This window comes from Osmerus mordax, chromosome 28, assembly GCF_038355195.1.
Source record: "Osmerus mordax isolate fOsmMor3 chromosome 28, fOsmMor3.pri, whole genome shotgun sequence".
In the NCBI taxonomy this organism is placed as follows: Eukaryota; Metazoa; Chordata; class Actinopteri; order Osmeriformes; family Osmeridae; genus Osmerus; species Osmerus mordax.
The window spans coordinates 7215280-7359458 of NC_090077.1; the positions used below are offsets into that span (position 1 = coordinate 7215280).

Here is a 144179-nt window from a genome sequence, read left to right on the forward strand (position 1 = left end):
GGGTGAGTGAGAGAACGAGTGGTTGACGGAGAGAGCAACTGGAGTTGCAGTGTTCTCTGGGCGGATCCATGTCTCTGTCCTCTGCCAGAGGACAGAGTGCATCCTTCCGGCCTGCCGGAGTCAATTCTCTAGGAGGCTTGTGTCACGGCCACAGCCGTGCCCCCCCCCCCTCCCCCCCCCCCCCCCCCCGGTTTCAGTTTTTTGTCCTTCCCTAGTGTTTCCCTGTCATTGTCTTCACCTGTCTCATTAGCGTCATTGTGTCCATCTGTGTCGTTTGGTTCTGTCAGGTTTCTGTTTTGTGTCCAGTCTTTGTCTTGTCCTTACTACTACTTGTCCCTGTGAGTACCATATCTGTTCCCCGTTTTTTGAGAATTAAAACCCTTGTTTCGACCATGCCTCGCATCTCTCGTGCATTTAGGTCCTACCCCTCCTCACACCCTGACAGTTTGGCCTTCTCTGCATAATTATAGACCAACATTCTACAGTATATTTTGCAACATCCTTGAAACAACTTTATTATTTTTTATGGAGTGTAGTTTTGACATGTTTTGGGTTTCTGATATATTGTCTAGGGTCTTGCGTTTAGTGTTATGGCTAATCAACAGACCTAGGAACATTACCTCCTCCTGATACCACTGTATCTTTGTATTGGCTACTTTATGTTCTTTGTCAGGTAGGACTGTCAATTGTTCTAATGAGCCTGCTTTGCATTACTCATGGTTTTAAAACAAATTTAAAGCTCATCAATGTATGTCACGAGAACAGAGTTGTTAAGCAACTCTAACCCTGTTAGATGCTGGAAAATACGGTTGAAGATGGAGGGTGAATCACAAAAAACTTATGTTAATCTATGTGTGTGTATTGTTTTCCATCATAGGTGAATGTGAGGTCATACTGTGATGCTTTTGCTAGTGGTATGGAATCGAAAATTGAGTACAAATTTATAACGCATATATAACTATCTTTTAACTGAAACATATCATAGTGGCTGGGATGTTGACAAAGTGGGGGTCGGGTCTGCTACAATGGGATTGGACACAGGCAGGATGAGGGTGTTTCATGTGCCACAGTATGTCCCAGGACACCAGCCTTCAGTACCTTGTCAATAGTTCCTGTGGGGGCATGGGTTACTGGTTCTTCCTAGGTCCTGTCTGCCTTCTCATAAAATAATCAGTATAGGTATTGCTGATTAAATCAGACCAAAACATTTCCTGTCTCTGCCCACAAGGTATCAGGGACCCCAGAAAGGGTTTGGTTGAGTTCAGGGGTCACCAGGGATCACACGGAGGCCTGGAGCACCACTTGTCTGGGTTCAGTGGTTACAACATGGCTCTCTGCTGTTATTTTAATATCTCTCTCAAAAGGTCTCTCAGCTGTGATAGTTCCCACTGTTGGTTAAAGGGAGCTAGGTGTGATGGTGCAGTCATTTCTTACCATGGGTACCATCACCTTGTTGTTCAAAAAGAGTGTTTACCCAGGGTGTCGTCCATCAAAGTACTCCTCCCATTCAATGCCCCATTCAAAATCTGTGGAGTAGTTCATGGTACAGTGAAAGTATTTTAGGCGCATCATATTTGGAATGTAATCCTCGTTATAATCTGTTATAAACCTGTCTCATGCGTCTGCAAAAATCCAACAACCAATTTTGTGGATTCCAGGAAAGTACACAATGATCCCAATGTTTCCACACTGGATTGTCCCATTCAATTTGACAGGGGGGAAGGGGTGCTTCAGTTCTTAGTTGCCCCTCAGCTGGACACAAAACTAAGACCCATACTGTCAGCAACCAAAACACAATGTATCACCATGAAAACCTCCCCTCTCTCTCCCTCTGCCCCTCCAGGGCCTTTCCTTCCTCCTTGTGGGTATGGGGCCTGTCCCTGATAGTATGCTGATGCTAGCCTATATGGGCCATTACTAGGCTGGGGTGCTGGTGGTGGTGGATGATGGTTGTATGAAGCTATGGGGAACACTTTGGACTTGAACTGAGACAAATTAGGATTTAAAGGCTCGGGGTGGTATTGCTCTGGCTGTGCACATAGTGGCTAGTTTCTTTTGACAGGTTAGTTTTAACCATGATCTCCTCCTCTTTCTCTATTTAAATGTGCTGCATAGTGGTGTATAATGTGTGAAATCTTTTTGTAATGCTCAAACCATCAAAGTCAACCATCTCCCCCAGTTTACATTTACATTTACATTTAGTCATTTAGCAGACGCTCTTATCCAGAGCGACTTACAGTAAGTACAGGGACATTCCCCCCGAGGCAAGTAGGGTGAAGTGCCTTGCCCAAGGACACAACGTCATTTTGCACGGCCGGGAATCGAACTAGCAACCTTCGGATTACTAGCCCGATTCCTTAACCGCTCAGCCACTTGACTCTTGACTTGAGTTTAATAGCGACCTTGTCAGGGAGTCCTCGAATCAAGGCATGTTTGAGTAAGTTGCCATGCACCTTATTTCTTTAAATGAAAAAAAACAAAAAAAAAACAGCTTGCATAAACTCCAAGAGAGTTATACGCACTCTTATCTTAACTTCGCTTTGCTAACATAGTTCTAAAGATCACTACTTCACTGTCTTAAATATCTGTGGATATTTCAGGTGGGCTACGTCTTGTATCAATATTAGGTTTTACTCCCACAAGAAACGTTAAGGGGGTGATCAACATAGCCTTCGCAAGCACAGACAGAAGATGCCACATTCATGGTGCTAGATAGCGTTTGCTTAGGCTTTATATAGGGCTCCTAGAAATGGCCCTGACGTTCCATGTTCTCATGAGCTAATATAGCAGGGTATAGTTCAAACATTGTTTGAAGAGCATTCCAAACAGTATAAAAGTAATAAAGTAATCATTAGGTATTGTTAATTGTTCAGTGGTTAAAGACAGACCTCCTCAATAGAAACTACATTTTTAAATAATTATTCATTTGACTGTTAATCATAAATATAATACAAAATTATGTGTCAGGCAGTCATTCATGCAATGGTTTGCAAAATCATGATCCTACTAAACATTTAAATTAGGGTACAATCATTTAGCAATCAATTATTTATTTACATTCATTTGATCGAAAACAGACAGATTTTAGCACTGTCAACAATTATTCAACAATCAATATGTTTTGATTTTAAATGTAGCCAGAAATTTAATTAGAAAATAGCAACAGAACATGTCAAGGAGTATTTACCCAACTCCAACCACTGAATTAAACAAATATGGGCAAATTACTGAGTAGGCACCAATCAGAGGCAGGGGGGGGACACAATTAGCTTGGGAACCTGGCATTGTGCAAATGTGTAATTTTGCAGGTGTCCATCTCAGGACCCAAGGATGTGTGATATATTACATTTTGATCAACAGGACATAAGTAATTGATAATGTAGGACAGATTTGAGGCAACATAATTGGGGAGTCAGGTGGCTGAGCGGTGAGGGAGTCGGGCTAGTAATCTGAAGGTTGCCAGTTCGATTCCCAGCCGTGCCAAATGACATTGTGTCCTTGGGCAAGGCACTTCACCCTACATGCTTCGGGGAGAATGTCCCTGTACTTACTGTAAGTCGCTCTGGATAAGAGCGTCTGCTAAATGAGTAAATGTAAATGTAACATAATAATTTGCGTTATTGAATCAGAGCATCGGCAAATTCGGTCAAAATAAGAACGTGTGAAGATTGAAGTGCTTTTGAGAATCAAAATTGTGGTCTGAGAAATGTAGGTACCAAAGCCACTGAGAAAAACTGTTTTCTCGGGCTGCATCACGGGCACTGTGCCCTATATATAATTCCAGACATCTGTGTGTGTGCGCATCACTGACTTTTTTCACGGGAACATCAAATAAAAAAATCACAAATACTATTTTGTATTTGAAATACATATTTGAAATGCATGTATCATAAATACTCCCCATCCCTGGTTAAACGTTGGTTGGTTTGGATAACAGGGTGCTCTTAAAAATATGTTTGTGTGTTTCCTCAGCAGCGGAATCTAATCTGATCATAACAGCCATCTCTGAAAAGATCATCAAAGTTGCCTGCTAGACACAAGAGAGAGAGAGCGCTGTTGACTGAGATCTAAGAGCAACAAGTGGAGAAACAGGACACTGTGCTTTTAAGACCTCTGAGAACTCTCCCAGGGGACATACCACAGGGGTGGAGTTATGGAACTTCCCTCTTTTTGAGGCTACATGCCAAGACCTTTGTTTGATCTAATTCCTGCTCTCCGGTTAGACAAATGCAGGGGAAGCCTATGTTGATGCAGAAAGGGAATGTGAGAGAATCTATGAAGAATCAGGGAAGCTTGTCAGGAAAAGAGAGAAAAAGAGAGAATGATAGAAAATGGGTAGGGGAAGGTAAGTAGTAGTCTGGATGTGAGTGTGTAGAGAACCGTGAAGTTCGGAAGGCAACATCAGCCATCTCTGTGGGAACAGAAGAATCTGAGGGTGGAGGGTAGCATGCAAGAGGCGGAAAAGGGAGTGTCTTTACACAGAGTCCCTCTTTGACCCTAGGGGCTTTATTATAGCGTTCTGATGGGCCACCTATACATATCCTCAGACCCAAATGAATGCCCAGGCAGCCATTAAGAAGCAACTTCTGGATATGATGAGCAGGAAACACCATGAACTGGAGGGTCGTCTTGACAACATGCTTTCTCGCATAGCCAGGGAGACAGAGGAGATCAAAGATCTGGAGCAGCAACTCACAGACAGTAAGTGACCAACCCAAGTGGCTAGTTCAGGGCTGGTTTGGTTGTAATTCACTATGGTCAATTATTATCATCTTAGCTTCATGGCAATCAACTAAGACTAGGCTAGTGATTGATACTAATAGGTCCCCAGCGGTATTATAATCTATACCAATAAAAGTGTTAACAACTAAGTTTCACAATTGTAAAAAGCAAGTGTACGGTTAGGGGCAAGACCGAGGGCTAGAGTATCAGAAGTGCATGTGTTACTAATTACTTCACCATCTGCAAACCATCTATACGGGTATTCTTTGAATCGTTAACCTGTCCTTACCACACTGTCCTCCAGATCAAATACTGGCAAACAACGTTTTACAGAAAGACCTGGAGGGTATCATCGCAGGGCTGAAGGAGTACCTGAGGGGAGTTAGAGACCAGGCACACAAGGCACAGGAAGATTGCCAGAAGTTACAGAAGGAAAATAAAGCACTGAAGCGTCAGCTAGAGTAAAGTCAAGACAACCGCAGCCAACTGGAGACCGCAGCCAAGGCCACACAGACTTGCCAGAAGGTTAGAAGAGGGGTCAGGGGTGCCCCAGTAGCTCACTTGGAAAGAATGTGTACTATAAGACATGGGGCCTGGGTTTGAATCCAACTGAGGCCATTATGTGCATGTCTTTCCCCCTCTTTCTCCTTGCTTTCCTGAGTTCTTGCTTTCTCCTCCTCTAACTGTCCCATGAATAAAATTAAGCTGATAAAGGCCCCCAATAGAAATAATATAAAGAAGAGGGGTAGGATGGGGCTTATTTATGAGTAGAATGTCATGACCTTTTACTGACTGATGATATTATGTTGAGTGCTGATGTGACTTTCTGTGTCATACCTTTTCTGTTTGATCCGTTATCCAGATTATCCAGATGGGAGAGTTAGATGCCCTGCTGAAGAACAATGCTGCACCGAGGGAGTCTCAGGGCATGATTTGTGCCTATGAGGCAGAGCTGGAAAGCCAGCTGCTGGAGCACCACATGCAGGCTGGCCAACTCAAAGAGGAACTAGAGAGACTCCACAGGCTCAGCCTGGTACATCATACATTATATACAAGGGCAGAATGACATTAGAGACTGCAATAGACAACAGTGTGGAGGGACAGTAGATACTGGACCAAAGTGGAATGGGAAATAACAGCCTTGATGCATTGGGACATACTTTAAAATAAATTGGTTTGTATAGGTGAAGCAGACTGCTCTACAGCTAGAGTTAGAGAAGGAGCGGCAGGCAAAGCAGGACATCTTGGCCCAGGTACAGCTGGCTACAGAGAGGGAGCAGAAGGTTACAGACCTGCAGAAGCAGCTCTCTTCATTGCAGGTATTTCTTTCTGTCTACATTAATGGGCCCATTACCACTTATTTAACTACTATGTTTGTTGAGTACTCCAGCCTAACAGGATGTGGGATTTGTTTACCAATGGTGTAAGTGTGTGCATACGCTCTTGTGTTTGTGTCCAGAAGGAAAGAACCTCCCTGCAGGAGCATATCCAGTCCCTGCAGGGCTTGTTGGAGAAAGCCAGGTTCTCTTTGCTTGCCCCACAGAAGGTAACAGCTCACTTGGAGGAATTAATAGCCAGTGTCAGCTCTGAACAGCCACAATTTAGGTAAGGACAGGGAACCTCAGTGCTGATTCAACATGCTCTATGGACAGTGCATTTTCGGTACTGCTATCAGTAATGCCAGCTTCATTGCTGTACCATCTGTCCTTCCTCTGCAGGATCTGGAGCAAGGGGGACGTGTTGGGCTGCAGCCTGGAAGCTCTGCAGCAGGAGGTGCTGCAGCTAGTCTTCTTATTGACTGACAGGCAGCAGAAGTCCAAGATATTGCAGGAGCAACAGCAGGCTGCCATACAGGCCTCGGTGAGTATTCAAGGCTCCTTGCCTACCTGTCCAACAGCCCTGATGTTCCTAATTTAATTTCACACTGCTCTATGTAACATTGAATGTGGGATTCCATGTTAATCATTCATCATTCATGGTTATGTGTCCCCAGCTGTCCACAGAGTTTCACAGAGAAACAGAACTGCAGGATCTGAGGGAGAAGCTTGGCAGGCTGGAGAAGGGGCTAGAGAAAGCGAACAGACTGCAGGTGGAGGTGTCACTGCGGCTAGAGCAGAGCCAAGAGGAGAGGGATTGTCTGCTGGCTGTGCTGGAGGGCCACTGCAGTCAGGTCAGAGGTCAATCAGAAACAGAACTCATATATCCTGGGTGAAATAGTATTTCTAAATACACTAAGACAAAATACTTGTTGGGCACTGGATGCACCCAACTTAGTTAAATGAAGTAGACTGACTTTTAGTGCCAGATGAGTTTAATCAAGTTCAGTCATTTTCCCAGTGTCCTATTCTTTGCTAACATCTTCACAGAGGTAGATCAGCAATTTGCCTGAAGATCAAAAGTGTTACACCCAGCAGTGACAGTATGTGTCTGTGAGCAGGCAAGGATGGCAGAGCATGAGAGCCAGCAGCACATGAGGAGTCTCAACAGGCTGCTAAGGAAGATCAAAACGAACATGTCCTCAGCTGACAAGATAGCCGCCCAGCAGCTGACTGCTGCTACTGACCAGCTCAGTTCCCTGCACAGCACTGTTCACAGGATATACATGAAGACTCAGGTATCGTCAAAATGATTTTCAAGCAAGGCCACGCCTTGGCAACCGAGTCCACCACTGGGCAGTTATTAGTGCTCTTAGAAAACAATAACATTTTCTAAATACAAAATTAACATTATACAGTATTTAGGTACTCCATTTAAGACAATCTATTGTATATGAGTCATTTAATCAAGCTAAAATCAGCCATTGACTGTGGTTAGATCAGCCAGCATCATACGTTTTCCAAATAAAGGTTCAGTATTTACTTTATTCTTTTACCCTCATTTTGAGGGTTAGAAGCCCATGAGGGTTCTGAACTGTGAGCAGTCTCTTCTTCCCAATCCTTATGCAGGAACATCTAGTACCTCAGGTCTAGTACACACAATGTATTTCATATTCTGTATAACTTCTGTTGATGTGAGACTTATAGTTGGTCCTATTCAAAACCACTAATAATTGTGTGTGAAGTATTCAACTTATTAGATTTTATGTAATTGATCAGCCTGAATAATAAATCCACTTAAAAACAAACTTTAACTAGTACTAGAATTACTCATTAATTAATTCCCCATAGGTGCTACAGTCTCAGCCTCCGAGTCCAGCCGACACAGACAGAGTTGCACCGGCAAGCCTTCATCCTGTGGTACCTCAGTCCCCTCAGATGCATCTGTGGGGGAAGATGACCCAGTTATTTTAAGATTATCTCATTATTGTTTTATTTTAATAAATGTTTTGACAACTTGATTACGTGCTTTTCTGGTAATGACATTTATACTGCATTGGAAACTTTCAACCAAATGGTCCTTATTTCCACGTGTTAGCTAGTTAGTTAGCCACCGGTTCATTATACCTCCGTCACTCCTTTTTATTATCCAAGTGGCATTCACTATGCATTGTGAAATGTTGTGCAGAACAGGAAGGAAGGAAGCCCTGAATGATGCCTCCCTGCTCTCTGACAAACATTTTAAAGCACCCAGATACTCTTTTTTCAGAACACCTACTCAGAAAATTGATAGCATTGATTCATATTGTCTCTGAGGGGTCTATTTATTGGGGGCCAAACAGCGAAGCCACCTATCGTGTTTCTACCTTTTCTTATTATTGTGTTTTGAAGACGTAGTACCCAATTGCTGTGAAAGTACCAAGTCAATGAAGTGAATAGCCAAGTACAAGTTCAAGACAAAATCAACGTATTTATTACACATATGTAAGGTGCAGGTGTCTGATACACTCAAGTTGAGTATCACAGAAGACTGGACCAAGAATACTGGAAATCAAGGGAGTTAATGGTACCACAATATGGGAGGATAGGTGACGATTAGCATAGCCTTCGCAAGTACAGAAAAAGGGCACTGCATGCTAGATAGCTTCTGTTTAGGTCTTTAAATAGGGCTCCTAGAAATGGCCTTGACGCTCCTATTTTCCTCGTTCAAAGTTGCATGGCATTATACACTTTGGTAATATTGTGACGTCTGACCTACACTAGTGTCACAGACATTTCCTAGTTTCACCTTACAAAGAACTAATTTATGGCTATGCAGACATAAGTAAACAGCATAATGACAGTGTATCAATGATCCAAGCAACATAATTCATAGATAGACATATTTCTCCTGGACATAACCAAGAGTTATGTTCTCATGAGCTTAATATAGCAGGGTATAGATCAAACATTCTTTATTATATTCAGAGCATTTCAAACAGTATAAAAGTAATAAAGTAATCATTATCTTTATACCAACATCATTAAGAACATGTACTGGGACATGCAATGCAACGTACTCTTCCAGGGATGAGCACAAGAAAAATTCAAAGTGCTCACTGACGTGAAACAGGGCTGCCTGCTTTCCCCTTCCTTCTGTGCTGTAGCGGGGTTTGCTTGTTTAAGATTAGCAATACTTAATTTAATAATAAAGCATGTAGTTCTTGGGGGCACCACCTCTTATTGTTAAAGGGAAAGAGGAAACCTTATTGAATAATATTGAAATAATAGCCTTCGTAATAATCAATCTAATCTTAAGTAGTGAATTCTATGAAAGTAGAGCAGATCAGATAACGGGAGTGATACGTGAGGATTATACACAATGATTTATTTAGGAGAATGTAATTATAATGAACAAATACCAGGTAAGTTATGGGTTAGTCAGAGTAGTACAGTGGCTGTATGCAAATGAGGGCGAGCAACACAATGGCTGTGTAGAGCGCGTGTGAAGGGGGGAGAGAGAGAGAGAGAGGGGTAGAGAGGGACAGGTAGGCCTTTGGGGTAACAATGGACGAGCAAGGGTAACTGACTTAGCAAGGGTTAAGTTAGCTAAATTGTAAAATACAATCAAACATCAACAATTTAATCACAACATGCCAATATATCACAAGTAAGAAATATTGCAAATCGTAGTTACTTTTGTCGGTTTGAAGAAAGAGTCAAAGGTTCGTTATGTCCAACGAATAGAAAGCGGAATCTCTCGTCAAAGTTCCGGGCGCTCAGTGAATGTGCCGATTGAGAGGAATCGGTTAGAGAGTGACGCGTTCACCTCAGTTTAATCCTACGAACAAGCGAGGGTGATTGTACGTTTGGGGGTTTTATAATCCAAAGAACAAGGGGGGGGGGGTCTCCGTGAAGGTGACCTCTTTCATTGGTCAGTTTCCCCCCACCTGGGCGTCGTCCTGATATCTGCCTAGGTGTGAAGTATCTGTACCTTTTGAGTTCCGTTATTTCAACTGTCCATGGAATGCTTAAACTTCAGAATATAACAATACAACATTCATAAATGGTTTTGTTAGTATGGTACAATCATTTTGATATCAAGATTGGCTGACTTAACTATCCTTGAAGGGAAGTTATAATCAAACCTCAATTAAACAACGTTCTAAGTAAATGAGAAAAACACACATTATAACACATCAACTACTGTCATTGAAATAGTGTCCATGAGCCATGTAGTCCTTGAGAATATGTTTGTAAATCCACATAAGAAAGTTCTTCCTTATAAATCCTTTGTCTGATACTGTAGGCCGTGTGGCCTCTGTTTCTGACCCCATGCTGGGCCAGAAGCTTTGAAGCTTCTCCTCTGGGAGAAGGACAAAGGGGAAAGACCCTCTCCTTGTCGGGGGTAGGAGAAGGTGTGATGGTACCGTGTTTTGTCTGTGGACTGTGCTACAGTGCATTGACTGGATCATGTTACAATCAACCCACAATAAAAAGACTGGCATCCAGTGGAGTCTAACGGAACACCTGGAGGACCTCGACTTTGCGGATGACATCGCACTACTCTCCCATAGCCATCAACAGATGCAGGACAAATCCAAACTGCTAGAAAATATGGCAGCTGGACTTGGACTCAAAATAAATGGAACAAAAACCAAAGTAATGCGGATAAACACCAAGAACACAGACCCAATAACCATCGGGGACCAGACGCTGGAAGATGTCGACAAATTCACCTACCTGGGAAGTGTGATAGCTGTTGATGGTGGGACAGAGGAGGACGTTTAAGCAGGAAGTCAAATTGACTTCCTGCTTAAAACACACTGCTTTTTGCACTGCATTACAAAATTGTATCTTGTACATTTGTATTTTTTGTCATATTTGTATTTTTATATTGTAATTTACGGCAACTTATATTTTATTTTATTGTATATTTAATTAGTATAGATAGTCCACATATTTAGTATAGATAGTCCACATATTTAAATTTTTGGTCCCTATATGTTTATTGTATGCACCTTCCTGCCAAAGCAAATTCCTTGTCCTTGGCGAATAAATCCCATTCTGATTCAGATTCTGGGTGAAGACAAGAATTGGGAAAGCAAGAACAACATTTAACATCCTAAACAAAATTTGGCAAGGTAAAAACATCTCCCTCAAGACGAAGCTTCAAATCTTCAACTCCAACGTCAAAACCGTGCTGCTCTATGGCTCCGAAACCTGGAGAACCACCACTAACATCATAAACAAACTACAAACCTTCATAAACCACTGTCTAAGACGCATCCTTGGAGTCTTCTGGCCAAACACAATTAGCAACATCAACCTGTGGGAATGCACAAAACAAGAAACAGTAGATATACAGCTGTTAAGGCGAAAATAGAGCTGGATTGGACACACACTACAAAGAAACACAACAGCAGTAACAAAATAGGCACTGACATGGAACCCACAAGGCAAACGGGGTAGAGGACGACCCAAAAACACCTGGAGAAGGAGCACAGAGCAGGAATTCAAGAAGAAGGGGCTGACGTGGAAACAGCTGGAGAGGATGGCTCAGGACAGACGAGGGTGGAAACAATTCATCATTGGCCTATGTTCCCAGAGGAATACAAAGGCCTAAATAACTAATCATTATCTTTAATTATGGTTAACTGATCACTAACAGACCTCTTAAGTTTCTACCTTTTCTTCCTCTTATTATTATATGGTGTGGCTGCCTTTGGCAAGGCACACCCTATATTGTCTCTCAGCTATATGTATTATTGGGTGTGCTTTGCCTTCGGCAAGGGCACAACCAGAGCCTGTTTAAGGAGAGCCTGGCCACTCCCTATTAAGCCCCATTGTACCGAATTTTGTTGCAGTTCCACTAGAGTTCCACTGGGAGTGATCGCGGTCGAGTGCAGAATGAATGGGAGTCAATGGAGCTAAACGGCTAAATTTGTCTCTTTCACCTGATTGTCGTTGAGAAATCTCAGATTTGATTGTAGTTTTTGCATGTTCAACATGGATTACAGGTCGAAAGTTGAATAATGTTGTTGCCCATTGAATAATTGGCAACAACAACTTACCCTGTAAGAAATCGAAAGGACATAAGTACTCGTTCATTCAACTTTCGACCTGTAATCCATGTTGAACATGCAAAAACTACAATAGCATTCTGCTAACGAATGCTGATTGGTTAGTGAAGGACTGACTACGACCAGAGATCCCGCTTGATGGCATCCGAAGCAGAACCAGAATGTCAGAGCATTAGCAACATTAGCAACAACATGAGGCAACCCAAAACTCTTTCTAGCATGTGTATTGACAGGGAGAGCCTAACCTGTCAGCTGTGTTGTCGATGCCTCGAGAGAAAAGTGGAAGTAACCAGAGCTTGCTGTCAAGCAGTATCTCAGGCCGTACAATGTGTATGACGTCAATGACATTTTAAAAGGCTTTTTAGAACAGAAAGGTGACTTCAAAAAAATCTATCACCCAGCGGTGTGTATTTTTTTGCCTCCCCTTTCGAATTCAGAATTCAAATTACTAGACAAAAAATTATATCCTGAGAAAAGTGGATTTTGAGGGGTATAGCTCCATAGACCTCCATTCATTCTGCACTCGACCGTTAGCGCCTTCATATGGAACTAGAGTGGAACTGCAACCAGTTCAGAACCCGGAAGTTTCCCGAGAGTGGCAGTTCTCTCTATATTAGACATTCTCTGGCACAACCTTTGTTCTCTCACATATATATTATTATTATTGGGTGTGCTTTGCCTTCGGCAAGGGCACAACCTTTGTTCTCTCACATATATCTTTTTATTGGGTGTGCTCACGCCTTCAAGAGTATATGGCTGCAGCCTACAGCCTCCCGCCTCATGCCCTCCCGTCTCATGATTCTACTTTTCAAAATAAAAGCTTGCGTCTGGTCTGCTATTTCTCCTTCCTCGCGTCTGGTCCGCTATTTCTCCTTCCTACTTTGGTGTATGTGTTTTTTTTTTTTAGCTAGACTACAAACTAAAAATCCATTCTACGGCTGCAGCCTGGGAGGCCCGGTTGAGTTTAGGCGTCACAACGACGGTTGAGGTTAAGATTAGTTTAAGGCCAGGAGTCGTAGCAGAGGAGAGGTTAAGGTCAGCAAGCAGAGTCAAGTAAGAGCAGAGGTCGAGGTTAAGGTTAGGCACAACCACGACGGTTGGAGGACAATGATGGTCGGTACAGCACACCGTGCATTTTGTCACCTGCGGTGTGTTCTTTTTTTTAAAGACACTGATGTGTACCTTAAGGAAAATCACAAAAAGAAACCATCAAAGTCTGCAACCATAAATTGCTCTAACGTTAGCTAATATTCGCTAACAAATGTCAACATAAAACGCTGATGCAGTTTTAAATGAAGGTCATCGCAGGTTTCATCAAATATATGTTAACATCAAGGAAAGAACAATAACATACAGAAATCAGAAAACTATATGGATAAAATTGTTAATTTAACAGTTTAAAAGTTTTTCAATTTATTGCAACAAACGTGCTCAAGAACTTACCTTTAACTCCATCCGTAAAATAATTCGTGATTTAGTATTTTTGAACCTCTGAACTTACCGTTGGACAGCCTGGGCATGAGATGGGAGGGCATGAGATGGGAGGCTGCAGGCTGCAGCCATCCACGCCTTCGGCGAGCACAACCATTGTTCTCTCACATATATATTGTTATAAAAAAAAAAATGAATTCCCACCCCTAAGGATCCCTCAATATTTGCGCTACACAGACAACGCCAGTGTCAAAAGGTTTGTGTTGTTTGCGATTGCGTTGCTTGTATTTGTATTTAAGTTCCGTTGCACGGTTTAAGTTGAAATTAAGTTTTTGTTGCGAAAAGTGCCTTTTGTCGCCAAAGGGAATCAGTTCAAGCCCAACGTCACAACGTCAGCACACGTTAGCAACGACGCATAACTACGACTAGCATAGATGTAGTAAGACTGTTGCGCACAGTACTGGCAGCATCATACATTTTAGGCTGCAAGGTGAACCACGAAAAGTCTTTTAGAAAATGATTCCCACTCCACAGTCTGGCATCTACACAATATTTAGCTCATAAAAAAGAACATTTCGTGCTAAGCTACCAAAAAAAAGGTTGGCGCTGAAATTCCAGTCGATTATCGTTGCGTCTATGTTTTATGCAGAACTAGTTTCTTCAGAGCGTAATAGGATTTTGGTGGCACGGTTCGACACGTGATCGTTCGACACCAATAAGGTAGCTGCTTTTTGTCAACATGGATGGATATGTTTGGCAAATAGTGGATGGGACCCCTGACAGTGTTTTGCATGTGATACACTGCGGCTGCAAAAGTGCGTGTGAGACAGGCAGATGTTCATGTTTTTCTGCAGGACTGTGTTGCACAGATTTATGTCGTTGTTGTAATTGTGCCAACAATAAAGAAACTGAGGAACTGGGAGATAACTGTCCTGACACTGACAGTGAGGACTGAGTGTCCTTAATCTGTTATACCTTATTCTGTTTTGTACAGTTTTATATATCATATTTCATATTTTTCATTACGATAGTTTTTATGGTTGATCAGTGTTTTCATTTGTGGAAGAATGAATGAATGTTACAACAACGACATAAGTCTGTCTCCCCCCCCCCCCCAGGTTAATGTAATAGCCTAGTTTAATAACTAATGTAATATTGCACATTAAGCTAAAGCAATAAGGTTAGGCTACTTAGAGACCTTCCACTCATAAAGTATGTTCTAAATGGCATAAATGCTGCCAATTATTAATTGACGTATTAATAATTGACGTTGGTCAGTAGCCTATCGATTAAGGTACTCGAAAGCATGTACACTGTTGTAGCAGAGCCAACAGACAAACCACGTACCATCACACCTTTCCCCTACCCCCGACAAGGAGAAAGGGTGTTTTTCCCCCTTTGTCCTTATCTCCAGAGCAGGAGCTTCAAAGCTTCTGGCCCAGCATGGGGTCAGAAGGTAGACCAAAATGGCCTTACAGTATGGAGACAAAGGATTTTAAGGAAGAACTAACTTTTCTGGATTTACAAACATATTCTCAAGGACTACATGGCTCAGGGACACTATTTCAATGACAGTAGTTGATGTGTTATAATGTATGCTTTCCCTTTAATGCTGTGTTGATATAATTTTATGTTTTAATGTAACTTCCCTTCCTGTTATGATAAATCATTCAATCTTGATATCAAAATGATTCGAATCTACAAACTAAACCATTTATGAATGTTGTATTGTTATATTTTCAAGTATAAGCAATACATGGACATTTGAAATAGCTGAACTCTGAAAAGTTATCAACCACTTCACACCCATACGTCAATCTCAGGATGGACGCCCAGGTGGGAGTAACTGACCAATCAAAGAGTTCACCTCCAAAAGGATACCCCCTTTCGCAAGGATTATAAAACCTCGACGCACAAGCAATCCTGGCTTTTTCGCAAGGATTCACCGGAAGTGTTCGCGACACATCTGACCTATCCTTCTCAATCAGCAACTCACTGGACCACGAGGAACTTGAACGAAAGATTCCTTTGCTCTAACCGTTTGACAACGACGAACGGAACTTTGACTCTTCTTCTTCAAACTGACAACAGTAACTGCGATATTGCTACATTTCTTACTTGTGAACATTGGCATATTGTGATTTAATTTGTTACGTTTGATTTTAGTTTGCAAATGATTTAACCTAACTTTTGTTAGGATTAGTTAACATACTCTCCCATTGTTCTCCAGAAGCCTCTCTCTCTCTCCCTTCCCCCTCCCCACGCGCTCTCAACCTACCATCTTGTACCAACTCTCATCATAGTTTAGGACCTACTGTATACAGTTCAACTCAACTCACTTTCAACTAACCTATAACTTCTCTGGTATTTGTTCATTATAATTACATTTCCTTAAATAAATCATTGTTTATAATGCTCGCATTATCCCTCACGTTATCTGATCTGCTCTACTTTAATAGAATTCACTACTTAAGATTAGACTGATTATTACGAAGGCTATTATTTCAATATTATTCAATAAGGTTTCCTCTATCCCTTTAACAATAAGAGGTGGTGCCCCCAAGAACTACATACTTTATCATAAATTAAGTATTGCTAATCTTAAACGAGCGAACCCCGCTACACTGTCTGCTTCATTTGAGCTTGATAGGCTAAGCATTCTGTAGCAAATAATAACAATAAACCCACTATTTATTAATTAAAACTACTTCTGCAAAGTAATGCACCGAAAATACAAACGTAAGCAAAGGCAGCAATCGCTGTCGAATCAACAGACGTGCAATTTAGCTAGCAGGGGAATGATACAGATCATCAGTTAACTTAATTTAAATTAGCAAGAATATAGACTAATACAATAACAGGCTTAAATTAACTGACAAGTTAGCTATACGACTACTCAAAGACGCACAATTTCAACTGCGGTGTGAAGCGCGTATCTATGCTATTCTCCGACATGCACTCTAACAATCACATAGACGTCCTAAGATTTTGTACAGCCCTATTTCTGATACAATGGCGGCAGAAATGTAGTCGTGGCGGGCCGCCACGGCAAAATAAACATAGGAAACACTAACGTGCAAGGTCCCATCCTCTATTTGACAGCCATATCCATCCATGTTGACAAAAAGCAGCTACCTTATTGGTGTAGAAGGATCACGTGTCGAACCGTGCCACCAAAATCCTATTACGCTCTGAAGAAACTAGTTCTGCATAAAACATAGACGCATCGACAATCGACTGGAATTTCAGAGACAAACTTTTTTTTGGTAGCTTAGCAGGACTCTTTTTTATGAGCTAAAGATTGTGTAGATGCCAGACTGTGGAGCGGGTTGAAACGATAACAGGGTTCACCTTACGGCCTACAACCATCTATCCTCAGTACAGTAGGCTCCAGTGCTGCAAACTCTTTTAAGATTCGTTTTTTATTGTTACTTAAAGTCGATTAGTCAAACTAGTTTGTATTTTGAGGCAAACTCACTGCTGAAGGAAAACAAGCTCAACCTTTAACCTGGCTTGCGTTAGCTTTTTCTTTTATCTTAAAACGAAACTTTTCCTATTTCATTCAAGCCTATGACGTTACCGGACCACCACAAGCTACGCTACCATATGCAACCACAACTTTTAGCTTCTAATATTACTGGTATTTCTCCCTTGAGGCTATTGGTATTTCTCCCTTTACGGTGCGTTTACACTGCAGCGACGCGATGCGAGCGACAACATGTTTTCCATTCATTTTCAATGGAGCCAGGCGAATCGCTCGTGTGGTGCAATGTGGGTAGCGACACGACGCGATCGAGTTGAGATTTTCTCAACTTTACGCAAATGAGGAGCGATTTTCGCCAGCGATGGCCAATCGCAGTGTTTTCTTGTTTCTCGTAATATAGCAACCATGGTAAACATTTGTAGCTTTCAGTTTTTAAGATGGAGGAGAAACTAATCTCCTGTGTGGCTGCATATCCAGTCCTGTACGATACGTGGCTGGAACTCCCTGGTCGTATCAACAGATTAGCAGAGACTTTGAGTAATATAATACGTTTTTACACATATCAACGTGTATGTCTATTAAACACTTTTGTATTTTGTATAGAAGTTGTATTTTGATCAATGTTGCGAGTACGTAAACCCAAGTCTGCACACTTGGCCATGACAACTACAACATTGACTTTAGAGAACTACAATTCTACATTAATCTGTTTGATATACCCCCGCGCGTGGTGAACTGTGGGAAGGCGAGCGATGGCAAGCGTAAACGCACTGTTACGCTGCGTTCACACTGCAACGTTTTTTAACGCTCTGCATCGCTTGCCTTCCCTCAGTACACCACGCACAGGGGCGTGTTAGACAAGTTAATACAGAGTTGTAGTTCTCTAAGGTCACTGTTGTAGTCATGGCCAAGCGTGCAGATTTGGGTTCATGTACTCACAATATCGATCAAAATAACACTTTTACACAACATTTATGTAAGTGCAAGATTTTACTAGTGCAAGATTACAGTAGAATACATGTTACGACACCGGTCACTCAACCAGTCGTTTGTAGGCTGGGCTAGCGAGCTAGCAGTGGCACAGAACAGTCACATAATGTGACGAGGCTGAATTTAAAAGTAGGCTATAAAAACACAGTAGGAAAAATGACGACATTGGCAACCATGCACCATGCATTATTAGTTTAATGTAATCTTTAAATTCAGGCTCGTCACATTAGTAACTTTGTTCTGAACAGAACTGGGTGTGCAGACACATACGAAAAGTTTCTCCTCCATCTTGAAATTGTGAAACCTAGAAATGTTTATCATGACCAACGGTTGCGTTTTCACGCTCCTCATTTACATAAAGTTGAGAAAATCCAACTTGCAACGCTCCGCTCTGCTCGCCTTCCCACAATGCCCTACGCGAGCGTCAACGCCTGGTTTCATTGAAAATGAATTGGAAGCCGACGCCACGCGCCGCCCACTCCGCTGCAGTGTGAACGCACTGTTAGGCTATTTTTTGTCTTTAGGCGATTTATTCGGGAGACTATTTGTTCACGTTCTTATTTCAGATACATATGGTCGATAAATTATTACTGGTTTAGATACAACAACAAAAACTCTAGCCTTGTCTACTTTAACACCATTGTCTTCTTCTTCTGTCTTCTCAGGATGGAAACAATGCAGCGAAGCCTAGAGTGCCCTTACAAAAAAGAAGTATACTTCAAGTTTATTTTTTAAGTATACTTAGTATAAAAAGTATACTATTATCATGGTACTTAAGAGTATACTAGCAGTGTACTAGCAGTGTACTTATTTATATACTATTTTTGTACTAAGTAAACTGAATTGGCCCACTTTTTAGGTCATTTAGTACACTTTAAAGTACACTTAGTGTATTTGAGATTTACTTTTGAATACTGTAAAGTAGCCTGTGTAGTGCACTTTCAGTTCATAAAGTATAGTTCCTAAAGTACTTCAAAGTATACTTTGGAATACTCTAAAGTAACCTGTGTAGTGCACTTTCAGTTCATGAAGTATACTTCCTAAAGTACCTCAAAGTATACTTTGCAATACTTTTAAGTGCACTTTCAATTAATGTAAGTACGTCAAGAAGTACAATAAATTAATGTCAATTTACTCTGATTTACTAATATATTTAAATGTTTAGGGTAGTGATGGGTCGTTCGCGAACGATCCGGCTCTAAGAGCCGGCTCTTGAAGGTGAACGTCGGGAGCTGGCTCGCATATCTGAAGAGCCGACTCTATTTTTAATAGATTAATACAGCCTATGAAAACTAAATAATTATGATATAATGAATTTTAATTGTATTTAAAATAATTGACTAATTCAAAGAACAACAAAAAAATACTTGTAGGCTTAAAGGCGCACACGATCATCCTCACATTCTGTTCCTGTCAATCCTGCATGAGGGAGGGCCGAGCCAACTCACACAGTCAGAGAGTAGTCAAAACTCGGAGGAGAGCCACGACAAATCAATGCATTTTTTATGCATTTTTTAAGATATGTGTTTACGGTCGAGTATGATTTCATTTAATAATTTAATTCAAATGGTTTTTTCACACCTATCATAGTCAAATTCATAGTTAAAACATGTATTTTTTAAAGAGCCGTTCGGGAGCCAAAAGAGCCGGCTCTTTTTAGTGAGCTGAGCCATACGAGCCGGCTCATGAAAAAGAGCCGGAATGCCCATCACTAGTTTAGGGGCCCTTCATCGAGATTGGGGGCCTTCGCCTAGTGACAACGCAGAATCCTTCGCTTAAAGAAGTTACTTATTGTGTACACATTCATGTTGGAAAAAATCCAGCTCCTCTTATGAAACTTAACACTCATTTAACTCATGGTTACAATGGTAAACCGGCACAACAATGACAATAACCACGCAACAAAACACTACATTCTAAGCAGACAAATAAAAAAAACGAAATTCATGAAGTTACATTTGTATTTCGAACAACGGGCAAACTTATCTGCAAATCTTTACATTATTTACCGCCTTGCATCATGGGAATTGACCAGCCAATGAGCCACGCTATTAGCTATCTTCATTTTTTCACGTCCTTATTTCGTTCTTCAGTCAGTTTGACAGTATAACCTTCAAATGCACAATGCAACCCTTCTGTCTGCTTCTTTCTCAAGTAGCTTTTTAGTTTTTTCCATTAATACTCCAATTGATAAATATTAGTATAAGAGTATAGGGTTTCAAAATGTTTTGGCAGTAATTAAGGTTACAGCTTCAGTACGAAAAAAGATTCAATGTGCAATGCATAATAGATTTTCCTATACATGAATAATTAGAATGAGATGGATCTAAAGAATTTAACCTGTAATGTACTTGAAATTTATTTTGACTGTTTTTGCTGTATAATAATAGAAAACGTACATCTTACTCCAGAAGAAATGTATACAATTTTCTGTTTCAAAGCATACTTCTTAAAAGTATATCAAAAGTGAACTATTTTCAAAGCATACATAAAAGTACATCAAAAGTGAACTATTATCTAAGTATACTTCTTAAAATTATATCAAAAGTGAACTATTTTCAAAGCATACTTAAAAGTATATCAAAAGTGAACTATTTTCTAAGTATACTCCTTAAAAGTATATCAAAAGTGAACTATTTTCAAAGCATACTTCTTAAAAGTATATCAAAAGTGAACTAAAAGTGTTCTATCCATATTTTAGTATACTTATAGTATACTTTAATATACTTCTTTTTTGTAAGGGTGGGCAAAGGGGAACGCTCTTAAATGTTGTTTCAGCAGACGGCCTGATATCTTCAGGAGATTCGCACCTATGGTCGGCATGCACAACCAGGTGGGAACCATTTCAGTGGGGGTGGGTGCTCACAAGCTCAGCTAGTCCTTTGAGCTGTTTCACACATCGTTCTCTTGCTGCCCATTGCAGTTGCCCTTGTTCAGTATTTTTTACTGCCCTTGTTCAGTAATTGTTGATAAATTCCAGTGGTATTTAACAGTGTTCTGAGCACAGCATTGTATTATTGTTGCAGCCAGTTCTGGTTACCAGGCTCCATTGACCTGGAGTGGAGCTAGAGGTGCTCCTCATTATCACATCACCGGAAAGGGGTCTGATGATAGATGGCAGATATTCTCCACGTGTTCCACTACACTCAAACCACATCTAAGGTCAGTTGTGCTTGAGGGTTGAATGCTATGAAATGCATGGTTTCCACAATTTTGGCATGAATGGATTGTCAAGTACTCTAGTGATACATTGTCTCATCTGGGCATTGTCAATCTTTCTGTCTTGTCGGGAACTTTGCATTAACCTGAGGGCAGCTGCCTTCCTATCAATGTTGCAGAGGCTGCACAGAAGGTACAGTGTTGCTGCTCTGAATTCTTTATGACACATCGATGGAAACTACAGACTGAAGTTAGATGCTCACTTACTCATCTTCTTGGTATATCTTGGTTATTGAAACTGTAGGTTGTAACATCTCAAACGCTATCAGGTAGCTCACTTGTTTATCAATTAGAGCAAGAACTGACATGGATATGTGGATAAGAATAGTTTTATGATGTTGCTGCTACTTTGGTTATTGATACAGTAGTAGCACCTTTAAATATACATGCTTATAGTGAGTCCAATGTTGTGTTTTTTGTGATTTCAGGTGGAGGATAGTCATCCATGGTGGCATTGATGGTTACAGCTGCCTTGTGTTTCTCCACGCTTACAGCAACAAGCGCAGCATTACTAAATGCTGAGGCCACACAGTCCATCCAGGCTTAGAACAGGATCTGGTAGAAGCTAGATTTCTGTGATTGCCACCTATTGAATTGGATAACCATGGACCGGAACAGATAATCAATATTTTCCTGCAGTAGTGACTGTAGGTTACGGCTCAACATTAAATAATAATGAGAAGAAGAAGAAGTGAATGTAGCTTGTTTCATAACAACATAGGTTGATGGAGTGATATTGAGGGGTGATTGTCATTGTTTGTTTACTAATTGTTAAAAATAAACAATGTATATCTTGAATCTGCCCTGAGAGTTGTCCTTGTGTCTTGCCTCTCTAACATTATACATTTGTGGTTGAGGTTGAGTGACTGCAAAAGCCATAGCAAATAGAATATAATATAACTTCACTTTTCCAGAACTTTGTGGTGTCAGACACATACAAACTGTAGTATGCACACAGGTATGTGCAGTATTTACAGGTATATGAAAGATGATCTGATCCATCGACAATCGACATGTGTTCAATTTTTTGAGTCATGTCCAATACAAAACAGTTCATTCTAGCTTGCCCATCCACACCAAAGGAAGCCTCCTCATGCAGCCCATCCATCCACCATAGATGTTCACCACCAGCAGCAGAAGAGAAGGATAGCGGTGCATCCTCTGCAGCCCCATCCATTCAACATCACACAAATAAAGTATAACAGATTAGAGTTGAATTTATATTTACTCAGATAACTGATATTTATGTATAATAGAGCATAGAATAAAATAATGAAATGAATCACAGAATACGTATATTGCAGTATTTTGACCGGGGAGAAGACAGAACCCTGTGTGTGTGTTAGGAATTAAATTATCTGCAGTATGAATCAAGGATTTACACGTTTAGTATAGTATTCCCAACAGATGTGGTTACATTCTGTTAAACGCACTATAGATATTCCACAAACACAAGCCTAGCCTTTTAGTTTTTCCAGATGGGAATGTACGTGATGCAGCAATGTAAGGGCAGCATCATCTAGACTTCTACTCTTCATGGAAGCAAACTGGAATTGATCTGCCAGGTTCTGGACTGTCTCTTGTAGTTGCAAAAGTATCAGACATTCAAAACTCTTCATCACCATTGATGTAAGAGCTACAGGTCAAACATCATCACATATGCTGACTGCTGACAAAGCCTCCACTGCCTCATCAAGTGTGTTGTCAAAAAACACTGACCAGTCTGTGTTATCAAAAGCAGTCCCTGAGATATATGATTTTCTTTACCTAACAATGAGCTAATTGCAGTTACATACAACTGTTAACAACCAAGTTGAAGACAGAAAGTACTATTTGTGGGGAATACTGCTTTGGTCGCACTCTTTTTGGTCTTTTGGTGGTCGCGAAAATCTAGAAATCCTAGAAATGCGGTGCTGAAACTTCAGCTTCAAAATGTTGCTCTCAAGAGTGGTTGATGGGGTGGAGGGAATGATGAAGAGTTGGATTGAGCGATGCAGGTGTATTTGGTGGAGGGGTGGATGGATGTGATACTGCGATTGTTATTGTTTATTATTGTATATATATTTTCAATATATCCATATCTGAATAATCACATTTCCCAGAGTTGTTTCTTGCCTCTCAAACCCTTCAAATATCTTGTTGCGATTTAGTGACACTGCCTTGTTGAGATCTAGTGACACTGCCTTTCGTCATCCCATTCGCTGTCAGGTAAAACTAGGGTCCTAGAACTGCGGTCCTGAAACTGCAGCCTCCGGTACTGCAGGAACATACTATTGATAATTCTTGATAACCACAGAAACATTACATAATATAAGCTTAGACCCTGCATTTCTAGCACACAGTATATATAAACTCCTCAAAAAAAGTTTGGAAACGTTATTTCTGTCGATTATTCCTGCCCTTCAGTAATACCAATTGGTATTGTATTTTATATCGTTGGAAAGCCTGATTAGTCACCTTTACAACGAGGTACAACTTGTAAGGATCGTGCATTCATGGAACAAGCAACACAGCTAACCGTGTGGGTATCGGCCCCAAAAAATGTGCCAAACTCCCCTGCAATATTCTTCTGTTGGTATTCACTCTCGTTTTGAGCTTCAAGTGGGATCAGCTTGGGCCTGCTGTATGTGCCAGAGTGACCAACGCAAACATGTTGGCTGACTTGCGACAAATCCTGGTTGAGAAATGGGAGGCGATCCCACAGCAGTGTGTGAACAGGCTGGTGACCAGCATGAGGAGGAGGTGCCAAGCTGTTGTGGCTGCGTATGGATCTTCCACACGCTACTGAGGTCCCTGACAGTGTAAAATTAATAAAGTGTAAAAATGGCCAATATGTGTTGTTTTTTCCTTATTACTGTGAGAGAGTGCAAATCATCCAATCCACCAAGCAACTCAAAACGAGAGTGAATACCAACAGAAGAATATTGAATCTGAAACGCCAGTCCGTCAGTGTGGCATCCGCTGCCCAGAACGGGAGTGTCAGCACGAAGAGAAGATCGGCAGCAGAGAGGTGCAGCCGGTAGTGGTCTGTCAGACTAAATTTTGACCTGGGGACAATCAGATATAACCCTCTCCGTGTCATCTTCTATATCAGAATCAGAATTTGTTTTATCCACCATGTAATGTGTTCACACAAACAAGGAATTTCCTGTGACAGGAAGGTGCATACAATAAACGAATGTACGGATCGTAATTTTTTTTGTTGTTGATTAAAATGTACAAAGTAACTAACTAAACTTACTAATGAACTAAACTAATATCATCTTTGGATAAGAGCGTCTGCTAAATGACTAAATGTAAATGTAAAATGACCTTCAATGTACACCTACAAATCATAGATACGTAAATACAACAACAAAGCTGAATAAGACCTTGCTGCATACCTCATAGTAGGACATGATTGAGCGGAGCCTGGGTCTCTGTCTGAGCGCCCTTCCCCCCTTCGTCTCGGTCGGAGGAATGAGGAAAGAGGAATGTTGTCTGCGTTGTCTATTACGCCACTCTCTCGCTGTATCCGCGTTGTCTGCTTGGACACTGAGCGCTTGGACGTTTCAGAGGAGGAGGGATACTGAGAGCTTGGACACTGAGCGCTTGGACGTTTCAGAGGAGGTGGGATACTGAGTGCTTGGACACCGAGCGCTTGGACGTTTCAGAGGAGGTGGGATACTGAGCGCTTGGTCACTGAGCGCTTGGACGTTTCAGAGGAGGTTGTCTGGGGAAGTGCTACTACTACTTACATACATTCAGTGGGTTAGGGTCAGGACAGCATCCGTTGTCTAGAGTCACGGAGCTATGGCTGGGGATTTCACTGCGCTGAAAGTTCTACAGCAGATGTTTGACAGTGATGTTGTAAAAACTTTTCACAATAAAACAATAAAGTGAAATATTTGTATTCCTTGCCTTGTCTACCTAGTCTGTTACGTGACTCTCGTGCTGTTTCCAAGTTGTTGAGACTCACCGTACCTTGTCTATTACACCACTCTCGTGAGACTCAACAGGGAGGAACACTCGCTGGACGTCAGGGGTTATCACTTGATCCAGGTCACACAGATCCTCCAGGGCCACCCCCAAGTCGCCAGAACAAGTGTAGTTTATGTCATAGTCAAACACAATATGCTGTAGGCAGGGAGAGAGACACGGCCGAATTATACTTCTCCGACTTCGTTACGGACAGACAGACGGACGGAGTCGGACGGATTGGTTGAATTTATAGTACTCCGAAGGCTGTGGGTGCTGAAAACAATTCACCGCCAGAAGAGTAGGTGGCGCAACGGCTTTTTGTAAGTCGTTGTCGAGTGTTTATTTACCTAGGTTATCGAGAAGTCGGAGCAAATGTACAAATTAGCCGTTTCATCAATAAAATACGCATTTTCAGCAACTACACTGCCCATTTCTTGTCACATTTTAATTCAGATGCTGATTTACATGTACTGTTTAGCTGAAATATGAATTGTAAAAACTTACAGCAATGGCGGTCAAAGGATTCTGTTAGTCCTGTTTATCACGGCAACCCCGCCCCCGCCGCAAGCGGTTCTTAATACGGACCAATCACAGCCAAGGGGTATCCGTAAAATGACGAACGGACAGACGGATAGTCAGGAAAATCAGGAGGTGCATGTAGAGCTCTCCGAGGGGCTCGGAGAGGGCAGGGAGAGGGAATTCCTCGTCGGAGAGGGCGTTCCCTGTGTCCGTCTCCGTAAAAACGGAGAAGTATAAATCGGCCTACAGAGAGAGAGAGACAGATAGGCGGGGGAGAGAGATGGCAACAGACATGAGATACATAGAAAGACAGTAGTCGATGAAGTGAGAGAGAATCACTTCGTTTGAGAGAGAATCACTTTGTTTCAGTTAGAGCAATAAACTTCCTCATCTCGGTCGGATGAATGAACGCCCTTCCCCCCTCGTCTCAGTGTGTTCCTTGCGTTGTCTACCTGGTCTGTTGCGTGACTCTCGTGCTGTTTCCAAGTTGTTGAGACTCGCCTATCCTCTCAAGGTTTCAAAGGAGGTGGCATGCCGAGCGCTTGGACACTGAGCGCTTGGACGTTCCAGAGGAAGTTGTCTGGGGAAGTGCTACTACTTCTACTTACATACATTCAGTGGGTTAGGGTCAGGACAGCAGCCGTTGTCTAGAGTCATGGAGCTATGGCTGGGGATTTCACTGTGCTCAAAGTTCTACAGCAGGGGCCCGTTCTCCGTACGTCGCTTATTACATCCGAGATCAAATGACACATCCAATATGTCACCATCTTGCTTATCATGATCTGGCTAATTCGGTTCTTCCAACACACTTGTTGTTTATGATTAGTATAGCTGGATTGAGTTATAAGTTGGTCTAAATGGGGGTATGTATCGATAGTAGAAACCTTGATCAGCAACGCTGCTATTGGCTGCTCACATAAGTCTATGGCTGCTCACCGTGGCCAAAATGAGTGCCCTGTTTTTTCCGCAACAGAGCCAACAGAGCAACAGCTTGCTCGAAGGTTACTCCGAATTTGAAGATTTTATCAGAACGCCAGGGAACACCTCAAAGTCTGCAAAATCCAAGAAAGAGGGCTGGCAAAAAGTAGCAGACCAAATTAAATGTAGAGGAGTGACAACGCGTTTCATCGCGTATTACAGTAAGCTAGGCCTATGTTTTTTTTCATATTTTCATTTATCATCTTTAATGTCATATGGCTGAGCGGTGAGGGAATCGGGCTAGTAATCCGAAGGTTGCCAGTTCGATTCCCGGCTGTGCAAACTGACGTTGTGTCCTTGGGCAAGGAACTTCACCCTACTTGCCTCGTGGGAATGTCCCTGTACTTACTGTAAGTCGCTCTGGATAAGAGTGTCTGCTAAATGACTAAATATAATATATATATAATATAAATATAGAATATAAATATATATAAATATAATATATGATGTGGTTTCAACAAATGTATTATGTAAATGACACCCTCACAAAAAAATTATAGGATATCCTCTCAAAAAGTATAGGCTAGCATATCGCGCTGTGCTTAAGGAGCCTATCTATCACGCAATGAGCAATTAATTCGGTTTCATGTTAAATTCTGCTAATTATTCTTGCACCTTCTGCAAGGTTCCTGTAGTAAAAACGGACAAGATATGCCTGTGACAGACTTCCTGTATCACCTCTGCTTGTAAAGCCTCAATCTAATCTTGTTTACATAAAATAAACCTGCTCGGGAGCAGGTTTAAGTTTAAGGACCTGTTGCTATGACAGCAAGTCCAGGGGGGTATTCGTCGTAGCTCGCTAAGCGGTTTAGCGAGCTAATTTTCAGGCTAAGATAAAAAAAAAACGCCCCTCTTTTTGGTTCGTGGAAGCAACTTTCGATAAATCACCATAGTAACATATCAATTAGCACTAACCTGCTCCAGAGCAGGCTAACGTAAGTGTAGCTGGATAAGCTTGCCACACCCCCAGAAAATAACATGGCAGCTCCCTTTTTGAGAGACCCCAGTTGACCAAGGAGCTATAATTTAGTTCGATTAGCTTTCCATACCAATAGAGTTCTTCGCGATTGCCAAGATCCTTTATTTCACACTGATGAGTTCTTGTTTGAGCGATATCGATTCAGCCGACATGGACTCATTTATTTGAAAGACCTTCTCGGGCCGTACATTGCAAATATCACACGCCGCAGCAAGCTTTATGCTTTATTATGAGCTTATGCTGCTGTATGTGAATACGTAACGCTATGTTTTAGGAAATGTCTTGTCTTATCTGTTGTGCCTGTGCTTTTTATATGTTTCACTGTGGGAGAGTGGGAAACGTCATATCGATTCCTTTTTATGTCTTGACGTGAACAAATTGACAATAAAGCTACTTGAAACTTTAACTGTGCTTCAGACTGCATAGCCTTGAGTTTATTTGCGTCAGGTACATAGGCTACATTTTTATACAGTATAGGCGATGCAGAAAACATTGGCAAAGCCGCAGCATGCGTTGCTGTAAGAAAAGTGTACTTGGCGCTTAACCAGCTGATGAATCAATTCATATTCCCTGGCCATGTCCCAGTCAATGACATCAAAGAGGGATTTACACATATGCCTACATGCATATACACATATAGTACATGATATAAGCGCAGTAGCCTACATATATCCTCATAATTGTCTATGAATTCGTATCAATTAGATACTCTTTGGCCTTGTTTTTATCTAGCCTACTTATTCTGAAAGAGTTGAGGTCATTATTTTCGCTAGCAAGATCTCATTCGATTATTAATTTCCATTAAGCCTATACCAGCAGGCACAATTAAAGAAATGTGATCTGATTGATTGGGGTGATGAGGCACTTAAGATGAGCCTATACATTTCCCCAAAACTTTCGCATTTAGCTTATCGGCAATTTTTTCCCAAGCTGCTTGTCTTGCTCTGGCAGCGGTGGCGGTGTTTGATTTAGCCATGTTAATATGCTTATTGTCTAGAGACTCATTATAATAGTTTGCTCGGATGGCGAGAATAGCCTATCACCGCTCTCTCTTTCGTCTTTTCCGCCATCATACCGTTAGAAAATCACGGTTTTGGTGATCGACCTTTCCTGCCTTTTGAAGTAGGACGTGCACGTGCAATTTCCCTGATAAGTTTAGCCTGATTGAAATTAACCACATGATTTGGATGCAGATCAGCCGTTGACGAACCGATATTTGCTGTTCTCACTCATCTCGCTAATGTTAACGGGATAAAGGGACAATTGATTAACTTAGCTTCAACCCTTACAACTAACGGGGCCCTGGATGAGCTTCGAAGAACCGAACAATCCAAGATAATGACAAATCGTCAACAATCAAATCCAGCTAACTGAGTTAGCGACGTACGGAGAACGGGCCCCAGATGTTTGACAGTGATGTTGTGAAAACTTTTCACAATAAAACAATAAAGTGAAATATTTGTATTCCTTGCATTGTCTACCTAGTCTGTTACGTGACTCTCGTGCTATTTTCAAGTTGTTGAGCACCTAGTCTGTTATGCCACCCTCGTGTCGCTTTGGGTTCGTTGAGACTCGCCGCACCTAGTCTGTTACGCCACTCTTGTGCTGTTTCCAAGTCGTTGTGACTCACCGCAGTGTCACAACGACTTTTCCCAATACAAAAATACAAATTTTCTTTCATAGCATTACAAAGTAAAGGTCTCAATCTTGTTAGCAGTATGTGGCTAGGATGAAGTACAGTTTATTAGAATCAGTGGGACCGGTTTTAGGCTGAAATCTAAGCACTGTCATGTAATGTGAACTACTACAATGCATTCGATACTATTGACTAGTAACACACCATTTCTACACCGAGACCCATTCCCATGCATCTTTGACCCCGACGACAACACAGGGGTGTACAGAAGACAACAACTGAGTACATCGGAGCGGCGTTTGCTGTTAAGTCAGACAGTGCCAGCTGGATTACATGGGCTGCCTATACAGCCGCCAAGGAGAGCGTGAGGGTTGAGCTCGAATTTTTTTGGGGGGGGCTCGAATTTGAGCAACCTGAATTTCCGAGCCTTGAATTTTTGGGTCTGATATTTTATTTACATTGAAATATATATTCATATGTGAAGTCCGTGTTGTTTAAATTTCAATATTAAGTATTCAATGCCTTTTAAAATTAAAAACATGTCACTGATTAGCTTCCATACAAATGGCAGCGCGCCATTTGCGCGCGCGTAGTGATGGGTCGTTCGTGAACGATCCGGCTCTAAGAGCCGGCTCTTGAAGGTGAACGTCGGGAGCTGGCTCGCATATCTGAAGAGCTGACTCTATTTTTTATAGATTAATACAGCCTATAAAAACTAAATGATTATGAAATAATTAATTTTAATTGTATTTAAAATAATTGACTAATTCAAAGAACAACGAAAAAATACTTGTAGGCTTAAAGGCGCACACATGATCGTCTGTTCCTGTCAATCCTGCATGAGGGAGGGCCGAGCCAATTCACACAGTCAGAGTAGTCAAAACTCGGAGGAGAGCCATGACAAATCAATGCATTTTTAAAGATATGTGGTTACGGTCGAGTATGATTTCATTTCATAATTTAATCAAATAGTTTTCACAACTATCATAGTCAAATTCATAGTTAAAACATGTATTTTTTAAAGAGCCGTTAGGGAGCCAAAAGAGCCGGCTCTTTTTAGTGAGCTGAGCCATACGAGCCGGCTCACGAAAAAGAGCCGGAATGCCCATCACTAGTTTAGGGGCCCTTCATCGAGATCGGGGGCCTTCGCCTAGTGACAACGCAGAATCCTTCGCTGAAAGAAGTTACTTATTGTGTACACACTCATGTTGGAAAAAATCCAGCTCCTCTTATGAAACTTAACACTCATTTAACTCATGGTTACAATGGTAAACCGGCACAACAATGACAATAACCACGCAACAAAACACTACAAGCTTGTGGGATCAACTTTCGGGTCACAACACAAAAATCTATGCAAAATTGAGAAAGAAGATTTCCACACACTATTTTACTTCCCGATTTCCATGTTTAAGCACATCAAAGAAAATGGGTCGTTTTTTCGTTTTCCGTTTTCTATTATCGAAACAAAAAACGGAAAAGGGGTAGTTTTCCAATCCGTGTATCATTCGTTCTTTCGTTTTTCAATTGATAAACAAAAAACAAAAAAGTATTCGTTTTTCCGTTATTCAATTAAGAAACCAAAAACGAGAAACGAAAAACCATTGGCTGGTGATCAAAAAAGTTAATTTAGAACCCAGGTTAGCCTATCTATTTAGCCTATAAACCCAGCGCTGCGATAAGAGCCACTTTGAGTAACAGTGGTATGGTGTCGACACCATGGCCGCACGTTTTTTTCCTCTAAACAATATAAAACTCTACATGATTGTTTGAGTAGGCTATCTAGATTAAGAGACATTAGTGGAATACACGAAGAAGTCATTTGGGTCACAACTTCCGGGTCACCAAAAACAAAATTTCTAAATGATTTTCGGTCAGTAATCCGTGTATCATTCGTTGTTTCACTTTTCAATTTTTAAATCAAAAACCAAAAATTATTAGTTTGTCCGTTATTCAATTGAGTAACCAAAAACGAGAAACCAAAAACGAGAAACCAAAAACGATAGTTTTTCTTGTTATTCAATTGAGAAACCAAAATCCAAAAACGGGGCACTGACCAAAAATGATTTTGAAATTTTGTTTTGGGTGACCCGGAAGTTGTGACCCAAATGACTTCTTCGTGTATTCCACTAATGTCTCTTAATCTAGATAGCCTACTCAAACAATCATGGAGTTTTATATTGTTTAGAGGAACAAAACGTGCGGCCATGGTGTCGACACCACTGTTACTCAAAGTGGCTCTTATCGCAGCGCTGGGTTTATAGGCAAATATAAATAGGCTAACCTGGAAGGTCCTGCCGATTTTTTCGGTTGTCATCAGGGTTCTAAATTAACTTTTTTGATCGCCAGCCGATGTGGAATTGGCTGGTGATCCCACAGAATTTCCACTAACCAAATTTTTTCGGTGAAAGAGAAATTATGAGTGCCACTGAATGCATTTGATCATTTTATTAACATTGTTGGCATGAAAAACACAAGTACAATACATACAAAAAAATATACACTGAAAGTGCAAACATTCCATTTCAAGTTTGGGATCTATCTACATTCTTTCTTGTGTTTTCTGGTGGACGCTCGTTTCCATGGTTTCTCGGTCCGTGTACCTTGTGGCCATTGGTTTTTCTATTTTGCAACCCGTGTTGACAAACGCAAAATAGGGCCGTAATATCGTTTTGTCACTTTAGTAAGTCGAACACACATTTAAGTATAACGGCTTGTTTTTGGTTGTTTTGTTTTATTTTGGAATAACGGAATAACCATATAACACAAATGGTATTACGAGCCATTTACTCGTTTGTTTGATTATTCCATATCCTTTATGCTGGTATCTGCAAAAAATGAAAAATAGCCTCGTACTATCGTTTTGTCCATTTTGGTTGTCAGAACCAGATTATGGGGAAAGGCTTGGTTTCCGTTGTTTTGTTTCATTTTGGAATTACGGAATATCCATATAACACAAACGGTATAACGAGCCATTTACTCATTTGTTTGATCGGCCGTATTATGCATACTGGCACAAGTGAAAAAGAGAGAGAGGGCGAGAAATGTGAAACTATTGGGGGTGTTATTACTTGCGAACACCAGAGGGCAGCAACGACCAGCTTTAAAAAAAATGTTCCTGTGATCTGCAGGCCTACAATCTTGACGACATGGCAGCAGGTTCTTTAGTAGAAGACACACACACCAAACTGAAGGCACATGTTGACCGCGTTTGCTAGTTGCTACTTAGTTAATAAATCTTTGATGAACCCAAGTTTCTTTAATATATATTAAGTTTCTTTAATATATATTAGAAACATTACAAGACGGGGCTCCAGTGTGTGTTCAAACAAGGCCAAAAGTGCCAGACGGTATCAATCACACCCGTGCAAGTAACACTCCACGCCCCAACCCTCCCTCCCCCCACCTAAATTACGCTTTCAGTTCTGTTGTATGTCTTAATGAAGTGCATTGAGGCAATCATAGTAAGAAAGTTGAGATCATGTGGGCTACCTTTGCAGTTTACATAGACACACAACTGACAGAGGCACTGTTGTGGATACTTTTTTCAAAGTTCTGATCATATTCCAAATTCAACTTCTTCAAAGTCCAAAAACAGTACGGAGCAGCAACGAGAGGGTTCCCAGGAAAATCTGATTTCCCTTTTGTCTGGCACTTTTGGCCTTGTTTGAACACACACTGGAGCCCCGTCTTGTAATGTTTCTAATATATATTAAAGAAACTTAATATATATTAAAGAAACTTGGGTTCATCAAAGATTTATTAACTAAGTAGCAACTAGCAAACGCGGTCAACATGTGCCTTCAGTTTGGTGTGTGTGTCTTCTACTAAATAACCTGCTGCCATGTCGTCAAGATTGTAGGCCTGCAGATCACAGGAACATTTTTTTTAAAGCTAGTCGTTGCTGCCCTCTGGTGTTCGCAAGTAATAACACCCCCAATAGTTTCACATTTCTCCCCCTCTCTCTCTTTTTCACTTGTGCCAGTATGCATAATACGGCCGATCGAACAAATGAGTAAATGGCTCGTTATACCGTTTGTTATATGGATATTCCGTAATTCCAAAATGAAACAAAACAACGGAAACCAAGCCTTTCCCCATAATCTGGTTCTGACATCCAAAATGGACAAAACGATATTACGAGGCTATTTTTCATTTTTTGCAGATACCAGGATAAAGGATATGGAATAATCAAACAAACGAGTAAATGGCTCGTAATACCATTTGTGTGATATGGTTATTCCGTTATTCCAAAATAAAACAAAACAACCAAAAACAAGCCGTTATACTTAAATGTGTGTTCGACTTACTAAAGTGACAAAACGATATTACGGCCCTATTTTGCGTTTGTCAACACGGGTTGCAAAATAGAAAAACCAATGGCCACAAGGTACACGGACCTTTCTCGCTCTGGTTACACTGCAAACTGCGCGCAGCCAACGGGCGTATGAGTAACAACTTCCAGGTCACCAAAAACACAATTTCTAAACCATTTTGGGTCAGTGCCCCGTTTTTTATTTTTTATTTATTTTTTATTTTGGTTTCTCAATTGAATAACAAGAAAAACAATCATTTTTCGTTTCCCGTTTTTCGTTTGTCAATTGAATAACGGAAAAACAAATAATTTTTGTTTTTTGGTTCATCAATTGAAAAATGAAAGAACGAATGATACACGGATTGTCAGTGCCCCGTTTTTGGATTTGGTTTTTGGATTTTGGTTTCTCAATTGAATAACGGAAAAACGAATAATTTTTGGTTTTTGGTTTATCAATTGAAAAATGAAAGAACGAATGATACACGGATTTTTTTCCGTTTTTTGTTTTCCTATTTCTAAATGGTGGTCGGGTAAATCGTAGTCCCGATTTTGGTTTTCTTATTTCAAAACGAAAATACATTGGCCGCAAAGTACACGGACCATTGAACAGATGATAGGCTCTCTTCTTATACCTTTGGGAAACTGGGCTGAGTGTATACTATAATAACTATTGTAATTATTTTTGTTGGTTTGATTTACTTTGAGAAAATGTAAGCCACCGGACAAACACTCCCGAGCAGTAGGTGGCGTGCACCTCAAATGTTGGTTACAATTTGCCACGCTCTCAACAGAAGAATCTAACAAGGAAACGAGGTTGGCTTCACTCTACGAGAGAATATTCGAATCAATGTGCGTTTAATACATTAGTTTCGTTACCTGAGCGTTTCATAGTTTCACAGCAGACTGGTTATAAAAACATTTGCACCAAGACAACAAATTTACTGACTTAAAAAACTTTCGAAGTCAAAATGAGGTTTTACGTTAGTGTCACTGGATAGCTACATTTGTACACACATGGTGTGTATCGTCGACTCATAGATTTGCTTGCTAACTGTTGCTAACCTTAGTTGTTTAAAATTATTTTAGAAATACTGCTTACCGCCAATCATGTCTGAGGACGTTTTAACGAAGAAAAGCAAAGGTGCACCAGCCAACGTGAAAGATTTCAAGGTGGGGGACAAGTGAATTAGGCTATTCTTCCTCAGCTATTATGTTATGTATCTTTATATAAAATCTATTGTTTCATAGACACAAATGTTATTAAACTGAAATAATTCATGTAATTGTTTGGATTGGGTTTAACCCGTATTGAAGTTATTTCAAATGTAGCAGGAAATTCAAATGAGACCGGATCCGCTTTCAAATTCAGTTTCTGTCAATTGAATGTAGCCTTATTCTCAAATTCAGAGGCAGGTCTAGGCAAAGTGGCACAGATTCTGACACCATTGCAACCAATTATGTAGCAGTAATATTTACTGCTCAGGAAGTAAAAATTCCTGAAACTACATTTGTCCATCTCTTGTCCATTTTATTGTATATTTAATTATATTCTAATCCCACTTAGTACTGCTAGTTTATGTACCCTTAGTATAGTTAGTCCACATATTTAAATTTTAGGTATATGTTTATTGTATGCACCTTCCTGCCAAAGCAAATTCCTTGTCTGTGCAAACTTTCATGGCGAATAAATCCCTTTCTGATTCTGATTCTGATTCACCAATGTTTGAACTGAAGTAATGTACCTTTTGTCTTCCAGAAAAAGGCCAAGAAGAGAAAGTTCCCCTTAGGATTCGACCACCAGGAACAATCTTACAAACAGGGCAAGATGGACCAGACGGACAATAAGACCCATATCAAGACTTCATCATTGTTCAAAAACAACCCAGAAATCCTTGATGTTGACCGGTATGCACGCACGCACACACACACCACACACCACACACACACACGGTACCCAGTGGCAGCTGGTGAAAATTATTCTAGATGGGGCTGTGAAATATTCAGTCAATTCAGTAACCATCCTAATACAAATGAACACAAACTGCATGATACAAGTTCTCTGTGAAATACTCATTATTTAATTAATGCACACAGCTATAGGCAAATGTACACTTTGTGGACAATAAATATCATTACACTCAGTTCAGAAATATTGAAATCTGGGCACTTGAGCCACTCCCTGGTATTATTAGGAAACACAACACAACTATTACTGTAAGACTAAATATGAAGGATTTATAGGGCTCAACATTATTTTTTTTTGGCACTGGCCCAGGGTTTGAAACTTACTGGCCCCAAGACAATTTTTACTGGCCCCCCCTCCAAAAGTTGTAATTTATCATTGTTACAACAAAACCAAAGACTTATAAGTTGTGTTATTCTGTTAACATGTTTAACCATTTATTAAACACATCCTGGATATAAAAAGAACAAAAATGAAATCACATTTCTATTGATAAAAAATAAAAAGGTAATCAGCAAAACAATTGACTTTTAACCTCAAACATGACGTGCTCTCTTCCCTGCTGACAGCCATCTCTGCACAACTCTGTCTGGCTGAAACTGAAACCTCTGGTCCCTCAATGCTAATATATAAAAGCTTCCATAGCATTTCATCAGTATGATACTAAGTACCCAAGTCGACACCATTCTTCTGCTGCAGTTCAATAGCCCGGGGGAACGAGGCGAATGTCTGGCCCGTCTTAATTACGTGATATGCCGTTGTTATAAGTCGTGCAATAACATGATGGGCATCTACATTTAAATTCCTGACCAGCATGGTCAACGGCCTGGAAGATGGATTGTCAACCATCCGCTTAGCTGTCACGCAAACCATGTGCTGTCTGCTAGCATGGCTGGTCAGGGATTGTTTTCGAACATTTTCGGTGCCTGTGTAAAAAGAACCACTTTTGTCTGCTTTAGATGGGAACATACGACAGACAACACAGTGCATCATCGTTCCATAAAAAAGTTGCTTCCGTTTAAGCTCGTAGCTCTACTTTTCTGCCATCTTCACTTTATTGTCTCGCGCCAGTTGTTAAAAAATGTATCAAGATTAGAGAATTACAATTTGACAACCACTCGTCACTCACTACTCAACTCTTGATTTGCCAACTGTGCGCCCCACAAGCTGCAAAGTTATTTATGCATTTAGCAGATAGCAAAACATATGAAGGATGTTAACTTTTACAATGCAATTTTTTTTTCCAATCAATAATTTGCAGTGGCCCGATCAGGCCAGTGAGTTGCTAGTTTAACTGTCCCAACGTAACTTTTTACTGGCCCCGGGCCATCGGGCCATTGCTTATGTCGAACCCTGATGTTAGCACCGACGCATAGATACGCCGTTCTAGACAGACAGCGATATCAGCGAGCCCTCAGCATTAGTTACTTTTCGTTAGGTACCTATGAACATGTCTTAATCTGCTAGACAAGTGGGTTCCTCTTTGTTCTTTTGGTGAGCAATCTCACGTGCCCTTCTTACCGGCGTCATGGAGCCGACCAGCACATAGTTGTTTTGCACTAGCGTTGCTATATACCTAGCTACAGCTGGCAGCTTCGTTTTTCTCCTAGATTCAGACCTAGCCCCGGTAAATTGTAGAGCTAGCTAACTACTACACTTCTGTAATAGTGCAGTAACTACTACACCCCACAATTTACCCAGAAATATTTTCAGGCTTCAACCAGTGCTGCTCAAGCAAAAAGACAGGGTTAGGGAGAGAAAGAGATAGATTTGTTAGGCATTGAAGAAAGAGTAGGAGAGGAGGACAGCATCCAACATGCTGCTGTGAGAGAGCCAGCTGAAGCAACAGGTGAAGTGGACAAACAGATGTAGAAACAGGCAGGTAAGATAGCTCAGGATAAGGGAACTAATTTCTATTCTTCCTTCCATTCGACAGATAGGACTTGAATGGGGTTGTGAATTTTGTATAGGGTGTTAAATGTGTGTACCGTATTTCTTCGAATAAACGCCGCCCTCAAATAAACGCTGCACCAAAAATGAACGTTGTGTAATAAACGCCACCCCCCGAATAAACGCAGCACCAACAAAATCTGGAAACGGATTTAATTGGTTAAATTCAACCCCAGTATTTATTACACATGTACATAACTTTCTGTTTGAAAGCTAACGTGTATGAACCTTTAGGCATACTGCTTCAGATTTCTACACAATGTAGAACACCTGTATTTGAGACAGTTATACTACCAACGCACAACTAATTGATAGCCAATGAGAAAGGGAGTTGCCGCACTTATAGACAAAGAATAGACAAGGAGGTCAGCGATAGTAAATGAAACCTGCGTTTTTAGCTGCATGATTCTTTTTTTCACAATGCCAGCAACAAAGTTGTCTATGGCTGCACTGCAGCTACAATTCACGAGATCACCCTTACTAATTAAATGCCGCCCTCAAATAAACGCCGCACCAAAAATGAAAGTTATTTAATGGTAGATTATTATAGCATATTATTTAATATAATAAAGTTCTGTGTAACGAATTATTAACGAAGGAATTATTTTGAACCCCCCCGGTCTGACATGGAATGCCCTCCCCCCCCCCCGAGCAGACACGGGGCGACCATCCCCACACCACCACAAATTGCTTTCTAATCTGTGGGAAACACTGATGCAGGTAGCAACGCTAGTGCTAAATAACTATTTAGCTGGTCGGCTCCATGACACCCGGTAAGTAGCAGATTCAGACATGTTCGTAGGCATATATATATATATATATATAAAGGCTAGATGTCTTACGGCGGAGTCTAGAACGTCCGCACATGGCGGCCATCTTGCTACAGTCAACTTGCTCACCCATAACATTGTGTTGGTGCTACATGTACTTTTTAAATGACCATAACTTGCTCAATTTTCAACTGATTTTAAAACGGTTATGGTCATTTAAAGGGGTGATTGACTGTTTTTTTGGGGGTATTTCACACGGTTCCTTAAGGTCTCCGGGTATGGGTATGTAACATTGGTTGGGCTGAAAATGGCCCTGGTGCTGTTCTATGCCCCATGCATATGCCCCTCTGAAATTTTCCCAGGAAAAAACGCTAGGTTTTCTCCTTTTATGATATGCTCATGAATATATAGATGAGCTGCGCGCTGATTGGTTGGTTTACAACGAGTGAAGCTGTGGAGCAAAGACGCAAAACGGCCAACACACTCACTGAAACAACGAAGGAGGAGACTTGAAATAAAAACGTACAAATAAATCTATTGTGTCTACACAACACTGTTTTCAACAGATTGACTAGATATCATTTGAAATGATTACGTTAGTTGTTTCCACTTCTGTTGTCGAAGCAAACTGGATCGACTTAGGTGGGTAGAACGTTACAGCTTAGCAACTAAAGTATATTGTGATTCAACTCAGGTTCAGTTAGCTAGATAAAAAATAACCTGCCAAAGATCTGGACAAACATGCATCGTGAATTGTAGATTTACATGTACGGGTTATTTATTTGAATGAAACAGTCAGGAACATGAAATAACGTGTTAGCCCCATTGCCAATAAACTAAATCATCACACATTACCTATGCTCTTGCGTTAGCAAGCTAAACTAGTTTACATGCCTGCTCTAGGTGTTTTCGCTATCTAGCATTCCTTGCAAATCAGCGTTAATAAAAAGCAGATGAGCTAGAGTCTAGCTAATGTTGACTCGACGGGCATGGCTGATGTTTGTCTGTACTGTAGCTCTAGCGTAGAAGATCCCTGCAAGCAAACAGGATCGACTTTGGTGGGTAACGTTAGCACTAGCTACAGCTTAGCAAACAAACTATCGTGATTCAACTCAGCTTTAGTTAGCTCTAGCTATCTTGCTGAAAAATAGATCTGGACAAACTTGCATCTTGAATTGTAGATTTACATGACAACACAGGTTATTTATTTGAATGAAAGTCAGGAACAAGAAATAATGTTAGCCCCATTGCCAATAAACTAAATCATCACACATTCTACCGATACTAGATACAGGCAGGATACATTAGCATTGCTAATAACTGTTAGCGACATCATACAGCTTGCGGTTGTGATGAACATAAGGTTGGAACAGCACCTCTTTTCAGCAACAGCTTCATAGCAAATCCTGCTTTACATTGTCCCAGGTTTTCAAAACTCTCCTTGGTGAAATGGTTCGAGCAAATTAATACTTTAGCGTCGTACTTAATAGGGATATTCCCATAGATAAACATCAGCCATGCCTGTCTAGTGTCTTGTTCTTTGGGAAGATAGTGAAGTGTCAGGATTCCCGGTACAGCCTGGAACACTGCATTTACGGCGCTCCATTTTCAATATCTTGAAAACTTATGAACTTTCTTATTTGTAATTCCTGTGGAAGTACCGAGCAGCGCGAAGTTGGCTAAAAAAAGTGTCGGAGATCTGCGCGACCTCCGTTGATGCACCAGAAAACCAGAGGGCGGGTAAATGTAAATTTTGGGGCGTGACAAAGTTGATGCTGCAAGTTGTGACGTCACAACTTGCACTGTTTCAAAAGCTAGCGTTTGCAAGTTGCAGTTTCAAAAAGTGAAATTTTGATAGGAAAGAGGCTTCAATGGACTTTGAGGTTCACTGTATGTCTATTTTACACACCAAACTGTCATTTTTAAACTATGACAAGGTAAAATCGGTTTTGCAATCAATCGCCCCTTTAAAAAGTACATGTAGCACCAACACAAGGGAGTCAGGTGGCTGAGCGGTGAGGGAGTCGGGCTAGTAATCTGAAGGTTGCCAGTTCGATTCCCGGCCGAGTCAAATGACGTTGTGTCCTTGGGCAAGGCACTTCACCCTACTTGCCTTGGGGGGAATGTCCCTGTACTTACTGTAAGTCGCTCTGGATAAGAGCGTCTGCTAAATGACTAAATGTAAATGTAAACACAATGTTATGGGTGAGCGAGTTGACTGTAGCAAGATGGCCGCCATGTGCGGACGTTCAACTCCGTTGGCCGGCAACGCGGACGAGACAGATATATGTTCGTAGGTACCTATCGAAAAGTAACCTAAACTTTCCTAGACTTTTAGCTACGGTACTAATGCGGAAGTTAATGCGGGTGTTTGAGAGACGCGTGAGTGACAGAGACGGAGGGAGAGCAGGGAAAGGAAATGCAGCTGAACGAATACGCTGCGTGTTTTAAATAGCGTAAAAAAATAAAAGAACGAAACGCAATATGTGGCGGCTGGTGTTGATTCTGTGGCGCACCGCCACAAATTAGTCTGTGTGGGAAACACTGCATATATATTTATTATTATTATTTGTTTTCCCACCCTAAATTGACCTTAAATGTTTGCACTAGATAGACAATGTCGGTGTTAAAAGGTTCGTCTTGGTCATGATTGCGTTGCTTGTATTGGATTTTACGTTCCGTTGCATGGTTTAGGTTTAATTAAAAGGGAGTCAGGTGGCTGAGCGGTGAGGGAGTCGGGCTAGTAATCTGAAGGTTGCCAGTTCGATTCCCGGCCGAGTCAAATGACGTTGTGTCCTTGGGCAAGGCACTTCACCCTACTTGCCTAGGGGGGAATGTCCCTGTACTTACTGTAAGTCGCTCTGGATAAGAGCGTCTGCTAAATGACTAAATGTAAATGTAATGTAAAATGTTTGTGGAAAGTGAAGCTAACGGTGGCTGACATCACAAACCCATGCGCGATTACCTATAGTAGAACATTAGTTTTGCTAGGCTAGCTGCCTAAAACGCTAAGACAGCTGCAGAAATGCCACAGGCAAAGGCCAGGGTGATGACATGTAGCTAGCTATGTTTCCAGGCTGTGATATTAACACCCTGTATTTTTGTATGCCCTTCGACTGGTTAGCTCCAGCGATTCCAACATAGGGGTAGTCTAGTAATTAGCTATCTGTAAAACTAACTTACCGGTCCGAGGGTCAGGTCTGTATCTAGGTGCAAGACGTAGCACCGCCGGCTTATCCAGGTGAGGAAAATTTGTATTATGCCTGCTACTATGATATGCTCTTCTGTAGCAGATAATCCAGTTCTCCAAAGCCCAGAATGTTCCAGCTGTGGTAGCCAGTCAAAAGGGTCTCTTGTCGTCTCTTGTTTTTTTTTACAGTTTTCATTTTCTTGCTAATTACTAAAGTTAGTGTTGAAGAAGCCACTCAATATAATAAACAACAAGTTTAGGATCACTAAATACTAATTTGTTCTTGTTTACCTAAGCTTTCAGTTGAGTTGTGGGCACGTGTCAGAGAAATCAAGAATGTAACCATGAACTATAGATGGCCCACTCGTCAAACTCACTTGCCAGTAAACTCAAGAGCTCCTCCTGCTTCTTGTTCTTGAAGCAGCATGCCTAAACGTCCATACACGTTAGCTTTCAAACAGAAACCTGTGCAGAAAGTTATGTAAATGTGTAATAAATACTGGGGTTGAATTTAACCAATTAAATAACAATTTTCAGATTTTTTTGGTGCAGCATTTATTCAAGGGCGGCGCTTATTCAATGGCGGTGTTAATTCAAAGAAATCCGGTACCTGTCTTTGTGGCTGCCCCATCAGTTCTGAGCCCATACAGCCTCTCTGTTGGGATACTTTTGTCTAATATCACTTTTTTAACAGCTGACACAATGGTGTCAGCTTTTCCATCTGGAACAGTGACAAGATCCTGAAATGGATGAAATGCTTTTCCCTCTTTATCCATGTATCTGTGAGAAAAGCATTTAGTATCCACAGTTCTTCAACAGAGACCAAGATGTATGTAATTCTGACAAAGAAAATAAATTTATACCTGACATGCAGATCGAGCTGCCTGCACACAGACACATCTGTGCTTTCGTCTATTTCCAGTCTAATTGCCTGTGATGATCTTATGGCCATCAGAATAGGCTCCTCAATTTCATGATAAAATCTCAAGCATCTCATAAATTATTTGATGATCTGTAATTATTCCTCTGGTCAATCTAGACATTGGGGAAAGGGTAAAAAAAATACTTTAACTTATAAAAAATGTATACTCAATAATGTAAAGATGAAATGCATGTATAGATAATAAGGTGACATTTATCTGAAGGTTTAGGTGTGTTACCTTTAACTTCTTAAAATAATCACACCCCAAAAGCTCTGCCAGGCTCAGAAGCTTTGGGTAGTTGGTATGGTGGGCCTTCTCATTTTTTTTTTACAAGCCAGTAGAGGCAGTTGAAGCCACCAATGATGGCCTCGTGCTCTAGCACAATAGTAGGCCCAAGAGTCCATTTACAGAGACACCTGTAAATGAAATTGTTAGAAAATGATTTGCTCTGCTATTGGACTCCGAAATTACCAGATGCAAGAGATGCCTGGCATCTAATGCTCTTCCGCTGGTGCTCTGTGGTGATGTGCCGCTCCAAAAAAGTCAAAAGTCTTTTCTATAGGTAATGGCCCCGACCTCAACAAAAGCCCTCTTTGTGGCACCTTTCTTAGGTGCAGGCTAGGTGCTGCCTGCACAGTCTACAAAACATCCCTTTAAAAGTACATTGATAATCAAATTAGCTACCGTATTTTCCGGACTACAAGTCGCACCAGAGTCAAGTGCGTCATGAAGAGGAAAAAAACATATATAAGTCGCACTGGACTATAAGTCACATGTATTTAGAAATGTATTTCACAAAATCCAAGACCAACAACAGACATTTAATCTGGAAAGGCAAGTTATTCAACTACACAATAGCACACAGAACAACAGGCTGAATAGGTGTCCGGTATGTTAACGTAACACATTAACAGTTATTCAGCTACACAATAGCATAAAGAACATACCTTGGAAGCTGAATAGTCTAAATTAACATAACAAGCCAGCGAGTCCAACAAGCAAGTTACCGGTAAGCAGTGTTGGTCAAGTTACTTGGAAAAAGTAATTAGTTACTGATTACTTCTCCAAGAAAGTAATCCAGTTACTTTACTGACTACTTATTTTCAAAAGTAATTAGTTACTTTACTTAGTTACTTTTCAAAAACATGATGCACAACCTGAATACGCTATAAAGCAATAGACCTCTCAGCCTAATTCTATTGTCTGCATATTCAATCATATAAAATTGAATCAAAGGAAACAGTCTCTTTTTCAGAACTTGTTTCATTAGTTTCAATCTTTTAACTTTATGCACGTGTGTGTGTGTGTGTGTGTATATAAAATAGCACACGTGATGGCAGGACAGACCATTTGCATGTTAGGGGAGGGGGTACACATTATATCAGGTGAAAAAACGGCCTGATATAATGTGTATCCCCTCTGTAACTCATATGGTAGACAGGTGAACAAAGTGGTTAATTGAAAAGCCATATTAAACTAAATTAAATGAAAACAGAAATCACATTAGAGGGCAGGGAGGGAGAGGTTAGCAAAGACGGGGCATCCTTGTCAGACCTCACCCGCAGAGAATGGACAAATGGAGGTAGCCTAGATTAATGGATGGAGGTAGCCTAGATTAAAGGAAAAAACAATTTACATGTCGCCTTAATGGAACAGACAAACGTATTTATGTAAATAACCGAGTCCCTTGTTACTATGGAAAACCCTGTTGAGTCTTCCACGTCGCTATTTGTTCCCTTTAAGAGGTGACTTCGAAGTGCAACAGTTAAACTCAGAAGCGCTCCCGCGGCCAGGGGATACAAATCCTGTGCCTTGGCACGACACCGGCTTGCAAGGTGCTTGCTCAGATTTGAGGTGGAATTTATCGCTGCAGATAAAAGTTTTCTTCCCACGCAGAGTGTACAACAGACGCTAATGTTTTTGTCACTTTTTACAGACTCAAATGTCGGTACTTCCAAGCATTAAACACTGCATGGTCCTGCTCTCTCCCGCACTCCGTTATCTCTTGTTGATCTACACACGCACTGACTTCGCACCGCTCATACTTGATTCTCATTAGACACTCTCACAAACAAAATCACGGTTTAGTAACGCAGCCTGCTTGCGGGAAAGTAACAGTAATCTAATTACTGTTTTTGCAATTGTAATGCCTTACTTTACTCGTTACTCGAAAAAAGTTGTAACGCGTTACTGCCCATCACTGCCGGTAAGCTAGTTCACCAAAGCTCCCGATCTCATTCCACATCACTGAATGAATGAATTAACATTCATTCTGTATATGGTAAATAGCCAGACATTCCACAGGCACCCTTTTTTTTTTTTTTTTTTTTTTCATATTACTTCTTGGTCAAGACATCTCATGCAACCAACAAAAGATGCTCAGTCATAAATCATCCCAATTTGGGCCTAGTGCTGGCCTTCCAACAGGTGGCTTAAGATAAGATTTCGGGCATAGGGCAAAACTGTAGGGCTGTCCCCGACAAGATTTTCTTTGGTCGACCAAGACTCGACTAAACACTTCTGAAAATCGACTAATCAAAATTTGAAACGTTTTTTCTTCTATAAATGTCACGATGTTTTTCATCAAACCCTTTTGTGTGATGTTTTACCTCACTGATTTAAGAGATAATATGAAAGAAATACATACGTAAGAAGGGAGATTGACAACTAGATAAACATAAATGTACAAACATTTTCCCGATCTGACTCAATGTAGCTGCTGGACATTCCAGATTCAGTTGCTATAAAATAAGCTATTACTAATAGTAAGTCTCGTGTCACCAGTCCTGTTGTTACTGTATGTATTATCCCTTACAATGTACTACAAATTAAAAGTATTGTTTGTTTAACATGCAAATCATCAGAGCGTGCAGATCACTGCCTGAAAAAGTGCGGCATACGAATTTACGTAGAAGCTGAGTGGGGAACGGTGCAACAGAGACAGATTTTGTGGTCTCGGTTGGAGAAGATAATGTCATTCGATTTGGACGTGATTCTTATAATAGGCATATTCATTTTTCAACCCAACGCGTTAACGCGTTAGCATGAGCGAAGTATAGGCCAATTTAAGTTTTTCAGGTGGTAGGCTACATCATATTCGACCTTGAATTATGAAAAATAAACCGTTGTTGGCAGAGTTTGCATTCAAAGTTTTTAGAGTCACCCGGTACTTATTAAATGTAAATGTACTTTAATGAAATGCTGCCATACCACAGATTTCTTTGCCATTTTGACTAATAACACTGACAAAGTAGGCTGTGGCAGAGTTTGTAGTTCGGCAGCCAATTCTGCTTGTACCGTGTGCAAAAAAACTAAACAAAGTGCAGATTAACAAAAGGGAAAACAGTAACACAGTTTCTTTTAAATTATATATTTTTAGAGTTTATTTGTTTTAAATAATATAATGTACAATTTCTGTAGAACATTTCTTTAATTCAGCAATGGTGACACAAGCGGGAATCAGATCTCACATTGCCATACGGCAGCTCGATTAAAAAAGATCTTAGTCGACCAAGAGCATATCGACCAAAAAATAGACTAATCGCCTGAGTGTGGACAGCCATACAAAACTGTAAATCTTGACTTCTAGCTTAGGCCTCTGCCTACGAAGGAAGATGCCTGTTTCCAGGTTGCCCCCTCCCTCGCTCCACTGCCACACAGATCACACACACTGCAGGGCTTAAAGTATTCCGGCACCGTGCCGGATGTCCGGCGTGCGGCCATGAGAAAAAATAAATTGGGAACTTGTATGCGGTTTAATATTTGAGTTAATTGATTTCCCCTACCAATTATATGAGCGGAACGCAGCTATAACTAACGTTACAAGCCTAATCGGGTCCGGGCAAAACAGTGTGAATGAGATCCATACTTAGCGTTGTCGGTGAAAGCATGGAGCAAATTCATGAAGCCTGGGGATGATGTCCTACCCATAGATAAATGACTCAAAAATAAATGGCTCTGGGTGTGGAAAGAAGGTAGAGACGGCAAGCCTCTTGGCAGTTGGTGCAAGAAACTGAGAGAGCCTGGTGCTTGTTTCTGCACGTTTTCCTTGAGGAAGCTACTATATGTCAGCAGCGGTAAGAAAGTGCTTGCTCGTCATGTCATAGAGCCGCTGCCCGTGAATTCAAACTTACCACGACGTTGCCGGGAGCAACTGTTACAGCTGACACACCGTTGTCTATGACTGACCGTGTCTGCGACTTAGAAATGTATTTGTGCACATTTATTGCGGAATATGACTTGTCATTCACAATCAAAAAAGTTCGGGCTCAGGATTTTTTTCCACTTTAACCCCTGACACTGTCTCAATATGTTCTATCTTTCAGGTATTAATAATCAGTCAACAGTTTAACATATGGTTTCCGTTAATATAGAACAATACTAAAAGGGGTGATTCGAGAGCTTCTTTTTGAATCAGAATAATCATAATCTTCACCAATCATAATCAATCTTCATCGAATCATAATCAATTCACCAGTATGGTGTCAATTTCCACGTCAACATGAAACAGTGACCATGACTACATACACTATTATTGTAGGGCAGTGGTCGGCAGCTGCCCAAACTGGACCTCTTTATTACATTTCATTTAGTCATTTAGCAGACGCTCTTATCCAGAGCGACTTACAGTAAGTACAGGGACATTCCCCCGAGGCAAGTAGGGTGAAGTGCCTTGCCCAAGGACACAACGTCAGTTGGCATGACCGGGAATCGAACTGGCAACCTTCGGATTACTAGCCCGACTCCCTCACCGCTCAGCCAACTGACTAACTATTTATTTTGATGAAAAAGATTAGCTCAGCACGTAGCCTATATTGTCGTCAACATGTAGCATGATGTCTTGATTTGTGGGTTGAGCACTCTGCAAGCATTACCACTCTCCTTTGTGGCGTCCTAACAATGTCAACTGCCACAATAGTTCAACCCTTTCAATGCTGTAACCTAACATTGACCAAGATTGTCTGTGCTTGGAAATTTCTAATTTTTCTTTCACCCCCCCTTCAATATTTACCATCCCTCTCATTCTATCTTTCTCCCTGATTCCACACCCATCCTTTGCCCCCCCCTTTTCTCTCCCCAGACCTACTGTCACCCAAGTTAAGGAGAATGTCTTCACCAGTGACTCCTTCTCTGAGCTGAGCCTGCATCCACACCTAGTCAGTACCACAAACCAGTCAACATTTTCAGTATATTTGTTTTCCTATCACCATTCATCACAGCTCTTAGGTCCAAACAATGTCTTCTGCGTTTTGCTGTGAACAAGCTGACGGTTAATTGTTGTTTTCCCAGGTGGTAACTCTCAACAAAGTCCTGAACCTAACATGTATGACCTGGTGAGGTGTGACAAAATAAGATGATGGTCTAATTTGTCGTCAGCTGTCTACTGCTTTCCTGTTTCGACAATCAAGCAGCATGTCAATCACAAACTGTTCCTGTATCTCTAAAACAGTTTGTTTTTCATGTAATGTCAGTCCCTAACTGTCTGTCTAACCGTGTGTGTCTGCAGTGTACAGAAACAGACAATTCCTGTCTTGATGTGTGGACGAGATGCAGTGGTTCGCTCTCAGACGGGGTCTGGTAGGACACCTACATACACACGCTACAGTCAGCATATGTGACAGGTGCTGGTATTTTGGTCAAACTCAACCCCTATTACGCCACCAAAACCTGACTAGAAAACAAGCCTGCTTTACTGACAAGTGATGGATATTCAGTTCTCCTAAAAAGTTACATTTATTCATTTTCATTTAGCATTTCAAGTTATCATATTGAGTGACTTTAACTTTCGTAATATGGAAGAAAATAACTACTAATCAATCTTGCGGTGCGTGTCCACTACAGCGGAGCGGGGCGTCGGCCTCCAATTCATTGTCAATGAAACCGGGCATTGACGCGCGTCAATGCTCCCGTTCAAGCTAGATTTTCTCAACTTTATGTAAATGAGGAGCGTTAAACGCTGGCGTTGGCCAATCAAATTGGTTTCTTGTTTCTTGTAACGTAGAAACCGTTGGTCATGATAAACATTTTCTAGGTTTCTCAGTTTCAAGATGGAGAAACTTATCTTGTGTGTCTGCACATCAAGTCTTGTTTGTTACGTTAACAAAAAAAATTATGCCTGGCGCAGGGTTGCTGAGGTTGTTGGTGTCCCTGGTGTGTTTTTTGTACTTTTAACGTCTCGTCACATTATGCAACTTTCTTATGTGCTAGCTGCATAGTCTAGCTAGCTCACCCGGCACACGATTGACATTCAATGTTGAAATGCTGGCTGGCAGTCAATCGCTAGCCATATGGTAAATGTGTAGTGGATAGCCATAATCTAGCCATTGAATCAGAATCAGAAAGGGATTTATTTGCCATGAAAGTTTGCACAGACAAGGAATTTGCTTTGGCAGGAAGGTGCATACAATAAACATATACCTAAAATTTAAATATGTGGACTAACTACTAAGGGTACATAAACTAGCAGTACTAAGTGGGATTAGAATAGAATTAAATATACAATAAAATATAAGTTGCCGTAAATTACAATATAAAAATTCAAATATTACAAAAAATACAAATGTACAAGATACCATGTTGTAATGCAGTGCAAAAAGCAGAGTGTTTTAAGCAAGAAGTCATTTGAGTCAGTGTGGTCCCTTGGCCTTGTTGAAGAGGCCAACAGCGGAAGGGAAGAAACTGTTTTTGTGGCGTGAGGTATTGGTCCTGATAGACCGCAGCCTTCTGCCGGAAGGGTCCTCGAGGTGTGCAGGTCCTCGAGGGTAGGCAGATTGCAGCCAGTCACCTTCTCAGCAGTACGGATGATACGCTGCAGCCTGCTCTATACGCTGCAGCCTGCTCTGATTTGCAGAGATTTCGAGTAATATAATAAAAGGTTAGTACACGTCAACGTTTGTCTGATAAATCCTTCTTTCTAGTTGAGGTTTGCAAAAAGATAAGATCATGCTTCATCTAGTCAGCGTATCTGATTTCTTACATCATGTGTGTAAAAGCTGTATTTTGATCTAGACAGGCGCACCTTTATTTGTATCAATAATGATCGATATTGTGAGGTACATGAACCCAAGTCTGCACACTTGGCCATGACACCGTTTTACAGGAACTACAACAGTGACCTTAGAGAACTACAACTCTTTATTAACTGTTGGACACGCCCCAGAGCGTGGTGTACTGTGGGAAGGCAAGAGGTGCAGAGCGTTAAAACAACGCTGTAGTGGACATGTACCGTTAGTGCGATTTAATAGATTGCCCACATGTGTACCTTTTTACCAGCTCCTATCACATGTGCCGTTTTAGGAATAAAACACATGGAATCAACACATTCATTCAGTTTTTTCTGTGTTTGTGTGATAAACACAAATGGTAATACAGAGACCAAAAGTTAGGCATGTGTACAGTTCTGTATTATTCCCCAGGTAAAACTCTGGCCTATGGGATTCCACTGGTCCAGGCACTACAGTCAGTGGAGCCAAAGATCAAGGCAAGACTTCATTCACAAATACTTTTAAGGGCAGTATCAATTAGCACTTTTCAGAGACAATTTCTCACCCATTCATTTTTTATGGGAATCACATGAAGGCCTGCATGTGGCAATAATGTATAACTGGACACACAGCAAGTCATGGGCACCCAGAAATGGAAGTGAATCCTATTCCATGCAAATTTGAGACAAATTTAGCCACCGTGTCAATGAGTGACAACCAATTGGATTTATTTGCGAGGATGATGAAAAACATAGTTCTACTGATACCGCCCTAGATGGAGAGGCTTTTCAGACGGGCATCTGTTTGCATCCTCCCTCATCAGTTGACTGTGATGGGCAATCCTGTACACAGGCATTGCAAACTGTGGTTTGGAAATAGTGACATGTTGTGTAATTTATTAATCAAGTTTATTTGTACAGCACAATTTATACATAGTAGCAATTCAATGTGCTTTACAGAGAAAAATACTATAGAATAAAAACATTGAAATAATAAAACAAGGGGGGGTACATCATAGAAAAGTTTACATTAAAAATATCATATTAAAACATAGAATAAGAAATTAATAGAAAACAAAATAAATAAAAACATTGCTACTAGATTCCGTTGTAGATTCCATGAGGGATGTTTTTCCTGTCAGTCAGTCCCTGACACACAAATGTCTGAACTCAACATATTTTTTTCCATAATTTCAGAGAGGAGATGGACCTCTGGCTGTCATCATTGTCCCCACCAGAGAAGTAGATTGTGGTTTCTATCCTCTGTTCATCTTTCTCTGACATTGTCTTTCACAACACACACATCACGCATACAGTTCAGTTGTTTGACACAGATTTGAACTTGTGTGCTGTTTTGCTTTCCCCCTCAGCTGGCCCAGCAGACCTACCAGATCTTTCTGAAACTTCTTAAGGTTAGTGTTTGAGCTATGTTTTGGAAATGCAATGCAGTCTAAATGCTATTGTCATGTGACAAATGGTACTGGGGCAATGTATATAAATATATATTTTTCTGGCACTGTTCACCTAGAAGTAGGTACTTCCATCAAACTAGTGCAGTAAAGTGCAAACATAAATAAAAATCAGCATCTCTAAATGTATTGCAGTCATTCCATTCAATTGTCTGTGGAATTCCAACATGATTGGTGAGCACCTGAACCAAATCTTATTTAACAAGGAAAAGGATTAAAACCACTGCTATGGTCATCACGGAAATCATGTTTAAATATACCTAATAAGTATAGTTTAATGTGTGTATATAACTACATATTACCCTAACCCTATATATATATATATATATATACAGTTAGGTCCATAAGTATTTGGACATTGACACAATTTTCATCATTTTGGCTCTGTATACCACCACAATGGATTTGAAATGAAACAATCAAGATGTGCTTTAAGTGCAGACTTTCAGCTTTAATTTCAGGGTATTTACATCCAAATCAGGTGAACGGTGTAGGAATTACAATACATTTTATATGTGGCCCCCCCCTTTTTAAGGGACCAAAAGTAATTGTACAATTGGCTGCTCAGCTGTTCCATGGCCAGGTGTATGTTATTCCCTCATAAAGGGAGTTTGTTATTTCATTGACAAGGAGCAGATAAAAGGTCTAGAGTTCATTTCAAGGATGGTATTTGTGTTTGGAATCTGTTGCTGTCAACTCTCAATATGAAGTCCAAAGAGCTGTCACCATCAGTGAAGCAAGCTACGTTAGGCTGAAAAATCAAAACAAACCTATCAGAGAGATGGCAAAAACATTAGGTGTGGCCAAATCAACTGTTTGGTACATTCTTAAAAAGAAAGAACGCACTGGTGAGCTCAGCAACACCAAAAGACCCTGAAATTAAAGCTGAAAGTCTGCACTTAAAGCACATCTTGATTGTTTCATTTCAAATCCATTGTGGTGGTATACAGAGCCAAAATGATAAATTGTGTCAATGTCCAAATACTTATGGACCTAACTGTATGAGCCACAATGATAAGTCAATAGGAGAGCCACTTTTACTGCAAAGTATAAAAAGTTATAGTCATAAATAGCATGTCTGTCTGCTTATCAATTAGGGGTGGAACGGTACACTGAAGTCACGGTTCAGATCATACCGCGGTTCAGACATCACAGTTCGGTACGAGTTCGGTACAACGGAGGGAAAAGCAAAACAAACCAGGTTCCTCTACGAGTGAATACGGCGCATTGAAGATGACATGTAAATTCCGATTGCGTCAGTAATTTATTTGGCCCTATTTGTATGTGTATCTAATGGCTGGTTAAGCACTGTAGGGAGAAATTGAAAAAAATGTTTGGCACACCTGGGTGATGACGTCGGATATTTTGTAGTCATTTAGCACACGCCAGATGCATTATATCCGTTAGCATGTTAGATGTATTTCCAGTCACATACCCCACAACCAGTGACGTGCGGCGATGTCAGTAAGAGGTTAGGCACTTAAATGGGAAAATGTGTCCAAACTTTTGACTGGTAGCCTACTGTAGGCTACATGTTGAAGAAGACAGGATTGAAGTGAGCAAGTGAGTTTTTCGCTTGTCGTCCGCAGTGAACGGTCAGTAAAAGCACTGCTTATTCTAAAAAAATATATATATTTGACTATGCGTAACAGCTACATTCGTCATCGTAACGTCTAAACAATTGCAATAACACACATATTGCATATATAAATCACAAGAATAAACAGTAAAAATACAAATTTATTAAATAAAATGATTTAATATTTTTTTTTACGTTTGAATTTTGGCAGGGTAGGCTACCCAGACTGCACGTCACTGCCAACAACTGCTGAACCACGCTGACACACAGTGCTTGTCTTATCCACCACTCTCTCGCCTGTACTACTGTAACTGAATGGGAAACCAAAGTTTTCCCAAACTTGCAATCTTAAAACAGCCGGCGGGTCCTCTATCTCTCGTGGGTCGCCACCATTCGCCATACTCGTCCTTAGTGCTGCTAGCTAGCCTATCTCTGACTCACGGCGGCGCCAATCAGAGCTTTAGAGCTACAGAAAGAACACGAGTATCTAACATTAGTTCCGCATTACATTAATTAATTTGCACGCGAGTTTTATTTATTTTTATACCGTGTATTCTCCTTGTAATTTCATGCACCGAACCGTGACGCCCGTACGGTTCGGTACGAATACATGTACCGTTCCACCCCTATTATCAATCTGTCATCCCTGAACTTGGGAGGGTATCATTCTTTACCATTTACCAGTAAAATTTGAAACAGACTTGTAATTTGTAACAGACAAATTTGTGATTTGCAGTTGTTGCATGCTCCGAATTTTTTGTTCCCTTGTTTGTCACTGTCACATTGCTTTGTTGCTGTCCACTTGGTGCGCGACTTCAGTCCGTATATAACACTATATATATATATCAGTGGCGGCTGATGGTTTTTAAAGTGAGGGAGGAAGGACTGCGTGCTTGGTTGCCATCAGGGGCGTGTCTAGAACATTTTGAACAGGGTGGCCAGGCAGGGGCACAGCCTCAGAGCAGGGTAGCCATCAACCACGTATCGAGACTCAAGTTCACATTTTTTTTATCTACCCTTTTTGTTGTAGTTATATATAACTGTGTGTTATCTCAATAAATTAAGCATTTTCTATTAACATTTTCCTCCTGTATGTAGTTGTTAGTAAAAGGTCACATCCTTAATCTAAATTGAGCATCCCGCATATGGGATTTCCCTGATGCAAATTATGATTTATTCTAATGTATTCATAATGATTTTCAACAGTCTAGAAGTTAGTCTACAGTTTCTTCAATGGATTCCGTAGTTCTACCAGTCATACATGTCAGAAACATTCAAACTGCAAACTTGAAATGACAGATTTATTATTTGTAGGCCTACTCATACATTTAGAACAATTTATTCAGTCATTTTACCATTATTTATAGATTCCTAGAGTATTAGCAAACATAAACAATATAACTGATGTCAAACCTTTACTGTATTACGTACTTATTAAATCTTACTGATGTTCAGAGGACATACCTTGATGAGCAGACACTGCATCAGGCACTGTTTGGGGCTCATTGCTGCCTGTGTCAGTCATTTCTTTGTTCTTCAGAAAGTTCACATTGTTCAATAATATTATTTACATTTACATTTAGTCATTTAGCAGACGCTCTTATCCAGAGCGACTTACAGTAAGTACAGGGACATTCCCCCCGAGGCAAGTAGGGTGAAGTGCCTTGCCCAAGGACACAACGTCAGTTGGCATGACCAGGAATCGAACTGGCAACCTTCGGATTACCAGCCCGATTCCCTCACCGCTCAGCCACCTGACTACCTGATTATGTTCACCTCACGTCAGCCCTATGTAGAATTCCAATGATTTTTTATTTTGTATTGTATGTGGAAGTAGGCCAGACATTATTAGAATAATCTGGTGTATATTTGAAATTGACACAATTTTGAAAGTTAAGATTTGTGAGGATTAAGCTATTTTCAGATAATAGTGATTTTCTATAATTTTGTTTGAAACTTAATTGAAAAAGTAAAAGCTGAGGAAGTACACCAGACATTGTTAGAATACTCTATTGTCCGTTTGAGGTTTTATATTCATAAAAATATTAAGTCATAATTTTTCAAAATCGTATGAGTAGTTTTTACTTGGTCCCTAACGCGACGCTGCAAAGTAGCGTCTTCCGAATGTGAGACGAATGTCGAAATATGAAACTAACTTCACCTCGGTCATCTTTTGACTGAAGTAAGCCAGGATCATGATTTCCACTTAATATAGTAAGCTTGGCAGAATAACAATACAATGCATTGCGTTTCTTATGTTAACTACTCTACAAACCAATTATCATGTGAAACACTTACAGACAAATGTCATGGGTATTTAACATCTTATAAATAAAATGTCTTGCATATCGTGAATGCTTGCTAGCTAGCATGCTATTTAGCAAAGCAAGCTACAGTCTGTAGAGACTTTACATCAGGCTATTTTTGGAATACGTATTCCATACACCGAAAGTAAACGGGCTGCATGGTGTTGAATAACCTCATATAAATTTCTAGCTCATGTTTAGTTTCTGAATGTTTCCTTACGAATATCTCCCAGCACACATGGAAAAATCGCCGTTAGTATCTCAGCGTCTTCTCATGCTTCTCCAGTGTGGTTGTTGAACATGCCGCTCAGCCTGAACTCCCGCCCCTCATATTTTAGATGTTTTTTCATTGGCCAGTATTCATGCATATGGACAAGACTGTCAGGAAATAGCCGATCGCATGGTAGGGGTGGCACCAGTGGTGGCCAATCACTTTTCAGTGGTGGCCAGTGCCACCCCAGGCCTGGACACGCACCTGGTTTACATTTACATTTAGTCATTTAGCAGACACCCTTATCCAGAGAGACTTACAGTAAGTGTCCTTGCCCAAGGACACAACGTCAGTTGGCACGGCTGGGAATCGAACTGGCAACCTTCGGATTACTAGCCCGATTCCCTCACCGCTCAGCCACCTGACTCCTGACACCTGGTTGCCATTGGCCTGCTTATTCTGTTGGTGGCATAAGTATGTGAGATACAAGTTGTTTCAGGGTGTTTTTGTGAACTACAGTACAAAATAGCAGGCAGGGATACAATTGATACAAAGCCACCAGTGTGGCATCATTGGGCCTATTTCCCCCCTCAATTACTGAAGCTATTGGTTATTATTTGACTAATTGTATTTTCAGCTGCAATTGTTTTAAAGGGGTGATTGACTGTTTTTTTGGGGTATTTCACACTGTTCCTTATGGTCTCCGAATAGGGTATGTAACATTGGTTGGGCTGAAAATGGCCCGGGTGCTGTTCTATGCCCCCTGATACATCCTCTGAAATTTTCGCAGGAAAAAACGCTAGGCTTTCTCCTTTTATGGTATGCTCATGAATATATAGATGAGCTGCGCGCTGATTGGTTGGTTTACAACGAGTGAAGCTGTGGAGCAAAGACGCAACACGGCCAGCAGCACTCACTGAAACAAAAAGGTGGAGACTTGAAATTAAAACGTACAAATAAATCTATTGTCTACACAACACTGTTTTCAACAGATTGACTAGATATAATTTGAAATGATAACGTTAGTTGTTTCCACATCTGTTGTTGAAGCAAACTGGATCGACTTAGGTGGGTAGAACGTTACAGCTTAGCAACCAAACTATATTGTGATTCAGCTCAGCTTCAGTTAGTTAGATAAAAAATAACCTGACAAAGATGTGGACAAACATGCATCGTGAATGTAGATTTACATGTAGCCTACGGTTATTTATTCGAATGAAACACATTCAGGAACATGAAATAACGTGTTAGCCCCACTGCCAATAATCTAAATCATCACACATTCTACCTATGCTCTTGGTTTGCAAGCTAAACTAGTTTACATGCCTACAGTCTAGCTGTTCTTGCATTCCTTGCAAATCAGCCTTAATAAAAAGCAGATGAGCTAGTCTAGCTAACATTGACTCGACTGGCATGGTTGATGTTTGTATATACCGTATCTCTAGCGTAGCAGATCCCTGTGCAAGCAAACAGGATCGACTTATAGGTGGGTAAGGTTAGCACTACAGCTTAGTAAACAAACTATCGTGATTCAACTCAGCTTCAGTTAGCTCTAGCTATCTTGCTGAAAAATAGATCTGGACATACATGCATCTTGAATTGTAGATTTACATGACAACACAGGTTATTTAATTGAATGAAACAGTCAGGAACATGAAATAACGTTAGCCCCATTGCCAATAAACTAAATCATTACACATTCTACCGAGATACAGGCAGGATACGTTAGCATTGCTAATAACTGTTAGCGACAACATCATACTACAGCTTGCGGTTGTGATGAACATCTGAACAGCACCTCTTTTCAGCAACAGCTTCATAGCAAATCCTGCTTTACATTGTCCCAGGTTTTCAAAACTCTCCTTGGTGAAATGGTTCGAGCAAATTGAGGGTCGAACTGGGTCGAGTGTTTGGTTCTTTGGGAAGACTGTGTCAGCATTCCCTGTACAGCCTGGAACACTGCATTTACCACCGTAGTCCATTTTCAATATGCTAGAAAAACGTTCTTCTTTGTAACTCTGTGGAAGTACACAGAGAAGCGCGCAGCAAATTTTGGGGCGTGACAAAGGTACAGACAAGAGCCCAGGTCAGTTCGGTGGCTTTTTCAAAACCTACCCTTTTACAGCTACATTTAATTGTGAGATTTGCATAAGAAAGAGATGTCAGTGGACTTTCGGGTTCACTGTATGTCCATTTTACCCACTGAACTGTCGTTATTCAACTGTGACAAGGTAAATTCGGTTCTGCAATCAATGACCCCTTTAACAAATAATCAAGATGGATGTTTGTGAATGTTTCAGAAATGCTGATGCTTTCAATAGCTGCAGAATGTTAGCCAATTTAATATGAATTCACTTGAAGATCAAGTCGATTCTCCTCGCTGTTTGAGTTGCAAAAATGTCTGTGACTTGATCATACCAGGCAGGATTTTTTTGGAAGAGACTTCAGAATTTTCTTTTCAATAGAAATCATGTCCAAATGTTTCAATCTCTCCTGCCCCATTGTGTTCCGTGTGTAACTTTTGATTCGTTTCAGGCACGAAAAACTTCGCTCAACCCCTGCAGAAGTAGCACCAATGGTTGCAATCAGACACATTAATTTGTACAGCTGTGGCATTGCCCCATCAAGACAACTGGATTTCATGAAGCCAATGGCCTCGCAAAGCTTTCGTGAAGAATTTGTCTGGATTACGATAGAAATGCAGCAGTTCTATTTTTTACTTGTCCTGATCAAAGAATTTGGCCGTATGTCTCGAGCAAATTTAAAAGTGACTGCGTGGGGAAATCTGACTTGAAAGACTCAAATTTGTCCACATTTAAAAGCTCCATGAATTGCAAGCGTTCTAGATATTGAAAGCGCTGCGTGATTTGGGTGATGATACTGTCGTGAATGGAATCGTACAGCCGCCTATAAGCTTGACACGGATCGGACTGGCCCTGCCTCCTTTTTCTCCGGTGAAATAATTCTGGGTCGTCTACAGCGACGGCCCTTTGGTAAATTTGGACAAATGTGTTCTCCATTTTTAGCTCCTCTACGATCTGTAGGAGGCTCTCTGCGCAGTCTGCAATAGGAGACATCCATGGATTTGTGTTGCAAGATGTTAAACACGACGTCAGTGTGAAAATAATTGCTCGAAAATGAAGAGTAAAAATACGAATTCAAAGTCCTCCAATTTGCCCCTCCAATTTTCCCCTCAACCTATCAGCTAAATGTATGGTCTCATCATCCATTGATGGATGGTCAACGAAGTGGTCAAAAAGCACCACCAGTTTGTCATAATTTGAGGCAACTGTGTTCACAACCCTGGAGGTGAAGTTCCAGCGCGTTGGAGCGCTCCTGGGCATTCTAGCGCAACCATGATCCTTGAGTAATTCCACTCTCTTGCTGGATTTGGAGAAGAACGACTTGAACCCACCCAGGTGAACAAAGAAGTATTTTGCCTGGGGGATGGACCTGACACCCTGACTCAAGACCAGATTTAGGCGATGGGCATAAGTGGACAAATGTTGCACTGGGTGCCACTTCTCTTACTTTAGCCTGCAAGCCATTAAGGTCCGAGGCCATGACAGCCGCACCGTCATACGTTTGCACTACAAGTTTGTCAACGAAATTGAAAGAGGACAACTGTGCCTGCACAAATTGGAATAAGGACTGTGCTTCCCTCCCTTCGGATACGTCGAAAAAGCCCATGAAACGTTCCTATATTCTGCCCTGATCATCCACTTATCACATTATCACAGAGAGCTGACAATGGCAGCTTATGTCTGTTGTTTCATCCAATTGCCACGAGAAGGGAGCCTTATCCAAATCATTTGTTATGTCTTTATGAATAGTGCTGGATATTGCGGAAATCAAATCATTCTGTATCGTTTTGGACATGCCTGTGAAAAATTATGAACCTTGCATATGTTCTGCCAGCACATGGTCGTACCGTGCCATCACCCCTGCCAGCTCCATGTAATTACCCCTATTGTCCAAATCTACCCCCTCATCATGCCCTCTGAATGACAATTCTTGCATGCCTAGATAGGCAGTTGCATCAATAAGTCTCTTCAAAACCTCCCTATTTTGGCGCACTTTAGCATTGCGCTATGCGATTTTTAACCGCACACCCTCATCCACGACCTGATCAATTGGCATGGTGCCTAGCAAGGACAACCAAATTGCTGCGCCAACGTGGTCTTGGCATTTATCATGACGTTTTGTTGCCCTGTCCAAATTTTTAATTTTGGCTAATCCATTTACAGACCGTGTGTGTGATTTACCCATGAGCAAACAGGGCCAGCAGTATAGCCGATTGTTTGTAATGGTACCAGTGGCTTAAAGTGGAAAAAACCGCACTCTCAAGCTTATCTCATTGCTTATTTTGACCAGTTTATTCACAGACGCGTTTCGGCCTAAGCCATCGTCAGTGTGTGTGCATACCAGTGAGCCAGGAGTATTTCACATACCAGTTAGCATTAACGGCAGCGGTTTTACCATTGGATTTAGTGACTTGGATTTTTGGAAGTGGTCTCCCTGTTTTGATACTAACCTTCTCTCTGTAGCTAAATGTATGAAACGGTTTGTTCAATAAAACATGAACAATATCTTCGTTCTCCATTGCACATCTCTTTATTTGCAATCTTTCTACTATCTTTAAGGGTGAAGTTGTATTGATATCCTACAGCAGAATGGTCGAGGAGGGAAACTTCTTTCGCTATAATGTCTAATCCCCTCCCTTCAACGCCAAATCCGTTGTTTATTGGTTAAGCGATGTTGGCACAGACTCAGACGCTAGGGAGGTCTTTCCTCCCCTGAGCAATGTAAGTGAATGAGCCCAACGGGCCGCCAGTATGCAGACCGACTCCATTGATCTCAATAGGGGCAAAAGGTAGCCTGACGTTGTCATACTCATAATTCTAGTCAGAATATGAGTCTGAGAACTCTCTGTTGGGCTGTGACTATGGGGCGTGTTTCAAACGAACCTGGAAAACAAATGCCTCTTCGCTCAATTGGATAGATCTACAACCAATCAGAGCAACGTAGTATGTTAACTTTGACCGAATCCCGTAGGAAGGACGGCAAGAACATATTTTCCATCGACAAATGCCTTGATTGCGTTTCTCTGTTCCTCTTTCAAAATTAATGCGCTGTCGATGTCTTCTAAAACAGACTCGATGGCAGAATCATAACATCCCAGATCTCCAGCGGTAGCCATGTTTGTTCAAAACAAATTCAACTTAACCCTTGTGTTATTTTCGGGTCATTCTGACCCATCAGTCATTGTGACCCACCGTCGTATTGCAACAACTTTACCGCATACAAAAACAAAGTGAAGCATTTTCTTTTAACCGTTGGGCTGTCTCAGACCCCCCACATTGCAAAGGTTAAAATAAAATTATTTTTATTTGTTTTTGTATTGGGTAAAATTGGGTTAACACAACGATGGTTCGTTATGAACCTTTGGGTCATGTGACCCGAAGGCAGCACAAGGGTTAAGCGCTCTTTTGTGACGTGGGTGATTACGTTACTGTTGATCATCTGTCCATCATCGTATAAAGCCCGCCCTGGCAATTTCATTGGTCCGCCCAGATTCTGGTTTTCTGTAGTTGTCCCCAATACGAGACCCTCCAGACCCAACTTCCCGACCAAATCTTTTTGTGGGCGGGACGAAGTTGGGCTGGCAGCCAGGCTAGGCAAAAGGGAGGACGTGCAATAATTTCTGGTTACGATAGGGGGTGCTAAAGTTATTTTAACTCAGGGAAATGAATTGTGATATGCATAGTATTAAATACTGATATCAAACTGTGTAGCCAATTCAATTAAAAAAATAAATTCTCAAAAAGTTTGGGGAGGTCCTTCCTCCGTTTCCTCAATGGAAGCCTCCTCTGATATATATAATCTGGAAATAACCGTAGCTAAGCTAGCGTTGTTGTTATAATGTGCGTATGAAGTGCCAGGTTGAGACGGTCTCTGAGCCCTCCCTAGCTCTACTGCGCCTCACAACGTTCCGATGAAAATATGTGGTGAAAAATGTAACTGCAGTGCACTCTCATAGAGAGCCATTGGGACAGATTTCTGGCTGCCCCGCCTGTTTTCACGTTAGGTCAAATGACCGTATTATTTACTGCCAAGTGAGCCACAAATTAACTTGGCAAGCCGCAGGAGGCTCGTGACCGCGCAATGAGTAACAGTGCGTTCACACTGCAGCGACGCAAATCGCTTGCCATCGCTCGCCTTCCCACAGTTCACCACGCTCGGGGGCGTATCAGATTTATGTAGAGTTGTAGTTCTCAAGTCACTGTTGTAGTTGTCATGGCAAAGTGTGCAGACTTGGGTTTACGTACTCGCAACATCGATCAAAATACAACGCGTATACAAAATACAAAACTGTTTAACAGACATACACGTTGACATGTGTAAAAACGTTTTATTATATTACTCGAAGTCTGCTAATCTGTCGATACAACTACTGTAGGGAGTCCCAGCCAGGCTAGCTAGTTACCACAGAACGAAGTTACGTAATGTGACGAGACTGAATTTGAAAGTACAAAAAAAAACACCAGGAGCACCAACAACGTCGGCAACCCAGCGCCAGGCCTCATTCTTTTTATTAATGTATCTGTACAAATTACAGAGCTGTATCGTACAGGACTGGATATGCAGCCATACAGGCAATTAGTTTCTCGGTCTTGAAACTGAAAGCTAGAAATGTTAACCATGGTTGCTACGTTACGAGAAACAAGAACACACCGATTGGCCATCGCTAGCGAAAATCGCTCCTCATTTGCATGAAATCACGTCTCGTCGTTACCCACAATGCACCACGCAAGCGATTCGCCTGGCTCCATTGAAAATGAATGGAAAGCATGTTGTCGCTCGCATCGCGTCGCTGCAGTGTACACGCACTGTAACACTGTTTATAGCCTATAGTCTTGGTTCGCTAACAGAGCAATCGCATCAAAGTTCGTTTTCATCGAACCAAACCTGCCAAGTGTAAACACACCCTTAGATGCAGACTATTTTATTTACCACTGCTCTAATCCCCCCCTACTCGGCTAGGCTACTAAAACCACATCTGTTATGCTATATATGCTTGAGTTAGCTAGACCTACACCGTTGAAAGGAACTGTTGAGACCAAATGCATTGATTCACTACTCGATTGATCATTAGGGGGGATGGGATTGCATCTTTGAAAGATGCATCCACGGGTTACCAGCTCAAAAAAAGAAGTCCTGTGCACAATGCAGTAGACTACCCAAAATTATCCTATTTATTCTATTTAGTCCGTAAATGTAAAGGGAAGAAAACGTAGGCTATTCTAAATTATCTGTCAGGCTAGATGTAGTATATTGATTTATCAAATGCAACTCGTTTTACATGTGGTACTGCCCTTGCGTAACCCGCCATCTACACTTGAAACTGGAGTCCCAATATTACAGTGATAGTCTATATAAACCCCAAATACACATTCTCAAACAGTATGATATTATTTTGGACATATTATCCACTGGGTCTTGTCATTCCAAAAGTTGTTACATTTAAGCATAAGGTTAAGCATCAACAGGCTAACATCAAGTCTATAGCCTAGAATTTCCAAACAATTTGCTCTAATTTTTGCAATACTTGGACTGTGTTCTGACAATAAATGAAGAACATCACATGTTTTGCCAGTATAACTGAATCTAATTAGACCATTGAATGTTTATGATGTCGCTGTGTGTTTGTTTTTGACTGGGGACAACAACGCGATCTTGTCAGCCCTCTATAACATTTTGATATGTCGGGAAACTAGACCAACTGCAGTCTAGCTTAACCCGCAACGTGTCGGGGAACTAGACCAACTGCAGTCTAGCTTAACCCGCAACTTGTTTGACATCCTTTAGCCAATAAATTACATTTTGCTGAATGATTGAAGGGCTAGACAACAAACGCCCCAATGAAATAATCACCGACTAACCACACGGAAATAAATGAGATTGCCGAAGACACGTTCATTAAGACTGTGCCTCTGCTCCGTACATCAAGAGCCATCTAGCAATCATTACATGTCAGTAACAACGTCACATGTCTGTAGACTCATGGGTCAATTTGACTTCTAGAAGGGAAAAATGCCTTGGCGCTTCTAGTGTTAACAGAACCAATTTAGTTGCCTGGCTCTGCCCTCCTATGTACTTACGCTCAATTTTGATTTTGCTTCTGTACTAGGTCTGGCCATGAGGTAAGTAAGTCAGATGTCTCCGGTTAATTTTCTACCGGCCAATCAGCGAACAGAGGGAGTGGCTGTCGTGCGCTAGTTTGTGTTGTAGTTCCGTAATGGCGGCGGAGAAAGATGCGAGCAAAGCCATTCGGTCCGTTGTGGCAACGCTGCCGAATATCCATAAGCTAAAGCCAGAACAAAGCCAAGTTTTGCTGAGTTTTGTTGGTGGCCATGATGTTGTGTCCCTCCACCCCACGGGGTTCGGGAACAGTTTGATTTTCCAGCTACGGCAGCTAGCTCGGTTACAGTAGTGGTGAAGGAATTGGCTAAGGCGAACGCTAGCGATTGGTTATGGCAGATCAGAGTGGCTCTGGGCAGATCCAATAGTTTTAAACTTCAACAGAGTACCCGCCTACAAGGAAGTCAACGCTTGTCAATGGAGCAAGGCCAGACTCTCTGTACAAATGAAATGTACGAGAGTCTGGTTAGGATCAGGCTACCAATTTAGTACATTTTGATCAATATAACATACATGTATTACGTGCGAAACAGCTGAATTATTTTCTGATATTGGACATCTTGTCAGACATTATCCCTTACTTAAATGTAGTGCTATTTCTCATTCCTAGGGGTGAGCCTTTTATATTGAGAGAATAATTAACCATGTTATTTTTTAGGCTATTTGATTAGAAACAGGGAAATGTACAAGAGAACGGACGTTCTGTTTTAACTCGAAGAACTAGCATCCAGTTATAGTATGGTGGCCAATTGCATTAATTGTAGTTTTGAGGCACTGTTTTGAAAATTAGGTTACACGTTTTGCAATTGGGGTCTAAGCAATTTAGAAAAACAAATAGTGTAAACACCATGATGACAATATGTGGGCAATAAACTGTACAAAATAATGCAACGCTCCTTAGGACCTTATCGTGAGTTTACAAACTAGGGTATTTTAGTGAACATTACCCACTAGCTGTGGTGTGCATGGTATTCTTAAGAGTGAGAGCCACGACGGGACTGTACTATCAACTAGGGTTATCAATCAACTAATATAACTAATCTTAATAAGAGGTGGAAGGTATGAACGGTATAGAATAGAAAACTTGTCCCGCTATTTACGATTAATGGACGAGGCGTAGTTGATGGTTGTCTCCAGTTATACAGAGTTAAAACCTGCCAATCAGAAACATCAACACCAGACAAATGTCTTGGTGAGATAAAAAATTGTTAAATTGAATAGGTTAGGCATCAACAGGCCAACATCAAGTCTATAGCCTAGAATTTCCAAACAATTCGCTCTCATTTTTTTATACCAAGGCTTGTTAGTAAACTGTATGTTTGTAGCTCATGTACAGGATGAAAATCAAATGCAAATGCAACTTATTCTTGCTTGTGCCCAGAAAGAAATGTAGTCAAAATTCCATTATCATTCATATAGCTTTGTAATTTTTTGAAGTCAAACACTGCCTCACTATATCACAACACTTACATTATTTATTGGAGAGGGACTTACTGAGTTTGTTTCGTAAAGCTACGATATTGAGCTTAATCAACGCTTGTTGGATGACATTTTGGAGCATCTGTAATTAATTTTCTTCTATTCTCAGTGTTTTTCAACTGGTGGGTCACGAGCTGGTGTGAAGAGGGCCCGTCAAAAAATTGTATTAGTTTGTATAAGTATAAGTTACCCAACTTCCGATGGTGCGCTTTTATTTTGAAAGGTGCTTAAGTCTCACGCATTAATTGTGAGACACCAAGGAGATGGCTGTCTCTGGTTATACAGTTACATGCCACTTACCACCCAAACAGAAACACCATCAGCACCCCCTCCTGTAATGTTGTCTGTCTTTTTTGGGGGGGTCTGGCTCCTGTTTAATTCTTTAATTTCATATTGATTTCATATTGACTTTCCTACTTTTCCTCTCCCTAGCCTTTCACTTGGATTGTCCCTGGTGTTCTTATGGGGGGTGAGAAGAGGAAGGCAGAGAAAGCCAGGTCAGTCTTGAAATATTGGTATCAAAGGCAATATTTGTACAGTAGTTTGAAAAAAGAAAAATGGCATAGGAAACTTGCATAAGAACCTATGAATGTGTGTAAATAATTTAATGTGAAATGTAAACAGATTAATGTGAAAGATTTTAAATACCCAACATCAGTGACCAACCTCACTAATGCTAAACAAGACCCACAACAAGTTTCCAAAATGTAGAAAGCCAAGTTTGATATTGCTGGAAACGTAGACAAACGGAACTAGTACCTCATTTATTTTGACTTTTCGCTCATGAAACAGCTAAATAGCAAATGAGCTAAGCTGTCTGGAGTAGGAATGCTCATATTTAACCATTAACCAACAATACAAACCGGTTAATACTTTTGGTTAAACGGTGTTTTCTATTTAGTGACAATGTCATTAGATTTAGCAACTTATTTCACCTTCCCTACCGACAGTCATATCTAGTGACTAGCAATACATCTAGGGACTTTCTGCTACTTTGGAAATCTGTTTTTGTTGTTCAGCAGCAGCAAAATAACAGCAAACATGTAGGTACAGTCGGGGCTCTCGGATACAATGTGTTTTCGCTTTGTTAATCTGTTTTTGTTCTGTTGTTATTTATGCTGCTATTTACAAATCTTCCCCCCCCCCCCCCCCCCCCAAAAAAAAATTATATATAGGTCAGACACTTGTCCATTCCAGGGCTCCAGACTAAAAAATTTTACTAGGAGCACAGTAGCCCCTGACTGAAAACTTTAAGAGCGCAAGCAGAACATTTAGGGGCACACCTTAAATCGACCTGCAATGCAATTATTAATGTAATAACTGTATTACTGACAAATGCTTTGATAGTAAATAGACTTAACTCACAGAAATCAGACGTTCCTGTAACACTGATCCAACGGGAAAACGATGATTTACCACATTCTAATTTTCTCATCAGTTCAATATGAAGGCTACATTTATAGAAAATCAACTTAAATACATAGGCTACAACATTTAGCCTAATGCATTAAACCAGCGGTTCCCAAACGTTTTAGGCCACACACCCTCTTCTATATCCAGACCGGGTTCATGCACCCCCACTCCCCCACACCTTAAACAAGAAAAAAAAGTAACAGAGCCTATTTATATATTCAAATCGGACCAATAAGAGAACAGTTTGCTCGCGCGTGGAGTTTGTTTACAAGATTTAGTCCGCTGTTAAATGTTGCAGTGTAAACACAAACCGAACAAAGGGGCAACTGCAACATTTTATCATATTAATCCCTGAATCGGAACAAAGCAAACAAACTACAGGTGTGAAAACCCCCTGAAACACTGCAACAAAGTCTAAATACATTTCAGTTACACAAGGCAATTTTTAAAATCTTTTAAAGAGCAATAAGGATGGCGAGGACACACGCACAGGCTCAGAGCCAGATTGCATCACATTTAATTTACAATTAATCATACATAGCGGTTACATTCATCTGAATCAAATAACAATAAAGTTAGTCCATTTGAGGATTTTCACATTTTAACATCAGGTGGCTCAGCCTGCAGCAAGAGAGAGAGGGAGGGGGAGAGAGTGAGAGATGTGAGTATTCCCAGTAACAGAGTAGCAATAATAACAATAACATTTGCCCACATACTTACATATATTAATGCGACGGATGGGCCTGCATCTCTGCACAAAGCTCTGCGATGTTTGGCGCAATTGAAGATAGTTTAAGCCGCAGATCTTTCTCAACATCCAGTATTTGCCGATATTTTGTCTTCACTGCTGTCAGAGCAGAGAAACCAGCTCACACAGAGGAGTTGTGGGGAAGGGCATCAAAACCCTCAAGGCGTGCTTTGCCAGGACTGGGTATACTGGCATTGCCTTGGTCCAAAAATCCACAAGTGGCTTTCTTTTGAGTTGCAACTGCAGTGCTCCATCGGATGACAGCTCAATCAGCTGCTCCTGCCCCTGAAATAACATCTGTGGGACAGGGAGGGAAACTTCATATTGGTTGTGAATCCACGTCTGAGATGTGTCCATCGGTGTGAAGTATTTCCGTAGCTGCTCAACAAGTTGTTTGAGGTGTTCAATTATGAGACTTTTCACATGTTCACCCATGATCACGTTGTTAACCTCCAAGAACGCTTGACGCGTAGGGAAACACAGGAGCGTATTCCCAGTCACACAGCTTGTCCAGAACCGTAGCTTCTTGATCATAGCTTCTATTTTGTCTTGTGTGTTGAACAAAGTAACACTGACTCCCTGCAGACTTAAATTCAGTTCATTCAGAACAGAAAAGATGTCGGCCAGATAGGCGAGCTTCTGCAGAAAGTCCTCGTCATGCAGATTGGAGGCCAAATGAAACGGGTTGTCCTCAAAAACTGCTGAAGTTCGTGCCGCAGTTCAAAAAGCCTTGTCAACACCTTGCCGCGGGACAACCAACGCACTTCAGTATGCAGCAGCAGTGCTTTGTGTTCGCTGCCCATCTCATTGCATAAGTGTGAACAGTCTTGAATTTAGCGGGCACGCTTTAATGAAGTTCACCAGTTTCACAGCATCATTGAAGACTGAAAGTAGATCAGCTGGCATGTTTTTGGCTGCAAGGGCCTCCCTGTGAACACTGCAATGTAACCAGAGAATGGATGGACAGACTTTCCTGATGTTAGCTATAAGCCCTGTGTGCTTCCCCGTCATCGATTTTGCCCCGTCAGTGCAGATTCCCATGCAGCGTGTCCAGTCGATCCCATTGGTGCTCATAAAGATTTCTTGTCCTGTTGTTTGGGTAGCAAGGGGCCAACAGAACAAAAAAATCTTCCTGCACCATGCCTTCAAAAGGTAATGGACGTACACCAGAAGATTGGCCACATCTGTTGACCAGTGTACTCGCAGAGAGTAAAACTCACTCTTCACGCAACCGACTAATGTAGCCAGGATGTCTTCGGACAAAGCATCGATGCGGCGTAACAGTGTTGTTGTCTCTCTCCAATCATACATTCCACCATCTCTTTGGCAGCTGGCAAGCACACATCTTCAGCGATTGTGTGAGGTAGGTAGCCCCTTTCTTGCTATTCTGTAACTGAGCAGATATGAAGCCCGTAGTGCGTTTTTTGTAGTCCCAACACATGAATGAGACTGCAGTTGTTTTGGGCTGTTTTGTAACTCCTCCAATCTCGATTAAAAAAATTTAAGGGGCTTTTGACTTGCACTGGCATGCATGCTTGGTGTTTAGGTGGCGACGTAAGAGGGCTTCAGACAGCTGTTAGCCAGAACCTCACTGCACACCACGCACTGTGACTTTGGGCAATCTGCATTGTTAATCCAAGTGAAGCCCAGACCCAGATCATTTTCATCATATTTCGATTTCAGCCATTTTAGCATATTTGCATGAATGTTACTGAATGAATGAAGTTGGCTTACGTTAGGTGCACAAGCTCGGCTAGCTAGTGTGTACGTAAAACAGTTTGGCGGCACGAGCTGAAATGCATTTATTTATTACATTGTTTTTAATTTTAATTTTAAATCTTACAAAGGGGAATTTTTATAATTCATGTTTTTGTTTTGTGAAAAATACCACTTTAATTGTTAACAATTATATCAACTACTTACTAACCGAGAGTGAGGTCATGCCGGGAAATATCAGACTGATGCTTTAACGTATCGACCGAGCGATAGCGAGCCAAAAGCCGAAGTTTGATATTTCCCAGTATGGTCGAGGTTAGTAAGTTGTTTATTATATGGCATTTTTCGCTCCTTTCATTTTGTAAATAAAATGAAATGGTAATTGTTAATAGAAAACATGTCGTTTTGTTTCAGTTTTGTACCAGTGTTTCAGGTGTTGCGTAGCAACCAATTACTTGCTAACTTCAAGTTACAATGATCAATAGAAAACTGACAACACGGCTCAGTTAAAATGGCTTTAATTTACAGTAAAGTAACAACATAAGTGATTCAAACTATAGTTTGTAGTCTTCATCATCACTTTCAATAACACATTTTTGCTGCTTCTGAATTTCCTCATGGCTGTTGATGTCTATCAATATCACTCATTTTGAAGATGACGTCAGAGGGCAATACGGATCCATATCAGACCGGCGAGGAGGGCAATACGCGGCTGGCATGACTACCCATTAGCCAATCAGAACGCTCGTACTGTCGTTGCCATATAATAATGAATATTAATTATTACACCATTAGACCATCATTAAATGTTTCCTCTCGTGCACCCCCTAGAGGCAGCTCACACCACACTTTGGGAATCCCTGCATTAAACAATGATGAGCAATGATTTTGATAGCCTACATTAAACGTATGGCTATATTGTTGTGATTTCAAATGTTTACGCATCAGTCATATAGGCCTATCTCAATATAAATTATCCCAGTATAATTATCATAGCTACATAATTGTTAACAGTAGCCTACAACTGCAAAACTAACATATACATCTATCCTCCATTTTCCCAATACAAAAACCATGTTAAAAAGTTAGGCTACTGGATAATGTATCGATTAATAGTAGGCTAAAACAATGTCAAAGTCAATTTAGATGTGTTTAGAGGGTGTCTGTTTTTCTTATCATTGAAGTAAAGGTCTATAAAAAAGGACCTCGACCTACATAGCCTGTCATTCACGTCAATCATGGCGTGTCAATTTATTTTGATGAAGTGGTGGATGAGATGAGGGAGCTGTCATAGTACACGGCTTAAAGGGAACGTTCTTCCTGGAAGAAGTCATGTGGCCGTGTGCATTGCTTTTTGTCGTGGTGGATCGATATGATCCATGTTCTATCTCTCGGGCTGCTTAAGAATAGGGTCCACACGCAATTAGCTTGACTACTTAAATCTGACTCGAATTAGTAGGATTGCGTGATCTGAAATTGGCCTTTATGGAACCGCTTTTGCCCCGCTTGATTTGTTGAGCTAATTTAAGTCAGGTTTGGGACTAGCTTTTTTGAGCGGCCTTTATGGAACAGGCCTCTGGTGAGATAAAAATTAAGCATACTCTAATTTAGCTGTCACTTGAGCCTTACCTGAGGCAAGATGATATCATTCCTTTGAAGAAGGCTGAATTTGCCGATGGCCTCAAACAAATCAGCCACGAAGTGTAAGCCAACCAACCAGCACGCAGCTCATCTATATATTCATGAGCATACCATAAAAGGGAGAAAACCTCTCGTTTCATTCTGGGGCTATTTCACAGGAGGCATCAGGGCTCATAGAACAGCACCCGGGCCATTATACATTTACATTTATGCATTTAGCAGACGCTTTTATCCAAAGCGACTTCCAAGAGAGAGCTTTACAAAAGAGCATAGTCACTGATCATAACAACGAGATAGCCCCAAATATTGCGAGCAGCCAAAACATGAAGCATACATGGTGGAAAACCAAGTAAGTGCCAAAGGGAAGAACCATAAGAGCATGCAGTTAAACAAGTTACAATTGAACAACATGAAACTCTCCACAAGAGTGCAAGTGTACCTGTAGAAAAAACAATCAACAGTAAAATATTTCACAGCGAGTACAAGAATTTGAAACCGTTACAACTAACCAACAAGAGCAACAAGTCTCTCAATACGAGTCATTGTGATCCTGGAGGAAACTAACATCAGGTCCAGCCAAGCATTCCTAAGTGCCGTTGTACTCCCGGAACAAGTGCGTCTTGAGCCTTTTCTTGAAGGTGGGGAGACAGTCAGTGTCCCTGATGGAGGTGGGGAGTTGATTCCACCATTGGGGGGCCAGACAGGAGAAGAGCTTGTCTTGGGACCGGGTGCTCTTGAGCGGTGGGACCACCAGACGGTTGTCAGAAGAAGACCGTAGGTGGCGGGTGTAAGGCTGGAGGAGAGACTTGATATAGTCGGGTGCAGTCCCGTTCACCGCTCGGAAGGTCAGTACCAGAGTCTTGAATCTGATACGGGCTGTGATGGGAAGCCAGTGGAGGGAGATGAGGAGCGGGGTAACATGGGAGCGTCTGGGTGGATTGAAGACCAGACGGGCCGCCGCGTTCTGAATCCTCTGGAGAGGGCGGGTTGCGCATGCTGGGAGACCAGCGAGCAGCGAGTTGCAGTAGTCCAACTTTGAGAGGACAAGTGCTTGGCCTAGCAGCTGGGTGGAATGCTCAGACAGGTATCTCCTGATCTTCCGGATGTTGTATAGGGTGAATCTACACGACCGGGAGACCGCAGCAATGTGGGCTGTGAGGGAGAGCTCGTCATCCATGGTCACCCCGAGGTTCCTGGCAGAGGATGAAGGGGTCACCGTCGCCGATCCCAGGGTGATTGAGAGATCGTGGGAGATGGAGGGTTTGGCCGGGATGATGAGGAGTTCTGTTTCGGCGAGGTTCAGCTGGAGGTGGTGCTCGGTCATCCAGGCGGAGATGTCTGAGGCAGGCCTCGATCCTAGCTGAGATCCCCGGATCAGTCGGCGGGAACGACAGGTACAGCTGCGTGTCATCAGCATAGCAGTGGTAGGAGAAGCCTGATTGGTCCAAGCAAGGTGGTGTAGAGGGAGAAGAGGAGGGGTCCAAGGACGGAGCCCTGTGGGACACCAGTGGAGAGCTGGCGGGGGCCTGACACTTTGCCTCCCCAGGAGACCTGGTAGGATCTTCTCGACAGGTAGGATGAGATCCACTGAAGTGCAGTGCCAGTGATGCCCGTCTCAGAAAGTCTGGCCAGCAGGATTTGATGGTTAACCATATCAAACGCTGCAGAAAGGTCCAGCAGAATGATGATGGATGACCTCAGCCCAACCAATGTTACATACCCTATTCGGAGACCTTAAGAAACAGTGTGAATCACCCCTTTTAAGGAGATTGTAGACTTGGTCCACCATGGGGACTTTTCTTTGCACGGACAGCATTGCCAGCTCCAGTCTACGATTAAAGTGTATACATTACATACATACCTACTGTACATACAAATACCTACATTGTTTGCTACCCCTAACTTAAACCTAATTGTGTACATAACCTACCTATGTGGCAAGATGGAATGGGACAATAAAAGCCCCTGCCTCAGCTTGGAGGAGGCCTATTACACCTCCCTTATGTCCAAGATTGACTGCAGCACCATCGGCTCCCATGGCAACTGTCTTCTATAACCACCCTGCTTCGGTCCCTAGTTGATGAAAGGCCTCTTCGGTGGCATTATAGACTCCTTAAAATAAATATGTTAACTGTAATTGTTGTGTACAATTACATTTGAATTTGGAATGATATTCATTATATACCAAAACCACCAGCAAACAGTCACTGTTTCTTTCCCATGTCATCACACTGAACAGTTGAATCACTGTGGCACCTACAAATAAAAGAATTGGCTTAAAAAGGTTAAGAGCATAGAAAATGTTTCACTCTTTCAATCATTCCTGACATATATTTCTAACTGCTGTGTTCTGAGTAAGCACTAAACTGAGGTCAAATTCAGCAATTGTAATTAACGTACCTTGGGCATTTGCATGCTGGACTTCCACATGGCCTATCAAAATATTCTTTGTTTTCCCTTGTTGCAGGATCCTTGCGTACACCATTTCACAATTTCTTTAGTTGAAACATCTGTGTCGCCATCAATCATGAATGAGAGATAAGAAGTGGCATCCTTAATCTTCTCACGGGTCTTCTTGTCTTTTAATGACAATCTCACAACCACACTCAGTCATTTTGCTGTGGCACGTATACGAATCGCGACGAATGACGTCAGGTAAATGAGACCCAGATGAGACGAGAGTCTATCATAGGTCTAGATGAAACGGGTTAGGCTACTGAGAAATTTTGTTTTTCATTTGAATGTGTGGCCAGAAAATTAACGAGCGACGTTGTGTTATAATGGATTATGGTCGGCCACTGCATCGATGCAGCATCGTCCATGTCCGCATCGCGATGCATCGATTATTCGATTAATTTCAACACCTCTAGTGGTCGGTACTAGCATCGTTTTGATTTGAGTGTAGATGGGGACTTCAACAAGTAATGCGAGCGAGCAAGCAAAATCTTTCAGCACTAATTTGAGTGCTAAATCGTTTTTTGGAGCTTTATGTAATTTAAGCTTTACATTGGTGTAAAGGAGTGTGCCCAAGTGGTTGGTTTGGGTCAGACTTTAAGAACGGACGAAGGCAAAACAGTACTTCCATTGAAGAATAGTCTTTAATTTAATGTCAGGTCAATCCCTTAGGTCTTGCTCACGCCAGCAACTTTCCCCAACTGAGCTGTGCGGCACATTTTTAAACACCTGGACAATACCATTGGACATGTGTCAAAATCAATTAACAGTTTCGCATGGTTCTCCCAATTTAACAACATACTGGCATGACACATTTCAAACATACATTCATGTCGTAATCGAACAATGCACTAAAACCAGTTCATACATGGTTCTTTAAAAACACTATGAGCACCCCTGCTCCAATGATCGCTTCCCCCCCGCGAAATAAACTGAGAAAAGCTTTCCCCGCCCTGCACCCTGGTTTGCTCCCACATTCCCGGAAGACAAGGTAACAGGGAAGGACAACGCTAAACATTTTGAAATGGATCAGTGCACACACAAACCCCATCCCGTGTTAAAATCACCTCTACGCACACCTACTACCATAATAACAAACCCTTGATCCCACTTGATATGGGAACAATGATACCAAGCAATGCATGAGTATAGGCAGTACAGCATGCCGTTGTGTAACACTTCGAAAACGAAAGTGCGTAATGTATGTTTTCTATTGCCCGGGAATTAACTAATATTTAGCTTTTAGACGCGTGAGTTCTAAATATTTCCGACGGCCCTCAAAGCGCAAGTTATTTTTCCGAAACGGTAGCTAGCTAGCTTTAGTTAGCTTCCGGGCTAAGTTAGCTAGCATAATACTCGTAGCAATGCTACTAGACATCCCAACCTGTAAAAACTAATTTCAGGGAGGTGGCTTCACCGGCTACGCATATGCGACGTTACACTGTGAGACCCGCATTCGAACGATCACATATGTGCGACGCAGCATTCACGAGTGTTTCTACTGTTATTTTATTAAAAAACGTTTTATATGCCGCTTCGAAATATGAACCGCACCACCATAAGAAATGTAAAATCGGGTTATAAACCGCAGTTTTATTTCAGAAGAATACGGTAACTATTCATATTACATTAAACTTGAACGTATCAGTTTTGCACAAATTTGTGCAGAGAATTATGATAGGCTACTAAGGCCCAATCCCAATGTCCCCCTTAAGCCCTGAACCCTCAGACTTACTTGACATCACCTTGTAAGTGATTGAGTGCAAGAGACTGCAAGGGCTCAAAATGCTATGAATTGGAATGGGACCGCACTTTGCTGCATTATCGGCAAAATGCTGTTGAATCAAATCTGATGTAAGCATATTTGTAATGTTAATCATCAAAGGACAACCTTTGACAAAGGACACAGTTCTGGCTATATTAATCAGTGAGCTTTGTGTTTAAACTAACATGTTAACTTTGTTAACAAATAAATCAATGAATGGGAAACACTAAGGCACATACTTCTGGCCAGGTGATTTCAACAGGAGCCTCTATATTTGTTTGTTTATTAGAAAAGGTAACCCTAAGTCTTTGTATTTCTTCACAGGCTTCGTAAGGGCATTAACATTCTGATCTCCACGCCAGGCCGTCTGGTGGATCATATCAAGAACACCCTCAGCATAGCCTTTAGTGCCACTCGCTGGCTCATCCTGGACGAGGCAGACAGGTAGGCCCTGACCTCTTACCCTCTACTAGCAACATGACCAACAACCTATGACCTAACCTCATCTATAACCGATACTCGTTTCTATGAACAACTCAGATTTAGATACAAGTTCTGTGTGCTGGTGGAATACTGCAAGATAACCTGCTTGTGGTTCCAATTCAAGATTTGGTGGTGTGTTTGTTTGCTCGCCCAGGACTCTAGACTTGGGTTTTGAGAAGGACCTTACAGTAATCTTAAACTCCCTCAACTCTACCGCCCCCTCCAGACAGAATGTCATGCTTTCTGCAACTCTCACAGACGGTACTCATTATTTGTCTGGCACCATTGTATCTCTAATGTGTGTGTATATATATATATATATACATATACACATAATTCTTCCTATCACTTATAGATTTGTGTGTGTGTTTCAGGCCTGTCTCGGTTGACGGGGGTGTGTATGAAAAACCCTGTCAGTATCCATGTGTCTGAAAACTCAAAGACTAGCTCTGACATCGCCTACCTTGATGTTGCCGCCCAGAGCCAGACGATGAGCTTTAGTGTACCAGACAATCTCCAGCAGTACGTGGTAGTAGTGCCCAGCAAGCTCAGACTTGTCTGCCTGGCGGCCTTCATCTTGGCAAGATGCAAGGTAAACACTGGGAACCCTAATGCACTGCAGTCATGTTTAAGTACAACACATACCAGCACATTATGTTGTTGAGTGGTACAATTACTTGTGCAAACTGGATCATTTCAATGTGTGCTCATTCACGTATGTCCTCAGTTTGAAAATGGCCACAAGCTCATTGTGTTCGTGTCCAGCTGTGAGGGGGTAGAGTTCCTCTTCTCTCTCTTCACCTCCGTATTATGCCACCCAACCACCAATAAATTGCACCCACTTAACTTCCTGCGTCTCCATGGCAACATGAAGCAGAGGGTAAGGTCCCCCTTATTTCACCTTTCTCCTTTACGTTTCCTATTTCCTCTCCCAGCACTTACCCCAGCAATCCCTGCTATACCCGTTTTTTGGTTTGGTAAATCAACATTCTTGATAAAAAAAAAAATCATTATGACACTTTCACTGAACTGCACCATAAGTGTCCTATGGTGTGACAAAAAGTAAAAGTCGTAAATAATATACAAATAGCATGACAGCGATTTATCTTCATTGTTACACACTTGTTTTCATATAATGGTATTTATTTAATGCAAGGAATAACACAATTTACCCCCCTTAACTTGATAAAGTAAAACTTTCTTTCATCCTAACAAAACAGTTTAAAATTATACCAGTTGAATTGTATCTTAAGATATTCTGAGATAAAACACTTTTTTTGTCCTTTTTAGTGTGTCACACCAAAGGATAAATTCTAGTTAATGCATTATAGGAAGTGAAAGTTATGACATATTTTCTTTTAATAATTTCAACTTTCAACTGAATAATAAAGAATATTTCATTTTAATTACCAATACAAACTGTATCATGTATACCATGTTTTTAGAAAACAAAACTTTTCACCAACAACTTTTCACACGGACATATGACGTGCCACGGTTGGCGCCCTCTGCTGGGAGTGCGTTTGAAACTCAAGGACAGTGGGAGGGTTAATTGCCGCCCCCCTCTTCATGCTGCCCCGGGCGGCTGCCCGCTTCGCCCGTGCCAAAAACCGCTACTGTTCGGATGGTCAGTGTGAATCATGTAAAGACTGTACTAATGTTTACCTTTTAGGAGCGGACTGAGGTGTTCCAGGAGTTCTCTGTCTGCAGGGACGGCGTACTGCTCTGTACTGTGAGTCACAGACAATTTTAATACACAGGTCCGTAGGGCCATTAACATTCAGGTCTGGCCATCTAGTAAATCATGAGGCCTAAAACAGCTACTTTCTGCATTGGCCATGTCTGTTATAATACATTGATCAATTGTTGTGTTAAAACAGCGTTTCCTGTTTCTCTCCCGTTCAGGATGTGGCATCGCGAGGTTTGGACTTACCCAAAGTCACCTGGATAGTACAAGTGAGCACTCCACCTCCCCATCTCATCTCACTGTCCTCTTCTGCCCCCTCTGTCAGACTGTCTTAACCTACTGTGTGTGTGTGTGTGTGTGTGTGTGTGTGTGTGTGTGCATCAGTATTCCCCTACCACAGCAGCAGAGTATGTGCACCGTGTGGGTAGAACGGCTCGCATTGGGGCACAAGGAAACAGCCTCCTCTTCATCACCCCTGCTGAGACGGCCTACATATCCGAGCTGGCCAATCACAACATTAGGTTGGTAATTCAGTGACCCTGACAGAGATTTGTGGTGGCAGTTTGGTTGTGGGTTTCTGACTTTCAGCACTTTCATCCAAAGCGACTTAGAAACCGTGCAGGTGGTAAACTCTAATCTAGGCTACAAAACTTCCATCATGATGGTACTCACTTGGTAATGGTGTCTCTTCTTGATTTCTAGCCTTTCAGAGATGAAGCTGCAGGATATCTTGAGTTGCCTGATGCTGGATGACGCATATAAAGGGCGAGGAAAGTACCACAAGGTCAGACTCTGATAACCATTTGTCAAGATTATTACCACTGACTTAATGAGAAACTGTCTGAACTATAGTCTACTTTTGAGTCTGGAACTACTTTAACTTGCAATGTGCTGTGAAAATACTTATGCATACTTAGTATTTAAGAAGATTGCATAGATTAACCCGTTAAGGAGTAGTGTCGCACATGTGAACGTTCGAATGCGGGTCTCACGGTGCGTTTACACTGCAGCGACGCGATGCGAGCGACAACATGTTCTCCACTCATTTTTTATGGAGCCAGGCGAATCGCTTGCGCGGTGCATTGTAGGTAGCGACGCGTTGCGAGTACGTAAACCCAAGTCTGCACACTTGGCCATGACACCTACAACATTGACTTTAGAGAACTACTATTCTACATTAATCTGTTTGATACGCTCCCGCGCATGGTGAACTGTGGGAAGGCGAGCGATGGCAAGCGACTCGCGTCGCTGCAGTGTAAACGCACTGTCACAGCGTAACATCGCACATGTGCGATTCTGAACATTCCAACCGACTATTTTCCAATAGACAACTATATGACAAACGCTAAAGTATGGCTTCAAAATGTACAATTAGGAGACAACAAGTAACACTAGCAGGTAGTAGCATTGCTACGAGTATTATGCTAGGTTGCTTGGTAACGGAAGCTAACTAAAGCTAGCTAGCTTCCGTTTTGGAAACATAACTCACTATGGTGAGTGAAATATTTAGAACTCACGCATAATGGTTAAAAATCATACATTTGTTGATGCTCATTTACACTTCAAAATACTAAGAGTGAAGTGTAGAAAGAAAACAGGGTTCTCTTCTCATTTCCCTTAGTGTACAAGGTAATGGTGATGGGCTATGTTGCAGCCTCACAAAGTTGAAACAGTTGCATCAAAACGAAGAAATTGGGCAATCCTGTGTAAAAAAAATTCCTAACCTATATTATGACTTAAAATTCCCCTAAAGTTTTTCCCTTCTAGTGATATTTTTTATAATTTACTCATATTGCATTTCATTCATAAAGAACCCTCTTTGAAACAAGCTGATTCCAACAACGTTGTCACTGGAAGTGTCAGCTGGAATCGCGATTCAAACAGTACCATCTGCAAACTGAAAATATTCCCCCAAAAACTTGAATAAGCTTAAAATGTATTTCTGTAAAACTGGCTAATATAACGTTCAGAGTGATCATTGTGTCAGTAACAATGTCCCTGTCTGAAGACTAGCGGGTCATGTGACCGGCTGTCTGCTATTCCGCTGTGTGGGAATTGCAGGAGCTAACCAGTCAAAGGGCATACAAAATGACAGGCTGTTGATATCACAGCCTGGAAACATGTTAGCATGTTATCACCCTGGCCTTTGTCTATGGAGTTTCAGGTAGCTAGCCATCTCCCTGAAGGTAACAAACTACTAAACTGACTATAGGTAATTGTGCGTGGGTTTGTGACGTGATAACTGCATATAACTAGCACCGTGGGCTTGTGGGATGCCCGAACTACAGCAATATGGCGATTTCTTTTTTTTGCGCTATTTCTGCTAGAAGGCGCATAGGCGGATCACCGTAGCCTTTTCAATGCAGGAAAAACCCTGCTTAAGAGTATCATACCATAACAGTGTTGTAACATACAGTACAATGAATGACTACTGGTGGTTAAGTTCCCTACCTATGATCACTGAAAGTCTTTCCTCAAGGCCAGTATTGAATTATGGTGCAGCCTTATGTTTTGAATGTATAGAGAAGTGGTTGCATGCAAAAATGAATTATATAAGCAACGTATTGAGACGTTTTATTTTTTATTATTCAATGTTTAACATCTTCACATTCTATCAAATTCCAGGACCCTGGTGTCTTGACTTATCCTAGAAAGAGGTGTGCTTTATCACTTAGTATTTAAAAATTTTCAAGATCACACCGGGACAAGCTCATTTAACACTAGAAGCACCAAGCCATTTTTGGGTCTACAGCCATGAGTCTACAGACAGAAAAGTTGTTACTGACATGTAATGATCGCTAGATAGCGCTTGTTGCACAGAGCAGAGGCACTGTCTTAAAATGAATGTGTCTTCGGCAATCTGTCATTTATTTCCTTGTTGTTAGTCTTTGGTTATTTCATTGGAGCGTTTGTTGTCTAGCCCTTCAATCATTCAGAAAAAAATAATTTATTGGCTAAAGAATGTCAAACACGTTGTGGGTTAAGCTAGACTGCAGTTGGTCTAGTAGCCCGACATATTGTTTTATAGTTTTATATTTACATTTTATAGTCGGCTGACAAGATCGCGTTGTTGTCCCCAGTCAAAAACAAACACACGGACATCATAAACATTCAGTGGTCTAATTACATCCAGTTATACTGGAAAAACAATGAATGTTCTTAATTTATTGTCAGAACACAGTCCAAGTATTGCAATTTTTTTTGCAAATTGTTTGGAAATTCTAGGCTATAGACTTGATGTTAGCCTGTTGATGCTTAACCTATTCAATTTAACAACTTTTGGAATGACAAGACCCAGTGGATAATATGTCCAAAATAATATCATACTGTTTGAGTGTGTATTTGGGGTTTTATTGGGACTCCAGTTTCAAGTGTAGATGGTGGGTTACACAAGGGCAGTACCGCATGTAAAACGAGTTGCATTTGATAAATCAATATACTACATCTAGCCTGACAGATAATTTAGAATAGCCTATGTTTTGTTCCCTTTACATCTACGGACTAAATAGAATATATAGGCTAATCTTGGATAGCCTACTGCATTGTGCACAGGACTTCACGACAGTCAAACTCCACCAGCGATGAGCAGAAGCCTAATTATAAACTAACATAGGTTGTGCACCATTTCGTGTTGATGTAAACACACACAGCAAGCTGAGATCATCGCTTCTAGCTTAGAAGTTACAAACTAATAGGCTACACTTGTCATGTTTGCAATACTTGGACTGTGCCCTGTCAATAAATAAAGAACAATAACTGTTTTGCCAGGACAACTGGATCTATCAGACTCTTAAATGTTTATGAGACAATTTCAATAGCTCTTTATAGTCCTACTGATCGCAAACTATAGTTATAGTAAGTATCCACTAATTCGCCTACATACATTGTCAATTTTCATTGGTGATTTTATCGGCTAATGATTTGTTAGACCCATGTTAGAATACATGCACAAATGCTTTTATTAGTTATGTTTATCTGCTTTACAAAACATAGCTTATTTGCTATTTGGTCAGCAACAATACTCGGGTAGGTTGTTGCATTTAAACAATGCTCAATTGGTACTAAGGGGCCCAAAGTGTGCCAAGAAAATATCCCCCACACCATTACACCACCACCAGCAGTCTGAAACGTTTATACAAGGCAGGATGGATCTATGCTTTCATGTTGTTTACGCCAAATGCTGACCCTACCATCTGAATGTCGCAGCTGAAATCGAGACTCATCAGACCAGGCAACATTTTTCCAATCTTCTATTGTCCAATTTTGGTGAGCCTGTGCGAATTGTAGCCTCAGTTTCCTGTTCTTAGCTGACAGGAGTGGCCTTCTGCGGCTGTAGCCCATCTCCTTCAAGGTTCGACGTGTTGTGCGTTCAGAGATGCTATTCTGCATACCTTGGTTGTAGGCATGGGACGGTATCAGATTTTGACTGTATGATAACCTTCAGGAAAAAATACCACGGTATTGCGATTACAGCTCTAAAATAGTTTTGCAGAACAAGATACATTAGATTTTTAAGCAACATATACATTGTTTGAACAGCAGTAAACATGTCAAATTGAATAGTTCAATTCTTAGTTGTTGTTTTCTTTACAAAAGAACAATACATGATTATTGTTTTAATTGAACTAATACATACACAGACGGTGGAAGACCTTAAAGGGGTCATTCACTGCAAAACCGAGTTTACCTTGTCATAGTTGAATAACGACAGTTTGGTGGGTAAAATGGACACACAGTGAACCTCAAAGTCCAGATGGGTCCTACTATGTGGCCCCAAATCCAAAAGAGAGATGCTTATTAAGAATCTTGGAGGCTTAACCCCCTGTCTTAAACCAGAGGTGACGAGTCTCGGTGTAATCCTGGACTCAGATTTGAATTTCAACTCTCACATTAATAAAGTGACCAAAACAGCTTTCTTTCACCTGAGGAATATAGCAAAGGTACGACCATTCATAAACCAAAATGATGCAGAGAAGTTAATTCATGCTTTTATATCCAGCCGGCTGGACTACTGTAACGCACTTTTCACTGGTCTTCCCAAGAAAACCACTGAAAGACTACAGCTCATTCAAAATTCTGCAGCTAGATTATTAACCAAAACTAAAAGGAGAGAACACATTAGTCCTGTCCTAGCTACTTTACACTGGCTCCCTGTTACCTTCAGAATTGACTTTAAGGTCCTGTTCCTCACATACAAAGCTCTACACGGACAAGGACCTAGCTACATTGCTAACTCCTTTATAAACTACACACCAGCTAGAACACTGCGATCATCAAATGCAGGCCTATTAGAGGTCACCAGAAGCAGTCATAAGAAGATTGGTGATTCAGCCTTTGTCAATTACGCCCCAAAACTATGGAACAAATTACCCATAAATATTAGGGAAGCAAACACTAAAAGACAGCTTAAAACCTACCTTTTTACCGAAGCATTTAAGTAATTTTATCTCAAAAGGGTTTTCTTACTTTTAAAGTTGTTTTCTCTCTTGAACAGAAATCCTATTGGGATTTTTATTTTTGTTTGAATTGTTTATCACTTGTATTATTGTTTTTATTGATTTTATGTAAAGCACCTTGAGCTACAATTCTTGTATGAAATGTGCTATATAAATAAAGTCTTACTTACTTACTTACTTACTTACATTGACACCAGAGGTGGCACCACAGGTCCAAAAGTGGTGGGGCAAAACTTGGGAACCATCTGCACTGACTCGTTTTTTAATACAGTCTATGCTCGATAGCGTTAGCAGTAATGAGTTGTTGACAGGGGTGGTCGATGGTCTTTCCTGGGGCCGGGTTGGCTGTAGCTAGGAGATCACTGTGACTGACAGGTGCATTCACTTGTTGCAGTCAGCATTTGAAGTAGTGCGTTATAGTCAAGAGTAAACGGGCAGAAATTTGTATTTTATCAACTTGTTCAATTGCAAGAAGAAAAAATAAAAAAAATAATCTGTTGCAAAAGTTGTTTTCGTTTTTAATAGTAAATACATTAAATACAAAAATACTCTGCTGAGTCAAAAGTGGTGGGGCGGGGCCCTACCCATTTGAAAAGTAGTGGGACAAATTCATGTGCCGGCGGCTTTGATTGACACACCTTTCCCATGCAAATCTCACAATTTGAAACTGCTGCTGTAAAACGGTCGGGGGCTCCACGTTTTTGGCGCTGGTCTGTACCTTTGTCACGCCCCAAAATGCGCGCTGCTCTGTGTTCTTCCACGGAATTACAAAGAAGAACGTTTTTCAAGGATATTGAAAATGGACTACGGTCGTAAATGCAGTGTTCCAGGCTGTACAGGGAATGGTGACACTTTTCAGAGTCTTCCAGGGGAACCAAACACTCGACGGGCTGTGATGTTTGTGTATGAGAAGATCCCTGTGCAGTTCGACCCTCAATTACACATTTGCTTGAACCATTTCACCGAGGACAGTTTTGAAAACCTGGGAGAATGTAAAGCAGGATTTGCTATGAAGCTGTTGCTGAAAGGAGGTGCTGTAGTATGATTTAGTCGCTAACAGTTATTAGCAATACTAACGTATCCTGCCTGTATCTAGCATAGGTAGAATGTGTGATGATTTAGTTTATTGGCAATGGGGATAATGTTATTTCATGTTCCTGACTGTTTCATTCGAATAAATAACCTGTGTTGTCATGTAAATCTACAATTCAAGATGCATGTTTGTGCAGATCAATTTTTCAGCAAGATAGCTAGAGCTAACTGAAGCTGGTTGCTAAGCTGTGACGTTACCCACCGAAGTCGATCCCGCTTGCTTCGACAACAGAAGTGGAAACGACTAACGTTATCATTTTCAAATGATATCTAGTCAATCTGTTAAAGTGTTGTGTAGACACAATTGATTTATTTGTACGCATGGCTCGACAATAACGATCGCCCGGGGCCAGTAAAAAGTAACGTCGGGACAGTTAAACTAGCAACTCACTGTCCCGATCAGGCCACTGCAAAGCATTGATTGAAAAAAAAAGAAATCTCATTGTAAAACGTAACATCCTGCATGTTTTGCTATCTGCTAAATGCATAAATAACTTTGCAGCTCGTGGGGCGCACCGTTGGCCAATGAAAAGTTGAGTAGTGACGAGTGGTTGTCAAATTGTAATTCTCTAATCTCAATACATTTAACAACTGGCGCAAGACTGGCACGAGACACTGAAGTGAAGAAGGCAGCAATTGGAAAGCTACGAGCTCAAACGGAAGCGATTTTTTTATGGAACTAAGATGCACTGTCGTCTTATGTTCCCGTCTAAAGCAGACAAAAGTGGATCTTTTGTCACTGACCATTTTCAAAAACAATCCCTGACCAGCCATGCTAATATCAGACAGCACCTGGTTTGCGTGACAGCTAAGCGGGTAGTTGACAATCCATCTTCCGGGCCGTAGACCATGCTGGTCAGGAATTTAAATGCAGATGCCCATCGTGTTATTGCACGACTTATAACAACGGCATATCACGTAATTAAGACGGACCAGCCGTTCGCCTCGTCCCCCGAGCTATTGAACTGCAGCAGAAGAATGGTGTCGACTTGGGTACTCAGTATCATACTGATGAAATGCTATGGAAACTTTTACATTTACATTTTAGTCATTTAGCAGACGCTCTTATCCAGAGCGACTTACAGTAAGTACAGGGACATTCCCCTCGAGGCAAGTAGGGTGAAGTGCATTGCCCGAGGACACAACGTCATTAGGCACGGCCGGGAATCGAACTTGCAACCTTCAGATTACTAACCGCTCAGCCACCTGACTCCCTTATATATTAGCATTGAGGGACCAGAGGTTTCACAGTTTCAGCCAGACAGAGTTGTGCAGAGATGGCTGACAGCAGGGGAGAGAGCACGTCATGTTTGAGGTTAAAAGTAAATTGTTTTGCTGACTATTACCTATACATCATAAAAATTGTCAATTTGGCTAGTTCACTGGCTAGTTCACCCCTACGACACTAGCCTATCCTACTGTATATGAATGAATGATCTAACAAAACAATATTAAACTCGAAGGAGGAAATGTGGGCATTAGGTTAAACTGAAACAAGGAAAGCGCCGCTAGACACACGACACTCCAATTCTCCCACGCGTCCATCGTGTAGCCAGCTGCGAACGTCCCGTCCGGACAGTTGGGTTCCCTGCACCCGAGCTTCTCTTTGAGAAGATGGTGTCAAAAGCATTGAGAGACCAGCTAATTAATTCCATGCTTCTAGTTTCGGAGAGTGATGATGAGAGAGTATCTTGAGACAAGACACAAGACACAGCCAAGCAGGGAAGGTCAGGGAGGAGAGGGGAGAAAAATGCGACCGCCTTCGTCGAGAGCCAAAGAAAGGCCAGAACTCATTGTCTGTGAACATAGTTTGCCATGCCATCCACAAATGCAGTTTAAAGCTCTATCATGCAAAGAAGAACCCTCATGTGAACATTATCCAGAAATACTGCCATCTTCTCTGGGCTAAAGCTCACTTAATGGACATATAAACAATAAAATGGACTGAGGCAAAGTGGGAAAACTCTTCTGTGGTCAGACAAATTTAAATTCTTTTTGAAAACCTTGGACGCCGCGTCCTCCGGACTAAAGAAGAGAGGGACCAACCGGCTTGTTATCAGCGCTCAGTTCAAAAGCCTGCATTTCTGATGGTATGGGGGTGCATTAGTGCCAGTAGAATGGTCAACGTGCACATCTGGAAGGGAACCATCAATGCTGAAAGGTATATACAGGTTTTAGAGCAACATTTGCTTGCATCCAGGCCACATCTTTTTCAGGGAAGGCCTTGCATATTTCAGGAGACAATATTAAACCACACCCTGCATCTGTTACAACTGCATGGCTTTGTTGTAGAAGAGTCCGGGTGCTAAACTGGCCTGCCTGCAGTCCAGACCTTTTACCAGTTTAAAACATTTGGTGGATCATGAAACGAAAAATATGACAAAGAAGACCCAGGACCGTTGAGCAGCAAGAATCCTTTATCGGACACAAAAGGGACAACATTCTTCTCCCATAACTCCAGCAACTGGTCTCCTCAGTTCCCAGACAGATATAGACTGTTGTTAAAAGAATAGCTTACTCGTAGTGCTTTGAAAAGGTTGTTTGGGGTGCCATAACTTATCATGGAAGAGAATTTCAAATCATGCCTAGCATCAGTGGCGATGTGTCCTGGCTTAGGTTACTGAAATGAATTTGCGCAACAGGCAAGGGATCCACCTGAACAATAAATATACTTCATTAGAGCTGACTCGGTTGTGAATCTGACACTACCATGCGTAGACTACAAGTAGCTAACCACTGTAGTAAACCTCTCTGTGGTTTACACAGTCTCGCTAAACAGATGATCGGAGTGTTGTGATGGCTCAGATAAACACTCATTGCTATGTTTTACAACCAGAGGATTGACCAGAAGACCCTTCTCTCAGAATATTTAATTGAATTATGCCAATGCCTCTGACTGGTTTTGAACCTACAACCCTTAATTTACCAGCACAACATCTCATCCAATTGAGCCATTCCCAGATCTGGATAATATATATCCAGAAGGGGTGTAACGGTACACTGAAGTCACGTTTCGGTTCATACCGCGGTTCAGACATCTCTGTACGAGGTTCCTCTACGAGTGAATATAACATGTAAATACCGATTGCGTCAGTAATTTTTTTTGGCCCTATTTGTATGTGTATCTAATGGCTGGTTAAGCACTGTAGGGAGGATTAGTTGGACAGTTTTTTTTTAAATCTTGTTCCAGTGATTGGCACACCTGGGTGATGGCGTCGGATATTTGTAGTCATTTAGCACACTCCAGATGCGTTATATGTGTTAGCATGTTAGCTGTATTTCCACTCAAATACCCCACAACCACGTGCGGTGATGTCAGTAAGAGGCACTGAGTTATGAAAGCCAGATTACCTAATTACCAAATTTTGGGATTATAATTGAGATTGGAGAAATTCCTCAACTCCGTGATATCGGCAGACACCGCTGCTGTCCTTTTGACTTGAATTTTGCGGGGATTACGCTTACAATGTAGCTGGTGTAATGACGTTAGTTGCGCAAATGTCCAGTAATATCTCGATTTTAATTGGTCCTTGTTTGATACGTAACGTAGGTGATTACTGGCATAACATATTGATGTGCAAAGGCACAGCAGAGTTGTGCTTTTCAACGTACATGTTGAAGAGTATAGGATCGAAGTGCGCAAGTGAGTTTTTCGCTTGTCGTCCACAGTGAACGGACAGTAAAAGCAATGCTTATTTAAAAATTTTTAATTATTTGATTATACGTAACTGCTACATTTGTCATCGTAACGTCTAAACAATTGGAATAACACACATTGCATATATAAAGCACAAGAATAAACAGTAAAAATACAAGTTTATTAAATAAAAGGATTTAATAAACAGTTTTACGTTACAATTTTGGCTGGGTAGGCAGTGCCTACCTTGCCTACCCAGACTGCACGTCACTGCCCACAACTGCTGAACAACGCCGACACACAGTACTTGTCTTATCCACCACTCTCTCGCCTGTACTACTGTAACTGAATGGGAAACCAAAGTTTTCCCAAACTTGCAATCTTAAAAAGGCCGGGGGGTCCTCTATCTCTCGTGGGTCGCCACCACTCGCCATACTCGTCCTTAGTGCTGCTAGCTAGCCTATCTCTGACTCACGGCGGCGCAAATCAGAGCTTCAGAGCTACAGATTAGATGTCCCTAAAGAACACGAGTATCTAACAGTAGTTCCGCATTACATTAATTAATTTGCACGCAAGTTTTATTTATTTTCATACCGTGTATTCTCCGTGTAATTTCATGCACCGCACCGTAACGCCCGTACCGTACGGTTTGGTACAGATACATGTACCGTTCCACCCCTAATATCCAGTAACTGGATAATAAAATAAGACGTTTCTCCCATGGCAAGCATTGTCGGATTTGGTCCAAGCTCAAACGGCTGTAATTCAGTCATTTTCTGTTGGTTGGCTGTGGCATGTCTGCTGTAAAATGACGTATTGACAATAACATTACTTTGTGTGTGTTTGTGTGCATGCATAGTCCTCAGGGGCTCTGGAGCAAGAGATCCGTGAGAGGGCTACTGTTCTCCAGACAGAGTTTGAGAACGTTGTCCATGCCAACGAAGAAAATGTCCAACTGGCAAAGAAAGGTCTCGGTCTCTCTCACTTACTCTTTCTTTCAGTATAACAGCTGTGAAAACACAAAGGCCCTTTTAAAAAATGTAGTATTCATATTTTATTTAAGCTGATTTTGTGTTATTCCTCCTTTCCAGCAACAGAATACCTATTCTGCAACAGTTTTACTTATTAAAAGATCAATCATGACATGCAAATAATAACTTGTAACTGATTGTCAAGAGTCGTGGTGCCCAACTATGTGGAACCACTACCCTTGGTGTGGCGCTGCTCTCAAAGTTATTTTAATTAAATTTAGTTAATTTAGTTTCTTGTATCCCTTCAGCCTTGCAGTCCTTTGTGCGAGCATACACTGCCTATCCTTCCAGTGTGAAGCACATCTTCCACATACGCACCCTCCATCTGGGCCACGCTGCGAAGAGCTTTGGCCTGCGAGATGCACCCCAAGGCCTGACACAGGAGGGTTCAGCTGACCTTGCCAAAGGCTCTGGGAAGGCTAAGAACCAAGCGAAAAGACATGACAAAAACCAGAGGTGAGCATTCAGAGAGCATTCAATCGGAAATGCAATACCACCTACATCCACTGGGGCTGTTGCCTCAAGCCGAGGGGTGGGGGTCTGTGTGTGATACATCTGTTTTCAATCGTTAAAATAAACATTCCTCACAAATAAATGTTTGTATTAGGATTTATTATGACATTAGATTACAAGTAAACAATTATTTGGTGAAATTATCATTACCTGTGGTTTTAAACCAGTGTAGCTCACTGCACCGCTGTACGCAAGACTGTGACTGGTAAGAAAAACAATTCCACCGCTGTTCAACATAAACTTTAGGAAGCCAAACGGCGACAGAACATTTTCGGCACTCCCCTTAAATCAAGTCCAAGATTAGTTTTTCAATTGGTGAAACTATGACTACTAACCTGAACTTCAATGCCACAGCCTACTCTTTGTCAATCTGTTCACGAAGGTCTCCCCTACAGGGCTGTGAAAACGGCTAACATTTATCAGTTGGGATTTATGTCCGACGAGTGCTAGTTAGCTAGCACGGGCATTTCTCTCCCGTCTGCAGCACAAAAAAAATATGGACAGATGAGGGAAACTTTTCTTTCTTTGCCTCGTTTTCGCTAATTTATTCCGATCAACCTCATAATCCGTTTCCATATAATTGAAACGTAGGGTTATATCTCTCTATAAGTCTGGCATATTCAAACAATCCCCTCTGAAGTTTGGCTAGCAACAGCAGCAGTGACTGACCTCAGTGACAGGTGGGGGGAGGTGCACAAAGGGCACACTTATTAGTTGTAGGGCTATCAATCTTATCAATCTATATTTTTATTTATTATTATTGGGTGTGCTTGCCTTTGACGAGCACAACCATTGTTCTCTCTCGTATATATTTATTATTATTATTATTTTCCCACCCCTAAAGATCCCTCAATATTTGGACTACATAGACAACGTCTAATGTAGTGTAATTTAAATGTAAATGTAATGTCGGTGTCAAAATGTTCGTCTTGGTCCCGATTGCTTTGCTTGTATTTTTTTGTTCCGTTGCACGGTTTGAGCTTACAACGTTTTTGTGGCAAAAAGTGCCTTGTGTGGACCAAGAGACCTCAGTGCTAGCCTAAAGTCACAACGACGCATAGATACAACGTTCTAGTAACACAGACAGCGATATCAGTGAGCCCTCAGCATTAGTACCCTAGCTAAGGCCGAATCCTAATACTCTGTCTTACCCTTACCCCTAGCCCTTAGTTTTGAGCGTTCCCGTGAGAGTAAGTGGTGTCCCAATACTCTTTTTTATTGAGGGCTAGGGCTAAGATGAAGGGGTATACACCCCTTAAAACCAAGTGAGCTTGGGAGCTTACTTGAAACCAAGGGGTATGTTAATACTGCGCTACATGCAACAATGGCGGACAGATCATCCAGAGTCCCATAAATTTAATATTTTTGGCTTAAATAATTTATAAAAAAATTGACAGTCTTATTTTGTGCTCTACACAGTCCTGTACATATGTATTTCTAACCATGTTCTTAATTGAAACGTTTTTCAAAATTGCTAGTTTGCTACGCTAACGTTACATTGCTGATTTGCACAACAGTCCTGCATTTCTCTGATTAGCCTTGAATGGACTCCATGCATGTCTACAGTTTTAATTAAACTCCATTAGCAGCGAATTTCAAACAAATTTAGTTTGACATCAGTGCATAACACTACTTGCTTTGGAGACATCGATATACGTAACCGTAACCAAGTGGTGTATCATTTCATAGGGCTATGTAGCCCTATACCCATCAGTTTCGAGATACAAGGGCTAGGGGTAAGGGGTATTGGGATTCGGCCTAAAAGTCTAGGAAAGTTGAGGCTACTTTTCGCTAGGCACCTACAAACACGTCTTCTGTCACCTGCTAGACAAGTGGATTCCCCTCCTTTCTTTTGGTGAGCAGTCTCACGAGCCCTACTTACCTGGCGTCATGGATCCGACCAGCTAAATAGTTATTGTCAATTTTTGACATGATGGCATTTACATCCCAATTGCTCCAATCTTCTGAAACTTGGTGTACATGCCTCATTGAGGAACAAAAAAGCCTCAAGGACCCATAACGTCCACCATGATGGATTTTCCTGTACAGTGACAATTTGGGAAAACTTTCAAAATTCTTCTTGAACTAAAGGTCCAATTGACTTGAAATTTGGTACAGATGTGTAGAATTGATGTCTTTAGAAAATGCTACTTGGGAAAAATGAATCAAATACAACATGGCTGAAAGGGGTGTATTTATGTAAATGTCCACATTGCCTCAATATATTTGTGTCACTAAAAGGTCTGGGAATGGCTCAATTGGATTTGATGCTGTGCTGGTAAGTGAATGGTCGTAGGTTCAAAACCAGTCAGAGGCATAGGTTTTTAAGTTTATTATGACAGAAATAACTGTTTCTAGTCTTCTGGTCAATCCTCCGGTTGTAAAACATAGAAAGCCACTGCAAAACAAGCCAGGTCCACCACAGCAGTGTTACGGCCCTTGGACATAACACGGTGTGGTTGGTGGTGAGCCAACAGACATACACGATACGACCAGTGCTTAATTTGTAAAGTGGGAGGTCCCGGAGCGCAGAGGGGGATCTGGCGACTCAAAACGGGGGTTGGAGCAGCTAAGGTTTAACGTTTGAATACAGTGGTGGCTGTGTGTTTTTCTGTGACTGTGTGTGTTATGTGAGCCGATGACTTCCTTTTGGTTAGATGTACAGTACCAGTCAAAAGTTTGGACACATTTTCCCTTGAAGATGTCCAATTATGACTGGTACTGTAGATATTTTCAAAGCCTGTAGTTGAGCGGTGTATGGGATACAGGCTATAAAGGGTTAGTCAGGGTTAGGGTTAGGGTGGGAGAGGGAGTCAGGTGGCTGAGCGGTGAGGGAATCGGGCTAGTAATCCGAAGGTTGCCAGTTCGATTCCCGGTCATGCCAACTGACGTTGTGTCCTTGGGCAAGGCACTTCACCCTACTTGCCTCGGGGGAATGTCCCTGTACTTACTGTAAGTCGCTCTGGATAAGAGCGTCTGCTAAATGACTAAATGTAAATGTATAAAGGTGGTCCTCCTCTGTTGGCAACAACGCTACAATATTATTTTGATCGATATTGTGAAATTGCATTGGACAGTGTATTTCCATTTACGTTAGTCACTCAGTACACGTCAAAGAACTTTCATAACATGCAGGTGCCTGTAGTTCAGTTGTCTAGAGCGTATAGCATCTGTCATCCAGGGGGTAATGGTTAAAATCTTGCAGAGAATTATCTTTTTTGTTTCCTTTGTCGACACAAGTGTAACCATCTATTAGGTATTTATATATTATTCAATTTTGAGGAGGAATCCGCCATTGCTGCTTGTAGCTATATTTAAAATATAAACTATGCTTTGTGTGGTGATTGTTATGGTTAACTCTCACAATGCACGCTTTGTGATGTGCCAGGGCTCCAGACTGCGACCAAATGGTCGCATTTTGCGACTGAGAACCAAGGTTGAGAACCACTGATTTAGATCATGTGCAACCAACTACTCGTACATGTGCAACCTGCAAATTTGACCTTTTCTTTGGGTTTTTTCATGTTCAAAAACGAGTAGAGCGAGTCTGCGAGATTTGACCAGTGTTTTAGGGTCTGTGAGTGACTGACTAGTCAACTGCGTGGGTAATGTAATTTACTACAGACGTGTGTCTCGCAAACGGAGTGATTGACAGCTACTATTAACCACTCAAAAATCTGCATTAAAGTTAAGAATCTAAAGATGAAGAATTCCAATACGAGTGTGCTTTTTATTTGTTGAACATGTTGAACAAAGAAATTGGTAATTTTATATAAACAATTTATTCATTGAATTTACAGAACATATGACATATCGTGATATACTGTTATCGGGATATGAAAGGATCTATATCAGGATATGAGATTTTGGTCATATTGCACAGCCCTACTGTGAACAAAAATAAAACGGCATGTTATACAGGTCAGGTGGCTGAGCGGTTAGGGAATCGGGCTAGTAATCTGAAGGTTGCCAGTTCGATTCCCGGCCGTGCAAAATGACGTTGTGTCCTTGGGCAAGGCACTTCACCCTACTTGCCTCAGGGGGAATGTCCCTGTACTTACTGTAAGTCGCTCTGGATAAGAGCGTCTGCTAAATGTAAAAACAAAAAACAAAAACATTATAGATTACTTGTTACCAAAACATTTACCAGTAATAGTTAAAATGGGAATGTAGTGATGGACCAATATGGAAATTGTGTCCGGTACCAATAAATCCTGAGTCTGATTACTAAAACAAAAGGCAGACAAATACAGTGGAAAACTGCTTTTATTTTAAAACCTTAACTGCATAAAACATCTTTCTTTTACCAAAATGAACCGATTTCCAATTAATTATACATTCATATGGCCAACTTTCTTTTATATAAATAAAATCAATTGCTTGAAAGAAATAAGTTGACCAAATTTATTGACCAAATTTTCTTATCGGACCGATAACAACAACACAAAAAATTAACGTTTATCGTCAAACTGATATGGCCGGCGATATATTGTGCATCCCTAGAAAAATTGTGACACACAATTCTGATGTGTAATGCATAGACATATATACATGTCTATGGTGTAATTAAGCAATAAGGTACTCGAGGCAGTACTTTATCGCCAATAAAGTAGGTGTTCAAGGGTGTTGTTAGGCCTGACGTGCAGCGGAGGGCCGGCAAACCCCCCCCAAAAAAAGCAATAAGTACCTTATTGCTTTTATAATACGTTTGCCAGCGAAATTATAAATAGTAAGCTGCCTTTCAGCACAAAATAGTTATAGACAACATTGTGTATCGCATTTCAGTAGCCGAGAGAAAATAGACTTCAATGGGGCTGCTTTGAACAGTTTTTTTCAGTGCTTCGAAACTATACGGTCATTGGATAAATACTGCGATTATGTCCCGCCCTGGACGCTCAGCGTCTCTGGGGGTGAATGGAGGAGTGGGCTGGCCTGGACGCTGGGCTTCCGCGTGATGATTGGAGGGTCTGTCGAAAGACTGCATCTCCTTTTGATTGACAGTGATTTTGTACTATAAAAAGTCACCGAAGCTATTCAAACTCAGTTTCCCCTAACATTTCAAAATATTAATGGTCAAATATTTACGATTGTGTTAACATTTTAAATGCGTTAGAACACGTTCATATCGAAGACGAGTTTGTTCAGAATCAGCTACATATATTAGCAGGTCGACTGACTGATTTCCTTCTCATACATTCCCGTAGCGTCACAGTGCATTTCCCTGTTGAAGCTCAGCTTCCAAGGACTTCAATGGGGCTGCGTTGAACAGTTTTTTTCAGTGCTTCGAAACTATACAGTCATTGGATAAATGCTGCGATCATGTCCCGCCCTGGACGCTCAGCATCTCTGGGGGTGAATGGAGGAGTGGGCTGGCCTGGACACTGGGCTTCCGCGTGATGATTGGAGGGTCTGTCGAAAGACTGCATCTCCTTTTGATTGACAGCGATTTTGTACTATAAAAAGTCGCCGAAGCTATTCAAGCTCAGTCCCATCACGGATTTTGCAACTGTAGTTGAAAGACAAACGGCTGCAACCTATTTCTTGGTATTTGCTTGGCGAAATTGCTAGCCAATTTTCATCATACATTTCATACAATTATGCATCACATTCCTTGTTTCAGTTGAATCTAATTCCCATATTTCCTACGGGTTTAAATATTTTTTGGTTAGATCGTTCGTTCATTCATTCATACAGTAGGTTAGGCTAGTGTCGTAAGGGTGAACTAGCCAGTGAACTGAAAATGTATATGATGTAGGCCGAAAATGAGCTTCCCCTGTTTGAAAGACCAGCAGCCGCCACTGCTGTGGTTTCAAACCAGTGTAGCTCACTGCAACGCTGTAGCCTACGCGAGACACGCTACAAAAACATCTCTACAGCTGTTTAGAAGTCAAACGGCGACAGAATATGGTCGAGTCAGGTGGCTGAGCGGTTAGGGAATCGGGCTAGTAATCTGAAGGTTGTCAGTTAAATTCCCGGCCGTGTCAAATTACGTTGTGTCCTTGGGCAAGGCACTTCACCTTACTTGCCTCGGGGGGAATGTCCCTGTACTTACTGTAAGTCGCTCTGGATAAGAGCGTCTGCTAAATGTAAATGTCTAAATGTAAATGAGTTCGGTAAAGTTGGCATGACATTCACAGATTCAAACTTCTGGGATCAATTACTCTATAGCGAAATGTTATTAAATCACAAATAACGCATATTTCGTACTGTAGTAAGGTAAACAACGAGCTACAAAGTCATTTTCATCAAAACAAGCCGTCCTGCAACCTGAAGAAATAACATTGGTCTCTACGAGCAGCCGGCAGTAAGACGAGCGTTTAGGGACCGTTTAGGGAAATATTTTTTAATTTAATGTTTAAATAAGGTAGTATTTCCAAACGAACCTCAATTATAACTTGTCTCCTGGTGGTTGTACTACAGCACTTTTCAAAAATAAGCATAATCCTAATTTTGATGAATATTTTTTTCAAAAAACTTTGAATAGTTTAATAACTAAATACAGTTGTGTCTTTACACTTTCCTCACACATCAATAGTCTTATGTTGGTTGTACTACACTACTTACTTTTCAAAAATAAGAATAATCCTATTTTTGGGGAATAATTTTTGCCAAAAACGTTTAATAGTTTAATCATTAAATACAGTTATGTCTTTAAACTTTCCTCACACATCAATAGTCTTATGTTGGTTGTACTACACTACTTACTTTTCAAAAATAAGCATAATCCTCATTTTGGGGAATATTTTTTGCCAAAAACGTTTAATAGTTTAATCATTAAATACAGTTGTGTCTTTAAACTTCTCACACGTCAATAGTCTTATGTTGGTTGTACTACAGCACTTACTTTTCCAAAATAAGCATAATCATAATTTATGGGAATATATTTTGCACAAAACGTTTAATAGTTTAATCATGAAATAGAGTTGTGTCTTTAAACTTTCCTCACACATAATTAGTCTTCTGATGGTTGTACTACAGCACTTAGTTTTCAAAAATAGGCATAATCATAATTTATGGGAATATTTTTTGCCAAAAACGTTTAATATTTTCATATATAAATACAGTTGTGCCTCTAAACTTGCATCACACATAACTCGTCTTCTGCTGGTTGTACTACAGCACTTACCTTTCAAAAATAAGCATAATTTTAGGGAATATTTATTGATAAAAACATGTAATACTTACAAAGAGTCATGTCTCCAAAACTAATCCACACATAATTAGTCTCGATCAGCAAGGTCTTCTTCAAGCAGATGAAAACATTGCCTTGTAATGAGAAACAAACTATTTCATTGGTGTCAAATAGCAATAGTTTATGCCCTGAAGTTTAGTATTATTTGTCTGTGCAGTGTGTTTTTGCCTGGATGTGCACACACTGAAAGTTCAAGTTCAAGTCTTTTATTGTCAGATGCACAGAACAACACAGGGTCAGACTGGGCACTGACATTTGTAGGACAAGACAACGCAAAGCAACCTGGCATAACATACACTATACTAAACCTCTAAATACACATAACACACATAATAACCTTTACTAACCTTAAAAATCTATACTAACCTAAGACAAGTTAAGTACAATAGTGCAATGTTGCTGATAGTGCAACCAGTAGCTGAAAGTGACAGTGTGTAAAGTGACTAGTGAGAAGTGTATCAGTGTCCATATCAATGTCTATTCAGAAGCCTGATGGCCCTTGGAAAGAAACAGTTGTCCAGTCTGCGTGTGCGAGACCAAATGCTTCGGTATCGCCTGCCAGAAGGCAACGGGGTAAAAAGACTGAAGGATGAGTGGTAACAGTCTCTTAGAGTCCTGCCAGCTTTTTTGAGGCATCGTGTGTGGTACGTGTCCTGTAGGGCTGGGAGCTTCCTACCGATGATGAACTCAGCAGACCGTACAGCCCTATGATCTCCTACCGAAGGAACCCTAAATATATATGAGAGAACAATGGTTTTATTGGGTGTGCTCGCCAAAGGCAAGCACACCCAATAATGCATGGTGCAGGGTTGCCGATGTTGTCAGTGTCCCTGGTGTGTTGTTTATACATTCATAAATTCAGTCTCGTCACATTAAGTGACTTTGTTCTGTGCCACTGCTAGCTCGCTAGCCCAGCCGACACACAACTGGTTGTGTGACCGGTGGCGTAACGTACTGTAATCTTGCCAAAAGAAATATTGATTTTACTCAGAACCATTATATAGTATATAAAATCATGCTACATCTAGCCAGCGGATCATTTCTTGCATCGTGTGTAAAAGTGGTATTTTGATCAAGATTGCATCAATATCGCTCTGGATAAGAGTGTCTGCTAAATGACTAAATGTAATATTACACGCACCGTAAGGATAATCTAAATGACTGTAACAGTAACACTTTCTCTCCTTTTTTTCCCTTAGGAATCAAAAACTTAGTGCTAAAGAGCGAATGTCGACTCTCCTGTGCTCAGAATTCTCCAGTGGAATTTAGGAAGACTCAAAAACAAAGAAGCAGCTGCAGCATACATTAGGCGAGCATGGTACAGAAGAAAAAAAGGGAGGAGGAAGAATTTAAAGAGAAGATCATAGGGGAGTCTGATTGGCCTAAAGTGGCTAACTTTCCCCAACACCAGCAACCAGCTTGCAGGCACACTTCTCCCACTTTAAAACCACCTTGTGGCTCCTTGACCTGTCTTCCTTTTCCATGGCTCCTACACCCTTAACCCCTGATTTTAGTTGTTTTGTACTGTACAACCAAAGCAGGTACTTGACCTTACAGATGTCTTTCTGTAATATGTTTGTCATCGGAAGTTGAGGTGGCCTCAGGTGCATACAGGACCAATGAGTTGCAATTAAACTATAGTCTACCATATTTACTTTGGTCCGTTTGTCGTTTTTCCGCTATTTGTATGTTCGGACTCCCATTTTCCTGATAGTTATTGTTGTCCAGATGTTACCTTGGTTTCGAAAAGCTTGTAGCAGATACTTTTATCCAAAGCGACATACAGAGGGGATTTGCAGGGAATCCCCTCTGTATGTCATGATGATTGTGACAGGGAATCTGCAGACATAAAATAATTGTAAAATAAATAATTTATATTATATATATTTGCTAGATTTAAGTTGTCTTTTTTTAGCATCCCAAGACACATGGCTGGTTTTAATACGTACTGCAGCTGCCCTTTCAATGTAAGTACTGTCGCACACAGTGCATACAATTGACATACTACGTCATTATAATATTGCCCCTTGAACTTTGATCCTCTTTCTCATAAATCTGTGACAGTTTGCAGTGCAAAATGTGTAGATTGCTGAAAAAAAACTGTTAGTGCAAAAGAAAAATCCTTGGAGGTATAAAAAAAAAAAAATGCTGTTTGTAATGTACAGGTGCATCTCAATAAATTAGAATATCATCAAAGTTGATTTATTTCAGTGATTCGATTCAAAAAGTGAAACTCCTATATTATATAGATTCATTACACACAGACTGATATCTTTCAAGTGTTTTAGTCTTTTAATGTTGATGATTATAACTGACAGCTAATGAAAACCCCAAATTCAATATCTCAGAAAATTTGAATATTAAGACCAATAAAAAAAAGTATTTTTAACACAAATGTTGGACTACTAAAAAGTATGAACATGTACAACACTCAATACTTGGCCGGGGCTCCTTTTGCATGAATTACTGCAGCAATGCGGCAGGGCATGGAGGCGATCAGTCTGTGGCACTGCTGAGGTGTTATGGAAGCCCAGGTTGCTCTGATAGCGGCCTTCAGCTCTTCTGCGTTGTTGGGTCTGGTGTCTTGCATCTTCCTCTTCACAATACCTCTATGGGGTTTAGGTCATGCGAGTTTGCTGGCCAATCGAGCACAGGGATACCATGGTCCTTAAACCAGGTACTGGTACCTTTGGCAGTATGTGCAGGTGCCAAGTCCTGCTGGAAAATGAAATCTGCATCTCCATAAAGCTGGTCAGCAGGGGGAAGCATGAAGTGCTTTAAAACTTCCTGGTAGATGGCTGCGCTGACCTTGGACCTGAGAAAACACAGCGGACCAACACCGTGGAAACTTTACACTGGACCTCAAGCAACTTGGATTCTGTGCCTCTCCTCTCTCCCTCCAGACTCTGGGACCTTGATTTCCAAATGAAATGCAAAACGTATTCTCATCTGAGAAGAGAATTTTGGACCACTGAGCAGTAGTCCAGTCCTTGTTGTCCTTAGCCCAGGTAAGACGCCTCTGACGTTGTCTGTAGTTCAAGAGTGGCTTGACACAAGGAATGCAACAGTTAAAGCCCATGTCCTGGATACGTCTGTGCGTGGTGGCTCTTGAAGCACGGACTCCAGCTGCAGTCCACTCCTTGTGAATCTCCCCCAAATTCTTGAATGGTCTTCGTTTCACAATCCTCTCAAGGCTGCGGTTATCCCAGTTGCTTGTGCACCATTTTCTACCACATTTTTTCCTTCCATTCAACTTTCCATTAATGTGCTTGCATACAGCACTCTGTGAACAGCCAGCTTCTTTAGCAATGACCTTTTGTGTCTTACCCTCCTTGTGCAGGGTGTCAATGACCGTCTTCTGGACAACTGTCAAGTCAGCAGTTTTCCCCATGATTGTCTAGCCTACTGAACCAAACTGAGAGACCCTTTAAAGGCTCAGGAAACCTTTGTAGGTGTTTTGAGTTAATTAGCTGATTAGAGTGGGACACCATGAGTCTTCAATATTGAACTTTCACAATATTCTAATTTGAGATACTTATTTTATTTTTTGGCTGTCAGTTATAATCATCAAAATTAAAAGAAATTTGAAATATATCAATCTGTGTAATGAATCTGTATAATATAGGAGTTTCACTTTTTGAATCGAATTACTGAAATAAATCAACTTTTTGATGATATTCTAATTTATTGAGATGCACCTGTATGTAGTTCAGTTGATGTGGCGTGTCTTCCACTGCGCAGAGGATAGACGGCAAGCATGCTGGCTTGCAAAGTACATTTACATTTAGTCATTTAGCAGACGGACTTACAGGCTATACTACTTAATAGGTCAGAAAAATATTTTGTATTGTAGTAGTTTGAAATGGAGGTCAATGGCAGTTTAAAATGTATATGTACTACTATGTAGTAGTACATGTAGGCAGTGGTGTAGTCTACGTGATACGCAGGTATACGCCGTATACCCACTAGGAAAAGCCGTATACCCACTTATAAAGGTGCGATGATACGTAACAACATCGTTTTGTGACAGAACGTTCCCGCTTTTATTCATAAATTCTCCCCATGAATCAGTGACAATTGGATCTTTGGGGCTTCCGTTGCCGTGCCCTGGATCTGTCGTGACGTCACTTAAAGTTACTAAGCAACAACAAGTTGTTTGGCTCCGGCTGGCTTAAAAAAAAGACGTTGTTTGGCTGTCATTCTTTGCGCGGTGTTTCATTTCTCGCAACTACGTAGAGTTTGAACTACGTTTTAAAATAACGAGATATGAAACGTAAACAGACCCAAATAACACTACTTCAGTGTTTTCAAAAGTCTGTCGGGTCCGGTGACACTGCAGCTCCCAGTCTCAGATCATGATGATCCGATCGTAAACGTTACCACAGAAAACCAGCCAGAAAATTCTACCGCAACGTTGCTGTTACCTTGTAAGTGCAGTAACTTACATATGATATTGTGTGTTGTTAAGGATTGTGTAACTGGGTAGTGGAGAATAATACAAGGTTAAATATCGGACCAAGTTATTTGTAGTTTAACGTAAGTAATGATGCAATCACAAGATACACAATGAAAACAACACAAGATGTTCGTAGTCTAGTACAATGAATCAGTCGATGATGCAACAGCAGTCTCACAGAAACAGTCTCAGAATAGGACAAACGAAGGCCTTCTTTGAGAAAGTGGTCGTGACAGAGATCAGAGAGAGTTCTGCCCACTCCAAGTTCTGTCTCCCTGTCCTCGGGAGACAGGTCTTGTACCCCCCAGAGAGGGAGGTCTGTGACAGGCGATTGGTCAGAAGACCGTGGGGTGAGAATGTGGTTGTCCAATTGAATGTCCAGGGCGTTCATGGTGGCACAAGGTGGGCAGTCCAAGGATCTGGTAATGTTCGGAGAGGGAGGGGGCGGAGAAGACCCACAGGTCTACTCAGGGAGGGGGGCAGACAAGACCCACAGGTCTGAGGTAATCCAAGGGAGGGGGGCTCCAGGGAAGGGAGTAGATCGCCCCAAGGTCCTGATGGCGTGCAGGGAGATGGGAGCTGCGCCTCCAAGGAAGGGGGGGGGGGGGGGGGGTCGTGTCTCCAGGAGAAGGGGTGAGGCAGACCAGACCAGGGTCGATGATGTATGGGGGAAGGTGGGGCAGGGTCTCCAAGGGGAGGGGTAGTGTGAAAGGGGGGACAGGGGCGTGGTCTCCAAGGGAATGCGACCTCAGAACAGAGTATATCCAAAGGTGGTCAGACCGGCTGATCTGACCCGTCCTTAAGCAGAGAAGAGTTACTGTCCCAACATTACCTTATCTCCCAAGTTGACACTTTTACTCCCAAGCGCTGAGAGGCCCTTTTGTGCTCACTGCGGTCCCTGAGCATCACAAACTCGCCTCCCAAAACAGTTTGCCTGACATCGGCATTCTTGCCCACACACCGAAGTTACAATTTAGCATGATCTTACTTTACACAGATACATTTCAGCAGGACCTTACTTGCACAGAAAGCATCATGTTGCATGATCTCATATGTTCTTTATTAAATCAATTGATCACAATTGGATACATGTTTTAGTATAGAGCATTACATAATATGTGTATATATGTATATAAGGTAGTGATTGCAGTTATAGCAGCATTGATTAGCAGTATAGTTATCATTCCTTCACAGTGTCTGTGTCTGTGCGTGTGCCTGAGTACAGCAGTAAACAGAATACAACGTTTATATTTCCTTGTTTCAGATGATGAGAGATGGTGAAAACTCCTGGCCAGCATTGTGGACTGAAAGTCAAGCTAGGGAGTTTAAGAAAGTTAGGTAAATATCAGCACACATGCAAAGTTGATAAGCAATGGAAATTCATAAGGTCAATTACAATGCAAACTAGAGAGGGTACAATTTCTGGGGAAATTGTAGGGTGTGCTTGCTTGCGTCGGTTGCACGGGTTCGTTTTTGAATGACATTTTCAACTGATATTTCTGTATATTTTATATAAAAATGCATACTTATTATTTATAAAGATTACATAGATTTAAAAGCATTTTTTTTTTTGCTGCTCATTTACAACTGAAAATACGAGTGAAGTGTAGAATGAAATAGATGTCTTCTCATTTCCTCTGCAAGAGGCAGCCTCATCGTTGAATCAAAACGAATACATTTGGCAGACAGAGACACTGACTGTCTCTCCACCTTCAAGAAAAGGCTCAAGACGCACTTGTTCTGGGAGTACAACGGTACTTAGGAATGGTTCGCTTGACCCGATGTTAGTTTCCTCAAGGATCACAATGATTCTTGCTCAGAGACTTGTTGCTCTTGTGGTTAGTGGTAACTGATTTTAAAAAAAATTACTCGCTGTGATATATTGTTTTTATTATTGTTGCTTGTTTTTTTCCACAGGTACACTTGCACTTATAGCGGTTCATGTTGTTTAATTGTAACTTGTTTAACTAGAGAGGGTACAATTTCTGGGGAAATTGGAGGGTGTGCTTGCTTGCGTCGGTTGCACAGGGGTCCATTTTTAAATGAAATTTTTACAACTGATATTTCTATATATTTTATATAAAAATGCATACTTATTATTTATAAAGATTACATAGATTTAAAAGCATTTTTTTTTTGCTGCTCATTTACAACTGAAAATACGAGTGAAGTGTAGAATGAAATAGATGTCTTCTCATTTCCCCTGCAAGAGGCTGCCTCATCGTTGAATCAAAACGAATACATTTGGCAGACCGGTGTAAAAATCGACCTAATCTCTATGACTTAAACGTCATTTTAAGTTTTTCCCTTCTCGTGATATTTTCAGGCATTTAGCCTACTCATTGCATTCATTCATTAATAAAGAACCCCCTTTGAAGAGTATTCTACGACGTTACCCGGCAGTAGAAGATGGAATCGCAATTCAAACAGTACCATCTGCTAACCGAAAATATGCCCCCCAAAACGTAAATAAACTTGACATTTATTTAGTGGAAAATCACTCATTCATAAAAAGCTCACTGGTAGCGATCATTGTCAGTAACAACGCAAAATGCGATATAGCCCTGTGTGGAAAAGCTGCCCCGGTAAATTGTACTACTACGGTACAGTACTAGACTACTGCTGTGTTCGTCTTGGTAGCGATTGCGTTGGTTGAATTGGATTTAACGTTCCGTTGTACGGTTTAGGCTGAAATTAATTATTTTCATGAACAGATTGACAACGTTTAGGCTGTGGCAATGAAGTTCAGGTTAGTAGTTAGATAGACTTTTGATTTAAGTAAGGGGAGTGCCGAACATGTTCTGTCGCCGTTTCACTTCCTAAACAGCTGTGTAGATGTTTTTGTAGTGTCTCGTAGGCTACAGCGTTGCAGTGATACACTGGTTTGAAACCACAGGTAATGATAATTTCACCCACAAATCGTTTACTTGTAATCCATCCATCATCATCCGCTTATCCGGGGGTCGGGTCGCGGGGGCAGCAACCTAAGCAGGGAGGCCCAGACTTTCCTCTCCCCGGCCACTTCCACAAGCTCTTCCTGGGGGACCCCGAGGCGTTCCCAGGCCAGCCGAGAGACATAGTCCCTCCAGCGTGTCCTGGGTCTTCCCCGGGGCCTCTTCCCAGTGGGACGTGCCCAGAACACCTCACCAGGGTTAGGTCACCCTCGCCGAACGGAGGGGAAACAAGTATTCCCACCCCAGCTCGACGCCTCTCACCGAGGGCAACTCCAGAGTGGAAGAGAGTCCAGCCCCTCTCAAGGAGACTGGTTCCGGAGCCGAGGCTGTGCGTTGAGGCGAGGCTCCGGCTCCTTTCCCGCCAGCGAGGTGACGTTCCACGTCCCTAGAGCTAGCTTCTGCAGCCGAGGATCGGACCGCCTTCGGCCGCCACCCGTCTCACACTGCACCCAACCCCCATGGGGCAACTGAGAACCATTGTTTGTTTTCTTCATGGTAGGTTTTTGAGCCACGCTTTGTCTGGTCCTTCGCCTGGAACCTGTTTGCCTTGGGTGACCCTACCAGGGGCTTAAAGCCCCCGACAAATTAGCTTCCAGGATCACTAGGACACGCAATCCCCTCCACCGCGGTAAGGTGGTGACTCAGGGAGGAGCCTACTTGTAATCTAATGTCATAATAAATCCTACAACGAAAATGTAGTTGTGAGGAATGTTTATTTTAACAATTGAAAACAGATGTATCATAGACAGATATGACATCATAGAGATGTCATATCACAAAGTAAAATTAGTAAATAGTTATCACCCTGGCCTCTTTGCTTGTGGCGTTTCTCCAGCTGCCTTGCAGTAAAGCAGTTAGCTTAGCTATCTCCCAGAAGTTAACGAGCTGCTAAGCTAATGTTCTGCTAGAGGTAGTCACGCGAGTTTTCGTGACGTTAGTGACGTAAGTAGCGTCATTGACTGTGGCTAGCAAGTTAGCCACCGTTAGCTTCACTTTTCGCCACAAAAACTTAATTTCTACTTAAACCATGCAACGGAACGTAAATCCCAATAGAAGCAACTCAATCGCTACCAATACGAAACTTTTGACACCTAGGTTGTCTATGTAGGCCAAATATTGACTGAGTTTTAGGGGGGCAAAAAGAATAATAATATATATGTGAGAGAACAAAGGTTGTGCCCTTGCCGAAGGCAAAGCACACAATAATAATAATATATATATGAGAGAACTAAGGTTGGGCCCTTGCCGAAGGCAAAGCACACCCAATAATATATATGTGAGAGAACAAAGGTTGTGCCCTTGCCGAAAGCAAAGCACACACAATGAGAATAAATTCATGGTCATCTTAAATGTGCATTACATTACACAATTGAATTACTAAATGGTAATAACAATCAAGGAATAGTTGGAGCACTCAGACTGGAACCATGCCAAGAATGAAGCTCTAGGACATGTTTATTAATTAAAAACTATTTACGTTTTTAATTAATAGTAATACAGACAAATACAGATTACTTTTGAGTAAATTTGGGCCCTGTTGAGCAGATGTTATTGCTAATAGATACAAAACTTGAATGCTGATATTAGTCATGGTTTTGTATACTTCCAGGTTGTGCGTTCTGCAGCTCAACAAAATCAACCACCATCTTTACTGAAAAAAGAATATCCATATCTGAGGAATGGGTGTACTTTAAGATCCAGTACAAACAGATCCACAGCTCTTTCTTCTTTGCGTAACAAAATTAAAAGACATGAGACATCGACGGCACATGAAATAGCCCAGGAACTCACTGAAAAGGGTAGGCAGGATGTACTTGTAACTTTGGTGAAAACTATGTCAGAGACTGTGTTGGCTGAGACAGATGCTGTATTTAGAACAGCATACTACCTTGCAAAGATGAACCGACCTTTCACTGACCATGACAATCTTATTGAGCATCAGGAACAAAATGGTGTTAACATGGGCACTAGTCTCCACTCGAGGTACAGTTCCACAAAAATCGTAGAACACATAGCAAAAGAGATGCAGAACAAAATAGTTAACACTATTGTGTCATCTCCAAGCAAATTGTCTGTTCTCATTGACGAGGCTACATCTCTCAGCCACAAATCTGCCATGATTGTAAACGTTAAAGCCTCAGTAGATGGAGCTACTCCTGAATTTGTGTTCCTAGAGCTAGTTGAGCTGGAGAGTAAAAGGGCAGAGGGTATAGAAGAAACTTTACTTAACTGTCTAGACACTGCAGGCTTCAGTGAAGAGTGGCTTCAAACAAATTGGGTCTCATTGTTTCTGATGGAGCCAGTGTAATGTTAGGCAAGAACTCTGGTGTGGCAACCAGGCTCACTGCAAGGTACCCTAACATCTTCACATGGCACTGCATGAACCACCGTTTGGAATTGGCTGTATCTGATGCTGTGGATGAGGTTCAGGCAGTGAATCACTTCAAAGCTTTTATGGAGAAGATCCACAACCTGTACAGTCAGTCTAATAAAAACTCACGGGAGCTTCTGGAAGCAGCGCAAGAAGGCTCAGAAGTCCTGAAAATTGGCAGAGTTTTATCTACGCGATGGGTGGCCAGCAGCTTCCGTTCTGTAAAGGGTGTGTGGAGATCCTATGAAGCACTCAACAGACACTTTGAAAATGCTGCAGGGGACGTAACAAGAAACAGCAAAGAGATACAAACTTACAGAGGCCTGGCACGTCGTATGCAAAGCAAGGAATTTCTGTGTGACCTTGGATGTATGATGCACTGTCTGAGCTTGCAAACCTGTCCAAGCAACTCCAGGCCCATTCAGTCACACTTGAGAGCAGACCAGCTTCTGAAGCGCACCATCAGAGTGCTGGCATCATTCAAAGACACCCCAGGAGAGAAATCAAAGGAGGCACTGACAGCACAGGCTTTGGGACAATTTAGATCAGTTCCACTCGAGTCAAATGCAAAGCTCACACCAATCAATGCAAAGCAGTTCCTACAAAGTCTGATTAACAACATGGAGAAGCGCCTCTCATTTGAAGGTGAAATGCTTCATGATCTCAGCATTGTGGATATAAGCAACTGGCCATCAACACCTGGCATACGGCATGTGGAGGCACAAGTAAAAAGACTGTGCAGGCGGTTCAATCTTTGTGAAGAGCAAGCAGTAAATGGTATGAGAGATTTCCTTGAGCACCCAGACAGTGAGCCTGAAAGCCTAAAACCTCTCATAAGATGCATGCAGACCATCCCTTGCAGCACTGCTGAGTGTGAAAGGGGCTTCAGTCTCATGAAGTCTCGCCTCATGAACAATGTTTGCACTGACAAGAGATCTAGACTGTTGTTGTCCAATGTGATGATGATCAATTGTTTGTTTGTGTTTTCTATATGTATTTTTATGTATCAATGTAAAGCACTTTGGCTTCCCCTGTGGTTTTTTAAATGTGCTATATAAATAAAGTTGATTGATTGATTGATCAATGGGCCCCCTGTAAGACTTTCTAAGCCAAGAAAGTATGTGACAACATGGACAAGAAGCCATCGCTCCGCCACACAACCAAGGAGGAAATGCACACCTCAGTTCCCTGAGTACAAACATATTTGTAAAGCATTGTAGACTACCAGGCTGCCCACCCATCTCTGTAGTGACTTAAGGCTATGTTAAAATAGCCAAAAGAGGATCTGACGATTTTCTGCAGGGTACTGCGTCAGTGAAGGGGTGTCGATTAAATGGCTCATTTGTGTGAGGTTTTGTTGTGTTCAGGTTAGGTTGCGTTTCTCAAAAAGTTAAATCAGCTCATCTGTTCTCAACTTTAACCCTCGTGCTGCCTTCGAGTCACATGACCCAAAGGTTCATAACGAACCATCGTTGTGTTTACCCAATTTTACCCAATACAAAAACAAATAAAAATAATTTTCTTTTAACCATTCCAATGTGGGGGGTCTGAGACAGCCCAACAGTTAAAAGAAAATGATTTGTCGCAATACGACGGTGGGTCACAATGACTGATGGGTCAGAATGACCCGAAGATAACACAAGGGTTAAGTGTTGTTTTTCCAGGGCTTTAAATAAATGCCATCAATACTGAAACATCAGTTGTCCGTGTACAGTTTGTATATGGAAACGTCACAGTGCTTGGTGTATGGGGTGTCGCTCTGGGACAGGCGAGTATGAGGCTGGGAGGGGAAAATCACAGTGTACTCACTACAAAAAAAATTACTACACCACTGCATGTAGGCCCTACTAGTTATTGTATAACTGTATATTTCGTATTTTCAAATACAAATTGGTCCACATCATGCCCAAGAACTTTCTAGCAAGACTGACATTTGCAAATACTCAGTGGTTTCTTACACGATAACGTACCAATGATGTTGGTTTTGTCAACAATCTGGCTAGGCTTTGATACTCCAGAAACCAAAGTAGTTAAGCTGTTTTGGTCATTTTTAAGAAACCGCTGTCACTCCATAACATCAAACTTGAGAACACACATGCAGTCTTTTCATCCCGAATGTCACTTTCTTAACATTTGTCTTAACATAATAGGCTACATTACACCAGGCCCGGAGTGGGTAATCGGGAGAATTCCCGGTGGGCCGCTTCACTTTTGGGCTGATCGAGGATTTTTTGTTGTTGACATTTGTCACGTTAGTCTGTCTTCTCTTATAGGCTACACACTTTCCGCATTCTGACACCTCAGCCTCTGCATGGGTATCATGTGAGATAGTTCTACCCTCCCAAATAGAGTTGGTTCCATAGCCCGTCTTTTCCAAAAAGTTTTCTCAGATAGGCTACCAATAGCTGGGCCGGGCGGCCCTACCGTAATGATACGCGTCAGGGAGGATGGATGGGAGGAAGCCAGGAGGGGCTAAAAAAGCCAGGTTTGAGAAAATACCCGCAAGCCGATAGCTGAAATTAATTTTAAAAATGTATGATTCACACAAAAGAGTGGAGAGACACTGACTGTCTCTCCACCTTCAAGAAAAGGCTCAAGACGCACTTGTTCCGGGAGTACAACGGTACTTAGGAATGGTTCGCTTGACCCGATGTTAGTTTCCTCAAGGATCACAATGACTTTTGCTTAGAGACTTGTTGCTCTTGTGGTTAGTGGTAACTGATTTAAAATTGTTGTACTTGCTGTGATATTGTTTTTATTATTGTTGCTTGTTTTTTTTCCACAGGTACACTTGCACTTATAGCGGTTCATGTTGTTTAATTGTAACTTGTTTAACTACATGCTCTTATGGTTCTTCCCTTTGGCACTTACTTTGGTTGTTCACAATGTGTGCTTCATGTTTTGGCTACTTGCAATGTTTTTGTGTTCTTGTTGTTATGATCAGTGACCTATGCACTTTGTAAAGCTCTCTCTTAGAAGTCGCTTTGGATAAAAGCGTCTGCTAAATGAATAAATGTAAATGTAAAAGAGGGTGTGGAAGCTGAACTGCTTCATCTAACAAAGCTAAGTGCTTAAATACAATGCGGGAGAATAAGTTTGAACGTTGTGAAGCAATCGAAGAAATAGTTGAATTTCAAGAGGCAGTGTGGAAGCTGAACTGCATCATCTAACAAAGCTAAGAGCTTTGCCTACAATCAAGCCTACAATGCGGGAGAAGCTGAAAGCTGAACTGTTAAACAGAAGAAGTAGGCTAGCTAGTCGTAACAAGAATATTATAGTTTTAACAGCTGAAATTATAGTTGGGATAGTAATAGCAGTAGCAGATGTAGCCTATTGTTCAGTGCGTTTACTCGTCTTTCTTAGTAGGATTCAATGTGTTGATTGAATGAAACATACAGCAGTAGGGCCGATACAGGAACACACGGCGACACTTTGTTGCAGAAGGATGATGGTGCAAGTCTTGTCCGTGGAGCATACAACGATTAATAAAAATAATCATGTAGACGCGTTTATTGAGTAATCGCATGACTAATTACACGTGTAAACGGAGTAATCGTATTATTGGCATAAACCGACAATTGCTAGTAATCGGGTTTCTCATGGTCAAGTAAACGCACTTAGTGGCGTAAATAATAGAATAAAACAGTTCCATTAGCAATAGTAGTAAAAGAGATATTGCGGACGTTCTAGACTCCGACGTAAGACATCTAGTGTTTATATATATCTATGGTAGCTACGCCTGGTTTTAAGATGCGCGTCCTTGTGAAAATGCGAAAGCGTCGATCGTTGACAAGCAACACATTTAAGAGCCTATCCAAAGCGCACTTAGCTAGCCTATCTCCCTTCAAAACAAGCCATGGATTTAAAAAAGAAAGAAAAGGAAAATACATTTTACTGATAAAGAAATTAGAAAACTTCTAGAGTTGTTTACTCAGAATAGAAGCGTGCTCACGGGGAAATGTAATAATATCAACACAAACAAACAGAAACAATCAGCTTGGAAATCGATCACCAATAAAATTAACAGTGGATTTGTGCGATCACGGACAACTTTTTCTCGCCTTAATGTCCTTTCCATATGTTGCCTATAAACAAGACGCGCTGCATGTGCGATCAAACTGTTGTACATTATAATTACCATGGATATTAGTCCGATTTTCCAACTTACGCCTGCTCCCCACTAGGTGTAAAATGTACACCCAGGTGCAGCACATAAAGGGCTTAAGTCTAACTGGTGCACTAGTCGTAACTTTCAGTTCTACGTCGGACGTAGCGTTACACCCAGGCGTACGCCCAGCTGGTGCACTCGGCTCCCGAAGCTGCCCTCCACTCTAAGCGTTTCAGTCTGCACTCTAGGGTTTCACGTACACACCCATGTAAATCTCAGAAACGGCTTGAAAAAGTCATGAAACATAATCAGTGATATTGAAAAAAGTTGAATCGATACCAAACAGCTGAATTTAAAAAAATAGTTTAGGGTTTTGTCAACATTTTAAAGTTTAAATGGGGACTCTAGCTGAAAGATTGAGGAAGAAGAAGGATTTGGAAGTTGAAGAAGTTTAAAGAAGTTTGAGAGGATTTGAAAGTAATCTACATTGGAAAACCATGTTAAAAATATTATGAATATTGATTTATATTAATTCAAGCATAAGAGGTACAAAGCTGAAAAGTCATAGCAGGAATGGGATGAAACTGCTGAATTTTTTGATAGCTGAACGGTTTTAATAGCTGAAGATTTGAAGGCGCTGAAACGTGCCACGAAAGAAATAGAATAAGAAGAACTAGAAAAGGCATTTCCTGCTGAAAATGCGTTGGAATGCTGAAAACTGAATTATTATTTTTTTAATGGCTGAAAATACAGAAATGAGAAAATACCCTCAAGCTGAAAGCTGAAATTGATTTTAAAAATGTGTGATTCACACAAAAGAGGGAGTGTGGAAGCTGAACTGCATCATCTAACAAAGCTAAGAGCTTAAATAGCCTACAATGCGGGAGCAGCTGAAAGCTGAACTGTTAAACAGAAGGTAACATTTGCAGGTAACTTTTATTGACGTAATCAAATAAATGGGGTGCTAGTTTACCCATTTCGGATTGGTTTCAAACTTAGCAAAAATCAGGAAAAAATATTCTATGAAAAAGCTAGTAGTATCAGCCAGGTTCGAGAATCGAACAAAAATAATTGGGGGAGATAGTTTTGTAAATGTTGACTGGAGTTAATAGAATAAAAACGACCGGAAGAGTCGGAAGTCAAACACAAAATGCAATACCACCTACATCCACCGGGGCCGTTGCTTCAAGCCGAGGGGTGGGGGCTTGCACTAAGCCCGCAGAGGTTAGTTAGAGTTACCAATAGTCAACGGCTGTATGAGATCTGCTAAGCGTATAATCACAGTAAAGTACAGTAATGATTCAACCAACGTCTGTTCATTTCAAACACAAAACAAGAACATCACATTGGCGACGAGGATAAAGACACAGAACCAAGAAACGTTTTTGCACTCACAAGAAAATTAAAAGGGGAAAGAATAGTGGACTTGGCTCAACGAAGCGGGAAGACCACAAGTGGCTAGCTGGAACGCTAACCTGAGGAGGACAACGAGTTGCTAAAAAAGAAAAATAGGAGAAAAGAAGAAAAATGCCACTTGGGAACACTATGGCTCTGCCAAGTTTTGATACCGAAACGGATCCGAGCTCAGTAGGACCACGCTGGACGAAATGGATAAAAAGGTTTGAGAACTATATTAAAGCAGTAAATATTGCCGGAGATGCTAGGCAAAAAGCATTGCTACTGCATATGGCAGGAGAGCGTGTGCATGATATCTATGACACGTTCGCAACAGAAGAAGATAAGTTTGCAGACGTCAAGCAGAAGCTAGGCACGTATTTCGCGCCTAAAAAGAACGTCCAGTATCAAGTATATATGTTCCGAAAAGAAGTGCAACAGCCTGGCGAGAATCTAGACGCATACTGTACCAGACTACGCATCAGGGATGGAAATTAGCCCCCGACACCAGCCAAATGCGGGTGATTTTGAGTTGTGGCGGGTAAACTCGCTACACCTACCGGCCACCATGGCGGGTAAAAAAAATTGCATAGCCTACTGTTTTACCCGGACACTTCCAAAAAATGTGGCGTTACATCGCAGGCGTTAATAGGTCCGCTGAGAAAACATCTCAGGAGGAGCCAGTTGACAAAGACGCGAAAGTTAAAAAACGTTTTTTTAAAGAACGATGGAGAAAAGCAGACAATGGGGAGTCCCGCGATTGGTTAGTTTACGACGAGACAAATCTGATAATGTACTGCTCTGTATGTCGCCAACACGCTTCAGAAGATGCCAAAACTAATAGTTTCATTCATCACTCATTTAATGAAATGTATATCAGTTTGTGGTTTGTGTATGTATAAGATAGAAAGAGAAAGTGTCAGTGTTTCATTGAGATTTGAGAGAAAGTGCATTTCCTGTAGAAAATGCGTTGGAATGCTGAATATTTTTTTGGGCTGAAAATACAGAAATTAGAAAATATCCAAAAGCTGAAATGAATTTCAAAAATGTGTGAGTCACACAAAAGAGGCAGTGTGGAAGCTGAACTGCATCATCTAACAAAGCTAAGAGCTTAAATAGCCTACAATGCGGGAGAAGCTGAAAGCTTAACTGTTAAACAGAAGAAGTAGGCTAGCTAGTCGTAACAAGAATATTATAGTTTTAACAGCTGAAATTATAGTTGGGATAGTAATAGCAGCAGATGTGTGCATTGAGTGTGTTTACTCGGCTTTCTTAGTAGGATTCAATGTGCTGATTGAATGAAACATACAGCAGTAGGGCCGATACAGGAAGACACGGCGACACTTTGTTGCTGAAGGATGATGGTGCAAGTTTTGTCCGTGGAGCATACAACGATTAATAAAAAGAATCATGTAGATGCGCTTATTGAGTAATCGCATAACTAATTGTTGGAATGCTGCTTCAGCATTCCAAGTATTGTTCTTTGAATCTTTATTCAACTTCTTCTATTTCTTCCAAGACACCTTTCAGCGCCTTCAAATCTTCAGCTATTAAAACCGTTCAGCTATCAAAAAATTCAGCAGTTTCAGGCCATGGGTGCTATGACTTTTCAGCTTTGTACCTCTTATGCTTGAATTAATATAAATCAATATTCATAATATTTTTAACATGGGTTTCCAATGGAGTTTTCTTTCAAATCCTCTCAAACTTCTTTAAACTTCTTCAACTTCCAAATCCTTCTTCTTCCTCAATCTTTCAGCTAGAGCCACCATTTAAACTTTAAAATGTTGACAAAACCCTAAACTATTTTTAAATAATTCAGCTTTTTGATATCTATTCAACTTTTTTCAATATCACTGATTATGTTTCATGACTTTTTCAAGCCGTTTCTGAGGTTTACATGGGTGTTTACGTGAAACCCTAGAGTGCAGACTGAAACGCTTAGAGTGGAGGACAGCGTTGAAAAAATATTTCTAGTTTGCCAGCTTTGCCACAATTTTTGCTCGTCATGCTTCATTTTTGGATCAATAGATGGCTAATTTTGTGCTGGTCGTAGACAGTTGTCTGTGGAATCCAACAGATGTACACATTTGTTCAGAGCCCCACGAAAGCGAGACAAAGTCCAACTCTCGCCCCATAGAGACCAATGCAAATATGGTGACAAAATCGTCAGAGAAAGCAAAAAGAACAAGATTTTGAAACTGCCGGTAGAGTCGTATTTCTGACCGGACAGAAATATAAAGGACATCTCTGGTTTCGGCAGAGTCTTGGGTCTCGGAAAATATCCTTATTTTTTGGATTGGGAGTATAGTTTTGCGTCTAGGTCAACTTGTTTGAGGTGTGGATGCTAGGTAAATGTTCGTTTTTCTCTCTGCCTAGCTCGTTAGCCATCACAGCTGCGCCATCACCGTGGCAACCAAACAAACACGCACCAGGAAAGCAAAAGGAACACGTTTTCGAAACTGCAGGTAGAGTCGTATTTCTGACTGCACAGACATAGAAAAAATATCTCTGGTTTAGGCAGAGTCTTGGGTCTCGGAAAATATCCCTATTCTTTGGATTGGACGTACAGTTTTGCGTCTCGGTTAACTTGTGTGAGGTGTTCTAGCTACATTTCTGTTATTCTCTCGTATAATCGAGCTAGCGCGATGGCTCTCCATAACTAAAAACGGTTCGACTTTTTTTCCACAATCGACCAAATTGGCCAAACAAGGTATGTACATTGAGCTTAAAGTGTACATAATCAAGCTAGATCGTTTTTATTTTAGCAAGTTTAACAGAAATTTGCAAAAATCGAGGCTCAAGACTGTCATAGCTGACCATCACGAACAGCCAAAAACAAGTTTTTTCCTTAAGTATGACACTTAAGTGTAAATTTCTCCTTAGCTAAGGGATTTACTTAAGGGGGTTGCACAGAATCCCTTAAATGGTTTCCTTAGCTAAGGTGAAACGTTAAGGGATTTACTACATTAAACGTGATTTCACAGCAATAAAATTCGACCGTTTCCACGGTGACCGCGTCTGTTCAGTTTAATCGTTAGTAGGCCTACATCACCTTACAAGAGCTACAGTAGAGCTAAAAATGGAAGAAAAAAAGGCAAGAAAACCGAATTGGTCAGAGGAGGAAAAGATTGTCCTTCTACAGGAATATAGCAAAAGAAAACACATACTGAAAAGTAAATTCGATCCGCACATAACAGCCCACAAAAAACTACGAATGTGGGAGGAAATAGCAACCAACATAAACTCACAAAGTTTGATCAAACGGTCAATTTCAGAAATTCCAAAAAAATATGATAACTTAACTGTAATGTCCAAAAAAGAGATCACGCATTTCAGGACGGAGTCCAACAAAACTGGTGAGATCAACTTTACTTGTAGGTGTAGCTTACTGTAGTTTCTACACAGTAACGTTTTGTAACATTTACTGTTACAGTAGCTAGTCGAGGTAGACTAGCCGACCCGTAAATAGCCTTCATGTTTAGACTGCAGCAGCACAGTAGCCTATACAGAGTGCTATAAAACAACTACATTGACATAAAATACATTTTGTTTGGAATACATTTTCAGGTGGTGGTCCACCTCCAAAACCACTTTCAGATGAGGCAGTGATGGTAGCAAACATCATTGGTAGCGACTCACCTACTATGGTTGAGATTACTGGCGGAGGAGAGAGCGGTGGTCAATTGGAAAGGTAGCGAGTCATTAGTTTATGCCTAATTCATGATATTATTGTTAGGGGAATGACTGTGAAGTAAAACACTAAAACCCTCTTCAGTGAGCCAGATGATGCAAGTAACGTTGCAAACGCAACGACAGTCCGGTGTTGCAGCCCAGAGAACCCTCACCCTCGGACACAAAAAGTGTCAAAGTAAGAAGATATCTAACAAAGTAGCTTATTCAGTTATCGAATATAATTCTTCTTGAAGTGTAGTTAAAGTTCACATAGCCCTATCTTTACCGTCTTATATTACCTTTGTGCACGTCGGCTATAATGTTGCATTATCGCATATCCCCTCTTTTTTTCATTGCAGAGAAACCGGAGATCCTACCATCTTATCACTCCAAAGGGAAGTTTTGCTTCTCCAAAAACAAAAATTTGAGATACAAATTGAGAACTTGAACGTGGAGCAGAGAAATTTGAACATGCAGAATATTTTATTACAGTACAAGATGAGCAAGCTCCCTGAAGAATCCTTAGGCATAACATTAACTGTTATGGAAGAATAGTCATATTTACAACAAAATCAAAACAAAATAAAAAAATATCAAATAATTAACTTTCAATAAAAAAATACAATTTGCATGCATTATTCACGCCTACGGTGTTAATACAGTCTGTAAAAATACCACTTTGACACACTTGCAAGATGATCCGCTGGTTAGATGTAGCATGATCTTATTTACTACCCACAATAGTTCAACTTTTTTGCAGCAGCATTTTAATCAGTTAGCTCCAGATCCTCTCTAAAATACATTTCAGACCAATTTGAAACCTGAGCAAATGACTTTCTACTACATTTTCAAATTCTTCTGAATTATTTCTCTTTTTGCATTGTTCTTCTCTTTTCTGTAGTTTTATGCCTTCGTCCAGCTCCTGCCCCTTTCAAAAATACCTTTCGGGCGCTTTGAAGCTTCAGCTTATAACTTTCTACTAAATGTTCACTATTTTCAGCTTTTTTAGCATGGTCAGCTATCCCCATTCAGGTTTTCGGCATTCTCACTGCTGTTTGGCAGGAACAGCCTTTTCTAGTTAGTTATGCGATTACTCAATAAGCACGTCTACATGATTCTTTTTATTAATCGTTGTATGCTCCACGGACAAAACATGCACCATCGTCCTTCTGCAACAAAGTGTCGCTGTGTCTTCCTGTATCGGCCCTACTGCTGTATGTTTCATTCAATCAACACATTGAATCCTACTAAGAAAGCCGTGTAAACGCACTCAATGCACACATTTGCTACTGCTATTACTATCCCAACTATAATTTCAGCTGTTAAGACTATAATATTATTTTTATGACTAGCTAGCCTAGGCCTACTTCTTCTTCTGTTTAACAGTTCAGCTTTCAGCGTTTCAGCGTTGTTAGATGATGCAATTCAGTTTCCACACTGCCTCTTTTGTGTGACTCACACATTTTGACATTCATTTCAGCTTGTGGGTATTTTCTCATTTCTGTATTTTCTGCAATTTAAGAAAAATAATTTCATCTTTCAGCATTCCAACGCATTTTCAGCAGGAAATGCCTTTCTAGTTACACATGTAAACGGAGTAATCGTATGGCATAAACCGACAATTGCTAGTAATCGGGTTTCTCATGGTCAAGTAAACACACTCAGTGGCGTAGTAGAATAAAACAGTTCCATTAGTAATAGTAGTAAAGGAGATATTAGCAGCACCTGCAGAGTCACTTCTTGTAAATTGTATTAGGTTGAAATACTATCAAACTCTGTCTTGTGACTCCACTAATCAGCTAATACCAATCACCTGCGTGAGACTGAGTGGTGCGTGTCTGTCGTTGCCAAGGTGATGGTGCAGCTATGATTGCTAACGCGCTGAGGGGAGAGAATAACAGAAATGTAGCTAGAATCCACACCTCAAACAAGTTAACCTAGACGCAAAACTATACGTCCAATCCAAAAAATAAGGATATTTTCCGTGACCCAAGACTCTGCCGAAACCAGAGATGTCCTTTATATTTCTGTGCATACAGAAATACGACTCTACCGGCAGTTTCAAAAGCTTGTTCTTTTTGCTTTCTCTGACGATTTTGTCACCAGATTTGCATTGGTCTCTATGGGGCGAGAGTTGGACTTTGTCTCGCTTTCGTGGGGCTCTGAACAAATGTGTACGTCTGTTGGATTCAACAGACAACTGTCTACGACCAGCACAAAATTAGCTATCTATTGATCCAAAAATTAAGCATGAAGAGCGAAAATTGTGGCAATGCTGGCAAACTATAAATATTTTTTCAACAACATCCGAAGCTGCCCTCCACTCTAAGCGTTTCAGTCTGCACTCTAGGGTTTTACGTACACACCCATGTAAATCTCAGAAACGGCTTGAAAAAGTCATGAAACATAATCAGTGATATTGAAAAAAGTTGAATAGATATCAAAAAGCTGAATTATTTAAAAATAGTTTAGGGTTTTGTCAACATTTTAAAGTTTAAATGGTGGCTCTAGCTGAAAGATTGAGGAAGAAGAAGGATTTGGAAGTTGAAGAAGTTTGAGAGGATTTGAAAGAAAACTCCATTGGAAAGCCATGTTAAAAATATTATGAATATTGATTTATATTAATTCAAGCATAAGAGGTACAAAGCTGAAAAGTCATAGCACCCATGGCCTGAAACTGCTGAATTTTTTGATAGCTGAACGGTTTTAATAGCTGAAGATTTGAAGGCGCTGAAAGGTGTCTTGGAAGAAATAGAAGAAGTTGAATAAAGATTCAAAGAACAATACTTGGAATGCTGAAGCAGCATTTATAGGATCATAGTTACAGGACACTAAATCTTTGATGTTTGGGGTAATGGTGATACCAAGCTATTTAAATCCATTTACTGCATTATTGAAAGGATGGTTCATCACCGGGGTTATTCGCTCCTGCTTATTCAGAAACATGATAGAAGATTTTGTTTAATTTACTTTAAAGCCTGAACATTTTCCGAACGTGTCAATTAAATTAGTCAGATTAAGAATTTAGTTATTTAAATCTGTTAGAAGTAAAAGGGTGTCATCAGCATACATTACAATGCGATGTTCAGTGTCCGATACTTTTATCCCTGAAATTGAGGGGTGCAATCTCACCACAATTGCAAACGGCTCCATTGCTAAAACAAATAACATTGGCGAGAGAGGCCACCCCTGACTGGTACCTCTTGTGAGTTTGAAGGGAGGTGATATTAAATAGTTGGTGAGGACCTCTGCCATTCGGTCAGTTTAAAGTGTCTCAATCAATTTTCGGAAGTAGTTACCAAAGCCAAAGTGAGATAACGCATCAAATAAATAGCTCCACTCCACCCTGTCGAATGCTTTTTCAGCATCTAAAGATAAAATGGCAGTGTCGGGGGTTTCCTTCTTCGAATGTATCAAATTCAACACCCTTCTGACGTTATGAAAGGCTTGACGGTTTTTCACCAAGCCATTCAGATCCGGATTGATAAATCGGGAGCACCGGTTCCAGTCTTCTAGCCAATACTTTAGCGATAATGTTAGCATCAGTGTTAAGCAGTGAAATAGGCCTATATAATGTGCAGTTGGTAGGGGACTTATTGGGTTTCAAATAAGTGATATCAGCGCATTCCTCAGGGAATCTGGCAGACGACCCTGTTGAAAGGCCTCCTGGAGGCTACCTTATAGATATCAACTGGAAGGCCATCTGGGCCTGCGGCTTTACCGCCCCTCATATTGGTAATGGCGTCAGCAATTTCTGAGGCATCTAGTTCCATATCCATATGTCCTTTAAAATCGACTGGTATGGAAGGAATACAAAGGCTGCCCAGGAATTCAGATTGTATTTCCGAATTTTCTGAGGATTCAGATGTATATAATATTTTATAGTAGATGGAAAAAATATCATTAATTTCCTGAGGGTCTGTGGATATTGCTCCACTCTGAGTTTGAATTGCAGTAATTGCCCTGTCTGCCTCCAGACATCCATCCATTTTTTTATACGCCAGGCCAACAATCTCCCCGGTTTTTCACCTTGATCATAATAACTGTTTGAGCCGGATTAAACTATTTTCTGCTTTTGATGTGGACAATTCCTCATATTGGGCTTTAAGTAATGTTATTTCTTGTTTAGTTCTTGTCAAGACATCTAAAAAGGCTTCCCTTTCCAATTGTCTAATTTTGTGGTCAAGCTCATTCATTTTCAACTTAAGTTTGTTTTTGAACTGGTATAAGAAATGATCATGCCTCTGATGTATGCTTTAAAGGACTCCCATCTGACGATAGCAGAGGTCTCATCCGTATTTGTACTAAAGAACATCTCAATTTGTGCCTCTAAAAACTGCAGGAAATTCTAATCGGAAAGCCATCTGGGATGAAATCTCCATCTAGGAGTGCCTTTAATCACCCCCTGGGTTCTATATACAAGTGAAGTAGGCGAGTGGTCTGACAGTAGTATGCTGTTATAGTTACATTCTATCACAGAGGGGAACATAAAGCTGGAAATTAGGAAATAATCTACACACCCGATTCCCAAAAAGTTGGGACACTGTACAAATTGTGAATAAAAAAGGAATGCAATAATTTACAAATCTCATAAACTTTATTCACAATAGAATATAGATAACATATCAAATGTTGAAAGTGAGACATTTTGAAATGTCTCACTATCACTATTTGAAATATTGGCTCATTTTGGATTTCATGAGAGCTACACATTCCAAAAAAGTTAGGACAGGTAGCAATAAGAGGCTGGAAAAGTTAAATGTACATATAAGGAACAGCTGGAGGACCAACTTGCAACTTATTAGGTCAATTGGGCAACATTATTGGGTATAAAAAGAGCCTCTCAGAGTGGCAGTGTCTCTCAGAAGTCAAGATGGGCAGAGGATCACCAATTACCCCAATGCTGCGGCAAAAAATAGTAGAGCAATATCAGAAAAGAGTTTCTCAGAGAAAAATTGCAAAGAGTTTGAAGTTATCATCATCTACAGTGCATAATATCATCCAAAGATTCAGAGAATCTGGAACAGTCTCTGTGCGTAAGGGTCAAGGCCGGAAAACCATACTGGATGTCCGTGATCTTCGGGCCCTTAGACGGCACTGCATCACATACAGGAATGCTACTGTAATGGAAATCACAACATGGGCTCAGGAATACTTCCAGAAAACATTGTCGGTGAACACAATCCACCGTGCCATTCGCCGTTGCCGGCTAAAACTCTAGGTAAAAAAAGAAGCCATATCTAAACGTGATCCAGAAGCGCAGGCGTTTTTTCTGGGCCAAGGCTCATTTAAAATGGACTGTGGCAAAGTGGAAAACTGTTCTGTGGTCAGACGAATCAAAATGTGAAGTTCTTTTTGGAAAACTGGGACACCATGTTATCCGGACTAAAGAGGACAAGGACAACCCAAGTTGTTATCAGCGCTCAGTTCAGAAGCCTGCATCTCTGATGGTATGGGGTTGCATGAGTGCGTGTGGCATGGGCAGCTTACACATCTGGAAAGGCACCATCAATGGTGGGAGTCAGATGGCTGAGCGGTGAGGAAGTCAGGCTAGTAATCTGCAGGTTGCCAGTTCGATTCCCCGCCGTGCCAAAATGACGTTTTGTCCTTGGGCAAGGCACTTCACCCTACTTGCTTCGGGGGGAATGTCCCTGTACTTACTGTAAGTCGCTCTGGATAAGAGCGTCTGCTAAATGACTAAATGTAATGTAAATGTATTAATAGCAAGCTTACATTAGAACGTACTACCTAGTATCCAATGACTAGTTCTATTGATTAGTGAATAATGTAAGCACAAAGGAAATCCCAATTTCTTCCACAACTTCCCTTGGGGAGAATGTCCCTGTACTTACTGTAAGTCGCTCTGGATAAGAGCGTCTGCTAAATGACTAAATGTAAGTGTAATATGTAGCCTAAATTTACAGTAGCTAGCTAACGGTAGACTACAGAGAAAGTGTGATATTTTACGTCCGTTTCGGAGCGACAGAGGGAAAATATTTCAGTCAACACATTAAGTGGAACCGAAATGTGCGTTCTAATCCGGTCCGATTCCTACCGGTTGCGTAGGACCCAGTTCCATAGTGGAACCGGGTTTTGGTACCAAACCCTACTCACGGCCCACATTGCTGCAGTTTCCCGGTCGTGTAGATTCACCCTGTACAACATCCAAAAAATCAAGAGATACCTGTCTGAGGTTTCCACCCAGCTGCTAGTCCAAGCACTTGTCCTCTCCAAGTTGGACTACTACAACTCGCTGCTCGTAGGTCTCCCAGCATGCGCAACCCACCCTCTCCAGAGGATTCAGAACGCAGCAGCCCGCCTGGTCTTCAACCTACCCAGACGCTCCCATGTCACCCTGCTCCTCATCTCCCTTCACTGGCTACCCATCACAGCCCGTATCAGATTCAAGACCCTGGTACTGACCTTCTGAGCGGTGAACAGGATTGCACCTGCCTACATCCAGACTCTCCTGCAGCCTTACACCCCCACCCGCCACCTTCGGTCTTCTTCTGACAACCGCCTGGTGGTCCCACCTCTCAAGAACGCCCGCTACCAACCCAAGCTCTTCTCCTGTCTGGCCCCCCAATGGTGGAATCATCTCCCCACCTCCATCAGAGACACTGAATGTCTCCCCGCCTTCAAGAAAAGGCTAAAGACGCTCTTGTTCCGGGAGTACAACGGTACTTAAGAAAGATTTGCTGGATCTGATGTTAGTTTAGTTTATTTCCTCCAGGAACACAATTACACTTATTGAGTGACTTGTTGCACTTGTTGGTTAGTTTTTAACTGATTTAACTACTTGTACTCACTGTAAATTATATTACTGTTGCTTGCTTTCCTACAGGTACACTCTGGCACTTTTGAGGTTCATGTTGTTTAATTTGTAATTTGTTTAACTACATGCTCTTATGTTTCTTCCTATTGGCACTTATTTGCTTTTCACAATGTATGCTTCATGTTTTGGTTACCCGCAATGTTTTTGGGGCTATCTCGTTGTTTATGATCATTGACCTATGCACTTTTGTAAAGCTCTCTCTTGGAAGTCGCTTTGGATAAAAGCGTCTGCTAAATGAATGAATGTAAATGTAAATTGTATACTGTGCACGTGACAAATAAATCACTGACATATGGAAGGATAAGAAGCTAACTAGTGTAAAACATGTTGTGTCATTGGGCAAGGCACTTCACCCTACTTGCCTCGGGGGGAATGTCCCTGTACTTACTGTAAGTCGCTCTGGATAAGAGCGTCTGCTAAATGACAAAATGTAAATGTAAATACTTTCTCAAGAAAAGGAAAGCTAATAAAGTCATCTCAGTTTAAAAGTTTACAAGGTTCTTTGTCACTGGGAATATTTTATTTGCTATCACAAGGTACGGTCAAATGAATGGTCACAGTTGTATTTTTGGTGACAAGGAAGAGAAACAGTCTGCTCCTTAACTCACAAGCAGTAAAATATTGCCAACACAGTAAGATTTCATAATCATGTTACCAATTTCTTTTGAAAGTAGATTTTCTCATGTGAGATCGTGAGTATATCTCATGCCTAAACTTACACCCCCCTCCCCACCCTAGCTGTGAGCTTGACGGTCTACACACTATGGTGTAGGTTCCCAGCCCAGGGTCCCTCTCCTGAGAACTGGGCGTTGAAGGCCTTCTGTGTGGTATCTGTGTCCCGAAAGGTGCTCAGAGCTGGACCCACCTGGAGGGAGAGGGAAAAATAATAAAAGATTGGATGTTCGAAATATGATTTTTAGAACACACAACGTACATGTATGCTGCTGGTTGCTTCTGTTCTGTTCATATACACACAAACACAGTATGTGTTTACTACAGATTTGTAAAAAAGCATAATGGGAAGATATAGAGACACATGTGACCCATCTTCCACAGGACACCCTCCTCTCCTCTCACCTCTGGAAAGGCGTCAGGTTGGAGTCAGGTGGCTGAGTGGTGAGGGAATCGGGCTAGTAATCCGAAGGTTGCCAGTTCGATTCCCGGTCATGCCAACTGACGCTGTGTCCTTGGGCAAGACACTTCACCCTACTTGCCTCGGGGGAATGTCCCTGTACTTACTGTAAGTCGCTCTGGATAAGAGCGTCTGCTAAATGACTAAATGTAAATGTAAAGGCATTGGGGGTGTTTAGTGAAAGCGGGTTTAGTGAAAACATAGAGTACAGTGGTGTGAAGTGTTTGCCCCCTTCCAGATTTCTTATTTTTTGCATGTTTGTCACACTTAAATGTTTCAGATCATCAAACAAATGTAAATATATGACTAAGATAACACAAGTAAACACAAAATGCAGTTTTTAAATGAAGGTTTTTATTATTAAGAAAAAAACAAAATCCAAACCTACATGGCCCTGTGTGAAAGTGTTTGCCCCTGTTATAAAATAACTTAACTGTGATTTATCACACAAGTTCAATTTCTCTAGCCACAACATGGCCTGATTACTGCCACACCTGTTCTCAATCAAGAAATCACTTAAATAGGACCTGCCTGACAAAGTGAAGTAGACCAAAAGATCCTCAAAAGCTAGACATCGTGCCAAGATCCAAAGAAATTCAGGGACACATGAGAAAGAGAGTAATTGAGATCTATCAGTCTGGAAAAGGTTATAAAGCCATTTCTAAAGCTTTGGGAATCCGGCGGACCACTGTAAGAGCCATTATCCACATATGGCGAAAACATGGAACAGTGGTGAACCTTCCCAGGAGTGGCCGGTGTGGAAGAAATTGTGATTTCCTGTGTGCTTACATTATTCACTAATCAATAGAACTAGTCATTGGATACTAGTTAGTATGTGGGTATGTGGTAAGAGTGCTTATTATTTCCTGCCGGCCGACTGGTCAGGAACGTGTTACCTTGGGTTTATTGTAGGAGCCCTCAGACCTGTAGATGGGTTGCCCCTGCACCTCTTTCCCAAACATTGGTGGCACCGCCACAAGAGAAGTATTATTAATGCAGATGCTAAGAAGCTGGGATCACATCACGTGGATTCAATAGTACACAGTCACTTTTCACGTTTTCAGCTGCCATTCTCCCTGTGTATGGTGTTATCACTGCTTTTAGAGATATTAGGAGCTTAGCAGTAGGGTTGGAGTCCATTGGTAATGAGACAGCCGATGCCTTAACTGCGGTTGCTTCTGAGATGAAGGCCATGAGGCAGGTAGTGCTACAGAACCGTATGGCACATTTGTGAAATGTAAGGCACTACAGCAGGCCCCAGATAAACAGTTGATAAATGTTTGTTGTGTTGACGTTAAACGTCAAAAGGGAGAACTGTGGAAGAAATTGGGATTTCCTGTGTGCTTACATTATTCACTAATCAATAGAACTGGTCATTGGATACTAGTTGGTACGTTCTCATGTAAGCTTGCTATTAATAAGAGTATATTGTGTCTATGTGTCAGGTTAATAGATGTTCGGGGTCAGGAGAAAGTACTGGCTAAACGTTCCTTGTCATGACTACAAGGAGAGCTCCAACTATGAACTCTCTAGTCTGAGAGTTGTCATGTGTGAAAGATGTGAAAGATATGAAAGATATGAAAGATGGTCCTCCGGCTTTCAGAGCTGAGAGAGACATGATTGAGACCTAAGCCTGGTGTCATGTTGTCATTTTATTGTCAGGGGTCTGGTTTTCTCTCTCAATCTGCAGATTGATAATACTTATTAAAATCCAGAACTCAACTGAACTTAGTCACTCCGTTTATGAAGAGACGAACAAAATACTTTCTTCATCACCGGCCGACCAAAATTACCCCAAGAGCGCAGCGACGGCTCATCCAAGAGGTCATAAAAGACCCCCCAACAACATCCAAAGAACTGCAGGCCTCACTTGACTCAATTAAGGTCAGTGTTCATGACTCCACCATAAGAAAGAGACTGGGCAAAAATGGCCTGCATGGCAGAGTTCCAAGACGAAAACCTTTAAGACATTAAAGCTTGTCTCATTTTTGCCAGAAAACATCTTGATGATCCCCAAGACTTTTGAGAAAATACTCTGTGACAAGACAAATGTTGAACTTTTTGGAAGGTGTGTGTCCCAATACATCTGGCGTAATAGAAACACTGCATTTCAGAAAAAGAACATCATACCAACAGTAAAATATGGTGGTGGAAGTGTGATGTTCTGGGGCTGTTTTGTTGCTTCAGGACCTGGAAGACTTGCTGTGATAAATGGAACCATGAATTCTGCTGTCTACCAAAAAATCCTGAAGGAGAATGTCCGACCTACGAGCAAATCTGTTCGTGACCTCAAGCTGAAGCGAACTTGGGTTCTGCAGCAGGACAATGATCTTAAACACATCAGCAAGTCTACCTCTGAATGGCTTAAGAAAAACTAAGTGAAGACTTTGGAGTGGCCTAGTCAAAGTCCTGACCTGAATCCTATTGAGATGCTGTGGCATGACCTTAAAAAGGCAGTTCATGCTCGAAAACCCTCCAATGTGGCTGAATTACAACAATTCTGCAAAGATGAGTGGGCCAAAATTCCTCCAGAGCGCTGTAAAAGACTCATTGCAAGTTATCGCAAACGCTTGATTACAGTTGTTGCTGCTAAGGGTGGCCCAACCAGTTATTACGTTGTAGGGGGCAATCACTTTTTCACACAGGGCCATGTAGGTTCGGATTTTGTTTTCCCTTAATAATAAAAACCATTTAAAAACTGCATTTTGTGTTTACTTGTGTTATCTTTGTAATATATTTACATTTGTTTGATGATCTGAAACATTTAAGTGTGACAAACATGCAAAAAAATAAGAAATCTGGAAGGGGGCAAACACTTTTTCACACCACTGTATGTTAGAGTTGATGGAAACTCTGGGTTTAAAAGAGCAGTATAGTGTTTCTCTGAGTCAGTTACCATGGCTCATTGGATTAGATAACATTTTATTGTCATCAAGATGGCGCCGATGATGGGAGCCTTGGCCGGTCAGTGCGCTTTGTTTTGTCTTGTCTGTTACAGTTTTCTCAGTCGCTTTGGTACATTTCTCGAATCATCCTCGACATTTGCAGAACAGTAAGTGCATTTCTCAAAACAATTCGTACAAATAGCAAAACACCATGGATTACCTGCAAAAGCCGGTCTCTTGCTCGAAGTCCTTAGTTCATCTCTCAAAAGTAAATATCTGTGTCAAACATGTCAGTGCTATCAGAATGACAAGTCATTGTGTATGGATAAGACAGTCAAATTGCTTAGTCATGTTGTCAATATAACAGTGTACTCTGGAGGGATGTTCTGATGTAAACTATGGCTAAAGTTTTGATGACAATTATTGTAAATTGTAGGTTACGTCACAACAAATATCTTCTCTTGCGACCCCCGCAATTCCTTGTCCTTCCATTGTCAGACATATATTAGCAGGTCGACTGACTGATTTTCTTCTCATACAATCCCGTAGCGTCACAGTGCATTTCCCTGTTGAAGCCCAGCTCCCATGGAATTCAATGAGGCTGCTTTGAACAGTTTTTTTCAGTGCTTCGAAACTATACGGTCATTGGATAAATACTGCGATTATGTCCCGCCCTCGGACGCTCAGGGTCTCTGGGGGTGAATGGAGGAGTGGGCTGGCCTGGACGCTGGGCTTCTGCTTGATGATTGGAGGGTCTGTCGAAAAACTCCATCTCCTTTTGATTGACAGCGATTTTGTACTATAAAAAGTCACCGAAGCTATTCGAGCTCAGTCCCATTGCGGATTTTGGCCCCCCTGTTGTGCTGTCTTTGACTGGACATTTTCGCACATAATTTTTGTTTTCACTCTGAATTTTTCTAATGTTATGCGCGGTACCGTTGACTCACTCCACATCGGGCAACCTGAGGCCCCCTGGTGGCGAGGCCCAGGGCTGCAGCCCCTAAAGCCCATTGTCTTAATCCGGCCCTGACTGCTGCTGTTTGGACTCTCCTTCCATCCGGCCTGTGACACACTCCACCCTATTACACCACTTCTCCCACACTCCTTCCACTTTGCATTTGACCTGTATACCACTCTGACCTTACTGTGTCTCTCTCACATCTCTCTTCTCTCTCGGCCTACAGCCTGACCTCCCACCTTCCACTCTGCCTTTGGCCTGTACACCTTCTCTAACCTCTCTGTCTCTCTCGCATCTCTCTCCTCTCTCGACCTACAGCCTGACCTCTCACCTTTCACTCGACTCTCCTCATCCTCTCCTCCCTTGCTCTCTCACACACACCCATCCATTTACACATTGCTGCTATCTAGACTTACCTTCCATCTGACCTATACACCAACCCTAACTGTTCTGTCTCTCTCACATCTCCTCTCTCGGCCTACAACCTGGCTTCTCACCTTTTACTCGGCTCTCCTCATTCTCTCCTCCCTTGCTCTCTCGCACACACACCATCCATTTAGACATTGCTGCTATCTGGGCTTACCTCCATCTAGCCTGGGACACACTCCACATGATTACACCACTTCCCCCACACACCTTCCACTCTACCCCTGACCTATACACCCACTCTAACTTTTCTGTCTCTCTCACATCTCTCCTCTCGGCTCACAGCCTGACCTCTCACCTTTTACTCGGCTCTCCTCATCCTCTCCTCCCTTGCTCTCTCACACACACCCCCATCCATTTACATATTGCTGCTGTTTGGACTTACCTTCCATCCAGCCTGAGACACACTCCACTTAAGTACACCACTTATCCCACACACCCTCCACTCTGCCCTTGACTTTACCTCAACTCAACCTTCCTTGTCTCTCCCGTATCTCCTCTCACGGACATTGGTCTGGTCTCTCCTCCCCTTATCTTCTCTCACCATAACCTTCCGATCCATACCTCAGCTCGACCTTCTGTCTCTCCCCACTATCCCCCTCCCCCCTACTAACCACAACCTTCTGACCCACACCTAAACCCAACCCTCCTTATCTCCCTCGCATCTCTCCACTCACGGCCAATGGTCTGGTCTCTCCTCCTCTTATCTTTTCTCACCATAACCTTCCGATCTATACCTAAGCTCAACCTTCTGTCTCTCCCCACTATCCCCCTCCCCCCTCATCCCTACTAACCACAACCTTCCGATCCACACCTTCATACACGCCTTGTGTATGAAATTACCACATCAAACGTGACGTGCTAACATGGATGCAGCTATGAAGCCACCAGGTTTGCTTCAGGGAAAATTTATTATTAAGAAGCTTAATAATAAAGGACTAAGACTAAGGTTGTTTGCACCTTGTGCGATGCGGAATTAGTTTACTGTAGGAGTTCTTCCAGTCTCAAATTCCACCTAAACACAAAGCATCCCTTAGCTAATGCGCATCAAGCACTGATGTAGCGCAGGGGAAGAGTCGTCGTCAAACTACTGTTTGAGTGCAACCGAGGCAAGCCCGTCAGCACAGCTCTATCAGCCAAGGTAACTAATCTCCTCGCTCACCTGGCATGAGAAACCCGTTCTCAAAGACTTACTTTTAGTCATTATTTGGGTAGCACACATTCTGAATGCCTTCGGCGGAATTCAAATGAGCCATTTTAATCTAGATTAATCTAGATTAACGCCAAGATTACAGTGAGATTAATCTAGATTAAAAAAAACATCTATGCCCACCACTAGTTTTTTTCAAATGTTTTCGCATTCTCTGTTTTACCCAGGCTGCCTCTGTTGATCTATAGTCGTAGGCCGCCCTTTACCTGCCTCCTTTTTCTTTGGTGTCGCGTGACGAGTTCCACCTTATAGGGAACGAAACCGGTCGTGGCCAGTCAGCTGTCGCGTTGTTCCGTTTATTACAGTCAGTGCTTGCAGGGGGCTCGACCTGGAGTGCGATTGTCTGCGTTTTGGACTGCAACTTTTATTTGCTCTGAGGAACACTCTCACACACTGTCTTTCTCTCTCTCCATCTCTCTGCACCCACATCTCTCTCTCTCTCTGCACCTCACTTCCCATCATAACTGTATTTATTCTCTCCCCTTTCCAGGTTGTACATGTTTTTGTCCATGGCACTCATGTGTCTTTGTGATTAACATGCTTCTCCCACAGCAAGCCTTCCCCCTAATGACCTCTACTCTCCGGATTCCGAGATTTGGTATAGCTTCTTATCTTTCAGGCAGGCCTCTTTTAGCTTTTCAGATCAGGTTAGCTACTCGGCCAGGTAAGACACCCACTCACTCACTCGCCCACACACATTAGCCCTCCACTTTTTTTATTTTACCCCCCCACTGCCCTGTAGTCCCCTTTACGGCTCTCACCCTCCTTGTCTTGTCTCCCCCTTTTCCTTTTTCCTCTCTCCTTTCACTCTCAGCATGTCCCGCCCCTCCCACCGCCCTTCCCCCAGAGGCACTGGACGTGGCATCCCCACCCCTCCATCCACATCACCCACTCCGGCAACGGCGGTGCGCGCTTTAGACGCGCGTCTGCTTCCCGCATACACCTGCCATGAATATCGGGGTACCAAACACCTTTGGTCTTTAACCCCTGTCAGGAGGATGGTGGTGATGGGGGACTCCAACCTCCATCGCCTCCCGCCCATCCTCCTTGACCATGTGCAGGTGGACTGCTACCCGAGGGCTACACCATATCATGCCACTAATATTCTTAGCGGCATCATAGCCCCCATCACGCATGTCAAACAGGTGGTCCTGTCTTTTGGTCTTAAGGACCGTTTGACCACCTCTGACACCTCCATCCCACAGGCCCGGACTATGGTCATGCGGGCCACCGCCGCATTTCCACACGCATCCATCTGGATCCCCCTCATCAACACGGGCCCCGGTTTTCCGCAGGTTGAGAGGGATAATGTGGCGTGCCTCAATAGCTTTCTGGCCACAATCACGTCCACCATCCCCCCTCTCCCTGATCACCTGTTCCACACCGAAGCGGACGAGGTCCACTGGACCCAGGCCATTCTGGCGCACTGGTCCAACTCCCTCCGTATGTGCGGCCTGGAACATGGACCCGCCTGGACGCTCCTCCAGCGCCGTGCCTGTGAGCAGAAGTGGATCTGGAGACTGTCCTCTTTCTATCCCGATGGCCTTAACACTCGCCCCCCAGTACAACCTTGACCGTCCGTGAGTCATGGCCCCCTTCCTCGGGTAACTGGACCCCCCTAAGGGATCCAGGGAAAGGGGACCCGCCTCGCTCCCACCAGGACCCAGTGCTTCGCCATGGCCATGGCTGCCGGCACAGACTTAAAACTCTGCCGAGGAAGGTCCCACGTGCACCAAACTTGGTCTGGTTTGCTCATTGGAATCCCCTCTACGTGCAGTTTTTTTATATTTTTTCTTCCACCCCATAACTCTGCCTAGGAAGGTCCCCCGGGCCTCAAACTTGGTCTGGTTGGTTCTTTGGAATCCCCTCTACGTGCAGTTTTTGGATGGGACTCTTAAAAAAAAAATCCATTTGTCCTTCCACCCCATAACTCTGCCATCAGATTCCGTTTTTGAGACTTTCATTCTTTTATTGCTTTAAAAGTGCTTTTCAGCTCCCTGAATAGCGTTTTCAATGCATTGACAATGTTTGGCATTGTACTAGTTCACATTACATGGCAGTGCTTAGATTTCAGCCTAAAACAGGCCACACTGACTCAAATCAACTGTAAATCATCTAATCTATACTCTACTGACAACATTTAGCCAAGATTTAGATTCCGAGTTTTGAGACTTTCATTTTTTTATTGCTTTGAAGTGCTTTTCAGCTCCTGAATAGCGTTTTCAATGCATTTACAGTGTTTGGCATTGTACTAGTTCACATTACATGACTTTGACTTAGATTTCAGCCTAAAACAGGCCACACTGATGTAATGGGGGCAAATGCTATCACTGAACATGTGTTTGGGGTGGGACAGCCTGTCTCTTTCTGTGTTGGCCTATTGCTTGGGTGTGTGCTTGTGAGATGTCCCTCTGCAGGTGTTCCCGATGTGCTGGCTGATTGGCAACCTACGGGGTTGGTTGCGGCAGCGCATAAAAGCCGAGATTTCCTCTCTATAAGTTATGGTTAGACGTTCCACTGGCTTCCCGCAGTGCCTTTATCTGTATATTGTTAATCCCTATGTCTAGAGCTCTATATGTCCGTGTGGTAATATTATGCAGTGGTCTTACTCGTTGACTGAATTGATTGTACATTTTGCACATACGATTGCAGTGCCTAATTGATTGCACCTTTTGCACATACGATTGCAGTGTACATGTACTAGTATTGGTTTTGCACATAGTGACGCTTACTGCTGAGGGTGCTACATGGGTCATTGGGTGTGCTTTGCCTTCGGCAAGGGCACAACCTTTGTTCTCTCACATATATATATATTATTGGGTGTGCTTTGCCTTCGTCAAGGGCACAACCTTTGTTCTCTCACATATATTATTATTGTATCACTATTGTTTTCCTGTTTCTCTTTATTATTGTTGGAATGCTGCTTCAGCATTCCAAGTATTGTTCTTTGAATCTTTATTCAACTTCTTCATATTCTTCTTATTCTTCTTATTCTATTTCTTCCGTGGCACGTTTCAGCGCCTTCAAATCTTCAGCTATTAAAACCGTTCAGCTATCAAAAAATTCAGCAGTTTCAGCCCATTCCTGCTATGACTTTTCAGCTTTGTACCTCTTATGCTTGAATTAATATAAATCAATATCCATTTTTAACATGGGTTTCCAATGGAGTTTTCTTTCAAATCCTCTCAAACTTCTTTAAACTTCTTCAACTTCCAAATCCTCCTTCTTCCTCAATCTTTCAGATAGAGCCACCATTTAAACTTTAAAATGTTGACAAAACCTTAAACTATTTTTAAATAATTCAGATTTTTGATATCTATTCACCTTTTTCAATATCACTGATTATGTTTCATGACTTTTTCAAGCCGTTTCTGAGATTTACATGGGTGTGTACGTGAAACCCTAGAGTGCAGACTGAAACGCTTACAGTGCGTTTACACTGCAGCGACGCGAATCGCTTGCCATCGCTCGCCTTCCCACAGTTCACCACACGCGGGGGCGTATCAAACAGATTAATGTAGAATTGTAGTTCTCTAAAGTCACTGTTGTAGTTGTCATGGCCAAGTGTGCAGACTTGGGTTTACGTACTCGCAACATCGATCAAAATACAACTTGTATACAAAATACAAAACTGTTTAATAGACATACACGTTGACATGTGTAAAAACGTTTTATTATAGTACTCAAAGTCTCTGCTAATCTGTCAATACGACCAGGGAGTTCCAGCCGGGTTTATAGTAGTAGCCCGGCTGGAACTCCCTGGAACGTAACTTTGTTCGAGAGTACAAAGTACAAAAAAAACACCAGGAGCACCGACAACGTTGGCAAACCTGCGCCTGGCCTCATTCTTTTTTATTAATGTCTTTGTACAAATACAGAGACGTATCGTACAGGACTGGATATGCAGCCACACAGGCGATTAGTTTCTCCTCCATCTTAAAAACTGAAAGCTAGAAATGTTTACCATGGTTGCTACGTTACGAGAAACAAGAAAACACTGCCATTGGCCATCGCTAGCGAAAATCGCTCCTCATTTGCATAAAGTTGAGAAAATCTCAACTCGATCGCGTCGCGTCGCTACCCACAATGCACCACGCAAGCGATTCGCCTGGCTCCATTGAAAATTAATGGAAAACATGTTGTCACTGGCATGGCGTCGCTGCAGTGTAAACGCACAGTAAACGCACTGAGTGGAGGGCAGCTTCGGATGTCGTTGAAAAAATATTTATAGTTTGCCAGCATTGCCACAATTTTCACTCTTCATGCTTCATTTTTGGATCAATAGATAGCTAATTTTGTGCTGGTCGTAGACAGTTGTCTGTTGAATCCAACAGACGTACACATTTGTTCAGAGCCCCACGAAAGCGAGACAAAGTCCAACTCTCGCCCCATAGAGACCAATGCAAATCTGGTGACAAAATCGTCAGAGAAAGCAAAAAGAACAAGATTTTGAAACTGCCGGTAGAGTCGTATTTCTGACCGCACAGAAATACAAAGGGCATCTCTGGTTTCGGCAGAGTCTTGGGTCTCGGAAAATATCCTTATTTTTTGGATTTGACTTATAGTTTTGCGTCTAGGTCAACTTGTTTGAGGTGTGGATGCTAGGTAAATGTTCGTTTTTCTCTCTGCCTAGCTCGTTAGCTATCACAGCTGCGCCATCACCGTGGCAACCAAACAAACATGCACCAGGAAAGCAAAAGGAACACGTTTTCGAAACTGCAGGTAGAGTCGTATTTCTGACTGCACAGACATATAAATAATATCTCTGGTTTCGGCAGAGTCTTGGGTCTCGGAAAATATCCTTATTTTTTGGATTGGACGTACAGTTTTGCGCCTAGGTTAACTTGTTTGAGGTGTGGATTCTAGCTACATTATGACTACACGGTGATGGTACATAGCTGCACCATCACCGTGGCAACGACAGACACGCACCACTCAGTCTCTCACACACGTGATTGGTGCGTTTACTTGACCAAGAGAAACACGATTACTAGCAATTGTCGGTTTATGCCAATAATACGATTACTCCATTTACATGTGTAATTAGTTATGCGATTACTCAATAAACGCGTCTACATGATTCTTTTTTATTAATCGTTGTATGCTCCACGGACAAAACTTGCACCATCATCCTTCTGCAACTAAGTGTCGCCGTGTCTTCCTGTATCGGCCCTACTGCTGTATGTTTCATTCCATCAACACATTGAATCCTACTAAGAAAGCCGAGTAAACGCACTCAATGGTAGGCTACATCTGCTACTGCTATTACTATCCCAACTATAATTTCAGCTGTTAAAACTATAATATTCTTGTTACGACTACCTAGCCTACTTCTTCTTCTGTTTAACAGTTCAGCTTTCAGCTTCTCCCGCATTGTAGGCTATTTAAGCTCTTAGCTTTGTTAAAATGATGCAGTTCAGCTTCCACACTGCCTCTTTTGTGTCACTCACACATTTTTGAAATTCATTTCAGCGTGCGGGTATTTTCTCATTTCTCACTTTTATACTTTTTTAAATATTAAGGTTTTTGTGCAAATTATTCTCCCTTTAAAAGTAATGGTAAATCCTTTCAAATCATTGTTGGAATGCTGCTCCAGACCCTTTCAAAAATACCTTTCGGTTGCTTTGAAGCTTCAGCTTATAACTTTCTACAAAATTTTCACAATTTTCCGCTTTTTTAGCATGGTCAGCTATCCCCATTCAGGTTTTCAGCATTCTCACTGCTGTTTCGCAGGAACAGCCGTTTCTAGTTATTATTATTCTCCTCCATAAGGAGGAAACCTATTGTTATTGTTAGTTTTATTAGGATTCCTCCGTAAGGAGGAAATCTATTGTTATTATTAGTTTTATTATTATTGGGTGTGCTTTGCCTTCGGCAAGGGCACAACCTTTGTTCTCTCACATATATATTATTATTATTATTATTATTCTTTTTGCCCCCCTAAAACTCAGTCAATATTTGGCCTACATAGACAAAGTAGGTGTCAAAAGTTTCGTCTTGGTAGCGATTGAGTTGCTTCTATTGGAATTTACGTTCCGTTGCATGGTTTAGGCTGAAGTTAAGTTTTTGTGGCAAAAAGTGAAGCTAACGGTGGCTAATTTGCTAGCCACAGTCACTGACGTTACTAACGTCACGAAAACACGCGTGACTACCTTTGGCAGAACATTCGTTTCGCATCTGTTAACTTGGGGGATATCTAGGCTAACTATAGCTTTACTGCAAGGCAGCTGCAGAAACGCCACAAGAAAAGAGGCCAGGGTGATAACTATTTACTCATTTTACTTTGTGATATGACACACAATTGTGATGTGTAATGTACAATATAAGCTGATATTATTAAGGAAGTACATCTACTTTCGGAAACAGTAGTCTACTATTTCACTAAAGTATTAGCATCATGGCATTAGCCTGTGTTGCCCGGGCAACACATACTACAGTGGTCTATGATGTAGCGTTATCTGTTTTCAATCGTTAAAATAAACATTCCTCACATATACATTTTCGTTGTAGGATTTATTCTGACATTAGTAAACGATTTGTTGGTGAAATTACCATTACCTGTCGTTTCAAACCAGTGTAGCTCACTGCAACGCTGTAGCTTACGCGAGACACACTACAAAGATATCTACACTACACAGCTGTTTAGGAAGTCAAACAGCGACAGAACATGTGCGGCACTCTCCTTACTTAAATCAAAAGTCTATCTAACTACTAACCTGAACTTCATTGCCACAGCCTAAACGTTGTCAATCTGTTCATGAAAATAATTAATTTCAGCCTAAACCGTACAACGGAACATAAAATCCAATTCAACCAACGCAATCGCTACCAAGACGAACACAGCAGTAGTCTAGTACTGTACCGTAGTAGGACAATTTACCGGGGCAGCTTCTCCACACAGGGCTATATCGCATTTTGCGTTGTTACTGACAATGGTCACTACCAGTGAGCTTTTTATGAATGAGCGATTTTCCACTAAATAAATGTCAAGCTTATTTACGTTTTGGGGGGCATATTTTCAGTTAGCAGATGGTACTGTTTGAATCGCGATTCAATATTCTACTGCCGGTAACGTCGTAGAATAATCTTCAAAGGGGGTTCTTTATTCATGAATGAATGCAATATGAGTAGGCTAAATGCTTGAAAATATCACGAGAAGGGAAAAACTTAAAAGGACGTTTAAGTCATAGAGATTAGGTCAATTTTTACACCGGTCTGCCAAATTTATTCGTTTTGATTCAACGATGAGGCTGCCTCTTGCAGGGGAAATGAGAAGACATCTATTTCATTCTACACTTCACTCGTATTTTCAGTTGTAAATGAGCAGCAAAAAAAATATGCTTTTAAATCTATGTAATCTTTATAAATAATAAGTATGCATTTTTATATAACATATACAGAAATATCAGTTGTAAAAATGTCATTCAAAAACGGACCCCTGTGCAACCGACGCAAGCAAGCACACCCTACAATTTCCCCAGAAATTGTACCCTCTCTAGTTGTTATTGGGTGTGCTCAAGCCTTCGGCGAGAGCACAACCTTTGTTCTCTCACATATATATTTATTTATTATTATTATTTATTTTCGCCCCCCTAAGGATCAGTCAATATTTGGACTACATACACAACGGCGGTGTCAAAAGGTTCGTCTTGGTAGCGATTGAGTTGGTTGTATTTTTATTTACGTTCCGTTGCATGGTTTAAGTAGAAATTGCGTTTTTGTGGTGAAAAGTGAAGCTAACGGTGGCTAATTTGCTAGCCACAGTCACTGACGTTACTAACGTCACTACGTCACTAACGTCACGAAAACACGCGTGACTACCTGTAGCAGAACATTCGTTTCACATCTGTTAACTTGGGGGATGCTAGGCTAACTATAGCTTTACTGCAAGGCAGCTGCATGAACGCAACAAGCAAAGAGGCCAGGGTGATAACTATTTACTCATTTTACTTTGTGATGTGAAACACAATTATGAAATGTAATGTACAATATTAGCTGATATTATTAAGGAAGTAGGCCCACATCTACTTTTGGAAACGGTAGTCTACTATTTCACTGAAGCATTAGCATCATGACATTAGCCTCTGTTGCCCGGGCAACACATACTACAGTGGTCTATGATGCATCTGTTTTCAATCTTTAAAATAAACATTCCTCACAAATACATTTTCGTTGTAGGATTTATTATGACATTACATTACAAGTAAACGATTTGTGGGTGAAATTATCATTACCTGTGGTTTCAAACCAGTGTTGCTCACTGCAATGCTGTAGCCTACGCGAGACACTACAAAAACATCTACACAGCTGTAGGAAGTCAAACGGCGACAGAACATGTTCGGCACTCCCCTTACTTAATCAAAAGTCTATCTAACTACTAACCTGAACTTCATTGCCACAGCCTAAACGTTGCCAATCTGTTCATGAAAATAATTAATTTCAGCCTAAACCGTACAACGGAACGTTAAATCCAATTCAACCAACGCAATCGCTACCAAGACGAACACAGCAGTAGTCTACTAGTACTGTACCGTAGTAGTACAATTTACCGGGGCAGCTTCTCCACACAGGGCTATATCGTATTTTGCGTTGTTACTGACAATGATCGCTACCAGTGAGATTTTTATGAATGAGCGATTTTCCTCTAAATAAATGACAAGCTTATTTACGTTTTGGGGGGCATATTTTCAGTTAGCAGATGGGACTGTCTGAATCGCGATTCCATCTTCTACTGCCGGGTAACGTCGTAGAATAATCTTCAAAGGGGGTTCTTTATTAATGAATGAATGCAATCAGTAGGCTACATGCCTGAAAATATCACGAGAAGGGAAAAACTTAAAATGAAGTTTAAGTCATAGAGATTAGGTCCATTATTACACCGGTCTGCCAAATTTATTCGTTTTGATTCAACGATGAGGCTGCCTCTTGCAGGGGAAATGAGAAGACATCTATTTCATTCTACACTTCACTCGTATTTTCAGTTGTAAATGAGCAGCAAAATTTTTTTCCGTTAAATCTATTTAATCTTTATAAATAATAAGTATGCATTTTCATATAAAATATACATAAATCAGTTGTAAAAATGTCATTCAAAAACGGACCCCTGTGCAACCGACGCAAGCAAGCACACCCTACAATTTCCCCAGAAATTGTACCCTCTCTAGTTATTATTATTCTAGTTCCATGGGAGTCAATGGCAGCCCCTAGAACCCTTGGATAACTTTTTGTGAAATTTGGCACACTCATTAAGGACAGTTCCTTCTATACCTACACCAAGTTTCATGTATCCCATTAGACCACTCTAGCGCCACCAATGGGTAAAAGTTGGACTTGTGTTTACACACGCAACTTTTGAACCGTATGACTGATTTTCAAAAATGAGGTACCATTGGATTCCCTGGATCAATTCAACCTGTGACGTCAATTTCCGGTTATATAGATTTTCCGCCATTTCTGGTTTTATCAAAAACCTTTGAAAGCCTACTCCTCCTACAATTTGTTTCCAATCTTCCCCAGAATTGACACACATCCTCGTCACAGCAGCCCTCACTCAGGTATTACATTTATATTGAATTTTCAAAACCGTTTGTCCGGTACAGCCAAACAAAACTGGCAACAAAGCAACCAAACAGGAATTTGGGTCAAATCTCAGCAAATCTTTGAGATATCAACACCAAAGTTGGTATATCGGTGGAAGGCACTACAACATGTTACCATGTGCAAAGGCAACTTCCTACCTCCAAAAATGATTGATATAAAGCAAATTGAATATATCGCTAACGCTAAAATAATGTTTTACACATCCGCCGGCCATAAACTGATACTCTGATTCAATCACAAGTTCATATGAAGACTCTTGAGAATGTTGAGTACACAAATCTAAGAAAAAGTTGACTGTCACATGAAAAGAGAATTGGCAGGTATCATCGTCAGACCAACTCTCACTGAATTCTTCAACAGATTTTTGAATTTCAAAACCGTTTGTCCGGTACAGCCAATCAAAATCGTCAACAAAGCAACCAAACAGGAAGTTGGATCAAATCTCAGCAAATCTTTGAAATATCAACACCAAACTTGGTGTGTCACGTGAAAGACACTACATCATGTTCCCATGTGAGAAGGCAAATTAATATCTTAAAAAATGATTGAAATAAAGGAAATCGAATGTATTTCTAACGCTAAAATAATGCTTTACACATCCGCCAGTCAAAAAACTCTGATTCAATCACAAGTTCTTAAAGACTCTTGAGAGTGTTGACTTTAAGATGAAAAGTTAAACTTTGGTGAATATTTGAAAAATGCATGCTTGGCTAATTGTTAAGGACATTTCCAATGAAATGTCTCCCCTGCTCCTCAGCGCGCACGCTCCACATTCTCACACACTCAGCCTTTCCCTTGACACACGCGCAAGCTTGGCGAGACGCATACACAACATTTCAGGCAATTGTGGGCTGACCAAGCCCCCACTCATTGCTTGGTCTTTACATTTTACATTTAGTCATTTAGCAGACGCTCTTATACAGAGCGACTTACAGTAAGTACAGGGACATTCCCCCCGAAGCAAGTAGGGTGAAGTGCCTTGCCCAAGGACACAACGTAATTTGGCACGGCTGGGAATCGAACTGGTAACCTTCAGATTACTAGCCCGACTCCCTCACCACTCAGCCATCTGACTCCCTGCAAAGGCCCATGTGGATGGGCCTTTGATTGGCTGTACCGGACAAACGGTACAGCCAATCAACTCTCTTTAGCAAAGGCCCATGTGGATCTTGATGGTATTGCATTTCCGATTTTGTATGCAATGGTAAAAAGTTCTCAAAATCCTGAAACATTGATAGTATAGGCCAAGAGTAACTACCACACCACAAATGTCCCAATATCACCCATAAGTGACGCTACAGGCAACGCCCTAATACACAAAGATACAAGGCTTTCTGGAATGGGTAGGCTCACCAAGCCCCCTCCCTTCACTCCTTGGCTTGAAATAAAAGCCCTTGTGGATCTTGATGGTATTGCATTTCAGATTTGGTATCCCATTGGTAAGTCTGCAGCATGGATTTTTACAGTGACAATTTGTAAAGAATATACATTTTTCAATGGTTTGCAATGTTTGGAGGAATCCGCCATTGCTGCTTGCAGTTATATTTAGGATTCCTCTGTAAGGAGGAAACCTATTGTTATTGTTAGTTTTATTAGGTTCCTCCGGTAGGAGGGAACATATTGTTATTGTTGGTATTCTTATTATTAGGTTCCTCTGGTAGGAGGGAACCTATTGTTATTATTGGTATTTTTATTATTAGGTTCCTCCGGTAGGAGGGAACCTATTGTTATTGTTGGTATTCTTATTAGGTTCCTCCGGTAGGAAGGAACCTATTGTTATTGTTGGTATTCTTATTAGGTTCCTCCGGTAGGAGGGAACCTATTGTTATTATTGGTATTCTTATTATTATTATTTTTCTTCTACTTGCGCCCCAATATCTCAAAAAGTCCCTGGTCATAAATTTTCTAATTTGGCACATTGATACTACATCCAAGTGGGTACCCCCACACCAAATATGGGCCACATCGGACCATAGGGGGCGCCATAGGCCACGCCCAAAAGTCCGATTTTCAAAGTGATGGCATTTCCACCCCATTGCTCCAATTCTTCTGGAACTTAGTGTGCATGCCTCATTTGTCATGAGGAACAAAAAAGCCTCAAGGACCCATAAGGTCCGCCATGATGGATTTTCCTGTACTGTGATAATTTGGGAAAACCTTCAAAATTCCTCTTCTCTTGAACCAAAGGTGAAATTGACTTGAAATTTGGTACAGATATGTATCATTGACGTATTTAAAAACGTTACTTAAGGCAATTGAATCAAGTACAAGATGGCTGAAATGGGTGTATTTATGTAAATGTCCACATTGCCTCATCAAATCAAATGTATTTTTGAAGGATGGTTCAAACCTAATAAGCTTTAAGGTGACATGCCTCTGAAGTACCATGCAAAGTTTCACCTTGATATGTCAAAATATGACTGAATTACAGCTGTTTGAACTTGGACCAAATCTGACAATGCTCGCCATTGGAGAAACAGCTTTTCAGGTGGCTGAGCGGTTAGGGAAGCGGGCTTGTAATCAGAAGGTTGCCAGTTCGATTCCCGGCCGTGCCAGATGACGTTGTGTCCTTGGGCAAGGCACTTCACCCTACTTGCCTCGGGGGAATGTCCCTGTACTTACTGTAAGTCGCTCTGGATAAGAGCGTCTGCTAAATGACTAAATGTAAATGTAAATCTGACAATGCTCGCCATTGGAGAAACAGCTTTTTTTAATTATCCAGTTATTGAACTTTGTGTATTCCATGCCTGGGAATGGCTCAATTGGCTGAGATGTTGTGCTGGTAATCAAGGTTCAATACCAGTCAGAGGCATAGTTTTTAATTTTTTATTCTGACCAAACGGTTTCTAGTCTCCCGATAAATCCTCCGGTTGTAAAACATAGCAATGCGTGTTTATTTGAGCCCATCACAACACTCTGATCATCTGTTTAGCGAGACTGTGTAAACCACTGCAAAACAAGCCAGGTTCACCACAGTAGCTAGATACTTGTAGTCTATGCATGGTAGAGATAACTCTAATGGTTATCTCTAATGAAGTAAATTGATTGTTCAGGTGGATCCCTTGCCTGTTGCACAAATTCATTTCAGTAACCCGGAAGTCAGGTGGCTGAGCGGTTAGGGAGTTGGGCTAGTAATCTGAAGGTTACCGGTTCGATTCCTGGCTCTGCCAAATGACGGTGTGTCCTTGGGCAAGGCACTTCACCCTACTTGCCTCAGGGGGAATGTCCCTGTACTTACTGTAAGTCGCTCTGGATAAGAGCGTCTGCTAAATGTAAATGTAAAATGTAACCTAAGCCAGGACACATTCCCACTGATGCTAGGCATGATTTAAAATTCCCTTCCATGACAAGTTATGGCACTCCAAATAACCTGTTTAAAAAACCATGAGAAAGTTATTCTTTGCAGCAGCAACCCAGTCATCGCCGTTGTCCCGTTTTTATTTTAAATGTACAAGCAGTTTCAACTTAGGCTGAATCTAACAACGCTTACCACAGGAGAAACAGCTTACTTTTTTATACAGTAGCTGAACATGACAATATTCAACACTGAGAATAGCTCAATGGGCTGGGGTGGTGACCTGTAAAGTATCAGGTTGTAGGTTGGAATCCAGCCATAGTCTTTTGGCCTGTCATAATTTTGATTATCTGTTTAGTTCAACAGGATGACATCTTTCTGAAGTACCACAAACAATTTCACCTTGGTATGTCAAAATATGATTGAATTAAAGCTGTTTCAACGTTGGCTGAATCTAACAACGCTTAACACAGGAGAAACACCTTACTTTTTTATACAGTAACTGAACATGACAATATTCAACACTGAGAATAGCTCAATGGGCTGGCATGGTGACCTGTAAAGTATAAGGTAGTTGGTTGGAATCCAGCCATTATCTTTTGGCCTGTCATAATTTTGATCTGTTTAGTTAAACAGGATGACATCATTCTGAAATACCATGCACAATTTCATGCAATTTCACCTTGAAATGTCAACCATTTCTTAACCTTTGTCCCAAAGCTGACCAAAGCTAATACTCTGCCCTTTCTATTCATACAATCTCAACAGTTGGTGTGTAGCAGAGAGGATAGAGGGACTGACTTTTGTAACCTTATGCTCATGAGTTCAAATCCCCATTCAGCCTGTTGTTGGCCAAACATTAAGTAGTTTTGCTCCCTTGTTGTCCAACTCTCGATCTTCTACAGTGTACATGTTTATAATATTTTGCCATTTTGCGGAGGAACCCGCATCGCTGCTTGCAGCTATATTTGGATGTGCTTTGCCTTCGGCAAGGGCACAACCTTTGTTCTCTCACATATATATTATTATTTTTTTATTTTTTTATTTTTGCCCCTCTAAAACTCAGTCAATATTTGGCCTACATAGACAACGTAGGTGTCAAAAGTTTCGTCTTGGTAGCGATTGAGTTGCTTCTATTGGAATTTACGTTCCGTTGCATGGTTTAGGCTTAAGTTAAGTTTTTGTGGCGAAAAGTGAAGCTAACGGTGGCTAATTTGCTAGCCACAGTCACTGACGTTACTAACGTCACTGTGTCACTAACGTCACGAAAACACGCGTGACTACCTTTGGCAGAACATTCGTTTCGCATCTGTTAACTTGGGGGATAGCTAGGCTAACTATAGCTTTACTGCAAGGCAGCTGCAGAAACGCCACAAGAAAAGAGGCCAGGGGAATAATGAAGGATTCATATGTCTATGGCTGGGTTGCACCAACAAGGATTAACTCTTAAACTAGGTTTAAACCAAGTTTGTCTTTTAATCCAGTTGCACCAAACTTTAAACCTAGTTTAACCTTAGTTTACAATTAATCCTGGGTAAGGCTGGGTTGCACCAACAAGGATTAACTCTTAAACTAGGTTTAAACCAAGTTTGTCTTTTAATCCAGTTGCACCAAACTTTAAACCTAGTTTAACCTTAGTTTACAATTAATCCTGGGTAAATCTAACCCTTTGGCAATCTCTGTTTAATTTCCATTTAAATCTAGATTAAATTTAAATCTGTTGCACCAGTCATTTTAAACCTAGTCTAAACCTGGATTAGCAGTTATATTTAAACCACCCCTGGAGGAGGTTTATCTCCGTTTTATTGACAACATGGCTGCATATCTTCGCTGGATGGGGTTAGAGGAAAGAGTTCCTCGCAGGAAAATTAGAGATAGGTTAAACCCAATTGAATTCTATGACAACAGCGAGTTTTCACAGCGGTACAGATTTACAAAGGAGTCTGTCATATACCTGAATGGGAAGGTTGGACCAGCAATCAAGCATGGAAGTGAGAGGAATTTTGCTGTGCCACCGCTTCTCCAGCTCCTAGTAGCTTTGCGATTTTATGCTACAGGGTGTTTTCAGATGGTTGATGGGGATCTTTTCGGAGTTCATAAATCCACAGTCTGCAGAATTGTCAGCAGAGTGTCCAAGGCAATTGCAAGTTTAAAGGCTCAGTACATTCACTTTGAACCAAGGAGAGAGACAACATCTGGATTTTATGGGAGAGCAGTTTTTCCAGGAGTAATTGGGGCTATCGACTGCACCCACATTCCCATTACCAACCCAGGTGGTGAGAATCGGGAACTGTTTCAGAATCGAAAGGGCTACTGCTCAATTAATGTCCAAGTTGTGTGTGATGATCAGGCCCAGATCACACACGTTGTTGCAAGATGGCCAGGATCCACACATGACAGCCGAATCTTTGACAACAGTCAACTTTGTGCACTGCTGGAGAGAGGGGAGATCCGTGGACACCTAGTGGGGGACAATGGCTATGCATGTCGCCCATACCTGATGACTCCACTTTTGAACCCTCAGACCCAGGCAGAAAAAAACTACAACTACTCTCACATTCAAACAAGAGGGGTAATAGAGAGAGTGTTTGGGGTGTGGAAGCGGAGATTTCCATGTATACAGGAGGGACTCCGCACAAAATTGGACACTACCCTGACCATCATTGTTGCAGTAGCTGTTTTGTACAACTTTGGGAAGAGAGTAGGAGATGAGCTACCCGAGGAGGATGAGCACCCACTTGAGGATGATCTGGAAGATGCTCAAGTGCAGAATGCTGCAAACGCAAATGGCAATGCTGTCAGGAGAACACTGATTGAAAACCACTTTGCAGCGTAATTAAGGTCAGTATTGGCAGAATATTGTTATATTTTGATTGATATGTGCACTTATACAATAGATGACCTTAACCCATACTTATTAACTAATGTGCTTCTTACTTTCTCATCCATACAGGGAGGAACTAATAAGAACAGCAAGACAAGGGGACTGCCAATTTGATTGAAAAAAACATTTTACTCCAATAAATACATTACACAATTTCAGTTTCAGAATTCATTCAAAAATCTTTCTATTTCTTGTGACTGGCTTAGATCCAGTAGCCTCTGCTTCTGAAGAGTTAGGACCTCTTTCTGTAGCAACAGGACATGTTTTTGAATGGACATGAATTTTTGCATTTTCAATGTCGAGCATGCATCTCTCCTTCTCTAATGTGAGAAGCTCCTGGTGAGAGCTAAGCTTAGGGTGCTTAGCAGGTGGTTTCACAGGTGATGCTGCTGCTTCGATGTTTCCATGAGGCTCCACTTGCTCCAGTATGATGATAGTGTCAGCTAGACAAAACAAAAAAAACATAAACACATTAGGAGGCTACCTACAACTGTATATGCACAATGTACTTTACTCTTGAGGTCTCTTGAGG

General features: G+C 41.4%; 4 protein-coding genes and 1 pseudogene across 8 annotated transcripts; 4 read left to right on the top strand and 1 right to left on the bottom strand.

Moving 5' to 3' along the window:
* The first annotated feature begins 4200 nt into the window (after positions 1 to 4200).
* LOC136938079 (centriolin-like) lies at positions 4201 to 21415 on the top strand. Of its 5 annotated transcripts, none has more exons than XR_010875234.1 (10): positions 4201 to 4701; positions 5027 to 5247; positions 5585 to 5755; positions 5907 to 6041; positions 6182 to 6327; positions 6441 to 6582; positions 6716 to 6892; positions 7160 to 7336; positions 21032 to 21167; positions 21321 to 21415. XR_010875234.1 is itself a non-coding variant. In XM_067231307.1 (9 exons), exons 3-9 carry the CDS (start codon positions 5594 to 5596, stop codon positions 8010 to 8012), a joined length of 1062 nt encoding a protein of 353 aa, XP_067087408.1. In that variant the 5' UTR covers positions 4201 to 4701; positions 5027 to 5247; positions 5585 to 5593; the 3' UTR covers positions 8013 to 8047. The 5 variants fall into 5 exon arrangements, 3 of the variants coding, with proteins under 3 accessions (XP_067087408.1, XP_067087410.1, XP_067087409.1); XR_010875235.1 differs by having other exon boundaries at positions 21344 to 21384; XM_067231307.1 differs by lacking the exons at positions 21032 to 21167; positions 21321 to 21415 and adding an exon at positions 7890 to 8047.
* A 12986-nt stretch (positions 21416 to 34401) lies between these two features.
* On the top strand, positions 34402 to 97113 carry ddx31 (DEAD (Asp-Glu-Ala-Asp) box polypeptide 31). The gene is made up of 21 exons (XM_067231303.1): positions 34402 to 34460; positions 34698 to 34781; positions 35368 to 35516; positions 47488 to 47563; positions 47697 to 47740; positions 47914 to 47984; positions 49823 to 49887; positions 50587 to 50631; positions 50760 to 50801; positions 65068 to 65132; positions 74697 to 74816; positions 75010 to 75116; positions 75230 to 75447; positions 75583 to 75735; positions 76528 to 76587; positions 76761 to 76811; positions 76927 to 77063; positions 77245 to 77326; positions 87587 to 87695; positions 88007 to 88214; positions 96663 to 97113. The coding sequence occupies exons 2-21, from the start codon at positions 34719 to 34721 to the stop codon at positions 96730 to 96732; spliced, it is 1935 nt and encodes a 644-aa protein (XP_067087404.1). The 5' UTR covers positions 34402 to 34460; positions 34698 to 34718; the 3' UTR covers positions 96733 to 97113.
* LOC136937793 (uncharacterized) lies at positions 70531 to 72638 on the bottom strand. Its single transcript, XM_067230914.1, has 3 exons — positions 72554 to 72638; positions 71705 to 71874; positions 70531 to 71513 (listed from the first exon to the last, which is right to left on the bottom strand). Exons 1-3 carry the CDS (start codon positions 72636 to 72638, stop codon positions 70740 to 70742), a joined length of 1029 nt encoding a protein of 342 aa, XP_067087015.1. The 3' UTR covers positions 70531 to 70739.
* LOC136937794 (uncharacterized) lies at positions 81402 to 85493 on the top strand (the record flags this gene model as incomplete). The annotated part of the gene is made up of 2 exons (XM_067230915.1): positions 81402 to 81971; positions 85383 to 85493. Coding segments are annotated over 2 exons (681 nt in total), but the record flags the coding sequence as incomplete, so codon positions are not given.
* Positions 97114 to 100308: 3195 nt separating the features above from the next.
* LOC136937858 (E3 SUMO-protein ligase KIAA1586-like) lies at positions 100309 to 121110 on the top strand (annotated as a pseudogene).
* The last annotated feature ends 23069 nt before the right edge of the window (positions 121111 to 144179 follow it).

What these genes read in the sequence shown, in the direction of transcription:
- LOC136938079 (XM_067231307.1), top strand. Translation starts at nt 5,594, where the DNA reads ATGGGAGAGTTAGATGCCCTGCTGAAGAACAATGCTGCACCGAGGGAG. An exon ending in AGCAGCTCTCTTCATTGCAG is followed by an intron (nt 6,042 to 6,181) that starts GTATTTCTTTCT and finishes GTTTGTGTCCAG; the next exon opens with AAGGAAAGAACCTCCCTGCA. An exon ending in TGGAGGGCCACTGCAGTCAG is followed by an intron (nt 6,893 to 7,159) that starts GTCAGAGGTCAA and finishes GTCTGTGAGCAG; the next exon opens with GCAAGGATGGCAGAGCATGA.
- ddx31 (XM_067231303.1), top strand. Translation starts at nt 34,719, where the DNA reads ATGTCTGAGGACGTTTTAACGAAGAAAAGCAAAGGTGCACCAGCCAAC. An exon ending in TGAGCCTGCATCCACACCTA is followed by an intron (nt 47,564 to 47,696) that starts GTCAGTACCACA and finishes TTGTTTTCCCAG; the next exon opens with GTGGTAACTCTCAACAAAGT. An exon ending in AACCTAACATGTATGACCTG is followed by an intron (nt 47,741 to 47,913) that starts GTGAGGTGTGAC and finishes GTGTGTCTGCAG; the next exon opens with TGTACAGAAACAGACAATTC.
- LOC136937793 (XM_067230914.1), bottom strand. Translation starts at nt 72,638, where the DNA reads ATGGTGTACGCAAGGATCCTGCAACAAGGGAAAACAAAGAATATTTTG. An exon ending in CCAGCATGCAAATGCCCAAG is followed by an intron (nt 71,875 to 72,553) that starts GTACGTTAATTA and finishes GTCTCCGAATAG; the next exon opens with GGTATGTAACATTGGTTGGG. An exon ending in TGTCGAGAAGATCCTACCAG is followed by an intron (nt 71,514 to 71,704) that starts GTCTCCTGGGGA and finishes CGGGGATCTCAG; the next exon opens with CTAGGATCGAGGCCTGCCTC.